This window comes from Hibiscus syriacus, unplaced genomic scaffold (assembly GCF_006381635.1).
Source record: "Hibiscus syriacus cultivar Baekdansim isolate YM2019G1 unplaced genomic scaffold, ASM638163v2 tig00110472_pilon, whole genome shotgun sequence".
Lineage (NCBI taxonomy): Eukaryota > Viridiplantae > Streptophyta > Magnoliopsida > Malvales > Malvaceae > Hibiscus > Hibiscus syriacus.
The window spans coordinates 31,049-175,227 of record NW_024062752.1 but is presented as its reverse complement, the minus strand read 5'-3'; the positions used below and the strand labels follow the sequence as shown (position 1 = coordinate 175,227).

General features: G+C 34.3%; 11 protein-coding genes, 1 long non-coding RNA gene and 1 pseudogene across 13 annotated transcripts; 9 read left to right on the top strand and 4 right to left on the bottom strand.

Annotated features, from left to right (window-relative positions):
- Positions 1-4,654: 4,654 nt before the first annotated feature.
- LOC120127646 (chitin-inducible gibberellin-responsive protein 1-like) lies at positions 4,655-6,818 on the bottom strand. Its single transcript, XM_039145508.1, has 2 exons — positions 4,938-6,818; positions 4,655-4,892 (listed from the first exon to the last, which is right to left on the bottom strand). Exon 1 carries the CDS (start codon positions 6,631-6,633, stop codon positions 4,951-4,953), a length of 1,683 nt encoding a protein of 560 aa, XP_039001439.1. The 5' UTR covers positions 6,634-6,818; the 3' UTR covers positions 4,655-4,892; positions 4,938-4,950.
- Positions 6,819-51,533: 44,715 nt separating this feature from the next.
- On the top strand, positions 51,534-55,364 carry LOC120127662 (calcium/calmodulin-regulated receptor-like kinase 1). 2 transcript variants are annotated; one of them, XM_039145526.1, is made up of 8 exons: positions 51,534-51,755; positions 52,536-52,898; positions 53,455-53,608; positions 53,693-53,819; positions 54,301-54,386; positions 54,506-54,577; positions 54,656-54,859; positions 54,934-55,364. In XM_039145526.1, exons 2-8 carry the CDS (start codon positions 52,585-52,587, stop codon positions 55,264-55,266), a joined length of 1,290 nt encoding a protein of 429 aa, XP_039001457.1. In that variant the 5' UTR covers positions 51,534-51,755; positions 52,536-52,584; the 3' UTR covers positions 55,267-55,364. The 2 variants fall into 2 exon arrangements, with proteins under 2 accessions (XP_039001457.1, XP_039001458.1); XM_039145527.1 differs by lacking the exon at positions 51,534-51,755 and adding an exon at positions 51,915-52,005.
- Positions 55,365-55,796: 432 nt separating this feature from the next.
- On the top strand, positions 55,797-57,494 carry LOC120127799 (annotated as a pseudogene).
- A 205-nt stretch (positions 57,495-57,699) lies between these two features.
- LOC120127710 (dihydroflavonol 4-reductase-like) lies at positions 57,700-59,301 on the top strand. Its single transcript, XM_039145568.1, has 5 exons — positions 57,700-57,853; positions 57,937-58,154; positions 58,248-58,386; positions 58,494-58,742; positions 58,823-59,301. Exons 1-5 carry the CDS (start codon positions 57,700-57,702, stop codon positions 59,011-59,013), a joined length of 951 nt encoding a protein of 316 aa, XP_039001499.1. The 3' UTR covers positions 59,014-59,301.
- A 1,186-nt stretch (positions 59,302-60,487) lies between these two features.
- LOC120127820 lies at positions 60,488-62,330 on the bottom strand. Its single transcript, XM_039145635.1, has 2 exons — positions 61,611-62,330; positions 60,488-61,254 (listed from the first exon to the last, which is right to left on the bottom strand). Exons 1-2 carry the CDS (start codon positions 62,251-62,253, stop codon positions 60,623-60,625), a joined length of 1,275 nt encoding a protein of 424 aa, XP_039001566.1. The 5' UTR covers positions 62,254-62,330; the 3' UTR covers positions 60,488-60,622.
- Positions 62,331-63,557: 1,227 nt separating this feature from the next.
- LOC120127822 (histone H2A.6-like) lies at positions 63,558-70,369 on the top strand. The gene is made up of 3 exons (XM_039145638.1): positions 63,558-63,562; positions 69,348-69,543; positions 69,927-70,369. Exons 2-3 carry the CDS (start codon positions 69,355-69,357, stop codon positions 70,137-70,139), a joined length of 402 nt encoding a protein of 133 aa, XP_039001569.1. The 5' UTR covers positions 63,558-63,562; positions 69,348-69,354; the 3' UTR covers positions 70,140-70,369.
- Positions 70,370-75,947: 5,578 nt separating this feature from the next.
- LOC120127819 (kinesin-like protein KIN-14N) lies at positions 75,948-80,690 on the top strand. Its single transcript, XM_039145634.1, has 16 exons — positions 75,948-76,220; positions 76,688-76,939; positions 77,022-77,166; positions 77,256-77,365; positions 77,456-77,575; positions 77,689-77,892; positions 78,080-78,256; positions 78,333-78,407; positions 78,499-78,645; positions 78,719-78,857; positions 78,959-79,068; positions 79,186-79,556; positions 79,756-79,837; positions 79,955-80,059; positions 80,144-80,248; positions 80,369-80,690. Exons 1-16 carry the CDS (start codon positions 76,134-76,136, stop codon positions 80,546-80,548), a joined length of 2,409 nt encoding a protein of 802 aa, XP_039001565.1. The 5' UTR covers positions 75,948-76,133; the 3' UTR covers positions 80,549-80,690.
- A 4,645-nt stretch (positions 80,691-85,335) lies between these two features.
- Positions 85,336-88,655, top strand: LOC120127821 (transcription factor ILR3-like). Its single transcript, XM_039145636.1, has 5 exons — positions 85,336-85,609; positions 87,073-87,135; positions 87,616-87,693; positions 87,777-87,939; positions 88,092-88,655. Exons 1-5 carry the CDS (start codon positions 85,470-85,472, stop codon positions 88,353-88,355), a joined length of 708 nt encoding a protein of 235 aa, XP_039001567.1. The 5' UTR covers positions 85,336-85,469; the 3' UTR covers positions 88,356-88,655.
- A 249-nt stretch (positions 88,656-88,904) lies between these two features.
- On the top strand, positions 88,905-89,956 carry LOC120127920. Its single transcript, XM_039145735.1, is given in 1 exon segment — positions 88,905-89,956. A coding segment is annotated over 1 exon segment (972 nt). The 5' UTR covers positions 88,905-88,967; the 3' UTR covers positions 89,940-89,956.
- A 358-nt stretch (positions 89,957-90,314) lies between these two features.
- LOC120127919 (probable galacturonosyltransferase 12) lies at positions 90,315-117,309 on the bottom strand. The gene is made up of 7 exons (XM_039145734.1): positions 116,820-117,309; positions 107,113-107,168; positions 106,982-107,038; positions 91,880-91,978; positions 91,207-91,797; positions 90,811-91,113; positions 90,315-90,728 (listed from the first exon to the last, which is right to left on the bottom strand). The coding sequence occupies exons 1-7, from the start codon at positions 117,031-117,033 to the stop codon at positions 90,444-90,446; spliced, it is 1,605 nt and encodes a 534-aa protein (XP_039001665.1). The 5' UTR covers positions 117,034-117,309; the 3' UTR covers positions 90,315-90,443.
- A 4,303-nt stretch (positions 117,310-121,612) lies between these two features.
- Positions 121,613-132,049, top strand: LOC120127816. Its single transcript, XM_039145633.1, has 20 exons — positions 121,613-121,868; positions 121,950-122,038; positions 122,498-122,607; positions 122,724-122,778; positions 124,945-125,033; positions 125,832-125,898; positions 125,987-126,049; positions 126,254-126,424; positions 126,555-126,648; positions 126,747-126,826; positions 126,921-126,996; positions 127,336-127,379; positions 127,931-127,998; positions 128,487-128,572; positions 128,693-128,850; positions 128,940-130,275; positions 130,397-130,683; positions 131,021-131,251; positions 131,333-131,489; positions 131,585-132,049. The coding sequence occupies exons 1-20, from the start codon at positions 121,757-121,759 to the stop codon at positions 131,866-131,868; spliced, it is 3,657 nt and encodes a 1,218-aa protein (XP_039001564.1). The 5' UTR covers positions 121,613-121,756; the 3' UTR covers positions 131,869-132,049.
- LOC120127817 lies at positions 122,788-124,886 on the top strand. The gene is made up of 2 exons (XR_005516568.1): positions 122,788-122,951; positions 124,809-124,886. It is a non-coding gene; the product is annotated as an uncharacterized LOC120127817 (long non-coding RNA).
- Positions 132,050-132,935: 886 nt separating the features above from the next.
- Positions 132,936-140,093, bottom strand: LOC120127944 (pentatricopeptide repeat-containing protein At4g04790, mitochondrial-like). The gene is given in 20 exon segments (XM_039145749.1): positions 132,936-133,101; positions 133,226-133,319; positions 133,322-133,438; positions 133,546-133,624; positions 133,741-133,819; positions 133,946-134,073; positions 134,153-134,187; positions 134,190-134,316; positions 135,440-135,517; positions 135,727-135,833; positions 136,002-136,119; positions 136,511-136,579; positions 136,780-136,809; positions 136,973-137,068; positions 137,403-137,516; positions 137,746-137,853; positions 138,659-138,723; positions 139,205-139,444; positions 139,638-139,829; positions 139,832-140,093. Coding segments are annotated over 20 exon segments (2,238 nt in total). The 5' UTR covers positions 140,028-140,093.
- Between the last annotated feature and the right edge of the window lie 4,086 nt (positions 140,094-144,179).

The following is a 144,179-nucleotide window of genomic DNA, read 5'->3' as shown; positions in this document are numbered from 1 at the left end:
TAAGCATGTTACTTCCTAGCTCAGCAACCAGATGTTATATAAATCATGTACATTTGCACTGGTTTATCAATGAATTACAGTAATTGTTTTATGAGTTAATTCTCATTTCTTAACATGGTATCTTTCGCTAAAGGTCCTGGGGTTCCTATGCTTCTTGTTGCTTAATCTCTTAGTTGTTGTTGAGCATCATGTTTACCAAGAAAAAGATTAATGTGGTGCTAGACGAGACGAATTACCTACAGTGGAGGCATCAGGTTCTGCTTACGGTGCGCAGCCATCGTCTGGAGAGGCTTCTCAATGGCACGATGCCTATTCCGCCTGAGTTTACTGTCAATGCTGAAGGTACGTCGGTTGTTAACGAGACGTTTGAGGACTACATGGCACAGGATAGTGCTCTCGCCTCGTGGCTTTTATCGACGATTAGTGCTCCTCTCCTGCCACAATTCGTTGGATCTGAGACTGTTGCAGCTGTATGGAGTACAATTGTTCAGTTCTTTGCTAACAAATACGCTACTACAGTGTTGAACTTGCATTATAAGTTGCAATCACTGAGGAAGGGTGATGACTCTATGCGTGTGTACCTCACTCGGATCAAAGAAATCTGTGATGCACTCGTATCATGTGGCATCCCGGTTGTCATAACATCGAGTCCTGACACACTGTCACTCGATCGAGTCTACTCTATGCTTGTTGATGTAGAGACAAAACTAGCTGGCTTCGATTCGCAGGCTGAAAATCTCCCTATGAGTGCTAATGTTGTTCATGGACAAATCCATGGTCGATCTACTGGTTCTGACACCACTAGTGAATTCAAACAGCAGTCCACAATAATTCGTGGTGGTCGAGCTGGTGGCAGAGGTCATGCACGGCTGCAATGTCAGTTATGTGGTAAGGTTGGACATTCAGTTGATCGATGATGGTACAGGTTTGACCGTGATTTTGCAGGAATCCTTGCCACTAATGCTCGATCACAATACAAGGAAGATTCGAGCAGCGTCAACTATGTTAATCTTGATAGTATTGTTTGTACGTGCTTTGCTAATAAGTCTGGGGCCAGTTTAATGGCTACACAAGGTGATGCTACTACTCCTACAAGTGTTAAATCATCTCGTGCTCAGTGGATCGTGGACTCGGGGGCGACGCATCATGTCACTCCTGATGCTGCTCACATCGCTCATCCCACTGATCTTGATGGACCAGGTAATCTCTTGGTTGTAAATGGTTCCTCTCTTAATGTTCAATCAATATGGTGATATGTTTTAAGGTATTCTTCCCAAACCTTGTTGCTTACTGATCTGTTACATGTTCCTAAAATCACTAAACACCTTCTCTCCGTGTCAAATCCTGCTAGAGATAATCACATCTTCTTCGAGTTTAATGTTGATACCTTTTGTGTTTGAGATGAAGCGACAGGCAATGTTCTTCTTCGAGGAAGGCAGAAAGGGGGACTTTATACCTTTACTTTGGATAGCCAGTTGAATGCTTGTAATAATGCTAAGGCTTATGCAGTTCATAATCATTGTAACTCGTTTGAGCTTTGGCATAGGAGATTACGTCATCCAGCCTTTTCAACTTTGAAATTGGTTTGTAATTCCATTGCTATCGATATTCCAAATAATGCAAATCAGTTATGTGTTGCTTGCTGTTTGGGTAAAAGCCACAAGCAGCCTTTTATTGACTCAACCATGGTGTATGATGAACCATTTTAACTCGTTTTCACTAATCTTTGGGGGCCCTCGCCTGAGCCCTCAGCTGGTTATCGGTATTACATCTCATTTGTAGATGCGTGTACCAGACATACGTGGGTCTACTTATTGAAGAAGAAGTCACATGCTATAATTGCCTTTAAATTATTCAAGAGCATGGTTGAGAATCAATTCTCATTGCCAATCAAGGCTGTACAAAGCGATTGGGGTGGTGAATATCGAAACTGGACAGCTGAGTTAGCTCATGCAGGAGTTTTGCATAGAGTCACATGTCCTCACTCATCCGAGCAAAATGGAGTTGTTGAGCGTAAGCATAGACACCTCATTGAGTTGGCACTTGTGTTGCTAGCACAAGCATCCATTCCAATCAAGTTATGGTCCTATGCTGTAACCACAGCAGCATACTTGGTAAATCGACTACCATCTAAGGTGCTGAATAATATTTCTCCTTTTGAGAAACTATTCAACAAGAAACCCGATTACACAACCATGCGAGTTTTTGGTTGTAGATGTTTTTCACATCTGCAAGAATTTCAACCCCATAAACTGATGTCTCGATCTCAAGAATGTACATTTCTGGGCTATAGCTCTCAGCATCGAGGTTTTCAATGTCTTGGAGCCAATAGTCGTATCTTTATTAGTAGACGTTAAATTTGATGAACTTGTGTTTCCCTTTGCAGCTGCTAAACAGGATAATGCTCATCACGTGGTTCCATCTCCACGATCAGCATCGCTAGAGGTCGTTCCTCGGAGACATAGTGCGTGTCCCACTGCAGCGGCACCAATTCTGGAGCATTCTGGTTCATCGTCTCAGGCAAGTTCTGTTGAGAATACAGTGGGTCATGGTGATAAGTTGAATAATGTAATTTAACCTTTAGATCACTCGACTCAAAACTCACACATGAGTAGTTCTCCTATGGCCAGTGCTGGAGAAATTAATGAGTCAGCTCAGCCTCCAATCGAGGATACTAGTGTTCCTAATCAGGTTCCACTGATCAATGCTCACCCTATGGTTACCAGAAGTAAGCACGGGATTTTCAAACCTATTTCTTGATATAGAAGATACCGTCATACCTACTAATATTCGTCAAGCTATGAAGTCGAGTCAATGGACTTCTACAGTTCATGATGAACTTGCTGCCTTACAACGGAATGAAACATGGACATTGGTTCCACTGCCACCTGGGCGATCAACAGTTGGATGCAAATGGTTGTTCAAACTGGAAAAAAAATCCCGATAGCTCAATTCAACGTTACAAAGCCAGATTAGTGGCAAAGGGATTTCTACAAGTACCATAACAGGATTTCAAGTAAACCTTTAGCCTCGTGGTCAAATTCCCAACTCTAAATGTCATTCTCTCCATAGTTGTATCAAACGAGTGGCCATTACGACATATGGATGTAAATAACGCCTTTCTCCATGGTGATCTGACTGAGGAAGTTTTTATGCAACAACCGCCTGGATATGAGCAGTTAGCTAAGGATGGGACCAAGCTTGTATGTAAGCTTCATAAGGCTTTGTATGGGCTGCGTCAAGCTCCCAGGAACTGAAACAACAAATTGAAAGATAACCTGATACATATGGGGTTTCATATGTCGAGGCCAGATTCATCATTGTTCATTTCGCTTACATAAGGGGAAATAACCTATATACTTGTCTATGTCGATGATATTGTGATCACTGGCCAGTCAGTTACAACAATTGAATGAGTGATTCAGTTGCTCAAAATCAATTTCTCGTTGAAGGACCTTGGTGAGTTGAATTACTTCTTGGGGATTGAAGTCCAGCGTGGTCCTCATGGTCTTATGTTATCCCAGAAGAAGTTTATTTCAAAATTACTAGAGAAATCGAATATGAAAAGGGCAACTCCTACTTATACACCAATAGTAGTATCTAATAAACTTCAAAAGGAAGCTGGAAAACTTGTTGAAGACGCTCGAGAGTTTCGAAAAGAGTTTCAAAGTATAGTTGGTGTACTGCTCTATGCATGTCACACAAGACCTGACATAGTGTACAGCGTGAGCAAGGTTGCTCAATTTATGCATGAACCACGCGAGAGTCATCTGCAGGCTGCCAAACGTATCCTAAGATACTTAACTGGCGCAATTGAGTATGGTTTGCTCTTCAAGCCATCAAAGGAAACACTAAGAGTCGTTGCATTCGCGGATGTTGATTGGGGTGGTTGTGTAGATGATTGGAGATCGATGTCAGTTCATTGCGTTTTACTCAGTGGTAACTTGGTGTCCTGGAGTATAAAGAAACAGAAGGTTGTCTCCAGATCTACCATGGAAGCCGAATATCGCAGTCTTGAAGATGTTGCTGAGGTTACTTGGATAGATGCCTTATTGAATGATATTAGAGTAACACAGCATGAAAAACCAATTGTTTGGTGTGACAACACAAGTGTCATATCATTAAGTGCGAATTCTGTTCAACATGCACAATCTAAACATGTCGATTTAGATGTGCATTTTGTCAGGGGGAAAATTGCTGGAAATGAATTATATGTTAGTTATGTCCCTGTTGCACATCAACTAGCAGATGGATTTACAAAGCCTTTGTTAAAGATAGCTTTTACAGTGTTTCGAGAGCAAGTAAATGTTCGTCTTAAAAAGGAAGGAGGAGAAGAAAAAAGCAGGAGGAATGTTGGAAGAATGATCAGGCTGCAGGTGTAATTCATGTTGTGCATGGAGAAGATTCAAGAAGCTTGAAGTTAAGCTCATAGTTAGTAGTATACACTTTGTTGCATGCAATCAAGTCCATAGGCTGTTAGGGGGTGTTACACGATTATAATTGTCAAATTCTGTTAAGCAGGTTGCTTCCTGGTTGCTATATAAATCATGTAATTTTGCACTGGTTTATCAATGGAATTACAGTAATTGTTTTCTGAGTTAATACTCATTTCTTAACACACCAAATGAATCCCTAAAGCATATTAGAATAGAAGTATAAACAAAATAAGGACCCATTCTTTCTTCTCTCTGTATAAGAGAGGGAATACATTTGTGTTACATACATCGAATCATAAACCAGAATATAACATAACATATCCCTTCAATATTCTTTTGCACATACATCGAATCCTGTCGAAGAGAAATCAAATTAACAAAAGGAAACAGTGGTGATTTGCTTAATGGTATGCGAAAATGCCACCCTTTCCGATTCATATGGATGCTATTCAACATCTATAATCTATATAAAAAAATTCAACTGATTATTTCGTTTTCTACCTTTGTATGAATCTCAGCTGCTGTCACAGTGCCAAGCAGAAGCTGATATCAGGTTCCTATCTTTCCATCCCAACAAGATGGCACCATCCTTCTCCGCCAGTGTATAGTGTTCAGAGTAACACTTCAGCAGGCTTCGTATCACCGAATTTACGTAAGTGCTTAAAGGGTATTGTCGAAATCCGGCCATCGTTAGCCTAGACTTCCACTTACCGAAGAGCTCATGGCGTTCAACCCTCTCTTCTCCGTCGCAAGCAATGACGTTCACGATATCCCTGGCCAGGCAATGTTGCTCCACGTTGACTCGTTCTTTTCTGTCCCTTGGTAGTGTCTCGTCTATGGACTCGAACATTGCCAAGTAGTACTCCAGAGTCTCAATGAATCTAGGGAGGAAAGGGGCTGTGTTCGTGTTTGATTCTTGCTCTACCAATGTAGTGACCTTGGGAGAAAGTGATTTCACCATTCGTAGAAGCCCATCCCTAGGATTGTTCACGTCCACGCTCTCATCAGGGGTGTGATGGAGCTGCAGAGGGAAGTTGACAGCCAGAGCCTCCCCGGGCCTGACATCAAGCATGTCCCTTGTGATATCTGCTGCAAAAACCGGCATTCCCTGAAACTCAACTGGAATATTGAACTTCTCAGACAGAGAAGCCAAGCGTCTTTCGACAGCTTCCAATCCACCACCACGAGCATATCTAGAAAGAGGGTCATCAATTCCAGTAATCCGAACATAAGGAGCTCCACCAGGTCTGGCTGCAAGTGCCTGCAAGAGAGTCACCCATTGTGTTCCCTGAGCAATCTGGAAATCAATAATGTGAATGCGATTTTCCATTCGGCATGCTTCAGCAATAGCTCCATTGGCTGCCATGTAGCCGAGCTTTAAGTATGGGCAGATTTCATACAGGATTTGCATGTAGGAGAGCAAGTCCTTGCCTTTAGGCTCTCTACAACGAAGGGCACGATACATGCTCGACCCTGATGCTTCTTTCCTTGCCACCAAACCTTCCACCAAGTAAGCACCAAGCCTCTGGATCGGTTCCCCACTGATGGACACAGCATCCTTAGCCTTGGTGATCAACTTATCAAATTCAGCAATATAGTTTTCAGAGAGGACCTTAGCACAAGCAATCAGCAACTGCTTCAGATTGCCGGAAGGAATATCCTGCAGAAACAAACCATCGATTGATTTCCGATGTTTCTCAACGTGAGCAACTTCACCTGACTGCCTACAGCTAGAGACAAAGGCTGTCTGAGGCTGAAGCACCAAAGATCGCTGGCCGGTTGTCTGTGGTCTACTACTTTCTCCACGGGAAACACTAGGGGTGGTTATCTCTTCATCCTCATCGGGCGCCATAAGCGCGGTCTCCAATTCCTGCAGAGTGTATATTACTTTGTGGCCAGAATATGCATCTTGTGGACTCAATCGATGGAAATAAGTATTGGATTCAAGTGAAGAGTTGCAAGAAGGGCTAAGTCCGGAGAGATTCTCCGTAGAGCTATGCTGCTCCTGGCTATCACTCAATGTGGTGTTGGTATCACAATCAAATGGAGTCGAAAAGGGAGAGTTGGGTGAGTTTCCTATGTCAGATTTCAAAGAACTAAACAGCCTGTTAGGTATTGAAGGAAAAGTTGAATAAGAGGTTGAGTACGATAGGCCACCGCCGGCCACACCGTATCTGAAAAGCTGGTGCGAGTCCATACTATGAGTTTGGCATCAGCTTTCCAAGACAATGATGAGATCTCAGGAAATTTACAGCAAGTTAAAGGACAGGATTTCCAACCACCTTGTCACAATAATTATGAGGAACTTCGACACTGTAATTCAAGTTATGCCTTCAGGAAATCAAAATTGACCTGCAAAGAACGGTGAACTTTAAAAAAATACCCAACCTATTGGAACATTCCACAAACAGATGGAAAAACTAAAATCAAAGTTTCCCATAAAAGGAAAAATACTAATAAAAAACTTTTGTTTACATAATGAAAACTAAAATGTAAGCATTTAAGATACCAAAGTTTCTTCAATCCATATACCAAACACTCGAAGTCAGCTGCTTTTTCATTTCCTAACGAACCAACACAACCCAAAATGATAACCCAGAAACAAATATAAAGAATCTAATTCAAATAAAGGAGAAAATCACCTTAAAAAAAGCCAATTTTAATACACAATTTGCAAAGTTTACCTTGAATTTCTTGTTTCTGAGGAATCAAAATCCAAAGCTCCAAATTAATAAAATAATAAAATTCTTATTCTTTCAGTAAGACTTGGACTTTTTGTTTTAATCTTTTTTTCAAAGTTTGAAATTGAAGAAACAAAAATGAAGCAGGCGAGGCGAGTGAGTCATCAATTTATAGGGAAACAGCGGACGATTATTTAACGGAATTTTAGATGACAATGGTAACGGTAACCGCTGTTCAAAATGTTGGAGGAGTCGTTTGTTTTTGTTACGGGCCTAAATGAATCTAACTTAAAAGAATAAAGTTATAATTTGTATTTATTTATTTATTAGGATATTCGTGAACATGTATGTCAAAATAGTGAAATTATATTATTAATCTTTAAATTTATTAAGTTTTACATTTTAAACTTTAAAGTTCATCATTTATTCAATTTAGTTTCTATCTTCATTAATATTTAAAATATAAAAGAGAAAAAAAAAAGAAACCAAGTAAGAAACATATAAACAAGTCAATAAATAAATTTTCAAGTTAGTTTATTCATGAATAAAAATAAACTGAACATATTCATGTTCGTCTGCTTATTAAATAAACATAAAAATTTTATTCATAATTGATTATTAACTTAATATATAAACATCATATAAACGATTCAGGAACAGTTTATCGAATATTCTATTCATCTACATCTCTAATTTTTATACTGCGTGAGTTGACGACGTTAAAAGGAAACTAACGGCACGCCGACCATGTTCACACGTTCAGCTACATTCCTTGATATTTCCTACTTTATTTTCTTGAAATGCGTGGCGTAATCGCTGATTCCACGCGCCTCCCTAGAGTGTTTGAAACAATCCCCGTCATGTTTTGTCCACAGACTTCATTTGATTTTTTTTTCTTCTCAATTTACATATATCAATAAAAATTTATTCAATAGATAATGTAGTAATAATTTGTATATAAATTTATTACTTTTGTAATTTATTCTGGATAAGAATGTAATCAAGATTGAACCAAAAAAAGAGTTAAATTATTTAATTTTAAAACAACAATATTTTTATAAAACAATTAAATTATAAAAAGTACATGTTTAATATTTATTTTATTAATTTAAAATCGAAAGATTTAAAAATAAATAAACTATAAAAAAATAAGAAATTATGACTTAATTTTATTGGCTTTAAAATTAAAAAGTTCTAAAATTTATTATTTAAATCATAACAATTGGGACATATCGTCTCATATTTCATTGTGATTAATTATTGTATCTAAAAATTATATAAAATATATGTGATTTGTGGGGGAAAACTCTCAGTTTTTTATAATATAATTTTTTAATATTTTTAAGTGAACTAATATTTAATTAATTTATAACCGACAAAAAATAAAGTAATAGATAGAATTTGTCTAGAAAATAAAGTTAATATTAATTTCAACTAAGAACTAATTAGAAACAGAAATCAAAGATTAAATTTGAGATAGGTGTCATTCTGTCAATCAGATTTAATATCCAATTTATTAAACTCTTAAATAACATATAATTATACACTTAAATATATTTAAATATATAACCTTAAGTATGAATCAAGCGACCTTGATGATAAAAAAATTATTGTTATCTCTTAAAATTCTGGATTCGACCACTATGAATGTCAAAAGTAAAAGTATTCAATATTAAATAATTAAAAGTTATCTTTAAATAGATATTATCTTATATTATCTATAGATTAATAATATATGTATGTATATACAACCTCAAAAAAATATAATTACTAATAATGATACTAATAAAACTAAAACTTAATTCACCTATCGACTATAAATAGAACAAAGACATAAAAAATATATATCATAAAGCAGAACAAGGGTTTATTGATTTATGTTTTGTTTTGGTAAAAATATATATTAATTTTCCCTAAAAATCATTATTAATTTCATTAATATAGTAAGTGAACTTGTACGATAAGAGAGGAGCGTGGAAATTGAGGAAGGCGACCGAGCGTGTTTGACTGGTGATGCTCACGTGATATGCTCGTGACGTAACCTGAATCCGCCGTGTAGAAACTAGAAACTGAAAGCAGAAGCAGCAGTGAAACTACAGTCACCCGATGAACGACAGCTAGTAGTACCTCGTCGGACAACTTTGACACGTGACTGAAGTAAGGATGTTATCTTTCGCTCTCTTGACCTTACGTGGCAAACTGTGGTTCAATCCTCAAAAAGTAAAGTATATTACTCTGTTCTTAACAATTTCTAATCAAATCGTTTTAATTAGATTATTTTAAAAGGTTATTAGAGATTAATGAGTGAAAACTTCGAAATCAACGGGTTAGTTCAAGTGGTAAGCAATATGATATCGTTTAAGTAAGGTTTTAAATTCCAGTCATTGTATATATAAAAAATTCTTACTGGAAGACTTATCCACTAAAATTAAGTGTGCAACGCGAGACTAAAATTAAGTATGCGACATGAATCGATCTGAATTATTCAATACGAAGTCTTGAAAACGATAGTATAAAAAATGAGTGAAAGCTTGGAAGAATATTTATTGGACGGAGGATGTATTTTTTGTTTTTTTCTTTAAATGCACTAATATGCTAAAATCATTTACTACTTTTTATAAACATAAATTATTCATTAATACTATTAACTTTAATATAAATTAAAATTGTTAATTATACTATATTATGTCATACCTAGGACGCATTTCACTAAAAAAGTTACAAATTATATTTATTATGTTATACCTATAAAATATTTATTTCATTAATACTTATCAATGTCATAATCATGCATGGACTTGAGTTGGTTCATTACAATAAGATAAAAATCATGATCCAACTTTATAAAAGCAATTCCTTTATTGAAAAATATCATGATAAGATTTTGATTTCTATGCTTTTACCACTTCCATCAAATCAAAATTAAATAAAATACATGTATGGTTAGACTTGGTCCAACGCTTAGCAAGTGAATTCCAATCATGTCAAATTCAGGTATAATAGTACTTTTATTTTATTATTTATTTATTTAATAAAATAATAAATTTTATATTAATATAAATATTATAATACATAACATATTTATAATTCAAATTTATTAAAATTAATTAACTTAAATTTTAAATAATATAAATTACATATCATGAAATTTGAATTTTTGATATAAATTTACGATTATATATAAGGATGTTGATGAAACTCGAATTTGATAAATTTTTATATGATTCGGTTTTAATGAATTTCGATTAGGTTAATTTCAATTTTTAAAAAGAAAAAATTGATTCGACCAGGTTCGAGTTTAGAGGTCCTAATATGATCTGTGATAATTACAAAAAAAAAAACTCTTATTATGCATTTTTTTTAGTAGTAGTATCGATTATTACAAAGTAGTATCTATTTATAATTTTTCTTAAGAGAAAATAACCTCAGTGACCAAAAATCCCATATAATATACGATTTTAACCAACTTTTTCCGGATTTGCCAAAATGACCAACAAAATCGCAATGCGATCGCTAATTCGCAACGCGATCTCCATTATCGCAAATACGCGTTGCATTTTCGCAATGCGATAGTTGAAAATCGCGTTGCGATGGTCTACAGTATCGTTGCGATTTTCCCAATTCGCAATGCGAATAAGTAAATCGCAACGCGAATTGGGAAATTCGCAATGCGAATAAGTAAATCGCAACGCGAATTGAGAAAATCGCAATGCGATACTGACTATCGCAATGCGATAATAAAAAATCGCAACGAGATACTTACTTTCGCAACGCGATACTGACTTTCGCAACGCGATAATACATAATCGCAATGCGATTTTTCAAAGCGCCATTAGTATCCTGGCCAAGTATTTTATTTTTAAATTCCAAACATGAATATAAATATATTAGAACACTGAACTGTCCACAGTATATCCCGTAATCGCAACTCATAACCTAAAACCTAAAATCACAACTCAGTCCCATCTCCATCTCTCACTCTCTCACCCATCTCCGACGAAATCCGTCCCCATCTCCGGCGAAATCCGTCTATCTAAATCTCTCAGAGCCACCCTAACAATCAGAAATGGAAAATCAACCAAATCAACCAACGAGGGTTAGTTTTTTTAATTATTTTCTTTTTGAAATTTTTGCATTATTATTAGGTTTTTCATATTGAAATTGATGATAGGTTTACTGGTAATTTCAATAATAGATTAACCATTTCACTTAGATTGTTTATTAAATCAACCAAGAATCGCAACGCGAAATGCAAATCGCAACGCGATTTTAGTTTCGCGTTGCGATTCTCTCGTTGCGATAGTCATTTTCATGTTGCGATTTTCATTTTCAGAAACTATTCTTCTTCTGCAAATTGAAACTTGAATGAATTGCATTACTTCAACCAAAAAACAAAGACAAATACGAAATTCACAGTGTTGCATATTTAAGTTTGAAGAATAAACTACTACTATTTATGTTTATTATTGTTTTTGGTATATCTTCACAGTGTAGTTTTTGGTATATCTAATTTAGTATGTTTATTGTTTTTGTAGAACTTTTATTCGGCTCAATTGACCTTGAGAAATAAAGTCAGCCTGGCCAAAACAATTGCGTCGAAGCTTTCACCTGCACAAAGAAAAATGTTTGAGGATACATGCTTCGGGCCATGGCTGAAAGTACAACATCCCGGTGGAGATGCGATGTTGACACACCTGTTTCTTCAAACCATGACTAGAGATCTACCAGAGACTATACAACGTCGTGATGAAGAGATATGGTTTGATTTTCCACCGGCGTATACGTGTTTTGGGCGGGAGGAGTTTTGCTTAATCACCGGTCTACGCTTCGGACACGATGATGTAGGTCGGTACACTAGACACATTACCCGCCCATCATGGCTATCCCGGGTTTTTCCTGAGCTGGAGAGGCCGAGTCTACACGTAGAAGACCTGACAAGATTTTTGAATAATAAAGATGGTTTTACTCGGATGGATGACGTCGACGTTGTCCGAGTATACCTTCTAATTCTTTTGCATGCCGGCTTTTTAGGCAGAGAGGCCAGACAACCTATTCCAAATGATCTAATCAAATTGGTAGAAGACCTAAATGCATGGAACCTGTTTCCGTGGGGCTCGTACTTATGGAAAGCTACATGGAATAAGTTATCGTCTGCCTTGGATGATCGAAAAAGTTTGCATGGTGATGGTTCCAAATACACTTTGACAGGCTTTATTTGGGCCTTTAAGGTAAGAATTTTTATATAATGTTTCCAAAATTATAAGTAATTATTTAACAATTACTAATGTTTGTTATTATATTGTTTGTAGATTTAGATATTTGAGGCCTTTCCCGCCATGAAGACATATGCAATAAAAACTTCAAATAATATTCCCAGGGCTATTTCCTGGAAGAGGAAACGAACCTTGCAATGGGAAGATTTACTACGGTATTCGACAATAAATAATGTAAGTTAACATAAATACTACCATATGTTTATAAACAAGTTATTACTAGTACACATTTAACTTTGTTTAAGCTTTTATATTGTTAGGAGGCCAACACTCCTCTACAGAGGCTGACACCCACGGAAGCTGAGCTTGCCACTGATTGGTGGCAAGCTAGTAAGCGTTTTTTTGATGGAACGGTTGATGAGCAGCCTCCACTTCGGGAGCCATCACCTCGTCCAGAGCTATCACCTCACCTAGAGCCATCATCTGATCGACCCGGCTATACACCTCCACAACGACAGCCATCACCTATTCTTTCACATCATCGAGCCTCTTCTCCACCATCACCGCAAGATAGGCGACCGGCAAAGATGTCACGACGTTTATCTCCCTGTTCTCCACCTCAACGGGATGAGTTAGGGGAGTTACGTGATGAGGTCAATGCCTTGCGTGGGGAGGTCGGTACTTTACGCAAAGACGATGGTGCATGGCGTGTTGAGGTGTCTACATTACGCGGTGAGGTAGCCGCTCTACGTGAGATGGTAGCATCGTTGCAGAATGAGGTTCATACTCTACGCAACGAGGTAAGTTTAAGATTTTTCATACTCGTAATTCATTCGGTTGCTGCCAATCTTTTTTTGTTAGTATTTGTTTTTGGTTTTGTTTTTGTCTTTTGGTTGAAGTAATGCAATCCATTCAAGTTTCAATTTGCAGAAGAATAATAGTTTACTTTCGCAACACGAAAATGACTATCGCAACGCGGAAATGGCTATCGCAATGCGAAATGAAAATCGCAACGACAAAATCGCAACGCGAAATGAAATCGCAACGACAAAATCGCAACGCGAAATGAAAATCGCAATGCGATTTGTGTTTCGCGTTGCGATTTTGTCGTTGCGATTTCATTTCGCGTTGCGATTTTGTCGTTGCGATTTTCATTTCGCATTGCGATAGCCATTTCCGCGTTGCGATAGTCATTTCGCGTTGCGATTTTAAGTTTCGTGTTGCGAAAGTAAACTATTCTTCTTCTGGAATGTTTATATATGTTGTCCTTTTAAATGTTTATATAAGTGCTTACTTCTGGAATGTTATCTGAGCATTTTGTGAACTATGATAGAATAATGATTTAGGTGAATACAATGCTAGTTTGAAACATATTTGTCTTTGTTTAATATCATGTCTGTTTATTTACTGATTTATGTATTAATTTTTTTTAGCGGCCCGAAAAGGTGGATGCTTTACGTCGGGTTTTCCTTGCACGACGGAGTTCACGCATCAGACGGCGTGGACGTGCTATTACGTCTCCATTCACCCCAATGGTGCGAAGACTCCGCAAGAAGAAGCCCGACTCACCGGTCATCCCTCAAGAGTCCCCTCCAATCGTTCAAGAGGCCCCTATTCTCCCTCAAGATTCCCCCCCACCGTTCAAGAGGCCACTGTCATCGTTGAAGAGGTCCCTCCCACCATTCCAGAGCCCGATTCACATGGGGTAATATATCGAAGTATTGAGAAACCCCCACCGGTTCCGGACATGATGGATGAGAGTTGGCTCTCGTATGAGTTACCGGCTAGTACCCTTCCGGTATCTGAAGTGGAGAGGAGACAACTACCGGAAACAATTGTGAATAATACCCTTTGGGCTAAGACCGCAGTTGATTTTTATCTACATGAGCGGAGCCAAGGGTGTTACACTGACATCAACAAACTCAACGATGAAATGTTTTTGTTGCTTGATCGGTCTTGGTGGGGTGTGCTATTAGGGGTTGAAGACAGTGGCTATTTGGATGGGGAGGTAAGACTATATTTGTCTTATATATTATTTTGATTAATTTGTTTAAAAATTAATGTAATTCACTAATATATGTATTTTTTTGTAAAACAGCATATCGATGCATGGGTGTTACGTCTACTAATAATAAGGAAGCTTAGGAAAAATAAAAAAATTCGCTATATACAATAATGCCGACGGCTTTTCACGCAGTTCAATTGAAGAATCAACGAGATGAATCATTTTTGTTGGGCAATGGACAAGCTAAACTTTATCCTGCATGGTGGGAGATCGATACGGTTAGTGTTTATTTTTTAAATTTTTTAAAGGTGTTAATAAATAATAAGTGCGCAAATAAATGAATTATTACTTATGATCGCAGGTGTTTATCCCTGTTTTGGAACGTCGTCACTGGCTTCTCGTCCAACTTCAGCTCCCATCCCTGAAGATAATAGTGTATGACAGCATGATCAATTACATATCACTGTCTGATTTGAGAGATATTTTCAAGGGATGGAGCTCTCATTTGGCTAAATTCTTGGATGGGATTAAGTATTGGAGTCATTCTGGACACAAGAAGCCAAAGAAGTTCAATGTCACAGTTGTCAGAGACGAGACCGCGCCACAGCAATCGCCGGGAGCCAGAGGGGATTGTGGTCCTCTCGTATGCCTTTGCTTGGCGCGTTTGACGACGGGAAACACAGAGTTTTTACCTCCCACCGATAGAGATAGAGCTGCAGTAGGCTTGTGGTTTCGGCATTATATGGCTAGAGCAATATATTCGAGACGCTGCCTACCTGCATCCGCGTTATGAAAGTGTCCATTGTTAATTGGTAAGTCAAATGCAAGTTTTGTTAACATATATACTCCTTTGGTTTGAAAATGTTTGGTTAAGTACCTAGAATTCAATAATTTGCTGTTTGTAGGTTTTAGATGTGTAGGAAGTCTTGTTTGAGCAAATGTTTGGTTTCTGCAGGTTAATCCTTAAGGGAGCTGCGTGAAATGGATGTACGGGGTCACAAAGTTGTTGATTCTTGATTCAATAATTGATGAAGAAATAAGAATTATTATTATTTTTTGATTGTTTAATTGATTTGTAAAAGATTATTTGTAAATGTTGATTTGTTTAATTGATGTGTACATAATTTGTGTTGAAATGTAATAGTTGATTTGTTGATTTTCAATCTGCTTTATGTTGAAGGCAGAACAGACTATCGCAACGCGAAATGGCTATCGCAACGAGAAAATCGCAATGCGAAATGAAAATCGCAATGCGAAATGAAAATCGCAATGCGAAATGAAAATCGCAACGAGAAAATCGCAATGCGATTTTCATTTCGCATTGCGATTTTCTCGTTGCGATAACCATTTTCGCGTTGCGATAACCATTTTCGCATTGCGATAGTCAAATGAATGTCTAATAAGTGATGACAACTGAACAGATCATAGCAATGTTCAAACTCAAGTTACTAATACATGCCTAACTGAAAATGTTAAAAGTGCACACATAAAATACACATAATGCAAGTTTTGTTAACATATATACTCCTTTTGGTTTGAAAATGTTTGGTTAAGTACCTAGAATTCAATAATTTGATGTTTGTAGGTTTTAGATGTGTAGGAAGTCTTGTTTGAGCAAATGTTTGGTTTCTGCAGGTTAATCCTTAAGTGAGCTGTGTGAAATGGATGTACGGGGTCACAAAGTTGTTGATTCATTGATTCAATAATTGATGAAGAAATAAGAATTATTATTATTTTTTGATTGTTTAATTGATTTGTAAAAGATGATTTGTAAATGTTGATTTGTTTAATTGATGTGTACATAATTGTGTTGAAATGTAATAGTTGATTTGTTGATTTTCAATCTGCTTTATGTTGAAGGCAAAACAGACTATCGCAACGCGAAATGGCTATCGCAACGAGAAAATCGCAATGCGATTTTCGTTTCGCATTGCGATTTTCTCGTTGCGATAACCATTTTCGCATTGCGATAGTCAAATGAATGTCTAATAAGTGATGACAACTGAACAGATCATAGCAATGTTCAAACTCAAGTTACTAATACATGCCTAACTGAAAATGTTAAAAGTGCACACATAAAATACACATAATGCAAGTTTTGTTAACATATATACTCCTTTTGGTTTGAAATGTTTGGTTAAGTACCTAGAATTCAATAATTTGATGTTTGTAGGTTTTAGATGTGTAGGAAGTCTTGTTTGAGCAAATGTTTGGTTTCTGCAGGTTAATCCTTAAGTGAGCTGTGTGAAATGGATGTACGGGGTCACAAAGTTGTTGATTCATTGATTCAATAATTGATGAAGAAATAAGAATTATTATTTTTTGATTGTTTAATTGATTTGTAAAAGATGATTTGTAAATGTTGATTTGTTTAATTGATGTGTACATAATTTGTGTTGAAATGTAATAGTTGATTTGTTGATTTTCAATCTGCTTTATGTTGAAGGCAAAACAGACTATCGCAACGCGAAATGGCTATCGCAACGAGAAAATCGCAATGCGATTTTCGTTTCGCATTGCGATTTTCTCGTTGCGATAACCATTTTCGCATTGCGATAGTCAAATGAATGTCTAATAAGTGATGACAACTAAACAGATCATAGCAATGTTCAAACTCAAGTTACTAATACATGCCTAACTGAAAATGTTAAAAGTGCACACATAAAATACACATAATGCAAGTTTTGTTAACATATACTCCTTTTGGTTTGAAATATTTGGTTAAGTACCTAGAATTCAATAATAATTGTTAAAGTTTATGCATGTTAATCCTCGTTGCCTTTTTCATTTCGCATTGCGATTCTATCGTTGCGATTTGCAGTTCGCATTGCGATGGTCAAATGATGGCCTTTCGCAACGCGATTCTGACTTTCGCAACGAGATAATACAGAATCGCAATGCGAGTTTCAAAGTTCGCAACAGGTTTTAGTTTCGCAAGCCAAATTTTTTTTGGTATGTATATATACGCAGCAGCAACAACTCATAACCTAAATCCCTAAATCGCAACTCATTCCATCTCCATCTATCACTCTCTCCGGCGACATCCGTTCCAATATCCAACGACATCCTTCCCCATCCGGCAACAGGTCTTAGTTTTGCATCTCGTTTGTTTAGTTACAACCATGAAATCATCTAATGTTGATCATGTTTGGATAGATTTGTGTTTTGGAGGGTCATGGGAGAATGTTCATGGTGTTTTACAATATATGCCTTTACCCATGAATCTTCAACTAAAACTGTCATTAAAGAAGTTAACTTATGAAACCCTAATGTTACGTGTTTCAAAAAAAATTGAATTTAGAGCCCCTAAGTGTATTTAGGCTATCTTATCAGAGAAATGGTAAAGTTTATTTGTTAACCGACAATGAAGATGTTGAACGATTCATTGCTTACATTAATGTTTCAAGTGATGATGTTACATTGTATGTTGTTGAACCTAGAAGTAGTATTGTTGGGTCAGTAGCGGGTAGTAATCAACTAAGTGGGTCTCAAAACCCACAGCCTTTCTCTAATCCAAATCCAAATCAACTTTCAGCACCAAATTCCGGTTTTCGTATTGACCAATTAGACGATGATGAGCCAAGAGAAAAAATTGTGAGTACTAGTCAGTATTCGAAATTTGATCTTGGTCAATACCCGGACTTTGATATTGGTCAATACACGAATTTTGATGATGTTTCAGAAGAAGAAACAGACCCTGCGTGTAATGATTTTGATATTGGTCAATACCCGAATTTTGATGATGAAACACCCGTTGTCGAGGAAGATGTTGTTGATGATAATGAGGAGGAAGTTACGACTGTGAATGAACATGTTGAACATCCATTCTGTAATTCATATAATCCTGAAGAAGAAAAAGAAGAAGAAAAAGTCCCCGAAGAAAAGAAAATGCCACGGGAGTATAATTGGAATATGCCAGAATTACTTCAGTTACCGGAAGAAGAGTTGGCAAAGAAAGCAGTTGATTGTTACACAAAAGTTATTCGTATCAAGAAAGATGATTGTTTTGATACAAAGGAAGACTTGAAGATAGCTTTGTATACGAAATGTGTGGAAGATGGCTATCAACTAAAAGTTAACAAATCAAGCAAAGATCGTTTCGAAACAAGGTGTACGGTTGACAAAAACTGTACGTGGCGTATGATTGCAAAGAGGATAAAAGATTGCGCAATGTTTCAAGTTAGGACCTTTATTGATAAACATACATGTTCAAGAACCCAAGTTTTTCCTCACCATAGACAGGCAAACAAAAAAGTGTTGGGTGGTTTTCTGGCTGAGTTAATGTTTTTGAATGGCAGGGTATATCGGGGACATGAAATTATGACTGACATGAATGATCGGTTCAAGATTAGTATATCATATTCTCAAGCTTGGAGAGCCAAATGTTATGCCTTGGAATTGTTGAAGGGGTCGCCAGAAGCATCGTTTGCCCAACTGCCGGCTTATTGTCATAATTTAAAGCTGAAAAATCCTGGGTCGGTAACTCATATCAAAACAGATAGAGATGGACGCTTTGAGTTGCTGTTTATCGCCATTGGTGCTGCGGTTAGTAAATCAATATAATTCTGTTGACTCATTTCTGTTAGTTACATGCATTTAAAATTTAAATGATTATATTTCTTGTGTATATTATTTTGTAGATTCGTTCGTTTATTACTTGCATGCGCCCAGTTATTATAGTTGACGGAGCACATTTGAAAGGTCGATACCTTGGAGTAAACTTATTAGCAGTAGCCATGGATGCTAACAATGGGATATTGCCAATAGCTTACGGGGTTGGCAAATATGAAACCTCCGATTCATGGACATGGTTTATGGGGCATCTTAGGGATTGCATAGGTCCTATTAGCAATCTGACAATCATATCCGATAGGGCAAACTCAATTGACAACGCTGTTAGAAGGTGTTTCCCAGATGCTTTTCATGGACTTTGTGGTGTTCATTTGTATAGAAATCTAAAATCAAGGTCTGCTTGTATAAAAAAGCACAAATGGACATACTGGAAGGCTGTAAAGGCTTATCGGGAAGTGGATTTCAATAAGCATATAAACTGTTTAAGACGTGTTTTGCCTCAGTGTGCTCAAACACTAGAAGATGTCGGGTTTGAAAGATGGTCAAGAGTACATCAACTTGGAGCAAGATATGGTTTCATGACGTCTAATAGTGCAGAATCAATTAACGCTCTAAGTCGTCATTCCCGGAAATTACCCATTACTATGTTAATGGAGTTTTTTCGAGCCTCTATTCAACAGTGGTACTACAAGAAAAGAAACCATGCAGGTATTATTTCTTTGAATTTACAGGAACATTGGGATATATTTTACTAAGTATTATTTATTTAAATTTACAGGAACATTGGAACATCGTGTTACACCATGGACTGAAAAAAAAGATAACGAAACGTGTTGTGAAGTCAACGTCATGGAGAGTTGAACCATGTTCAAACACTTTGTTTGAAGTACTGGATAATAACTTAAATGGGCTTGTCGATCTAAATGCAAGGACGTGTAGTTGTATGAAATGGCAAACATCTGGTTATCCATGTGGTCATGTTATAAAAGTTGCTCTTCATCTAAACCAAGATGATTCAAGCACATACGCTATGGATTGCTACACTACAGAAGTATATCGACAGACTTATGCCGAGATTGTCTACCCTATTTCACATCCTTCTGAGTGGGACATACCAGATGACTTACAAACAGTTTTGCCACCAACCATGGACAGAAGGCTACCTGGCCGACCAAAAAGTCACGATCGTATACCGTCTAAGGGTGAAGAGAAGAAGAGATCGACATGTAGTCGGTGCAAGAAAAGTGGTCATACAAGGTTGACATGTGGATCACCAGTGCCATCACAATCATCTTTTCCTCTACCAAAATATGGATCATCATCAAAATCCAAAGCTCATATGGTGTCAAGAAAAAGGCAATCAAAATCGCAATCATCTTTAAAATCCCAATCACAACTGGCTTCACCTTTTGGGTCTGTTAACTTAGGTGATTTTTAAATGCAAACGTTGTATTATGTAGATTTTGTGTGAACTGTTAACATTTTCAGTTAGGCATGTATTAGTAACTTGAGTTTGAAAATTGCTATGATCTGTTCCAGTTGTTATCACTTAATAGGCAATCATCTTAATGTCCATCGCAACGCGGAAATTACTATCGCAATGCGAAATGAAAATCGCAACGAGAGAATCGCAATGCGAAATGAAAATCGCAACGAGGGAATCGCAATGCGAAATGAAAATCGCAACGCGAATTTAATTTCGCGTTGCGATTTTCATTTTCGCGTTGCGATTCTCTCGTTGCGATTTTCATTTCGCATTGCGATAGTACTTTTTGCCTTCAACATAATGCATATTGAAATCAACAAAATCAACCATTACATTTCAATCAATTAAACAATCACAAATAAGAATTATGTTAACATCAATTAAACAAATCAACTTGTACAAATCACCTTTTACAAATCAATTAAACAATCAAAAAATAAGCAATAATTATTAGAGAAAATAACACTTCTACTATTGAATCAACTTTTGCAGCCATACATCATTTTCACGCAGCTCACTTCTGAGATTAACCTGCATAAACCAAACATTTGCTCAAACAACACTTTCTACACATCTAAAACCTACAAACAGCAAATTATTGAATTCTAGGTACTTAACGAAACATTTTCAAACCACAAGCCTATAAACATACCAATTGTTTATGGACATTTTTATAACGCGGATGCAGGTAGGCAGCGTCTCGTATATATCGATCTAGCCATATAATGTCGAAACCACAAGCCTACTGCAGCTCTATCTATATCGGTGGGAGGTAGATACTTTATACTTCCTGTGATCAAACGGTCCAACGCCAAGCATACGAGAGGACCACAATCCCCTCTGGGTCCTTTCGTTTGTTGTGGTGCGGTCTCGTCTCTGCTAACTGTAATATTGAGCTTCTTTGGCTTCTTGTTTCCAGAACGAGTCCAATAATTTATCGCATCCAAGTATTTAGCCAAATAAGAGCTCCATCCCTTAATAATATCTCTTAAATCAGCCAATGATATGTAATTTATCATGCTGTCATATACTATTGCCTTAAGGGATGGGATCTGAAGCTCGACGAGAAGCCAATGGTTACGTTCCAAAACAGGGATAAACACCTGCAATCATAAGTAATAATTCATTCATTTGCGCACTTATTTATGAATACATTTAAACTCAATCTAAAATAAACACTAACCTTATTGACCTCCCACCATGCAGGATAAAGTTTAGCTTGTCCATTGCCCAACGCAAATGATTCATCTCGTTGATTCTTCAAGTGAACTGCGTTAAAAGCCGTCGGCATTATTGTATACCGTGTATTTCTTTTATTTTCCTTAAGTTTCCTAATTATTAGTAGACGTGACACCCACGCATCGATATGCTGTTTTACAAAAAAATACATATATTAGTGAATTACATTAATTTTTAAACAAATTAATCAAATGAAAATATAAGAAAAATATAAGACTTACCCCTCCATCGAAATAGCCATTGTCTTCGACCCCTAATAATACGCCCCACCAAGACCGATCAAGCAACAAATAGATATCATCATTGAGCTTGCATATGTCAGTGAAACACCCCTGGCTTCGCTCGTGTAGATAAAAATCAACTGTGGTCTTAGCCCAAAGGGTGTTATCCAGAATTGTGTCCGGTAGTTGTTTCCTCTCCTCTTCAGATACCGGTATGGTACTGGCCGGTAACTCATACGAGAGCCAACTTGAATCCATCATGTCCGGCACGTCAGAGGGTTTCTCAAGAATCCTACATATGACGCCATGTGAATCGGGCTCTTGAATGGTGGGAGGGACCTCTTCAACGATGACAGTGGCCTCTTGAACGGTGGGAGGGGACTCTCGAGGAATGATAGGGGCCTCTTCAACGATAGGAGTGGACTCTTGAGGGATGATAGGCGAGTCGGCTTCTTCTTGCGGTGTCTTCGCACTATTGGGGTATACGGAGACTTAATAGCACGTGCACGCCGTCTGATGCGTGAACTCTGTCGTGCAAGAAAAACCCGACGTAAAGCATCCACCTTATCGGTCCGCTAAATAAAAATACAAATATCAGTAAATAAACAGACATGATATTTAAACAGTGAAAACAAAGATAAATATATTTCAAACTTTCAACCACAAGACAAAACAAAGACAAATACTAACTTCACAGTGTTAAAGTAAAAAGTTTAGCAGTTTTGGCAGCAACCGAATAAATTTACCAAGCAATCTAAGTGAAATGGTTAATTTAAGTGAAATTACGAGTAAATTTATCATCAAGTTAAATATGGAAAATCTTAAACTTACCTCGTTGCGTAGAGTATGAACCTCATTCTGCAACGATACTACCATCTCACGTAGAGCGGCAACCTCACCACGTAAAGTAGACACCTCCACACGCCATGCACCATCGTTATCGCGTAGAGTACCGATCTCCTCACGCAAGGCATTGACCTCATCACGTAACTCCCTTGACTCATCCCGTGGAGGTGGAGAACAGGGAGATAGAAGTCGTGGCATCTTTTTCGGTCGCCTATCATGAGGTGATGGTGGAGAAGAGACTCGATGATGTGACGGGATAGGTGATGGCTCTCGTTGTAGAGGTGTATAGTCGGGTCGATCAGGTGATGGCTCTGGGTGAGGTGATGGCTCTCGAAGTGGAGGAAGTGGAGGCTGCTCATCATTCGTGCCATCAAAAAAACGCTGACTAGCTTGCCACCAATCAGTGGCAAGCTCAGCCTCCGTGGGTGTCAGTCTCATTAATGGAGTGTTGGCCTCCTAATATATAAAAACTAAAACAAAGTTAAACGTCTACTATTAATAACTTGTTTATATATGATAGTATTTGTGTTAACTTACATTATTTATTGTCGCATATGGTATTAAGTCTTCCCAATCCAACATACGTTTCCTCTTCCAGGAAATAGCCCTAGGAATATCATCTGAGGATTTTAATGCATATGTCCGCATGCTGGGGAAAGCCTCGAATATCCAAATCTACAAACAATATAATAACAAACATTAGTAATTGTTAAATAATTAATTATAATTTTGAAAACATTATATAGAAATTCTTACCTTAAAGGCCCAAACAAAGCCTGACAAAGTGTATTTCGACCCATCGCCCCGCAAACTTTTGCGGTCATCAAAGGCAGACGACAACTTAGTCCAGGTAGCTTTCCATATATACGAACCCCACGGAAACAGATTCCATGCATTTAGGTCCTCTACCATAATATTAGCTCCTGAGGAATAGGTTGTCTGGCCTCTCTGCCTAGAAAGCCGGCATACAAAAGTAGTAGAAGGCATACTCGGACAACATCGACGTCATTCATCCGAGTAAAACCATCTTTCTTATTAAACAATTTCTTCATGTCGTCGACGTGTAAGTTCGGCTTCTCTATTGACTCATCAGGAAAAACCCTGGATAACCATGATGGGCGGGTGATATGACGAGTGTACCGGCCTACATCATCGTGTCCGAATCGTAGACCAGTGATTAAGCAGAACTCCTTCCGCCCAAAACAAGTATACGCCGGTGGAAAATGAAACCATATCTCTTCCTCACCACGTTGTATACTGTCAGGTAGATCGCTAGTCATGGTCTGAAGCCACAAATGGGTCAAACTAGCATCTCCACCCGGATGCTGTACTCTCAGCCATGGCCCGAAGCAGGTTTCTTCAAACAATTTTCTTTGTGCAGGTGAAAGCTTCGAAGCAATTGTAGTGGCTAGGCTAACTTTATTCCTTAATGTCAATGAAGCCGAAAAAAAATTCTACAAAAAAAACAATAAACATACCAAGTTAGATATACCAAAAATTACACTGTCAAGATATACCAAAAACAAAACAATAAACATAAATAGTAGTTTATTCTTGAAACTAAAATTTGCAACACTGTTTTGTCTTTTGGTTGAAATGAAAATCGCAACGAGATAATGAGAATTGCAACGCGGAAATGACTATCGCAATGAGAGAATCGCAACGCGAAATGACTATCGCGACGAGAGAATCGCAACGCGAAATGAAAATCGCAACGCGAAATGAAAATCGCAACGCGAAATGAAAATCGCAATGCGATTTTGGTTTCGCGTTGCGATTTTTATTTCGCGTTGCGATAGTTATTTCCGCTTTGCGATTTTCATTCTCGAAACTATTCTTCTTCTGCATTACTTCAACCAAAAGACAAAACAAAGACAAATACTAACTTCACAAGCTAAACAGTTTAGCAGTATTGGCAGCAATCGAATGAATTTAATAAGAAATCTAAGTGAAATGGTTAATCTATTATTGAAATTACCAGTAAACTTATCATCAATCTCAATATGAAAAACCTAAAATAATGCAAAAATTTTAAAATAAAAATAAAAAAAACTAACCATCGGAGGTTGATTTTCCATTTCTGAATGATTGTGAGGGATTTTTGACTGTGAATGGTTGTGAGGGATTTCGCCGGCGATGGGGACGGAAATCTTCGGAGATGGGGACGGATTTCGCCGTAGAGAGTGAAAGATGGAGATGGGACTGAGTGTTGTGTGTTTGGGTTTGAGGTTATGAGTTGCGTGCGATTACTGTGGACGGTTCATTTTCCGATTTATTAAGAAAAAATACGTGTTTGGAATTTGAAAAAAAAAATACGCGTTAATACGAATGGCGCTAAGTAAATCGCGTTGCGAAAGTCAGTATCGCGTTGCGAAAGTAAGTATCTCGTTGCGATTTTTTATTATCGCATTGCGATAGTCAGTATCGCATTGCGATTTTCTCAATTCGCGTTGCGATTTACTTATTCGCATTGCGAATTTCCCAATTCGCGTTGCGATTTTCCCAATTCGCGTTGCGATTTACTTATTCGCATTGCGAATTGGGAAAATCGCAACGATACTGTAGACCATCGCAACGCGATTTTCAACTATCGCATTGCGAAAATGCAACGCGTATTTGCGATAATGGAGATCGCGTTGCGAATTAGCGATCGCATTGCGATTTTGTTGGTCATTTTGGCAAATCCGGAAAAAGTTGGTTAAAATCGTATATTATATGGGATTTTTGGTCACTGAGGTTATTTTCTCTTTTCTTAATTATTGGCAACACACATACACTTACAAATGCAACTTCTCAAATCTAAGGTCTCTAAGGAGAATATCACAACATTTAACCACTGAGGTTGCTTAATGGATTATGCTCTTATGATGTATTTATATAGTATTAGTTAGAATAAACATATACAAAAAGATATAATATATAAGGTACTTACATAAATTATTATATTAAAATTTATTTTAATTTTAAGTTATTAAATTAAATAATGTTTTATTTAATGATTTTTTCTATTTTGATAAAATATATTGAAAATTCTAAAAATATTAAATAAAGTTTAAAATAGAGTTAATTAAAATTGTGAGTTAAATTTTAATTATATCAATTAAAATCCAACTTGATCTAACATGTTGATAGATAAGAAATAAAACAAAAGAGGAAAATATTAAAAACATGTATATAGGAAAGATTCAATGTAATATTTGTTTAAAGACTTTCAATCATTTACTAATGAAAGTTCATATAATTATCTATACAGTACTCGAATTCAAGACCTTATAATAATAAAAATCGTTTGGTTGGTGTAAGTTTAACGGGAGTTGAATACTAATAATGATGTGATCTTCAAAAAGGGTGTTAATTACTATATCCTTTATTATCATAGTGTCTTGCCAATTTAATTAACCAAGTTGTTGTTGGATGCAGTTTGTCACTTATCATCAACATTCCTAGTTCATGGAACTTTCCTCATTCACATTTAAAGTTGGCATCTTTTTTAATACATGCACCACCTTTTAAACATTCTTTATCATAAAACACTTCTAAACTCTCCATTAAAGCAAACAAAACTATTATAATTAATAATTAAAAAAATACTATATAACTAAGAAAACATGTATACGTACGTATAATATATGTATCGAATAAAATTAATATATAAAATTAAATGGAAAAATAATTAAAATATATTTAAAATTAAATCAAAATAATTCTGATAGGCTTTTAATAACTTTATATTTGTCATATTTTAATAACTTCATTTTTATGGTATGTTTTTCTATACTTTTATGACACTATTTCGGTATTTATTATAGATCATTAGGTTATTATTTTCGTCTATTTTTTAAGGTTAAATTTGATATCACCTCGACTGATCAAGATAATGATTATTTGTTATTATGATGATCTTTCATGTTTTAGACCCTCAAATTGGATTTGAATATATAATTTGTGTTCGTGAATAGTTTTCTCACGTCGTTCGATTCTGATTTGTAATTTATTGGTAGTTTTTTCGTAGTTTGTACTCCTTTTATGGAAGGGGCGAAGTTTAGTGAAAGCACAAATGGGCCCTGATCCCCGTTAAAATTTGTATATTCGATATAATTTTAGTCTAATACTATATTAGTTCATGTAAAAATAAATATTTAAATTAAAATTATAAGAATTTATTAAATATTTAATCAAGTATGGACTAAACTAAAGAAGAAGAATCTCGTGTTTTTCAAAAAAATTGGTCTAATAACAATTTAGGTCATTGTAAGTTTTAATATTACACAAATTAAGTGTTATCTTGAATTTTGAGTGTTTCAAAATATAACACAATATTTTGGCCCATATCAATATTTAATTATGACTCCATCTCTCTTTTATAGTTCGCTTATCGATTGGTCAAATCTATCCATACTCTTTTGTTTGAGTTTTTTTTTTTATGTTTTTAACATTTTCTTCGTATTATCATTATGTAAATTTAACTAGCTATTTTATTGTGTCAATGACTATAAATTTTTTTAATTATATATTTAGATTATGATTATAAACCTTTATAGTAATTCTAGATATAATAAAACTTAAACACAAATAATTAATCTCCATCTATCGACTTTGGAAACTTTTATTAACAACCTTTTAAGTAGAATTAGAGAAAATTTAAAGAAAAAACATTTTTTATTAATCTAATAAGATGCTTACAAATAATAATATTTTTTATTGAATTTATCATACCACATAACTTTCCTAGAATAAAATCTCAATGCATCGGTTTTAAGTGTGTTGATGGAAAAACATGTTGTACGAATAAAACCGAACAGAGAAACCAAAATCCAGAGCAATATCAAAACAAAATAACATAATATGTTTTATTAGCCAATAAAGTAAAAGAATAGAAGTGAAAGATAAATTTTAAGAAGAGATTCTCTAATATATAATTACTTTTAAAAATGTTTTTTTTTAATTATAACATTTATTATTAGATTAATTTAATTTAGTCGTGAACGATATATAATGGAACTATAAGACTTGGTCATCAAATATATTTTCCCTTTAAATTCAACGTGTTTCATCAAATTAAGATTACTATAATTGGGTATTGTTTTGTCACTTATGTTTTTGTTACTGTTGCTGTTGAGTCGGCACAATTTATTCAGTACGACTTGGTCATGGAAATGGGAACAAGGCCAGTGTTCCACTTAATTTAGTGAAAACTGACAAATTAACAGGGTCTTATGGGGCCAAGTTGAATCACATATTTGTTTGGGACTCAAAGGGCAATTTTACCTGTACAATAATTTATAATTCCATAGAAATTGAAGGGACTAAACAACAAATATCTCATTTTAGGAGGAGAAACATGCTCAACCTCACCTTTCAAAAAGAAAATTAACAGTAATGTTCACGTGTAATTACAAAATAATGTTACAACATGCACGAATCAACTTATCTCAGTGATTAAAAGAAATCGTTGTTGTTCTTAGAGGTCACGTGTTCAAGCAAAAACGACTGCAAAGGTGATTGAATATTCATTGTTAATGGTTGAGAGTATTTAAAACATATACTACTTTATAATCATCTTTAGTTTAATCAAATAATAATAATGTCATAACATCATTGAAAAATATCAGTTAGCGTGATATCATTAAAAAATATCAATTAGCAATTATGTTAATTTATTTAACGACGAATAATTAAAATGAAACTAAAACAAAATATTACCGATAATTTTAAAAAATAATAATTGGGTAACGAAAACAGAACAAAGTGATAATTGACTGATAAATACATAATTTACCTTGATTTTTTCCTTATTTAATTATAATATACATTTTGTTATTTTTACAATTACAAATTAGGGTAACGAGGATACATCATATTTTAGGTATATTATGTTTATATTTTTAGAACTCATCAAGCGATTTTAATAATAAAAAAATATTATTTTTCTTAAAGATTTAATGTTTGAGCAATTGTGTGTAAAGAATTTGTGTATGTTGTCAATGAAACAATGACTAAAATTTTGAACATATATTATCTTGTACTCATCACTTGCTATTTAAAAAATATTTATATTTTTAAATTTATATATAATTAATATTATATGAACGTTGACATATTTATATTATTTTTTATTATTTTCATTGTCGAACGATATTTTTTTAAAAGCAAACAAATTTTATTTTTAAAATCTGATTTCTAAAAGATCTCGTCTCGAATAATTTGATGACCTTTTAATAATAAAACATGATTCGAAGAGTTGCCACCAATATTTGATTAGAGTGTGATTGGGCGCCAAAAAATGTATGTCATTTTAATAAAAATATTAACTTTAATTAAAACAACAATCTGCATTACCAAAAATTTGAGTTCGGGAATCGGTTACGTGTGGGGAAGGATTAGCACCCTCATAGCGCCCTAAATCAGTACCTAGTCAATTAATTAGTTATTTTTGTAATGAAACTTACAAATTCAAGTTTAATTTAATTTAAGATTTCATACAAATAATATTCTTTGAGTTTTAGGACAAAACATAATAATATTTAATTACTTCTTATCGAGAAGAATTGACTTCTCATGCCTTAAATCAATTGATTCTTACTCCAATCGAAATAAATAAATATTACAATTACATCCTAGAGTTCATTATTAATTCCAAAATTAAACGCATAAATAACAATAAAATAAAACAAAATAAATTTAAGATTTTCTTTCTAAAACACGTTTTTTAATAGGGAAAATGGTAATATTCAATTATTTCCAATCGAGAAGAAATGACTTCTCATGCCTTAAAGCATTCATTTATTATTCCAATCAAAATAAATAAGTATTACTATTTCATTCTAAAATTCAATATTAATTCGAGTGTTATTTATTTTTGAAATCATATTAAAACATGCACAACATAAAACAAAAATTAAAAACATATATCGAACAAATACAATTAATTAATAATTTTTCCAACCTTTAATGAGAAAAAGGATGTTCAGTTATTTAAATACATCGAGATGAGACCTTAGATTCGATCTAACAGTATTTTCTCAATGAATTTAATTAAAAGAACATGATATTTTTCTCAGTTCCCAAAATTTAATATAATCAAATTTATTTGTGTCACTTAATGGGATACATTCTCTTTTTAAAATTATCAAAAGTAACTTTCTTATACCTTAAGACAGTTACTTCACAATAATCTTAAAATGAACGAATATTACCCTTAGTCAAATTATTTTAATTCGCATCGAGAAATGCTTATGATGATAGCATGCAAATTAATTAAAATAAAGATAACATAACTAATTAATGACTAAAATAAAATAGCATAAAAGCAGCATGCAAAATTAAAATAAAACAAAATCCAAATATAACTGTAATGTATACAAATAAATCAACATATCAAAAATTAAAATAAAATAAAGTGCAAAAGTGACCAAAATGAAATTAAAAAAAATAAAAACAATAGCCAACTCATAATCAATCGGTGAATAAAATATATAAATTGAAAATATCATATCCAAAACATAATAAAATAACAAATAGAATCCAAAAAGTGACAAAAATAAAATAATGTAAAAAGTAATGACTAATTTCAAATAAACGAGAATAATAATAGTGACTAAATTAAAACAAACATAAATCAAATCACAAAATCAATGAAATAAAATAAATAGGGGACCAGTGACCGAAGTGGAAAAACATGCGTAAAGTAGAGGGGCCTGGAAGAAAATAAACCAAAAAAGTTAATACGGAGAAATAAAAGGGGAAATAGCAAAATAAGGACAAATTAATTTAAGAAAACCACGAAATAAGCTAAAAATGGTGACTAAATTTAAATAAAGGAAAAGTGAGATGGCTGCAAAAAGAGTTTGACCATCAGAGGCCAAAACGCACAAGTATAACCAAAACGATGTCGTTTGATTATGACTATATAAGCCCTTTTTTCCTTTTTTTTTCTTTTTTCTTTTCACACTATCTCTCTTCACTCTCAACTCTCTCTAAAACTCCCCTAGAATTCGGCAGGAGTCCAACCTCCGTTCGCCATGTCTACAGCTGTTGTCTGTCGAGTTGTCGTAGTTGTCGGTGACCGTTCAAGTCGAAAATCTCTAGACCGGCTCTCCTCGATGCGGTGGTCACGGATCTACCCTTTGTTTCACGAGAATCGACCTCAAGCTCCACAAAAACGATCGAAAACCTCTCGGCTTCCAACGCTTCGATCTCCACTGTCCACCGTTGGATCGAGTTGATTCCAAATATGTTGTTCTCCTCTCTCATGCGCTCCTCCTCACAGTCCCAATCCATGATCGGACCCTCCAAACGCTGGCGAGGAACTCCCACCGACCCTCTTTTTCTCTTCTATTTTTATGCAATATTTACTTTTTTAAAAAGAAGCAAAAGAACTAAAAGTTTTTAAAAAGTTTTTTTTATTGCCCTCTATATTTTTGGGGGAAGAGGAACCCCTTACACTTGGTTGCCTAGGTGTTTGTAGAACCCATATTACAAATAAAATAAAAAGCTGTTGAGGGTTGATGTGATATGGTGAGGGAAATCAGGGCTTTGAATGCCCCAGTTTTTTCGGGATTATGCTATATTTTTCTTGATTTTTGTTTGATTTGATTTCGTTTACTGTAGATGAAGATGGTGGAGCATCTGAATCGGCAGCGGTCGGAATCAACTCGGTGATGGCGGCACGACTTCATCGACGGTGGCTTGCTCTGGCGGCGGCGGCGGCGACAAAAGACATGGAGACTTAGGGTTTCAAACCCTAAATGATTTTGTTAAGTTAGAGTTTTGTAATTGGGCCAATGGGTTAAGCTTGTATAATTTTGGGGTCTGATTTAGGCTTGTAAAAAACCTACAAAATAATAATAAAAAATAAAAATAAAATTAATAATATTATTATTATTAACAAAAATTTTGGGAGAAAATGGGTGTCGACATTCATAATATAATGTGTTTTAAATTTGTTTGTTATCATGTAAATACGTCACATTAAAAACTCATGAAATCTATGAAAATTTCTTTGGTCAAACCAAAGGAAAGGAAAATGACATTTCTCAACAGTTACATGGGAAATGCAACGAAATCGGAATTAGGGAAGCCAAAGAAGATTGTGTTCTCATTTCTCACCTATAATACCATTGCACATATTAAAAAAGGAATATCCCATTTACAGAAATTCCTTATATAAATTATTTGTGAATTAATATTTTTATTTTAATTATTAATATAATTATTAAAAATATTTACTGATTCTTTTTAATTAAAATAATATGATTTATTAACTGACTGTGTCATATGAAATAAAAATACGACTGATAAAATATATCTTTATCATATTTAAAAAAAAAACAAAAACCTTTTATATATTCGATTTCAGCAATATATAAAATGGGAGATGTTGACTGTTTACATATATAAGGGTAGAGATCATCTCATAATTGAATTAAAAAAAATATCAACTGAATATTTATATATGATTTTTTTGTCACACTATATTTTCTAAAGAAATAATGTAAGAGAATTATGATTATTTGTCAATAATATTATTTTTTATATAATATAATTTGTGATTGCATAACACTTATCCATAATTAATATAATACTTTAATCTTAGATAGAATATTCATATTTTTATTTTAAAAATAGAATAATGTTAAAAGCAGTCTATATACAAATCAGTGAAATCACCAACCAACCAAATTCTTGCAAGTGGTGAAATTTTAGGTTTTGGATAAAGTGAGGCTATGCTTGTGAGTTATGACAAAACAAATCAATTTCTTCGACCATGCATTTGTAATATTTGATGTTGTTGTTATTTGGCCATCTCTTGTTAAGGAAATCAACTCATTGTCATGAAGATTTGCAAGTTTTTTTATCTGTCTTTTTGGGCTAAGAATGTTTGGACACTAATTTCCAATGATCAAATAAAAAATTTTGAAATGCCAAAAGTGATAATAGGCAAAAATAATAACAACATATTCATTAAAAAATTATCGATAAATAGTTGAGATTTATCTTTGAACAAATATTATTTTGTTCTTACATCAAAAAGAAAATATCGACAAATTTTGAATACAATGATAAGATATATTACTTTATCGATAAGAGAATTTTTTTTTGGGAATAATCAGTAAGATAATTTAAGTTTTTAGCTTGGAGACGAGTTTATCAAAAGACATAACTATGAATCCATATAATGTAAAACATACATAAAAAATGTTGATTTTTTTAAGATTACTAATTTTTTTTTTATTTTGACAAAAAAATCATCAATTTTGTTCTTACCTCAAAAAGAAACGTTGAATTTTATTGGCCTTTCAAATGTAGAAGAGATATACATTGCAACGCAAATTCCACTAGTTATCCTTTTAAAAAATTGGGGTAAACTACATTGGTTTGTCACTTAATTTTTAGAATATTTTTATTTTAATCGTTAAACTTTTAACATTTTGTATTAGAGTTACACTTTGAAATTATTTATACTTTATTCAGACGAGTGATGTGACATTATCTTATTAAGACACATATTATTAATTTAAAGAGAGTTCTAACACCAAACTAATAATCCGGTAGAAATGTGACAACTCAATTTCTTTTGATTGAGCATGGACCAACGTTGGTGAAAGTTGTCCCATTGAGGCATTGACCAACTTAGATGGACCAAAGTCGATGAGGCCCAACCTAGCTACGCAGCACACATTGCCCAGAAATTGCCAAAAAAGGGAAATCAAATTTGCTTTCGAAGGGAAACTTCATTGATGACCACCTCAAACGCCATATCAGAAAATGCCAACTGAATTTGGTGGAAAATCTTTTATATTTTTTCCATAAATTGCATAAGTAGTGCAAGCCCAAGCCCAAAAATGTACTCATATTTTATATTTTTATTACTAATTAAATTAGTGTTATAAGTCAATTGTTATCTTTTAAGTGTTGATTGATAACATTATTCTAAAGTAATCACTCATGTCACATGTCTCATTTTAGATATTTGCATTTTAAAAATGAGTGAAGTAGTCTCCCTCTGCCCACACCTTCACGTCATAATATATTTTGTTCAATTTTATACACATTTTATATTACATCACTTTCTACATATTTGTCTTGTTAATATTGCATTTAAAAGCACTTTTCTCATTTAATAAAATTTCAAAATCCCCACTATTTTACATAAATAAGTAATAATTGAATATTTCCATATATTTTAATTATATTGTCAAAATTTGGTAGGACTTTTATTTTCAACAATAATGGAATTCATTGGATGTGATTTAATGGTTTAGATTTTGAAGATATATAGGTCTAGGCAAAGAAGATAGGAAGTTGAAAAATAATAAGACCTTATTCATTATTATGATTATTATTACCTTTGAAATAATCTTTTTATTGACTATAGTTCGAGTCTTTTTCACTAAAGGTAAGATGTAGGGTTCACATATTTATTATAGAAAACGAAGATTGTTATTGAAAAAAATAGCCATTCCATTGTTCTTTTAATATTTTTATTATACTTAAAACAAATTATTATTATTTCATATAAACTAAAATAATTTTAAAGTTTAAATCTTATTATGTGTAAATTTCTGTTCCTATTTTATTTATTACATCTTAAAATTTTATCACATTTAGTATTTATAGTTAATTGATTCAAGCGATAGTTTTATAATGGTTAATTATTATTTAGATGTATATTTGCTTTCATTAATCTAGGGTAATTATAATGTAATATCTATTCGAAAAATTCAATCATTTAATAATGAACGAACAAACACCTCTACATACGCAATGTTTGAACACGAGACTTTAAAGAATAATAATCATTTTTTAACCATCATTATCGTTTGATTTGCGCTGAATGTATATCTTTTTATACTTGCAAAAAATATTTTCTCCATATATATATTAATGGGTTTTAATCTTTCCTTTCAGATTAGGTGAGTTAGGTTAACAGTTACCCACTGCCTCCATATATACGAAGAACTCTCTTAAAAATCGACCACCACTTCTTTCTGCTTATGATGTAAGCATTATACAAAGTTTAGCTAAACCAATTTCATCAAAAAAATTTCAAAGATTAAGTGAAACTAAATATGGAAAAAGTTCATTTTTTCCTTATAATTAAGATTAAATCCTTGATTAGAACGTAATTTATTAAACCTATATGTCGTTTTATTGTATATAAATATTTTTATAAATCAAAGTTGTATGCAAACATCAATATAATCATGGTCGGGTGATAAAATTGATACATCAATTTGAAAAAAAAAAGTTTGAATATTAATTTGAACTGATAAATAAAATTAAAAAAACTAATTAACAGAATAAAAATAGATAAACTCATATGCCAAAATATTTATTTTAACAAAAGAATATTTCTTATTAAAAAAAGAATAATTGTTGAAGTTTAATATTAAAATTTTATAGTTATTTGCTCTTTTACATGGAGAAGAAATAAGGTATATATAAGCTCCTATTTGGTATTTACCAAGCATGTCCAGAGTCGTCTTGAACATTTTTAGGGCCCTAAACAAAAACTTAAATATAGACCCTATAAAATACATCTAAGTGAGAATTAAAAAATATATATGTGAGTATGATATGGAGCTTGATTTTGATCAATAAAAAATGAAGAATAATATTATTTTACCGTTAGATTAAGACTGAGAGAAATAGAGAAAATGATGAGAAATTGAGAAATTTATAAAATTGAAAAAAATTAGGAGCCCTCACTTATAAATGTAGAAAGTGAGACCTTTTTATAAAATTAAAAAAAGTAGGGACCCTCAATTATAAAGGTAGAAAGTGGGAAAGATTTTATAAAACTGAAAAAAACAAGAGCCCTTAATAATTAAGATAGAAAATGGGGACTATTTCATAAAATTAAAAAAGTTATAGGCCCTTAATAGAGAAAATAACCTCAGTGACCAAAAATCTCATATAATATACGATTTTAACCAACTTTTTCCGGATTTGCCAAAATGACCAACAAAATCGCAATGCGATCGCTAATTCGCAACGCGATCTCCATTATCGCAAATCAGTTTCCAGATTCGCAACGCGATTATGACTATCGCAATGCGATTTTCCAATTTCGCGTTGCAATTTTCCCAATTCGTAATGCGAATAAGTAAATCGCAATGCGAATTTGGAAAATCGCAATGCGATACTGACTATCGCAATGCAATTTTCCTATTTCGCATTGCGATTTACGTATTCGCGTTGCGATTTTCATAATTCGCAATGCGAATTAGGAAAATCGCAACGCGAATACGTAAATCGCAATGCGAATCTTACTATCGCAATGCGATTTACATAGCGCCATTCGTATTAACGCGTATTTTTTTTTTAAATTCCAAACACGAATTTTTTCTTAATAAATCAGAAACTGAACCGTCCACAGTAATCGCAACTCATAACCTCAAACCTAAAATCACAACACTCAGTCCCATCTCCATCTCTCACTCTCTACGGCAAAATCCGTCCCCATCTCCGAAGATTTCCGTCCCTATCGCCGGCGAAATCCCTCACAACCATTCACAGTCAAAAATCCCTCACAATCATTCAGAAATGGAAAATCAACCTCCGAGGGTTAGTTTTGTTTTATTTTTATTTTGAAATTTTTGCATTATTTTAGGTTTTTCATATTGAGATTGATGATAAGTTTACTGGTAATTTCAATAATATATTAACCATTTCACTTAGATTTCTTATTAAATTCATTCGATTGCTGCCAATACTACTAAACTGTTTAGCATGTGAAGTTAGTATTTGTCTTTGTTTTATCTTTTAGTTGAAGTAATGCAGAAGAATAATAGTTTCGAGAATGAAAATTGCAACGCGGAAATAACTATCGCAACGCGAAATAAAAATCGCAACGCGAAACCAAAATCGCATTGCGATTTTCATTTCGCGTTTCGATTCTCTCGTTGCGATAGTCATTTAGCATTGCGATTCTCTCGTTGCAATAGTCATTTCCGCATTGCGATTCTCATTATCTCGTTGCGATTTTCATTTCAACCAAAAGACAAAACAGTGTTGCAAATTTTAGTTTCAAGAATAAACTACTATTTATGTTTATTGTTTTTTGTATATCTTGACAGTGTAGTTTTTGGTATATCTAACTTGGTACGTTTATTGTTTTTGTAGAAATTTTTTCGGCTTCATTGACATTAAGGAATAAAGTTAGCCTAGCCACTACAATTGCTTCGAAGCTTTCACCTACACAAAGAAAATTGTTTGAGGAAACCTGCTTCGGGCCATGGCTGAGAGTACAGCATCCGGGTGGAGATGCTAATTTGACCCATTTGTGGCTTCAGACCATGACTAGCGATCTACCCGACAGTATACAACGTGGTGAGGAAGAGATATGGTTTCATTTTCCACCGGCGTATACTTGTTTTGGGCGGAAGGAGTTCTGCTTAATCACTGGTCTACGATTCGGACACGATGATGTAGGCCGGTACACTCGTCATATCACCCGCCCATCATGGTTATCCAGGGTTTTTCCTGATGAGTCAATAGAGAAGCCGAACTTACACGTCGACGACATGAAGAAATTATTTAATAAGAAAGATGATTTTACTCGGATGAATGACGTCGATGTTGTCCGAGTATGCCTTCTACTACTTTTGTATGCCGGCTTTTTAGGCAGAGAGGCCAGACAACCTATTCCTCAGGAGCTAATATTATTGGTAGAGGACCTAAATGCATAGAATATGTTTCCGTGGGGTTCGTATATATGGAAAGCTACCTGGACTAAGTTGTCGTCTGCCTTTGATGACCGCAAAAGTTTGCGGGGCGATGGGTCGAAATACACTTTGTCAGGCTTTGTTTGTGCCTTTAAGGTAAGAATTTCTATATAATGTTTTCAAAATTATAATTAATTATTTAACAATTACTAATGTTTGTTATTATATTGTTTGTAGATTTGGATATTCGAGGCCTTTCCCGCCATGAAGACATATGCAATAAAAACTTCAAATGATATTCCCAGGGCTATTTCCTGGAAGAGGAAACGTCTGTTGGATTGGGAAGACTTAATACCATATGCGACAATAAATAATGTAAGTTAACACAAATACTATCATATATAAACAAGTTATTAATAGTAGACGTTTAACTTTGTTTGAGTTTTTATATTTTTAGGAGGCCAACATTCCATTAATGAGACTGACGCCCACGGAGGCTGAGCTTGCCACTGATTGGTGGCAAGCTAGTCAGCGTTTTCTTGATGGCACGAATGATGAGCAGCCTCCACTTCCTCCACTTCGAGAGCCATCACCTCACCCAGAGCCATCACCTGATCGACCCGACTATACACCTCTACAACGAGAGCCATCACCTATCCCGTCACATCATCGAGCCTCTTCTCCACCATCACCTCATGATAGGCGACCGACAAAGATGCCACGACTTCTATCTCCCTATTCTCCACCTCCACGGGATGAGTCAAGGGAGTTACGTGATGAGGTCAATGCCTTGCGTGAGGAGATCGGTACTCTACGCGATAACGATGGTGCATGGCGTATGGAGGTGTCTATTTTACGTGGTGAGGTTGCCGCTCTACGTGAGATGTTAGTATCGTTGCAGAATGAGGTTCATACTCTACGCAACGAGGTAAGTTTAATATTTTCCATATTTAACTTGATGATAAATTTACTCGTAATTTCACTTAAATTAACCATTTCACTTAGATTGCTTAGTAAATTTATTCGGTTGCTGCCAATACTGCTAAACTGTTTATTAACACTGTGAAGTTAGTATTTGTCTTTTTGTTTTGTCTTTTGGTTGAAGTAAATTTATTCGGTTGCTGCCAATTCTGCTAAACTGTGTATTCTTTAACATTGTGAAGTTAGTATTTGTCTTTGTTTTGTCTTTTGGTTGAAAGTTTGATATATATTTGTCTTTGTTTTCACTGTTTAAATATCATGTCTGTTTATTTACTGATATTTGTATTTAATTATTTAGTGGACCGATAAGGTGGATGCTTTACGTCGGGTTTTTCTTGCACGACAGAGTTCACGCATCAGACGGCGTGCACGTGCTATTAAGTCTCCGTATACCCCAATAGTGCGAAGACACCGCAAGAAGAAGCCTGACTCGCCTGTCATCCCTCAAGAGTCCACTCCTATCGTTGAAGAGGCCCCTATCATTCCTCGAGAGTCCCCTCCCACCGTTCAAGAGGCCACTATCATCGTTGAAGAGGTCCCTCCCACCATTCAAGAGCCCGATTCACATGGCGTCATATGTAGGATTCTTGAGAAACCCTCTGACGTGCCGGACATGATGGATTCAAGTTGGCTCTCGTATGAGTTACCGGCCAGTACCATACCGGTATCTGAAGTGGAGAGGAAACAACTACCAGACACAATTCTGGATAACACCCTTTGGGCTAAGATCGCAGTTGATTTTTATCTACATGAGCGAAGCCAGGAGTGTTTCACTGACATATGTAAGCTCAACGATGATATCTATTTGTTTCTTGATCGGTCTTGGTGGGGCGTATTATTAGGGGTCGAAGACAATGACTATTTCGATGGAGGGGTAAGTCTTATATTTTTCTTATATTTTAATTTGATTATTTTTTTGTAAATTTATGTAAGTTACTAATATATGTCTTTTTTTGTAAAACAGCATATCGATGCGTGGGTGTCACGTCTTCTAATAATTAGGAAACTTAAGGAAAATAAAAGAAATACACGATATACAATTATGCCGACATCTTTTAACGCCGTTCACTTGAAGAATCAACGAGATGAATCATTTGTGTTGGGCAATGGACAAGCTAAACTTTATCCTGCATGGTGGGAGGTCGATAAGGTTAGTGTTTATTTTAGATTGAGTTTAAAGGTATTCGTAAATAAGTGCGCAAATGAATGAATTATTACTTATGATTGCAGGTGTTTATCCATGTTTTGGAACGTAACCATTGGCTTCTCGTCGAGCTTCAGATCCCATCCCTTAAGGCAATAGTATATGACAACATGATAAATTACATATCATTGGCTGATTTAAGAGATATTATTAAGGGATTGAGCTCTTATTTGGCTAAATTCTTGGATGTGATAAATTATTGGACTCGTTCTGGAAACAAGAAGCCAAAGAAGCTCAATATTACAATTAGCAGAGACGAGACCGCACCACAACAAACGAAAGGACCCAGAGGGGATTGTGGTCCTCTCGTATGCTTGGCATTGGACCGTTTGATCACAGGAAGTATAAAGTATCTACCTCCCACCGATATAGATAGAGCTGCAGTAGGCTTGTGGTTTTGACATTATATGGCTAGATCGATATATACGAGATGCTGCCTACCTGCATCCGCGTTATAAAAATGTCCATAAACAATTGGTATGTTTATAGGCTTGTGGTTTGAAAATGTTTGGTTAAGTACCTAGAATTCAATAATTTGCTGTTTGTAGGTTTTAGATGTGTAGAAAGTGTTGTTTGAGCAAATGTTTGGTTTATGCAGGTTAATCTCAGAAGTGAGCTGCGTGAAAATGATGTATGGCTGCAAAAGTTGATTCAATAGTAGAAGTGTTATTTTCTCTAAGAATTATTGCTTATTTTTTGATTGTTTAATTGATTTGTAAAAGGTGATTTGTAAAAGTTGATTTGTTTAATTGATGTTAACATAATTCTTATTTGTGCTTGTTTAATTGATTGAAATGTAATGGTTGATTTTGTTGATTTCAATCTGCATTATGTTGAAGGCAAAAAGTACTATCGCAATGCGAAATGAAAATCGCAACGAGAAATTAAATTCGCGTTGCGATTTTCATTTCGCATTGCGATTCCCTCGTTGCGATTTTCATTTCGCATTGCGAAATTAGCGTTGCGATTTTCATTTCGCATTGCAATTCTCTCGTTGTGATTTTCATTTCGCATTGCGATAGTAATTTCCGCGTTGCGATAGACATTAAGATGATTGCCTATTAAGTGATAACAACTGAACATATCATAACAATTTTCAAACACAAGTTACTAATACATGCCTAACTGAAAATGTTAAAAGTTCACACATAAAATCTACATAATACAACGTTTGCATTTAAAAATCACCTAAGTTAACAGTCCCAAAAGGTGAAGCCAGTTGTGATTGGGATTTTAAAGATGATTGCGATTTTGATTGCCTTTTTCTTGACACCATATGAGCTTTGGATTTTGATGATGATCCATATTTTGGTAGAGGAAAAGATGATTGTGATGGCACTGGTGATCCACATGTTAACCTTGTATGACCACTTTCCTTGCACCGACTACATGTCGATCTCTTCTTCTCTTCGCCCTTAGACGGTATACGATCGTGACTTTTTGGTCGGCCAGGTAGCCTTCTGTCCATGGCTGGTGGCAAAACTGTTTGTAAGTCATCTGGTATGTCCCACTCAGAAGGATGTGGAATAGGGTAGACAATCTCGGCATAAGTCTGTCGATATACTTCTGTAGTGTAGCAATCCATAGCGTATGTGCTTGAATCATCTTGGTTTAGATGAAGAGCAACTTTTATAACATGGCCACACGGATAATCAGATGTTTGCCATTTCATACAACTACACGTCCTTGCATTTAGATCGACAAGCCTATTTAAGTTATTATCCAGTACTTCAAACAAAGTGTTTGAACATGGTTCAACTCTCCATGACGTTGACTTCACAACACGTTTCGTTATCTTTTTTCAGTCCATGGTGTAACACGATGTTCCAATGTTCCTGTAAATTTAAATAAATAATACTTAGTAAAATATATGATAAGTTACAAATTCAAAGAAATAATACCTGCATGGTTTCTTTTCTTGTAGTACCACTGTTGAATAGAGGCTCGAAAAAACTCCATTAACATAGTAATGGGTAATTTCCGGGAATGACGACTTAGAGCGTTGATTGATTCTGCACTATTAGACGTCATGAAACCATATCTTGCTCCAAGTTGATATACTCTTGACCATCTTTCAAACCCGACATCTTCTAGTGTTTGAGCACACTGAGGCAAAACACGTCTTAAACAGTTTATATGCTTATTGAAATCCACTTCCCGATAAGCTTTTACAGCCTTCCAGTATGTCCATTTGTGCTTTTTTATACCAGCAGACCTTGATTTTAGATTTCTATACAAATGAACACCACAAAGTCCATGAAAAGTATCTGGGAAACACCTTCTAACAACGTTGTCAATTGAGTTTGCCCTATCGGATATGATTGTCAGATTGCTAATAGGACCTATGCAATCCCTAAGATGCCCCATAAACCATGTCCATGAATCAGAGGTTTCAGATTTGCCAACCCCGTAAGCTATTGGCAATATCCCATTGTTAGCATCCATGGCTACTGCTAATAAGTTTACTCCAAGGTATCGACATTTCAAATGTGCTCCGTCAACTATAATAACTGGGCGCATGCAAGTAATAAACGAACGAATCTACAAAATAATATACACAAGAAATATAATCATTTAAATGTGAAATGCATGTAACTAACAGAAATGAGTCAACATAATTATATTGATTTACTAACCGCAGCACCAATGGTGATAAACAGCAACTCAAAGCGTCCATCTCTATCTATTTTCATATGAGTTACCGACCCAGGATTTTTCAGCTTTAAATTGTGACAATAAGCCGGCAGTTGGGCAAACGATGCTTCTGGCGACCCCCTCAACAATTCCAAGGCATAACATTTGGCTCTCCAAGCTTGAGAATATGATATACTAATCTTGAACCGGCAGTTAGAGCCCCTAAATCCACTTAGGGGCTCTAAATTCAATTTCCTTGAAACACGTAACATTAGAGTTTCATAAGTTAACTTTTTTAATGACAGTTTTAGTTGAAGATTCATGGGTAAAGGCATATATTGTAAAACACCATGAACATTCTCCCATGACCCTCCAAAGCACAAATCTATCCAAACATGATCAACATTAGATGATTTCATGGTTGTAAATTAATTTACTAAACAAACGAGCTGCGAAACTAAGACCTGTTGCCGGATGGGGAAGGATGTAGGAACGGATATCGCCGGAGAGAGTGATAGATGGAGATGGAATGAGTTGCAATTTAGGGATTTAGGTTATGAGTTGTTGCTTCTGCGTAGATATATACACAAAAATTTGTGTTGCGAAACTAAAACCTATTACAAACTTTGAAAATCGCATTGCGATTCTGTATTATCTCGTTGCGAAAGTAAGTATCGCGTTGCGATTTTCCTAATTCGCAATGCAAATAAGTAAATCGCAATGCGAATTTGGAAAATCGCAATGCGATACTGACTATCGCAACGAGATAATACAAAATCGCAACGAGATTCTGACTTTCGCAACGAGATTCTGAAAATCGTAATCATCTTCAAAATCCCAATCACAACCGGCTTCACCTTTTGGGACTGTTAACTTAGGTGATTTTTAAATGCAAACGTTGTATTATGTGTATTTTATGTGTGCACTTTTAACATTTTCAGTTAGGCATGTATTAGTAACTTGAGTTTGAACATTGCTATGATCTGTTTAGTTGTTATCACTTATTAGACATTCATTTGACTATCACAACGGGGAAATCGCAACGCGAAAATGGCTATCGCAATTCGAAATGAAAAATCGCAACGCGAAAATGGCTATCGCAACTAGAAAATCGCAATGCGAAATGAAAACCGCATTGCGATTTTCTCGTTGCGATTTTCATTTCGCATTGCGATTTTCTCGTTGCGATAGTCAGTTTCGTGTTGCGATAGTCTGTTTTGCCTTCAACATAATGCAGATTGAAAATCAACAAATAAACTATTGCATTTCAATCAATTAAACAAGCACAAATAAGAATTATGTACACACCAATTAAACAAATCAACATTTACAAATCATTTTTTACAAATCAATTAAACAATCAAAAAATAATAATAATTCTTATTTCCTCATCAATTATTGAATCAATGAATCAACTTTTGCACCCGTACATCCATTTCACGCAGCTCACTTAAGGATTAACCTGCAAAAACCAAACATTTGCTCAAACAAGACTTCCTACACATCTAAAACCTATAAACAACAAATTATTGAATTATAGGTACTTAACCAAACATTTTCAAACCAAAAGGAGTATATATATTAACAAAACTTGCATTTGACTTACCAATTACCAATGGATACTTTCATAACGCGGATGCAGGTAGGCAGCGTCTAGAATATATCGCTCTAGCCATATAATACCGAAACCACAAGCCTACTGCAGCTCTATCTCTATCGGTGGGAGGTAGAAACTCTGTGCTTCCCGTCGTCAAACGCGCCAAGCACATGCATACGAGAGGACCATAATCCCCTCAGCCTCCCGGCGATTGTTGTGGCACGGTCTCGTCTCTGACAACTGTGACATTGAACTTCTTTGGCTTCTTGTGTCCAGAATGAGTCCAATAATTAATCCCATCCAAGAATTTAGCCAAATGAGAGCTCCATCCCTTGATAATATCTCTCAAATCAGACAGTGATATGTAATTTATCATGCTGTCATATACTATTATCTTCAGGGATGGGAGCTAAAGTTGGACGAGAAGCCAATGACGACGTTCCAAAACAGGGATAAACACCTGCAATCATAAGTAATAATTCATTTATTTTCGCACTTATTTATAAACACCTTTAAAAAATTTAAAAAATAAACACTAACATTATCGACCTCCCACCATGCAGGATAAAGTTTAGCTTGTCCGTTGCCCAACGAAAATGATTCATCTCGTTGATTCTTCAAGTGAACTGCGTGAAAAGCCGCTGGCATTATTGTATATCACGAATTTTTTTATTTTTCTTAAGCTTCCTTATTATTAGAAGACGTGACACCCACGCATCGATATGATGTTTTACAAAAAAAAAGACATATATTAGTGAATTACATTAATTTTTAAATAAATTAATCAAAATCATATATAAGTCAAATATAAGACTTACCTCCCCATCGAAATAGCCACTGTCTTCAACCCCTAATAGCACACCCCACCAAGACCGATCAAGCAACAAAAACATTTCATCGTTGAGTTTGCTTATGTCAGTGTAACACCCTTGGCTTCGCTCATGTAGATAAAAATCAACTGCGGTCTTAGCCCAAAGGGTATTATCCACAATTGTTTCCGGTAGTTGTCTCCTCTCCACTTCAGATACCGGAAGGGTACTAGCCGGTAACTCATACGAGAGCCAACTCTCATCCATCATGTCCGGAACCGGTGGGGGTTTCTTAATACTTCGATATATTACCCCATGTGAATCGGGCTCTGGAATAGTGGGAGGGACCTCTTCAACGATGACAATGGCCTCTTGAACGGTGGGGGAGGGACCTCTTCAACCATTGGGGTGAACGGAGACGTAATAGCACGTCCACGCCGTCTGATGCGTGAACTCCGTCGTGCAAGGAAAACCCGACGTAAAGCATCCACCTTATCGGGCCGCTAAAAAAAATTAATACATAAATCAGTAAATAAACAGACATGATATTAAACAAAGACAAATATGTTTCAAACTAGCATTGTATTCACCCAAGTCATTATTCTATCATAGTTCACAAAATGCTCAGATAACATTCCAGAAGTAAGCACTTATATAAACATTTAAAAGGACAACATATATAAACATTCCAGAAGAAGAATAGTTTACTTTCGCAACATGAAACTTAAAATCGCAACGCGAAAATGACTATCGCAACGCAGAAATGGCTATCGCAATGCGAAATGAAAATCGCAACGACAAAATCGCAACGCGAAATGAAATCGCAATGACAAAATCGCAACGCGAAACACAAATCGCATTGCGACTTTCATTTCGCATTGCGATTTTGTCGTTGCGATTTTCATTTCGCATTGCGATTTTGTCGTTGCGATTTTCATTTCGCATTGCGATAGCCATTTCCGCGTTGCGATAGTCATTTTCATGTTGCGAAAGTAAACTATTCTTCTTCTGCAAATTGAAACTTGAATGGATTGCATTACTTCAACCAAAAGACAAAAACAAAACCAAAAACAAATACTAACAAAAACAGTTTAGCAGTATTAGCAGCAACCGAATGAATTACGAGTATGAAAAATCTTAAACTTACCTCGTTGCGTAGAGTATGAACCTCATTCTGCAACGATGCTACCATCTCACGTAGAGCGGCTACCTCACCGCGTAATGTAGACACCTCAACACGCCATGCACCATCGTCTTTGCGTAAAGTACCGACCTCCTCACGCAAGGCATTGACCTCATCACGTAACTCCCCTAACTCATCCCGTTGAGGTGGAGGTGGAGAACAGGGAGATAAACGTCGTGGCATCTTTGCCGGTCGCCTATCTTGCGGTGATGGTGGAGAAGAGGCCCGATGATGTGACAGAATAGGTGATGGCTGTCGTTGTGGAGGTGTATAGTCGGGTCGATCAGATGATGGCTCTGGGTGAGGTGATAGCTCTGGACGAGGTGATGGCTCCCGAAGTGGAGGCTGCTCATCAACCATTCCATCAAAAAAACGCTTACTAGCTTGCCACCAATCAGTGGCAAGCTCAGCTTCTGTGGGTGTCAGCCTCTGTAGAGGAGTGTTGGCCTCCTAACAATATAAAAGCTCAAACAAAGTTAAACGTGTACTAGTAATAACTTGTTTATAAACATATGGTAGTATTTATGTTAACTTACATTATTTATTGTCGTATACCGTAGTAAATCTTCCCATTGCAAGGTCCGTTTCCTCTTCCAGGAAATAGCCCTGGGAATATCATTTGAAGTTTTTATTGCATATGTCTTCATGGCGGGAAAGGCCTCAAATATCCAAATCTACAAACAATATAATAACAAACATTAGTAATTGTTAAATAATTACTTATAATTTTGGAAACATTATATAAAAATTCTTACCTTAAAGGCCCAAATAAAGCCTGTCAAAGTGTATTTGGAACCATCGTCATGCAAACTTTTTCGATCATCCAAGGCAGACGATAACTTATTCCATGTAGCTTTCCATAAATACGAGCCCCACGGAAACAGGTTCCACGCATTTAGGTCTTCTACCAATTTGATTAGATCATTTGGAATAGGTTGTCTGGCCTCTCTGCCTAAAAAGCCGGCATGCAAAAGAATTAGAAGGCATACTCGGACAACGTCGACGTCATCCATCCGAGTAAAACCATCTTTCTTATTCAACAATCTTGTCAGGTCTTCTACGTGTAGATTCGGCCTCTCCAGCTCAAGAAAAACCCGGGATAGCTATGATGGGCGGGTAATGTGTCTAGTGTACCGACCTACATCATCGTGTCCGAAGCGTAGACCGGTGATTAAGCAAAACTCCTCCCGCCCAAAACACGTATACGCCGGTGGAAAATCAAACCATATCTCTTCATCACGACGTTGTATAGTCTCTGGTAGATCGCTAGTCATGGTTTGAAGAAACAAGTGTGTCAACATCGCATCTCCACCGGGATGTTGTACTTTCAGCCATGGCCCAAAGCATGTATCCTCAAACATTTTTCTTTGTGCAGGTGAAAGCTTCGACGCAATTGTTTTGGCCAGGCTGACTTTATTTCTTAAGGTCAATTGAGCCGAATAAAAGTTCTACAAAAACAATAAACATACTAAGTTAGATATACCAAAAACTACACTGTGAAGATATACCAAAAACAATAATAAACATAAAGAGTAGTAGTTTATTCTTCAAACTTAAATTTGCAACACTGTGAATTTCGTATTTGTCTTTGTTTTTTGGTTGAAGTAATGCAATTCATTCAAGTTTCAATTTGTAGAAGAAGAATAGTTTCTGAAAATGAAAATCGCAACACGAAAATGACTATCGCAACGCGAATTTGACTATCGCAACGAGAGAATCGCAACGCGAAACTAAAATCGCGTTGCGATTTGCATTTCGCGTTGCGATTCTCGGTTGATTTAAAAAGCAATCTAAGTGAAATGGTTAATCTATTATTGAAATTACCAGTAAACTTATCATCAATTTCAATATGAAAAACCTAATAATAATGCAAAAATTTCAAAAAGAAAATAATTAAAAAAACTAACCCTCGTTGGTTGATTTGGTTGATTTTCCATTTCTGATTGTGAGGGTGGCTCTGAGAGATGGAGATAGACGGATTTCGCCGGAGATGGGGACGGATTTCGTCGGAGATGGGTGAGAGAGTGAGAGATGGAGATGGGACTGAGTTGTGATTTTAGGTTTTAGGTTATGAGTTGCGATTACGGGATATACTGTGGACGGTTCAGTGTTCCAATATATTAATATTCGTGTTTGGAATTTAAAAATAAAATACTTCGCCAGGATACTAATGGCGCTTTGAAAATCGCATTGCGATTATGTATTATCGCGTTGCGAAAGTCAGAATCGCGTTGCGAAAGTCAGTATCTCGTTGCGATTTTGTATTATCGCATTACGATAGTAAGTATCGCATTGCGATAGTCAGTATCGCATTGCGATTTTCCCAATTTGCGTTGCGATTTACTTATTCGCATTGCGAATTGGGAAAATCGCAACGACACTGTAGACCATCGCAACGCGATTTTCAACTATCGCATATCGAAATGCAAATAATGGAGATCGCGTTGCGAATTAGCGATCGCATTGCGATTTTGTTGGTCATTTTGGCAAATCCGGAAAAAGTTGGTTAAAATCGTATATTATATGGGATTTTTGGTCACTGAGGTTATTTTCTCCCCTTAATAACTAAGGTAGAAAACTCCCCCTATAGCCAGCTCTGAGCATGTCACGTATTGATAAAAAGGCATTGTTTTAACCTTGGTTGAAATTAAATCTTAGTATTGATCTCGTAACCTTTTTCCTTATATAAAAAATCTTATTTGGTGCAATTAAATATTTAGAACATGAAGAATAACAATAAAAGATAACCAAATACAAACAAACATCATTGTCGATGAAGAATAAATACCATCGACCCTAACATAATAATTGAACATGATAACATGTTGACAATTTATCTTATCGCAACTCAAGCACGACATGTCTATGGTGATTACTAGAAACTATCAATATTAGACATTCGATTTGATAGTCCAAAGTATGAGTATATCATCAAGATAACCAGATAAAAATAAACTAAAGGGATGACAATTAATTTAATCATGAAAAATGTTATAAGTTAGACAAAAATGTTCATTATTTTATAAAAAAAAGGAAAAAAATTATAAAATAAAAAAATCAAACATTCAAAATAAAAACTTAAAGAATTGAAAAATTAAAAATTAAAAAAAAAGGAAAGAATATAAAGAGACAAAATAAGTCAATAATTGATTTTTAAATTATTATCGATAATAGTTAATTAAAATTATTAATTTTGATTAATAAAAAACGGCAAAACTTTTGAGATAATGTTCTGAAAGAAATTAATTCACGAGCAAATGCACTCCCAAGATTAATTGCTCAAATAGGGTGAAATCCACAGTGTTGGTCGTAGGTCGCCATGCACTCCGGGCGACCTTGTAGGTCGTCATGCACTCCGAGCGACCTACCCTTGCTCAAACAGAGAGAATGAACGTGTTGCATGGCACATGCACGTCCCAACACATAGGTCGCCATGCCCTCTGGGCGACCTTGTAGGTCGTCATGCACTCCGGGCGACCTATCCTCGCTCGGCTTCCCTCGGATTCCCTCGCATAGCTCGCTCGGTTGCCCTCGCATAGCTCGTTCGGATAGCCTCGGTCGGATGGCCTCGGATGCCCAGCGTGTTGGGACGTGCATGGCACATGCAATCTCTTGTAGCTCGCCGGGAAGACATGGCGACCTAGTAGGTCGCCCGGAAGGCATGGCGACCTACGGCCAACACTGTGGATTTCACCTTATTTGAGCAATTAATCTTGGGAGTGCTTTATCTCGTGAATTAATTTTTTCTAGAACATTATCTCGAAAGTTTTGCCATAAAAAACATAAAGTGATTGAAAATTTTCTACAAGCCGATTTTAAGTCGAAAATTAGCCAAAATTAATCCACTTAAAGGTGACTTAAAATTTATGGTTGCCTATTGAGTTACCAAACTTCGATTCCACCCTAAGGTCATAGCACGGGGAGTTCACACCTAAAATTGCCGCTGTACTTTGGGCCAACTCACCAACAATATATGCCTTCACTTTAAGGGTATCCTTTCTCTCTCTCATTTTCTTGAATTCATATTATAATTAACTTTGATATAAACCAACACTTAATTCGATAGATTAACGCTTCAAATAATTATTAAATAAGTATAGTTATTCATCGTTCGATTTAGGTCATAGATTTAAGCCACAATATTTATCTGTTTATGGTATATATTGACGTGTGTGATAATAATTTATTTCTATAAGGGTGTGCGAGTAGTACCAAGAAAATGTTTATTATTAGAGATTGATGATAAAATACAAGTTAATTATTTTCCCTTTATCTTGATTCATATAATGTTTTACTTGTGATTGATAGTTAATTTAGTACAAGGAAACAAAAAAACTTTAGAATTTATTATGAACAGACTAAATTCAATGCATGAATTAAACGAATTCTTGTTATTCTTAGATGTCTTAAGTTCGAACATTATAAATATAAAAAATATGAACGTTTAATATTAAATTATTTATCTTTTCAAACATAGGTTATAGCCGATAAGAAAATATTTAAAGAAAAAATGGAAACGTGTAGAAGATCCATTAATGTCTTTGTTATTGGCATATGACAAACAATGGATCATTTAAAATTTAGAATTTTCTTTAAAATAAATACAATATGCTGATCCATTTTACTATATAATATTTTATTTTTTTTGGAGATAAAAATATGGAGTAACAAGTTATTATTTTTACTTTTGATAATAAATAAATATACATTTTAGTATATTTATTTGGATTTAAATTGTAATTTAAAAACTTTTTATTTAATTAGGTATTTAAAATAAACTTTAAAGTTTATTTTGATATTTACTTTTTTTTATCTAATCAGGTATCTAGATTTAACTTATTGGTTAAAATTAGTACTTGAATTTTACCACAAATAATTACAATAATACCCCTTTATATATATTTCAATTAAATTACTGATTGAATAAAAATAATATTTTTTATTATTTCGGGTCAGGTCGGATCATGTTAGGATTTTATCTCAAAAAATTGAGCCGGATGAAAGATATACATTTTTCAAATCGGATCGAGTTGAATAAATAATATAAAATTTTTTGGTTGAATTGGCCGAAATCCAACCAAACCAGGTCCATCCCTGGTACTATTTACTCTAAAAGATGCTTTTTTTTTTACCGTTGATAGTTAGAAGCACACGATAGGAAATATTTTAGGATAAACTACATATTTAGTATTTAAACTATTATTTTTATTTTATTTTAATATCTACATTTTATTTTTTAAAAAACATACTTAATGTTTTATTTAAATTTCAATTTGGTACCCACCATAAGGTAATACCATATTATTATTATATTTTTTTAAAACATCATATCAACAGTTCTGTTAATTTTTTAATGACAGGTACCAAATTGAAATCTAAATTAAACGTTAAGCATGATTTTAATAAAAAGAAAGTTTAGCTATCAAAATAGAAAAGTAATAGTTTAGATATTAAACATGAAATTTATCCAATATTTTAATGGATAAGAATTATATAAATAAATAATATCCTAAACATAATTATACACGTATATTATAAATAATTATAAATAATAATTTTTTTAACTGGTTAAATTTTGATTTAATTAATACCTTTTAAAAAAATAATAAAATTAAACACATATAAATGCAATAATGTTCAATTTAAAATCCGAAGATTATATATGGAGGATATTTCTCTTTCACAGCAGTCGCGCCTTTATTATACAAACGGCGAGTCACGTATTCCATTTTTAAATTACTTATTAGGGAGCATTCCCCTGTAATTACACTGAAACAATAATTCCAGATTTTCGTTTCCTTTCTTTTCAAACTTTCACAAACATCTCTCCTTTTTCACTTCTCAACTCTCAGATTCGCTCTCCCTTTAAATTTCCACTCAAAGAATTTTGCTATCTTATCATTTTCCACTGCTGTTTTCCCTTTTCTTTCTCCTTGCTCCAATGAAATTTTGAAACTGAAGAAATGTCTTTTAAAAGAGGTACCCTTCAAAGTTAGTTTTATTTGTTTTTTTGGTTTATTTCTTCAGCAATGATTTTAAATTTATAGAAATAAATTCTGGTTTTTGTTGTTTTTTTTTTTTATTTCTGGCATTGTTGTCATGTTTTAATGGGTTAAAAGTTTTCTGCTTCTGGGTGCTTTTTATTTCGTTCTTGCTCTGCACTCTGTTTGGTTGGTGAGAAAGCTTAGGGAAAGAGAATTTGGAAACTGAAAGTAAAAGAAACTTATAGGTTCACTTAAAAGCTCTTTGCTTTCCTGGAACTCTTTTGGAGTTCGTTAACTCTAAATTCTTTTTTCTTAGTAACCATACAGATCATCATATGTAATTCTTGTTTTTTAATCATAATCAGCAGAAATTTTCAGTTTTTGATTCATAGTAAATAATAGGTTTTTGACCAAAGCTAATCAGATCAAGTGTATTTTTCAAATCACAAGCTTTGAGGAAATTATTGGTTTTTTTTTTTTACTGAATTTTGTTTCCGGGAGTCTTTCCTAATTGTTTCCTTCTGCAGTCATTTGAATTCGAGCAGTTTTGGTATAAGACCAGTTAGAAAGTTGTTCCATTTGTCGTGTATGTTTGACTTTTATTCCATTTGCTGTGAAAAATGCCATGAAAGTTTTAAACTTGACCTTCTAGATTTAGTTAAATTAGCCTTATTTGACCCTGAATTGCTTTACAGATTTTTAATTTTCTTTTTCTTATTGTCAATGTTTTGATAGTTTAGAATTGGCTTGATTTGACCAAGAATTGTATTTGCAGTTGGTTCAATGGACGGGAGGCTTGAATAGCAAATAACAAAAGAGCAGAAATGAGAGGGGAGTCCTCTGGTTTGATCATTGGGATTTCTATAGGAGTGGTGATTGGTGTGCTTTTAGCTATTTTTGCATTGTTTTGTATCAGGTATCATAGAAAGAGATCTCAGATAGGAAACAGCAGTTCCAGGAGAGCTGCAACTATCCCTATCAGGGCTAATGGAGCCGATTCTTGTACTATGTTATCCGATTCAACTATCGGCCCCGGCTCACCTGTGAAATCTGGAAGAAATGGAATGTCTGTTTGGCTTGACGGGCTTAGGAAAAGCAATGTTGTCTCTGTGTCTGGAATACCCGAGTATTCATACAAGTACGTTTATTTTGAAAGTTATTGTACTTATTCATCATGGTAGTTGGTTTTGAGTTGTATTGATTTTAACAAAATATTTTTCTTTAATTTCATGTATATGTGATTATGTGTCAAGAAAATATGTTAGTAATTGGTTTGTTTTGTTATATTTTATATGATAAATGATTTAACAGCTGCGGGAAGTTGTTCTTGTGGTCCATTCATAAATAAACTTTGCTTAGGTTTTTCACGTTGTGCCCCAAGATAGCTTGATGGGGATTTTCAAAGTATTCCAGTTTTGGAATCTGTCAAGTTGTGTTTGTTTTCAGTAAAAGTGAGCATTCTTGATGAGAAACTAACTCGATTCCTTGTAGGGCTATAGTTTTTCAGTATCAGGCAACTGCTATCCCTAAAATCGAGCTAATATCCCGAACTTAAGAATGCGTTTGAGACCTTAATACTTTCATTCATGCTATAGCAAACTAGTAGTATAGTTGGGTGGTTTGAGGTATGAATGTGTATATTTTGCATGAATTTTTCCTATTTTGTTAATTTGTCGATGTTGTTATCGATACAGGGATTTGCAACGAGCAACTTACAATTTTACAGCACTAATAGGACAAGGAGCCTTTGGTCCGGTGTATAAAGCTCAGATGTCAACTGGTGAGATTGTTGCAGTGAAAGTGCTTGCAACTGATTCTAAGCAAGGAGAGAAAGAGTTCCAGACTGAGGTAGGGATGTTTAGTAGTTTGCTTTTTATTGCTCCTTTCTACTCTCTCCTGCTTGTTTAATGTTTCATCCTCGTAACATTTCAGGTTATGTTGTTGGGAAGACTGCATCACAGGAACCTTGTAAATTTGGTCGGATATTGTGCAGAAAAGGGCCAGCATATGCTTGTCTACGTGTACATGAGTAAAGGCAGCTTGGCTTCGCATTTGTACAGTAAGTATGCTGTCAACTCTCTCCGTAGAAAGGTTAGTATAATTTTGAATGGCCAAAACTGGAAACTGTTCTATGGACTTGTATATCAGCTGGTCTCGCTCATCTCTACGTTCACATTATTTGCAAAACAAAGCTTTTCTGGAGGTTTGGCATTCAATATTTTCTTAGTACATGCTAGGCATCCGACATAAAACCGACTGTTAATCGGTGGAGAGGTCCAACTTGAAAATAATACCGCAGGAAATCCAGTACTTACTATTTGTGGAACATCATCAGCACAACATTTAACACACTTGAACTGTGAAAATCAACTGTTAGGTGAAAATAAATCTATATAAGTATGCTTTGGATCGCAATTAGCATCGAATTATTATTAACCATCTAGAAATTAGGGTTTAGGAGGAACTTTATAGTGCTTGCTAATTGAAAAATATACACGAACACTAGCTTCTGTTGAAAACAGCATTTCCTCTTTGTGCAGGTGAAAACCATGAACCTCTAAGCTGGATTTTGAGGGTTTATATTGCTTTAGACGTAGCGAGGGGCTTGGAATATCTTCATGACGGGGTAATATTACTACTTATTCGGACCATACTTTAACCTGTCTACATGTATCTGTGGATTCTCGTGCGTGCATTTTGTGTTTTTTGAAAACATTTATAAATTTGTTCATGCTTCGGTTTCAGGCATCTCCTCCCATAATACACCGGGACGTTAAGTCTTCCAATATTCTGTTGGATCAGTCCATGAGAGGCAGGGTATGTTCATGCAGATTGTTATATGTACTATTGTCATAACACAAGCATGAGATTCTATTAAGATTCGATCTTAAGCAGGTAGCCGATTTCGGTCTTTCAAGGGAAGAGATGGTAGACAAACATGCGGCTAACATACGAGGAACATTTGGATATCTTGATCCAGAGTATATATCTACGAGGACCTTTACCAAGAAAAGTGATGTTTACAGCTACGGGGTATTGCTGTTTGAACTCATAGCAGGCAGAAATCCTTTACAGGGTCTCCTGGAATATGTTGAGCTAGTAAGATCTCTCTTTCACACCCTTTTAAAAGCTGAGTTCGTATCCATGGAATATAATAGTGATGTGACCAACAGGCAGCTATGAGTACCGAAGGGAAAGTCGGGTGGGAGGAAATCGTGGATTCACGATTGGATGGGAAATTTGACCTGCAAGAGCTCAACGAAATAGCAGCCCTCGCTTATAAATGTGTGAACCGTGTTCCAAAGAAACGACCTTCCATGAGGGACATCGTGCAAGTGCTAACGCGAATCCTTAAAACAAGACACAGCAAGAAACACCAGAAGTCCCAATCCGCAACTGCGGGTGAGGTTTCAGTCGACTTAGAGCAAGGAGAAACTAAGAATCAGATAACCGAACACCGGAGAGACGAGTCCATGGACAGTGCAGCTGACACCATTGAATTGTAACCCAGTGGTTCTTCCATTTGTTAAAAGGGCATTTGGGTTTGGTCTTTGTGTTCAGATGTGAAGGAGGGCATGCTTGTAGAATTTGAATTCTCGTTTGAGTTTTTTTTAGGGTAAAAAAGATTGTTTATAATTTGTTGTAACATACTTAGATTTTCCTCCTTCCATTTGCTGATCTAATTTTGTATATTAAACACTTTAGTAATGAAAGCATAGATAATCAAAGTTGAATCTTAAAATTATACATGAATTTTAGTAAAATAAGTAATATTATACATAAAATTTGATTTTGTACAATTATATATATATAAAAAATTATTTTGCTTTGGATTTTACAAACCACTGGAACTGTTACCAATTTAACATCATTTTATGTTTACATCACGCATACACGATAATTTTATAATTTTGAGATGTTTTTTTAATAATGAATTTAATTGGATTCCATTATTAAGCCCAAAGCCCATGACTTTATTTTTTCACCAAAAGTTAGTCTAAAAACTACGTCGTTTCCAACATCATCCATCTTTTATTACCCACAATTTCCACACACCATATTTATCGCCATCATCAAAACAGTAGCTCTCGACATTCAATTTACAGATCCGTTGAAGAAGGCGAAAATGGCAGCCATGGCTGCGTTGCAAAGCTCATTGACTGGTCTTTCGCTGTCCTCGAACTCCTTTTTGGGCCAACGTCTCTCAATTCCTCCTTCTTTCTCCCCTCTTCATGTAAATTCTCTTCCTTTTTTCCCTTTCAATTTTTCCATCAATTATTTTGCTCCCATCTTCACATTTTTCACTTCTTTGGAGGTTATACGGAAATGGATGATTCATAAATTTCACTCCTTTTGTAGTTTTTTGCCTTATACTTTTGTTGGCCAAATGTAAAGCAACTTGCTTTATTGTATTGGTGTTAAAAGGACCAAACTTTTGACATGTAAAAGCTATACAATTTACGAAGCTATTCCATTGTCTATGTTTTGTTTAGTGTTTTGGTTAACTGTGCATGTTCTATGCATTGTGCTTTGTCAGATTGATGAATGTTCTTCATGTGCTATACGGTTCACTGTTTTTGTTTCACGCAGATCAAGCCAAGCGAGAATCCCATGTCACACTGTAGTGAAGGTTGGTATTTCTGCCTCCTCATTTTCGTGCAATTCTTTTCATATTTTAACCGAAATTTCTGTGCTAGGAGGGAAAAACATGAACCATAGAAACAGTAAAGCAAATTAAACTTTTCATGGTGGAATTTTCAGAGGGAAGAATTTGGTCTTTCACTTACAGATACAGGGGATATACTTTCATATTAATTTTATATTTCCTTATCCGAATTTCGAATCTGTTCATGCTAGTAAATGCTTTGTTAGTTCAGCAGATGAACTTTGCATTCTTTTTGAAAAGAGTCTTATTTAGGAACTGCTAGTTTTTCCATGTCTAACATGTTTAGTAACTATTTCTTGGTTTCTTACCCCTTTATCTTGCACAGCTTAAACGATGGGAACGGAAGGAATGTAAACCGAATAGCCTTCCGGTTTTGCATAAATTGCATGTTAAGGTTGGGGACACCATTAAAGTAATCTCAGGCCGTGATAAGGGCAAGATTGGAGAGGTATCCAAGATCTTTAATCATAACAGCACCATTGTAGTGAAAGATATCAACTTGAAGACTAAGCATATGAAGAGCAGAGAAGAGGGTCAACCAGGACAGATAATTAAGGTCATGCTTTTGTTTCTTTTTCCTTCGTGGCATTGATCGGAATACGTTCTCTGCATTACTAATTCCGGGTTTATTTAGACTACGGTTATGATTACTAGAAACTGCAAGCTTACTTCCATTGCCTTCTTGTATGTAAGTATATGTTCACCTCATTTGCCTTTCTGTTGCACCGATCCACAGCTCAAATGTGATGCTCTATTCGAAAGAGAAAGAAGTGACCAGCCGGATGGGTCATAAAGTGTCGGATACTGGGAAAAAGGTCCGCTACCTCATAAAGACAGGAGAAATCATCGACAGTGATGAAAACCGGAAGCAACTGAAGGAAGCTGCGAAAGAGAAAACCGAAGTAGCCACCGCTGCTCCTACTGTTGATTCTACTGCCGCCTCTTAGAACCTAAGATATCATAATTTTGAAAACCAACGTGGCTTCTGAAATTCTTGATGTTCTTTATGTGTAGTTTTTCCATGTTTATGCGTCAATTACTTTAAAATATATTCAAAGATTGTCCATTCTTTTTTGCCAACAGAAAATTTCTCTGTTGATCAATGGTTATGTCTGTGTCCAACAGTAAATAAATACAATTATAATTAATTATTAATATAAATTACTAAATTAATAATTAAAATAAATTTAAACCAAATTTAAAATCCCATACGATAAGAGTTAAACGTAAACCTTGAAGTTGTCTTATTTGTTGTTGCGTCCCACATATTGCCATGGTACCATTACGGATTGGAGGCGACCAACTGGGATTAATCATAGCCGATTTGCAGGAAGAAGGGAGCTTTGATGAGGCTGTCAAGGGATGCGATGGTGTATTTCATGTGGCAGCTTCGATGGAATTCGATGCCAATACAGATGAGAATAATGGTAAATTCTGCATTTTATCTTCAAAGAATTTTCATTCACATTTCAACAGTTCACCCATCTAACAGAACATTTGATTTTTCAAGAATCATATGTTAGATCAAATATCATTGTGCCTGCAATCAAAGGCACTGAAAACCTCCTAAATTCTTGCTTAAGATCCAACACTGTGAAAAGGGTTGTTTTCACATCGTCCATAAGCACCATCACTGCCAAAGACAGTTATGGAAATTGGAGATCTGTTTTTGATAAATCTTGCCGGACCACATTTGTGCATGTCTTGAATGCAAAAGCAAGTGGATGGGTATAAAGCTTTCTGCCTCGTCTTCTAGTTCCTCCTGCAAATGAAAGTTATCTATATGTGTATATATATGTATATATTGCTGGCTCTCAACAGGTTTATGTCCTCTCGGAGCTTTTGACTGAAGAAGCAGCATTCAAGTTTGCAAATGCAAATGGTATTTATCTTGTTTCCGTTACTTTCCTCACGACGACCATTCCCTCTAGCATTCAAGTGCTCCTGTCTCCAGTCACAGGTTATCAGCAAAAGGGATCCATTTCATTTTCGAATTTATATATATATATATATATATGTAAATAACATCATTGAATAGAAACCTACATTTTGGTTTAACTTATGCAGGTGATCCCAAGTACTTCTCGATACTGTCTGCTGTAAAAGCTAGAATGGGGTCTGTTGTTTTAGTTCATATTGAAGATATATGCAGAACCCACATATTTCTGATGGAGCAAGCCAGAGCGGAAGGTAAATACATATGCTGCATCCGCAGCTGTCTGATGTCCGAAATGATTACTCGCCTTGTTCAAGAGAATCCAAGCTCAAATATTCAGAGGAACGTTGCCATCAATAATTTCAGAAAGATGAAATTTGGTAATCTGATATGTTTCCCTCTTTGGTTTTTCTATGGTTCCAGGTTGGAGGCAGAGGAAGAACGTTTGAAACATCCTGAGATTTCTTCATTTACAAGCATGAAATAGAAGATATAAACCATCAAACAATCATTGCATGTGTAGATTATGGATTTCTGCCCCATACCAGAAGGCGATATATTGTGTGCCCACTTTCCTACCATCCCAGTAATCAAAATTCAATCCAGTTATTAATGCATGCAACTACGCTAACCGAGTTTACCGAAACGTGAGCATGTCATGCGGCATTAACAGATTGAACGGCATCAGTTTCGGCGCCAAACTCGCCCTATATTCTTACACCAGACGTAGACTAACTGATGAAGGGTTGAGCAGTCTAAAACACTTAATGCTGACTGACTCATTTGCCTTCATGAAATGGGGAACTTGAGACATGGGCCAAAAAGAATAAATAAAAAGACAGGCTTATTTATTCATTTCTTGGACTATCCAATGGCTTGTAAAATTGTTGCAGAATGTACACATGAGCTAAAGCTTTAATGCAAAAGCTACTTCTTCAACTAACTCAACAAACTTTTTCCCTTTAATGGTCCAGTGTTGGTTATATAGATTATTCTATCCCACTTTGCTTGATTTGGGACCATTTTTAGGACAAATTCAATTTTCTTACCAACGCAATTTTGGTTGACAAAAGTAGCATCAAGAGGTATTATGAACTCACAAAACCCATATTGTCCTAAAGTTTAAAGTTCTGCAATTTTTATCCAGTTGAGCCTATTCATGCCATTGCAGTCAAAAAAAAGTATTAGGCACCGATGAGTCGAGGATATGACCTTCCAAAGATCCTCAAATTCATAACTCCGTCGAATACGTAGCCGTATTTGAGATTTATAGCTGAGTTCGAGTATCGAAAAGAATGGCTTCAACAATGGCTCAGGAAGGTGACAACACACTTGAAGAGTCTAAATCAGTTCTGAAAATGGAGGAAAATAAATATCTTTCATTTGAGTTCATCTGCTTCCAAACTACCCCCAATCCAATATTTAAGACATAAATGAATTGAATTCAATATCTAGAATTTATGTTTTATTCAGACAGGTGAAATGAGAAGGGGCTTACATTCATTTATGACATGCATGTGCCAGAGAGCCTTTAAAGGCTATACTGATGTTGCAACAAGGAAATGACATGTGATTAAAAATCATACTCGTATAGAAAAGCTGTAAAGATCCTTCTATTTACCCAGTGAAATTCATAGTTTGAAATTAAGAGAGGGAAAACAAAGAAGGGTTGTTTATTTTGTACCAGTTTTGAGATAAAAATGAAGAAGACAGAATTAAAGATGTCCATGCTAGTGTTTTCCAAGGTTTTTGCCTCTTGTTGGTAAGGACCACAAGCAAGTGGACACATTAGCACGTTCATTTGTATTTTTTTTCATTGTTTTTCTTACCAGACAACACGAAAACATGCTTAGAAGAGTCCCATGTTCTTAAATCACTATACCTTTATGAAATGAAATCAACATGACAATAATTAAACTTGTTCTCTAAGCAATCATGCAACTGGTTTGAATGCTTAATCAATGGTCAAATTATTTTGCCATGAATTTTATAAGTTATTTGATCTTTTAATGAAATCCTGGATTTGTCTTTTTGCATGTGCATATCTTCATCTCTTATCCAAATATTTGGACATTTTTCATCTACAGTTACAGTTTCTTGAACAAGAAAAAGAATCACATGAATCTGAGGTGCACAAACCAGACATATTAGGAATTAACAAGAATATTGCAACAAGAATGAGAATTCTTTCAAGAAAGGGATTCGCATAAACATCACAGATTCACAAATTCCAAGTTAAAAGCACTTGAGATTTGTTTCTTCAAGGCTTGCAGATTACCACAAAACAAGGAAGGAGAGCTCTAGGATTGAGCAGATAAAGTTCTTCGATGTTCGAATACAGACCAACTTTCCCGGCCAATGAGTCGAATCCGGTTTGGCCTGCCATTTCTTGTATGTTCTCCAAAGGTCTATGAACTCTCCCGGCTATTACTCTGCAAACTATCAAAGCTTTCCTTATAGATGGATCGTCTTCAACAACTCGAATCGACTCATAAGCTCTTCCACTTGTGGAAGTCGTGAAAACCCCAAGACCTTCCTTGAGTTCCTTCTTGGCGGAGAATCCGTTCATAATAATCCGACAGACACAACATTTTTCGGATATACAAAGACTCGAGGAGCCATTTAGACCGAGAGAACACGCCACGGTCGTGCCATAGAACCTCAACAGCTCGTTTCCATCAGCGATGCATCGAGAATGTTTCTTGGGGAGCTTGCTTGCTTTAACCTTCACCATGTCCCTATATTCCTCGAATCGAGCCAGGGTTTTCTGCATGTTGTGGACTTTCAGAACCCTTTCGATCCGGCCGCAATGGTTCTCGGACTTCAACCAATTCGTCCGGCATATGATTTCAACAATCTTCCTGGATGAGTCGCCTTCCACAAGCTCAGTAACTGCCAAAAAATGGGAGAATGTTTAACACTACAGATGATAATGAAAAATCAATTCCGAAACAAAAGCCCCACAATGAACAATCAACTTGAATTATTTGCAGCAAAACAAACTATGAAAATGGTATCTAGGAAATATGTTAAAAAGTAAAGGAAAAGGCTTGGATTGTTCATTGGTAAAGGTAAAATCTTGGAATGTTCATTTCAAAAAGGGGAAAAAGACTAAATTTTGTGGTGAGAGGAAAGTGAGTGATTTTAAGTACCCAGAAGATAAGAAAACAATGGAGGAAAAGCAAAGTCCAAAAATTTCAATAAATGGAAAGACTGTATTTTTAAAGAAATTCAACCAAAAAAATTACCAGCATGCTTGGAGAGATGGTGAGTTTCAGCAGCTTCGGATTTGGTAAATTGCTCTCCACATTTGTGACAAATGATTATAGAACATCCGTTGGAGTCTGTCTCGAGTGGAACCCTATTGCTTGAATGGACATTGCCTCCTCCAAAACCAGAACTTTTCCTTCCAGATAAAAGGAAAGGTGATTTCCTGGTATTTGTAGCAGATGAATTCTTAAAATAATGCATTGTTGGGTGGCCACCAGGACCTGGTGTTCCAGGCCTTAAGGTACCAACAAAAGTTGAACCGCCGCCACCACCATTGGAATCACTATTGCCACCACCATTGCTGACACCATCTTGGAACCCTCCAATGCCAGTGATTTTCAGCTCACACCTTGAGTTACTGAGAATAACTTCATGGGTTATGGGGTTAAGAAACTCACTGCTACCAATGGATCTCGGACTGCAACTCGGTGGCTTCTCTAGATGTCTCTTGCTTCCATGGATTACATCTTTCAGATTTGCTATGGACCTTGAACACCCTGACCTGCCTGCTTTTCTCGTCAATATTGTACTCAATTGCTTCCTGGTTTTTGGGTCATGAACATCTGATGGCTCTGATTTACAGTGTAAAGATCTCTTCAAAGAAAACCAAACTGTTGGCATATTTCTTCTTCTTCGAAAATGAACCAGCAAAATTCAAAAAAGATTCAACCTTGCTCTTCTTCAGCAATTATGATATTCGTTTTCCATTTCTCCACCATTAGTACTACTTTTGCCATGAAATCTGGGTTTTCTAGCTCTGTATTTTACTCCATTTCCCAGCAGTTTCCTTTCCATATTTGGGACCATATGAACTCAGCAGCTGAATCATATCCTGTAGAAGAAAAAAATCATAAAAGAAAGAACCGCAACCCAACACCCAGGATTTTTTTAAAAATAAAATAAAGAAATCAAACTAAGAACTTAAATGTAGTAGCATGCTGCTGTACGACAGTTCTTACATGAAAAGCTCAGCTCAGCACTAACCATCAGCCAACAAAAATATGTTTTTCAGCCTTGTCTGATTAAATAAAAATCAATGATAAATTGATCACTAGGACAATAGTTTATATAAATAAATAATACGATTTAAATTTATAAGATAAATGAATGTATCAAATAATTTTAGTAATAAAAAATAATATTTTTTAAAAAAAATTGAGAACGATCAATTGTATCGGTGTATATAAATTATCAATTAGTTAAAATTATTTTAAATATATATTATATTATAATCATCATACTATTTAATTTTTTTAATAAAATTAATATTGAATGTAATAATAATTTTTAAAAATTGATATTAATTCTTTAAAGAAATGTGACGATAAATAATTTATAACATTAACATTTTCCAATATAAATATCTCTCGAGTGACACAATTATTCCCAAGGAAGCGGTCAATTTGAAAATTTCAAGGTTTCTAATGTGGCCCCTAATTTAAATGCAAAACTAGTGGTGTTCCGGTTCTACTATACGTCCCGTGAGTCATTTGTAAAAATAGATAACATCTTTCATAAAATGTAATATGTAAAGATGATGTAATAACTTTGCTACGTAATTAAATTATATTGTTTCTTACCAATCAAGTCCTTGTCAAAATATACCTTTGGTCCCCAAAAATCATACCATAGTGTAAATAAGACAAGCTTCATGCCATTATATGTATATTATCCATAGAATAATTAATTTCCATTACTATTGCTTGTGTATTTTTGTTATGATAAATTATGCCTTTTTATATTATTTAAATATACTACAACTTATAATCTTTTAAAAAAATATTAACTGAATTAAAATTTTGAGTATAAAAAATACTATTAATTTTTAAAAATATTTGACTACTTGAGACGTGTATCTTACAAAATTTACTCTTACGATGAAAATCATATTTATTTTAATGATTACATTTGGATAGTAATTTTAATTTTGGTTGAAATATCAAATTATTATTTAAATTTGTATCCTAAAATTAAGGGTTAAAGAGGAACAATAATGAAGCTGAGTGGAGTGTTTAGAGAGAGAAAGAGAGAGTAAACTGATAATTAGGTTTGGACAGACAATGGAACACTAATCTCAATGCAACTTTTCAAAAACACACACAAACTAATGAACAACCGTAAAACAAGAAAGTTGTGAAAAAGAGGTGACCCCCAAAAAAAATATTTTTGGGTAAACTACAAGTCTACACCCCCAATGTAATCTAGTTATAAGTTTGGTTATAAACAAATAACTTTTTTAAATATTATATAAATAAGTTTTTTGAATAATATATAATTTATATAAATGAGTATATTCTTAAAATTAAAATAAATGTTTAGTGTGCCCTGGTATAATAATATTTTTAATTCTCAAAATTTATATATGTTAATTAATTTTATCTTAATTTGAAATAACTTTGATATTTTATATTTAAAAATTACATCAATTTAGTCTTTTTTTTACGATATTGTCAAAGAAAACGAGTAATTAAATCAAAAACAGTTAAATAACTACATTTTGTCATAAAGCAACAAAAAAATTATTGTTAAACTATTTTTATACCAAGAAAATAATGTAACACTTATGAGAGAATAATAAACAATTTAAGAGAAGAATATGAATTAAAATGATGAAGCTTTACAATATTAAGGATTGAGTTTATTAAAATATTTCAAATTATGATCATATTGATAGATTGTAGAAGTTTTAAAAATTAAAACTATTATTATATTAAACAGTCGTTATTTCTTTCTCATATTTAATAGCCAGTGATTTATTTATGATAATATTTTAATTAAATGGTATGCATATAACTTTCTTAAAAAATAATATATTTATTATCAAATTTATAATTAAACGATCTTAAATATAATTTACTCTTCTTCCTTTCTTTTTTTATTTATCTTATTGTTGTACTAAAGAGACATACAAAGAGAATTTATTAAGTAATTTTAATGATTAAAAAGAGTGTTGATTGTTCTTTCTTAAAGTTATGTGTTCGAGCAGATGCTTTTGTAGAGTTTATATACTTTATCAATAATTAAATAAGATTATAAACAATTATTACCTTTTAATCGTCAAGTTATTAAAAAACATACAAAGAGGTGATATTCCCAACTTTTACGTCCACTTGTTGATGAGTTTTTGTGTTTATTTAAAAGTATATATAAATAAACAAGTAATAGTATCCAAGCAATTGGGGATAGTGCTCACTGCTCAGTGGTGTTTATGAACCAATTTAATGCTAGCACATGCCATTATGAAGTTTCAAGTTTTCCCTACCGAACTGCATTTACTTTTAAAAATAATCATTCAAAAAATTACACCAAATTCTATATTCATATGTAGAGTTTAAATATACAACGTTGACGAACTATAAAAAATAATAAAATGGGTTTTGTTTCACATCAAACATAAATTATTAAAAAAACAATGCATCCTATTTAAATTAAATTTAAAAATTACACGAACAAAACATCTCGGTAGTAAATAAATTATTATTGTTCTTTGAAGTATTAGATTTGAGTATTATGAATGTCAAATAGTTGAAAATTATTTTAATGGATATTGCTTTGTATTTATCTCAAATTAATAAAAATTAAATTTATAAATTCAAATTTAAATGAAATTCAATAATCTTACTATTTGAAGTTGTTTAAATTAAACGACAAATACAATTAAATCGGTTAATTCATTTTCTTACATTTAATCGATCAAATCTAACAATATTTAAATCGATTTAATCAGTTAATTAACTTGTAAATTTTAATATCATACTATTGCACAATGGGTTAAAGCAAAAGACATTATACCAATTTGCTGGATTTTGAGGCCCAGAATAGTAAGAGCCATTGGTCTTTGGATTAAGTTATAGGATTGACATTTGATCCAAGTCTGATGAAAACCGATTCGATTTGATCGGTATTCATTTGATCCAATGTATGACACAAAGCTGAATCAAAATGTTTTCTGTATTCATCAGGATTGTGGTGGCGGTTGGCTTTCCGGCGCTGGTGATGGGAATGCTAGAGATTTCCAAATCAAAAGGGTCATGCCAGCAGCTTTTGCATCGCCATTTTCTACTTGTTGGAGGAATATTGTGCTTTGTTCATGGGATTTTAAGTGTTGGATTATATGTTTCTGCAAATTTAAGCTTTGAAAAGGAAGGAGATCCTTAAATAAAGAGTGTTCATCCATAATATGTATCAAAACACCGTTATATGTTCAATTAAATCTCTCTTCAAAATTGTTAATTTTTATTAAAACCTCTCAAAATTTTAAAAAGTTTTAATTAAACTCTCGTATTCATATATTTTAAAAAAAAATCTTATTTGGTCCTTCAATTTTTAATTTTTTTATTAGACCCCAAATATACCTCCACTTATCACAAACTCATCTAAAATTCGGCCGAAAACCCGATCGGGAGCTCATTTTCTGACTTGAGAAAGTCGGGTTTAATAATATTCTGATGTTATACAATGCGTTAGGTAATAAAAGTGTAAATTAAGTTTGAGTTTTAAAATTTAGGGTATACTACACGGGAGACCACTAATTATGGTAAAAAATCAATATAATCACCGAACTTTCAATTGAATCAATCAGACCATCCAATTATTTAATTAATTCAATCAAACCACCGGTCATTAATTTTTAACATAGGTGGTGACGTGTCCGTTAAGCTTAATTGACATAATTATATATTTGATCCTTAATATTTACATATTCTATCAATTTAGTCACTATTTTAATTCAATTAAATAAATTTAACTATCCAATTAGAATGTGACACGTGTCAATATATAATTGAAACGTTTATTTATGAATTTTAAATTATTTAATTAAATAATTTTTTTATCCAATGGAAGTGAAAATTAAAGGTACGAATTGGAGGGATAAAGTAGGCGCCCAAACGATTGGGCCAAAGGTCCCTATGGTTTAAAGTTACAACAATTTGTATTTGTCTTTCAAAGGTTTGTTAAAGATAAAAAATTAAACAAATTATTATTTAAATTAATTGTAAATTGTTTTTTTAATTAAAAATATTCAATTTATATATAAATTAGAAAATTTTTTAAAAAAATTGTTAATTCAAAAATTGACTGAATTAACCGAATTTTGTTCTGTTCGGTTAATAATTTTAAAATAAATTTCGGTTCGATTAATGATTAAAGGAAAAAAATTTGGTTAAATCGGTTCGGTTAACAATTTTCAAATTAATTCGGTTCGGTTAATAATTTTCAAATAAATTTTGGTTCGATTAACTGAACCGAATTAACAAAATTTTTGCTTCTATTAATTTGATTAATAATTTAAAAAATTGGTTAATTAGGTTCGATTAATAATTTTCAAATAAATTTTAGTTCGATTAACCGAACCGAATTAATTGAATTTTTCTTCCATTAATTCGATTAATAATTTTCAAAAAAATTTGGTTAATTCAGTTCAGTTAATAATTTTCAAATTAATTCAGTTTTGTTGATAATTTTCAAATAAATTTTGGTTCGATTAACCAAACCGAATTAACTGATTTTTTTAAATAATTATTAGTCGTGAATAATTTATATAATTTTTTTAATAATTTGTTTAATTTTGTATCCTTAACAAACCTTTAAAAGACAAATACAAATTATTGTAAATTTAAATCATTAAGAACCTTTGGCCCAATGGTTTGGGCGCCTAAAAAATAGCGGCTGGTGGTTTATTGAATCAATTAAATAGTTGAGTGAACTGAATTATTTAATTAAAAGTTAAGTGGTCATATTGATTTTTAGCTATATTTTAGTGGTCTCTCGTGTAGTTTACCCTCAAATTAAAGACTCAATATCGTTTTTTTTTTAATTTTTAATATATTATATTATTTATACAATATATATCACATAAAAATTGAACTTATGAAAAACATGTTAAATTAATCATGTATAAAAAGTCAAAATAAATTTTGATAAAAAGGAAACTTTTATAAAATTATTAAATTTAAAATCTAAGATATAATAAAATATTTCTTAAAAAATATGGTATAATTGATCTTGAGTAGCTTTGAAAACTGTTTTTAAAAGACTTGGAGGTTTTAAAACTACCATTTAAGACGAAAATATTTGGGTAAAATACACAAATAGCTTATAATTATAAGGTACTATTTTATTGAGGGTTAGTCTAAATATACCAAATCTATTACTAAATCTACCATTTTTTTATCATTATGTTTTTCTATTTTTTTTATTAAAGTTTTTTAGGTAGGTGTAATGATTATCTTTTTATTTTTTATTAAAATTTTCTTCAACATGGTAATAATTGTTTGGAATTATTTTCTCTGATCCGTTTGATTTTTCAGTATGTTGTTCGTGTTGGACTTGCGCAACTTTTTACCGTTCGAAACGTTGATCATAGATCCCGATCTCCATAAAGACCCCAAAAACCGTTCAAATTTATTTTCTTCGATCCGCCGATGTCCACCGTACTATCGTCCTGATTTTTCAGTATGTTGTTCGTGTTGACCTTGCGCAATTTTTCACCGTTCAGAACGTTGATCAGAGATCCCGATCGCCGGCGAAAATCCTACAAAATACATGAAATGTTTTTTTTTCTTTTCAATTCTTCTCTCTCATGTATGCTCCTCCTTCTCTTTGATTTTTATGATGGATTTTAACATAATGTAGCTGATGCTTTAAAATAATAGGTAGTGAGGTTTGATTCGGTAAGTTTAGTAAAATGGAGGTTGACTTGGTAAGTTTAGTAGAATGAAGGTTGACTTGGTAACTTTAGTAGTACCCATTATTAAGTCTCGTAACTATTAAAAATTATAAAATAGTCTTACCACTGTAGGAAGATGATTTGTTGAGTCCTCCTATCATTAAAAGTTACAACTTGGTCACCCGACTATTTATATGTTCCAACATCGTCTTTTTCTATTAAACTATTTATATGATAAAATTTTATCTCGTAATCATTTGAGTTGTATTTTGTGAATCAGCTCTCCATTTAGATAATGTCGTCGAGCCAACGCTTGAAATACTATATTGTCGAGGTAGTACTTTAAAGCAATGACGGTGTCACTATACATTATTAAAATATGATTTTATTATATCTCAATCAATAAGTCAATGTCCAACTCAGACGATCGTTAAATTTTCAATAGTCAGATGATCATTTGATATTTTTTAATAATCGATGAACTTAACAAAATAACATCCTATAATCAGATAATTATTTATGTACTTTACCAAAATAATATTATTTTAAATCCAATTTTATTTTGATCTAACTCTATCTTTCACAAGTCCATTCATACTCTTTATTTTTAAAAATACCCTTACAATATTATCAAATATAGGTTTTTTTATTATGTAGAGAGTTATTATATTTCTAAGACATATATCATGATTTAAAATTTTGAATTCACACAAAGTGGAACAACATAAACATCTTCAATGACTTAACCAATTAAATGATTTTATTTGAAATCCTTATCCCAATAAAATTTTCCCGCCTCAAATATAACTTACCCGAAAGCCTAAAATAGTGGTGGGAGCGGTGTGCAGTTCAAATCTAAGCCGTTTGTTTTATCACCATCCAACGGATCACATTATTGATCCGTGTCTTCTCTTTGCACTGGCTAGTTACTTTACGATCTCTCCAATATATATACTCAAAACAACCCGCAATTCTCATACTGATATATTTATTTCTTGTTCCCACGTTACTAGAGGCGTTTATTTACATTATTTTCCGTTGCGAGTCTAAAAATGGCTGGTCGGGGCAAAACTCTCGGATCCGGAGCGTCGAAGAAGGCAACATCGAGGAGTAGTAAGGCCGGTCTTCAGTTCCCGGTGGGTCGTATTGCTCGGTTCCTGAAAGCTGGGAAATATGCTGAACGGGTTGGAGCTGGAGCTCCGGTCTACCTCGCCGCCGTTCTTGAGTATCTTGCCGCCGAGGTTCAACAACTTCTTGTTCTTTTTTTATTTATTTTGGTTTTTGTCGAATTATTGTTGTCGATCGTTTATTTTTTCAAAAGAATATGCTTATTTTTCTTTGTAATATAATATAGGGTTTTCAATTTCCCCCTTTACTAGTGTATTTTCCCCCCTTCAAAATTCGCTTTTAATGTCAAGTTTCATGGGTATTTTCTAAATTAGGGTTCGTTTCCCCTAAATGTTTAGTATTGTTTATATGATTTCTGTTTCCCTCCTAACAATTCGATATCTTAATCCCCTTAAATTGTTCTATTCTCTATGGAGACGACATAACAATGATTGAAAATTCCGCCAATGATAGAAATTTGTTAATTTTAGTGGAAACCTTTTGTATCTAATTTCAGGTTCTTGAGCTTGCCGGAAACGCTGCCAGGGATAACAAGAAAACCCGAATAGTGCCACGTCATATCCAGCTTGCAGTAAGGAACGATGAAGAGCTGAGCAAACTGCTCGGAGATGTGACCATCGCTAACGGCGGTGTAATGCCCAACATTCATAGCCTTCTCCTCCCAAAGAAAGCTGGATCCTCCAAGGCATCCGGTGGCGATGGCGATTAGATTAGCTTCTTGAAGCTAGAATCAAATGACATCTTCTCTGTTCTGTCTTAAATCCAATATGAGATCGGACATTCTCGGAGTTTTTTATTGTTGCTCTATTAGTTTTTTTTAGGTGTTTTGATGTCTTCTTCTTAGGGAAATTTAGCTTGTTGACAGTGTTTTAGCTGAATAGGTAGTTTTAGTTTAAAATGTGAATATAATCGATCGTCCATCTTCTTGCTCCACTTGCTATCTTCTTTTCCTGTTTCATTAATAACATGTTTTGCAACATTCCAGTAATTATGTTGGGGAAGGACCCTTATGAACAAATCCTCTATTTCAGGGGCACATTGTAGTAATGTAATTCGGAAAAGATTATTGATTAATTATTCTTTTCGAGAACTAAGTACACTTTTATGATCCATCGGGCAATACTGATTCTCAGCTTCATCAGTGCTCTTAGATTCCTCTATCAACAAGCGGGCACCATCTTTTGAGTCTGGCTCAGGGGATGATGCCTGTGCTCATTGAGCTAAACTGAGGCCATCTGTCTGGGATTAAGTTACAACCAACCCTCAATAATTCAGTTGTGTGGAATTCAAGTTGTGATACGTACTTGCTATGTTAAGCTTGTAATATTTTTATTCGAGTATAGTTTTGAATTTTTGTTGGGTTGAGTCAGCAATACTTGAGCTTTAACTTGCCTCATTTATAGTCCTATTTATAACTTATAAGATAGTTTCGTTGTCTTTATGATATTTGAAAATGATAGACATCTATATCGTAGGATATAACTACTACTTGTTATAGCAACATAACTTCAGTGAACACATCAAGCTCAATATTTACGGATTTTTGAAAGAAAAATTGCTAAGTAAACATAAAGAAATGAGAAGGTAGTAAACAAAGAGGGGTCCAATCTGTTTAGACATTACACTTCGCCTATATCATGCAAGTGCACCTCCAATTTAAATTGAGATTAGATTACATCCCTCAACGTTTGTACACGAGAGTCTTTTGGTTTGCACGTTTATTAACCAACAAATTAGTTATTGCTTATTAATACCTTTTACACTTTATACTCTTCTCATGTGAGAGGAAAGTATTTTAAGCCATCAAAATTTATTCAGCAACATTTGCATATAGTTGACTTTAAATATCAATTTGTCATTCATTACTTAATTATTTTGGACATATTATACATAGTCTCATGAAATAAAATACGAAACTATACTATGATTATTTAATTCTCTAATTTTATCAATAAATAGTTCGCATTGAAATTTAAAAAATCCATTATTTTTCAACAATCCATTTTATTCCTCCCTTCATAACAATGTTACTATCACAGAAGAGTTCTTTGAAACATGAGGCTGGTCATTAAATTCTGAATAACGTAACTTTCATGATTAATATTGTAGTGTTAATTTCCACCAAGTTATGGTGTTGTTATTGTATGTTGAAATTTAGTACCGAGACATATATACGTGCCCTCGTGAGAGCACTTTTCCGCCAGATAAGACGTCCCATCCAATGAAATTGAAACGAATATCTTCCTTTCACACACCTTTGCATCATTTCATAGTCTAGATATTTGGGGTTGTAAGATGTATGTGTGAATATACGACAATAATTTATTTATTTTGAAAGGGTCTATGAATTAATACGAAGAACAATACAAAGTCTAAAATTAAACAAAAGGTCCAACAATCTATCAATAGGTCTCATGAAATTATTAGCACTTCTAAGGACTACTTGCTTGAACTTCAAGTCTACACAGTTTGATCCACATTCCACTCCTGTTTTAGTACCACCATGTTTCGCCTTTAACTTTTCATCCAACAAAAGGTTAAGCCCCAAGGTTGTATGCTTCCACCATAAGATTTCCACTCTAAATTATTGTCAGAATTACATTAACAAAAGAACTTCATAATCTAACATTAGTTCTTTTATATATATAAATTACATCATTAACCATCAATATATTGTTTATTTTTTTTATTTTGATCATTAAATTAGTTTTTAATAAAAATATCATGAATTTTATACAAACAATTTATCTAACATTCTGTTTCTTTACACTTCTAACTCTTTTTCCCATTAAGATTTTGAATCGGATAGCTTATTGTCTTACCTGTGAAACTAAGCAAAAAGACCACAATTGATTGGTTTCAAAAAGACCAAGCTTATGCAGGGGCAAATACACGGTTTTATATTAAGGGGAGAACTTATAAATGTACACATAAAATTTTAAGAAATGCGAAAACAAATTTTTACTAAAGAATATAAAAATTTATCTGAAATATATAAAGTTTTAAAATTTTCGAGTGATGATTTTCCATGTAAAAAAAAACCCCGAAAACAAAGGATTTAATAAGCTGCAGTTATAAAATTATGACATATTTATTTGAAATACATGATGGTCCCATTATAATTTTGAGAAAAAATATGGATGCAATGATTTCTATACTAATATTTTTTTCTTATGTGAAAAATTATAACTTATCCGTATACTCAATTATATAAATTATTATTTTTTTAAAATGGTAGTACATTATTAAGCGAAGGGGAATCTGACAAATGGCGCCTTAGTCTTATAATGATTTGGTTAAACTACACTCCAAAGACCCTACAACTCAATACAAAGGTATTTATTTAATATTTTTGGACGGTTGGGAGTTATTAGATTCAATTATGTTAATAATCATTTTCCTATACATCAACTTTAATTCAGTTGATAAATATAAAATTAAATATATTTACACGTTCAATATATTTTAATTTACAAATTAATAAATATTCAAAAGATATTAAATAATACAATACGTTTTAGTTGGTATAACACCATCCAAAATTAGTTTCAATGATGGACATTCGGCGATTGGGTTATTTTCAATGTACTATTCCTATACCTTGAAAATAAAATAAAGTAATTAGATTAATCATCTGCCACGTGCTCAAAAAGGGCACCCCAGACACATTGGCCAGACATAACATCCAAGATTAAAATTGAGTTTACTTGATCTTTATTATCTTAATCAATTAATTAGTAAACACACAATTTTGTGGGATAAATTATTGATTAAGCCAAAGTACCGACGGACAAGAACCTTACATGGAAGACAAAAGAAAATGGTTTGCTATCAATACTTGAGAATTATTATAATAACTAAACTTGAGAATTAAATTTAAAAAAGCAATAATTTGAGGGGTTTTATAATAAATAAAAAATGTATTTTAATTAGGTGATCATCGACTTTAATTTCTTAGTGTACCAAACTATATATTACTTGGCAATTGTATATCAATTCCTTCACACCTAACGGATTAATTTATTTAGTTAATGTTTTTTTCCACTATGCATTTAATCAAGAAGCAAGAAGAAAAATAGAAATTTCCATGCTTAATAATACCTTGCATCATCTTCAAGTTAAAGCAGAAAATATCAGAGAAGAGTTCCTTTTTGCTTGGCAAAGAGGCAATTCCATACCATAAAGTCAAAATTCTACCTAAATTTAATATTAACTTATCAACTTTGCTCGCATGCAAAACCCTAGCTTTGTTGCTCTTGGTTTTCAGTTCATACACATCGTCAAACTTATTAAAAGCATTTGATTTCTACGTTGGAATTATATTGAAATTGACGAAAATAAATTTAAACTTGAGAAATTGATTAAAATAGATTTATAATTTATTATTATTACAAATAATTACAAATAATTTCTCTTAATATTTAATCTTAATTGTATATATATATATATATATTATTTTCATGGAAAGTGAGTTAATGCAACACGCTTGATATAAAAAAGAAAAGACATGGCTGAAGAAGAAGCCTCCTCTAAGAAGACAAATAAAAAAGAAGTTGAAAGGACCACTGGAATTACTCTATATACCAACTTCTTAAAGGGATATGCCAACCATCTTTACCCCATGGAAACTCTATTTTTTTAATTAAAATATTTTAATTTTAATTTTAAAATTTTGATAATTTTTTATAACCAAATTGTTAATGACAGTCATTTCTTTTCTTTTTCTTCAGGAAATCACCAACTACTTCCGTCGTCGTTAAATATATGTTAAAATACAATATTTTTACGGTTGAAAAATTAATATTTAATCAATGTGTGATTTGTAGTATTGAATCTCATATTGGTTAGATATATTTAAGCAGTTAGAAATCTAGTATTTAATCAACGTTGATTTGTTTTACTGAATCTCATATTGATTTTCTGAAATGCTCAAATATAGTTTTTTATCATATATTCTAAACACATACTATAATATAATCATTCATACTATTATATATATATATATATATCCCAAACCTCAATGAAATACTCTCAAATTTTAAACACATTATTTTATATTATAAATCTTTGAGACCATCCAACAATTATTTTCTTTTTTTTAATTATTACGTTATAATAATTCAATCATATATATATAAGCATATCTCTTTAGAATATTAGTTAATATTGTTATACCTAATCATGCATATAAGTGTAAATAAAGGAATCAATAATATAGGTTGGTAATTTATTTTAATTTTATTTGAAGTGGTCGTTGAAAAGCTTTATGCATAATTTTTGGTTGATACGTACAGTTAGGTCCCGATCACAACTAATTTTGTATCGTCCATTTTAGCTTAAGTCTTAGGTTTTCTATTACCCTGTTTTTACCAGCAACCAACTCACAAAAATGTTATTTAACTTTTTAAATTTATTTATTATTATATTATTATTTTCTATAATTTTATTAAAAATATATTAATAAAATTATGAAGAAAAAATAATCGGAAACCGCCAATCGATCTGAAAAAGTCACAAACATATAAATTACATATCGAAATTCATAGAAATTATGTCCAAATAGAAGTAATACATACACCACGTGATATAGGCACAATGGCACATTTGAAAACAAATTTACGACACACAATTTTTGTATTTATTTATTTATTTATTAAATTTATGTGAATTTTCATTTTGATCTTATTTTTTCTTCTTATTTTAGTTCTTATTTTTTGTCAGTTTTGATTTTCTAATTAAAAATAAATCAAAATAACTAACAACGGTTAATAATTTTATTAAAATCCGCTGACGACTTTAAAAATCAATGTATATTACATCTTAAATCCCTCAATAACATTTTTAAGATTCAGTATATTTCTATAATTTTGCGGTGCATTTATTTAAAATTTTTAAGCGGACTTTTTCATAATCTCAAACCTATCAATATCATAATGTAATCTGACGATTCTAGCTCAATGACAATAGCAATAAAACTTTGCATAGAAAGGGTAATATCGTCATAGAATGCCAAAAGAGATTCAAACACCGTGCAAAATTCCGCGAGATCGCTCACTTTTAAAAATAGGATAAACTACACAAATAGTCACTAATATTTGAGTATGTTTTAACTTTCTCCAGTGAAGTTTTAAAAGTAATGAATTGATCACCAACATTATCGATTTGTAGAAAATCAGCCACTTGAAATTAACACCCTTTAATGTGTTTATTTCCATTTTTTATACAACACAGTAATGGGTGTTAACATTGAATGTCCATTTTGTTGCAATCGATAATAGTAGTGACCAGTTTGTTACTTTTAAACTTTAATGAGGAAAACGAAAACTTATTCAAACATTATTGACCATTTTTGTAGTTTACCCTTAAAAATATTCAAATCCCAACGGTAATAAAGTCCAAAACCAAAATCTTATTTTTTAAACAAAAATCATTTTTTTACCAACAAAACTAAAAACTTCATTTGAAAAAGACATTTTTATGAAGATTAAAATTAAATTTAAGAATTTTTATTGATTTCACGAGTGTCTTTTGTTTGATCATATTCCATCATCCTATTGCTTGTAAAAGCAACGGCTGTGATTCACTATTGGTAGCTTTGAGTGCAATTCATGGCCCCACTTTACTAGACCCAAAATTTACTATCCTCCCTCCCAACCCCAACATCTCACAGCTTCACTTTCTCTCTCCACTTCCTTCTTCAAAAATGGGTTCGGATGACCAGGACAAACCTCCGTTTCAACATAATACTGCTCTCACAACTACTTCCAATACCACCCCAAGCCCTTTTAAAGCAAGTTTCTTTCTTTTTGGTTTTGAATTTTTTTTTCTCATGTATTTGAATTATTGAAAGTTGTGTACTTTTCATAAATGTTTTTTTTATAAAGGTTCAATCATCATGTTCTTGTTAATGTGTAAGTTTTGTTTTTCAATTTGGATTCAAAAGGGGATTTTTTTTTGTTAAGGATTCAATCTTCATGATTTTCCTGTTCCTGGGTATCATTTGTTTTTCATTCTGGGGTTTAGTATTATTTTTAAATATTTTTATGTTTTTTTCCTTTCATTTTCTGTAATGTATTAAATCTACATGGGGTGTTTGTTAATTGTTAGTAAATACCTTTTTCTCGTCTTTGGGGTTTAGATTGGCTTCTTGTCCCAATTTTTTTGGAAGTTTCCATTTTTGTAGCTCAATTACTTCCTGCTGCTTTTAGATATTTTCCTTTTCTGGGTGTAAAGTTGCAAATTTTATTGGATTTTCAGAAGAAATACGTTGCTGATGTTGTGAGTGAAGATAAGGGACAAAGGCTTGGATTCGAGAAAATGGTTGGCACTGCAAATAATGGTCGGCTTCGGCTAGCTTTCTCGCTCGTAAATGGCTCCCAAGACCTTGGCTCCGATAGTGCGCCTCCGAGTAATGCAGGTTCGGAATGTGGTGGAATTGAGTTCTCAAGAGAGGATGTGGAAGCACTAATGAATGAGAAAATGAAATACAAGAACAAATTTAACTATAAGGTGAGTGTTTTTTCAGCTCTAAATTTTTGGTAGTTTAGTTGGAATTAGCTTAGATCTTCGCTCATTTAGGTCGGTTATTCAGGAGAGATGCGAGAATATGATGGAGTATATAAAGAGGCTTAGGCTTTGCATTAAATGGTTCCAAGAACTCGAGGGAGAATATGCGTTTGAACAAGAGAAATTAAGGAGTGCTTTGGAATTGACCGAGAGAAGATGTTGTGAAATTGGTATGTTCGATTCATTCGCTTTGTTCTACATGATTTATAATTGTATTGATTGATTCCCTTTTGATGTGAAATAACATATTTTATTGTAGAGGTGGCTCTGAACAACAAGGATGAAGAGCTTAATTTGATTATTTTGGAGCTTCGAAAAAGCTTGGCTTCCTTACAAGATAAGCTCGCAAAAGAAGAATCAGAGAAGAAGGTAAGAATGGCGCCTCAGGATTTTTGTATATATTTATTTTAACGTGTTTCAAAATGAAAAGTGATTAGTTCTTTTGAATATGACAATCAGGCTGCAGTGGATTCACTCACAAAAGAAAAAGAAGCTCGAACTAGTATTGAAAGGTCGCAAGCTTCTCTTTCGGAAGAGCTCGAGAAAGTTCAAGGCGAGCTTGATGGTGCAAATCAAAGGGTAAATATAAAAGTCAAAGTTTAATCTTATCAAAGCACCTTGGTTTTCCTTGTTGCTGCATTTGCATTATGGATTTTTACTTTGTTAACTCATTGGATTCTTGAACAATGCAGATAGCATCGATTAATGATATGTACAAGCTACTACAAGAGTACAACTCGAGTCTACAGTTATACAACAGTAAACTCCAGACAGACCTTGATTCAGCTCACGAAACCATTAAGCGTGGAGAGAAAGAGAGATCAACCATAGTTGAGACTCTTCACACCTTAAGGGGTCAACATAAATCATTGCAAGATCAACTCCTTTCATCTATAGTGAGTTTCCATGCATGGGAATGAAAACTTTTTTGTTACATACTTTTAACATGTATAGTGATCTGACCTTTTTATGGCATTTTTAGCACAGTGCTTGATTGTTAGTTGTCGGAGTTTATACAGCTTAAAAGAAGCTTGAATATTGACGAATCGATTATTGGTGCCTTATCTTCTTTCTTTGGGTTAGGCTTCCCAAGAAGATGTTATGAAGCAGAAAGATTCTTTGCTGAATGAAGTTGCATGTCTTAGAATGGAGCTACACCAGACCAAAGAAGATCGTGAACACTATCAACAGCAAGTGCAAAGTCTAACAGCTGATGTATCGAAATACAAGGAGTTGGCTGCCAACTCAAGCGAATTAGAGGTTACGTTTTTCTTTCTGTTTACTTTGTTTTCCAACTAGACATGAATATATTCTGATACATGTGTATCTTTTACAGGAAAAATGCTCGTCACAAGGTAATCAAATACAAATTTTGCATGACCAACTAGCAGTTGCAGAGAGGAAATTACAGGTCATTTAATTTACTTTTGAGAAAACTCTTTATAACATTATAGTCTGTTTATTTCCTATCATAATTAATCTTGAATCTTTCCCAATTTTAGGTGTCTGATATGTCTGCATTCGAGACAAGAAATGAATTCGAAGAGCAAAAGAAACTCATAAAGGAGTTACAAAACCGCTTGGAAGATGCAGAATATAAGCTCATAGAAGGGGAGAAGCTGCGTAAGAAGTTGCATAATACAATATTGGTAATGTTCTAAACTATAACATTTTTAATAATACAACAAATATGTTCTCTAACGACTAGTTTTTCGGTTGTAGGAATTGAAAGGGAACATCCGTGTATTTTGTAGAGTGCGACCTCAGTTACCTGATGACAGTTTGAGTAATCAGGGGAAGGTTTTCTCTTATCCCACATCAATGGAATATCTGGGACGCGGCATTGACATGACACAAAACGGTATTTAAATTATAAAACTATATTAGAGAATGCTATTTAATTTCATCAGCTTGGTTTTGTTTTGATCATTAAAAGCTCATTTATGTTTGTCTGTTTATCAGGGCAGAAGCATTCTTTCACTTTTGACAAAGTATTTATGCCTGATACGTCGCAAGAGGAAGTTTTTGTAGAAATATCGCAACTTGTCCAAAGTGCTCTTGATGGTTATAAGGTTATTATTATTTGTATATGTAAATATTGTAAGGGCTTTCCTAGATACAATAATGTGATCATGGTAGTATCATCAATGCTTAATTGTTCTTTCTGCATCTGTTTAATCTTTCTACAGGTTTGTATTTTTGCCTATGGGCAAACAGGTTCGGGTAAAACCTATACCATGATGGGAAAACCGGTTTCACCAGATGAGAAGGGATTAATACCACGTTCGCTAGAACAAATATTTCAAACTAAGCAAGCTCTTCAACCACAAGGCTGGAGATACAAAATGCAGGTCTCGATGTTAGAAATCTACAATGAAACCATTCGTGATTTGTTATCACCAATCAGGGATTCATCACGAATCGAAAATGGTTCTGCTGGAAAACAATATACAATTAAACATGATGCAAATGGAAACACACAAGTTTCAGATCTTACTATTGTGGATGTTCATAGTAGCAGAGAGGTCGCCTATCTTTTAGACAGAGCTGCTCATAGCAGGTATACGCTTTAGTGTATGCATAAACACATAAGAACCATGCACTCATATGTACACACAACTGTTTTTATGACATTTTTGAAAAATAAAAGAATGATATAACCTTTTTTATTCGGTTAGAAAAGGTGACATGAGAAATATTAGAATTCTTTCTACCGGTGATAATCATGGATTGATGAAGTTTGTGCTTGTCTCATTCAGATCTGTCGGGAAAACTCACATGAACGAACAATCATCAAGAAGTCATTTTGTTTTCACTATGCGAATAACTGGTGTTAATGAGGTACAAGTGCTGATTTTGTTATAATCCATGCAAATATAAAGCTGCTTTGCTCTCAATCATTTGTTCCAGGGGTCTAGGGAAGGTTGTGGTTTTAACCATGTTCCTCTTGTCCACCAGAGTACTGAACAACAAGTACAAGGTGTTTTGAATCTAATCGATCTCGCTGGAAGTGAGCGTCTTTCCAAGAGTGGCTCAACAGGGGACCGGCTAAAAGAGACTCAAGTATTTTAACAACGCTTATTATTATTTCTCTCCTAGATTATTTCCTTCTCGTTTTTTTTACTTCTTTTTTCTGATTTTATTCAGGCAATTAATAAAAGTCTATCATCTTTAGCCGATGTTATATTCGCATTGGCAAAAAAGGAGGATCACGTACCGTTTAGGAACTCGAAGCTCACTTATCTTCTTCAGGTGAATCTATATACACATGCAGTTCTTTGCCTATGGAAAACATGGTGTTCATGTGTCCATGATACAACATATAGTAAAGTCTTTATCTGACATTTTCCTTAATCCCATGGTTAACCACAGCCATGTCTGGGAGGAGATTCGAAGACTCTGATGTTTGTAAATATATCTCCGGAGCCGTCCTCGGCAGGTGAATCCCTCTGCTCGTTGCGTTTCGCAGCCAGGGTTAATGCTTGCGAGATAGGGACTCCTCGACGACAACTCAATATGAGGGCTTCGGATTCTCGTTTGAGCTATGGCTGATCATGTTTTTTGTTGCTGCTTTACCTGAATCTATATTTTACTAGTAGATTGAAAAAACGAGAGTGGTTCTAACATAAGAGCGGGGTGTAATCTGTATAGGTGGTCACTGCACTTGTATTTTATGCTGTGCTGTATTACTTTATTTCTTCAGCATTTCCATATATGGAGTTAAATACAAAATTGAGATCACAATATTTATTGTTCTCCTTTCAACTTTTATGCTGGAATGAGAGACTTTGTTTGTACAAGTGGTGTCCATCTTGCCACTTCTTTCTTTTTAGTGTTTGGACCTTGTGATTCTTGGGCTTTAGGTCTTATTTACTACTCATTTATATTTTTTAATAGGGTAAACTACACATTTAGTTTCTAGATTATTATTTTTGTTTCGATTTGGTACCCAAGCTTTGATTTTTCAAAATTATATCTAACGTTTAGTTTACGTTTCATTTTGGTACCCTGCAATTAACAACTTAATAATTATGTTGACATGTCACCATAAGTAATACCATGTCATCATTGAAAAAACTAAAAAAATGGTATGTCATCAGTTCCGTTAATTTTGAACGGTATGTACTAAATTAAAACCTAAACTAAAAGTTATGTATAATTTTAAAAAATAAAGTTAAAGTACCAAAATGAAACAAAAATAATGCTTTAAGTACTAAATATGTAGTTTACCTTTTGTAATAAATATATAAATGTTATATCCAAATATAAATAAGAAAAGGAAAATGTTTTTTAAAGATATCACTAATTTTATTCAAAATAGGAAATATCCTCAATTACAATAAACATTTATAATTATAATAGTAAATTAAGCACATAATTAGAACAATTACTATAATCATTGAAATAAAACTAGCAACTTAAAGATCACATAGGGGATTAAGCTACTTAAAGACACCGACAAACCGTAAATTAGAATCGAACACGTGAAAAGCTATCCATAAACGCATAACGAGTATCCAAATCCAATCCAAAGGTCAAAATAGGGAAGATCAACAATACATCAGATAAGCATCATATTGATTAGTCGTAACGATATCTAACAACCCTTAAAAAATGAATGAAAATAACGATCAAACGATCGAAAAACGTGCTAAAAGACAGAAGAAAATGCCATAAAGACAGAGAAAAACGTGTTATACAAGCATACTTATTAAAAAAAAAAAAAAGAGAAAATAAAAAGACAATAAAAATATCGAGAATTGACAACTAATATTAAAATTTGTACTGTCGCAATTAAAAGAAAAAAAGACGAATGGTTTACAAATGATAGAAAATTAGGAGCGAAAACTAGTTTAAAAGAATTTTATAACCATATAACTTTTTAACCAAGCAAAATTATTTATATACATGTAAAATTTAAATTTATATTTATAAGTAAATATTTAATATATTATTATTGAATCAAATGATAGTATTATTAAAAAATAAAATTAATTTTAATATATTATAATAATATATTATTACTGTAACACCCACAACCCGTACCCGACCCAGATACGAATCCGATGTGTCACATTAACATTTCAAAACATTTACTTGTACAAAATAGTGAACAATTTTAAATCTTTTACTAATATTAAGAAAATACGATAATATACTGTTGAATTATGTTTCGTTATAACAAATTTAAGTCATAAAAATGTTTTTATGAACAGTACTATACTGTATGAATAGTATTGATACTGTGCAAATAGTTCCGTGAACAGTAATGAACAGTACTAGGGATGGCAACGGACCGGGTTCGGGCCGGGTATTGGTCCCCCCGTCCCCGTTTAAAAAACCGGTACTCGTCCCCGTTTAAAAAATCGTGGGGATTTAAACGGGGATCCCCGTCGGGTAATCGGGGAAAACCGCGGGAAAACGGGTATCCTCGTTTAGTATAAACGGTTATTTAAACGGGTATTGAGCCGAGTATTGGGTCGGGTATTGGGTCGGTATTGGGCCGGGTATATATATATATATTTAAATTAAATATATATTTTTTATTTAAATTAAATTTATTAATATTATATATATATAAATAATTATTTTTAATATTTATCGGGGCGGGTAATCGGGGCGGGTAATCGGGTAATTGGGGCGGGGATTACCAAACCCGTCCCCGTTTAAAATAAATGGGTTTTTCCCATCCTCGTCCCCGTTTATCATCCCCGAACCCGACCCGTTTAATTCGGTTTTCAGTTTTCCCCGTCGAGTTCGGGTTTTTTTGCCATCCCTAAACAGTACCGATGCTAAAAATTTTTCAAAATGCTACAGGGGTATCGATACTATGCTACAGTGTACCGATATCTTGCTACAGCAATTATGGTTAACATATATAAAACTCATAAAAATTTAACATTTTATCACTATAAAATTATCATACATATATACGTTTAAAACATTACAAAACTCAATCATATGATTTTACAAAACAAATTAGAACATATCGAATTCAAACCTTTATTTACGTGTCAACCACAATCAGTATTACAAAATACAAAATATTCATTTATTTTCTAATATGATCTTTGGAAAGGAGAAACTGACCTGTATTGCACAACTTTTATCAATTTTCCTCTTCTCAGAACCTACGTGTGAAACAATCACACGCTAAGTCGTTGACTTAGTGAGGCATAAATAAAATTATGATATAACTGTAAATTATACAATGCATGAACATTTAATACTACCATATCATACCAAAGCATATAATGTAAATTCTAAATCACACCAATGCATAAACCATTACCAATCTCATATCATATACAAACACATATCATCTCATATAACAAATAGACCTATGTAATTATATTATTATCTTCATTTTATTATCCTATGACCCTAAACTTATTATTTATGCACGTCATATATCGCAAACACCATTTCACAAAGGAACACATAATATCATATCAAGTTCTAATTATCTTTAAAGCCCATGTATACTGATGAGAACTTAAGGTATGTGATTACATATAGGTTATGCACTATGCTGTCACCGCAACTCGTATATGTTCCGAAGAACATAGGCAATCCTGTTCATATGTCCCGATAGACATAGGTAACCATCGACTCTTGGCATGCCAACTATACCACTAGCTCTCATATCACATAACATAGACATTATCATTTATAACAATTTATATCACTTGTTCTTTCTCTTCTGTCACATACCACATGTATATGTAAACATATATCTCATATCATATAACATGTATCACAAGTGCATGTAATCACATATTACATGTAATACGTAGATCGTTTCATATGGCTTATATATCATTTCTCATTTGTTCATGTACGTATGTCATATCTTGTTCACATATATTCATATATACATTACATAGCACATAAAATAACATATCATACATATCACATAGTTGATATCATAATTTTCATATATTCATAGTTCAGTATCACATATCGCATATAATAACATATGACACCTATACACATTTCCATATACTCATGCACACATAAGAATCACATAACATTTTATAAGTTATTCCATACCATAATAACTCTGTCATTGGCTTATCGCAAGCCAATGTTTGATTAATAACATAAGTACAAATTAAATTGCACTCACCTTAGCCTTGCTTGCTTTGATTTGATCTTAATTCTTCAATTGTTCCAGAACTCGTTTAGGCTCTGTATCTACGAAATATAATTTCAAGACAATTATCAGAAGCCTAAACCTTATACTTCGATGTTATTAACTTAAATGAATTTAATAGACCAATATTCACTTTTTCCTTTAGGGGGTATCGATACACTCCTTAAGGTATCGATACCCTTATTGCATTTTGTGATTTTTCGTTCAAGAGGGTATCAGTACACATACTTAGGGTATCGATACACTCTACCCAAAACAAGTTTTTCACCCAAAAATCATCAACTCTTCACTGAATTTCCTCATACAAAACTCCTTTCATATCACCAAACTCAACTACAACTATTTTAACTAACTTCTATCGTTCCAACACTTTATTATCTACCATATTTCATCCAAATTCTTAAAGTTAAGAATCATACCCAAATTCCATGTTATTCAAACTTTGATTTAACACTTATAACTTCTTATCTACACCTATGACAAGTCAATTTCAGCTTCTAAATCCATTTATACATCTTATTCAAAATTCCACTTATCCACTTCTTATCTTTAATCCTTCATAACTTATAAATCTTTGAGTTTCTATGACCTTTTTCATCTCCATCATGTTTCCTATGTCTTCCTTAACCAAAACTATACTTGAATTTTAAGAATTAACCAAAAGAAATCAAACTCACCTAGGCTTGGGGCTTCACGGTTGGGAGAAGAAGAAGATGATGAGAAATATCTGAAAATTATGTTTCTCAAAACATTATCCATGTGGATTATAAAATAACCCCAAATAATATTTTATTCCATCCTTTGTTCAATGACCTTTTTGCCCCTTTCTTCTTCCTTCATTTGCTAATTCATCCTACACCATAGATTTCAATTAATTCCTTCAATTTTCAATTTATCTTATTTGGTCATTGAATTTTAAAATCTTATACTTTAATCACTAACCCGATATTGAGGACGGTACAATTACATAAAGTCATCAATATTATATGCTTATAATATGTAAAATATTAAATTAATAAAAAATATGTAAAATATTAATACATAAATTAATTTCTTTTATATGGATGCGAGTTTAATTTAATATTATTATAAATAATTTGATAGTGCATAGATTCCAATTGAACAGGCTCGCCACCTACTACCATTGCCCCAGATTTTCCACCCATTCCCCCGCCCCTTTTCCCGAGAAAATATAGAAAAAAGGACCAATTTTTTTAATATTTTCCTCTCTTCCCAAAGTGCACCCACCTTCTTCAAAGCCGGAAAAATCTAACAAAACGATTTAATCTTTCCGGCGTATATCGAAGTCGGCGGAGAATGGTGTCCCCTGAAAACTCCAATTATTGGTCTCACTTCGATTACACAACCTTGATCGACGATATCCCTGTCCCTGACGGACCTTATCCAGGTTTTTCTTGGTCTACGCAGCCAATCGACGCCCCTTCTAATGTTGTCGGGTACCCCCTAGAAAGTTCCTGCTTTTTCCTCTAATTTTCAATTAGGGTTTGAAGAATTGTTAATTTGACTGAGTGGCTTTGTCAAATTATTTTAATCATCTGTGTGATTTACTTTTGTTTTAATATGATTAGCTTTCATGGAATATTTTAATAAAGTTTCGATTTTGCTCCTGTTTTCATGGAAAAATTTATGAGATGCTTGTGTGGGTATATAGGGAGTAGATTTCTTTTAGTAGTAAATTATGTAAAATGGTCGGGTCTTTATCTTAAACTCGTGAACAAATTTAGTTTTCTTTTAGGGTTTACTATTGTCAGATTGTTATTTAAAAAGGTTATTAATATATATTTTTTGAAAAAAATTAGTGCATACAATTTATAAAGGTCATCTATTCTTCATCTTAGCCAAAGGCTGAGTCTCTGAACTTAGACAACGATGCACTATGTTTCAATCAACCTGTTAAATCTTGCATTTGTAATTTGTTTGTATGTTGTGATACTTGAAAAGATAGTTCTATAGTGGTTTTTGTATTTAATCTCCATTCATGTTCTCATGCATCATACATTCTACCACTTGCTTGTTTTGAAATTTGAAAACATTTTCTGTTTTAAACCCGAAATACAATTTTCATGAACCGGGTTTTGTGGTCAACTTCCTGATGTATTTTTTTTTAAATCAAAGCAATGTTATTATTGGAATTTGGAACAAAGTGCTTGAGTAAGAATGTTATATTAGCACGAACCAAGTTACCTACCTAAGTGGTTAAAGGATGATTGTTATCCCTAGAGGTCCCAGGCTCAAGTACCAGAGACTGCAAGGTTGTTTATACTTTCATTGTCAAATGGTAAAGAATCTTTAGAACAGATTCTACCTTATAATCACCCTAGATTAATAAAAAAAAATTGTTATTGACTAGGCTTCCCCCCCTTTTTTGCTGAACATGAGATTTTTTTATGTGCTTCTTGTGTCTTTGAGATATTCGTGGAACTAGAATTTTGATCCATTGGGAGGGTTGATTAACCTTTTGGAAAAGGTTAGTCGGTGCCTGATTATGGTCCTGGGTCAATTGTCAACGTCCCCGTGTGGCGTGTGCCTCTGTATTCGGTGCTTTATCCACCAGATGGTGAACTTTCGAATGAAAGAGAAACATTGGTTCTGGAATTGCTTATTTTGTAAGCAGACATCTCCATCATGATCTTTATGTGTTTTGGGGACTTTAATTGTGGCACATTAATAACTTTTATTCCAGTGTAGATCTTTCAATTCTTTGTTCGTTAAACCATGGCACTCGCATTATTGACAATTTAGATCCTCTTTCTTTTTCTTTTATTATTTTTTTCTTCTTTTGGGTGAGTTGGGGGGGGGGTTGTTATAACATTGCCTTGTACCTTTTCACATGGATTTTTTGTTGGTTTTTTTTCCTTCCTCCTATTTTCTTTATCGTCCATTTTTGATCTGTTCCTAGTGTGGAAAATGATGGCTCATTTGGAGATGCAGATGGTCTAAAGGAATCTGGTTCAAAGAAGAGGTAATGCTCTGCCTTTTCATGCCCTATATGATATAGTAAACAAAAAAAGGTAAAAAAAAATATGTATCACCCGTTCCACTTCCCCACTTATACAGTTATACCCTCATATTTGTGTTTAGAAAACTTTTTAGAACTGGTTTAATAGGTGGACACTTCTGTGTTGTGGGGCTTAAAATATTTTTATTGAAGGAATAGACAAAAAGAATAATATCTAGGGGCATTTACTTTTGAGAAGCTAAAGCATTTTCGTTTGTCTTAGCGTTTAATTGCTGCAAAACAATATAACTGCTCAAGTATGCAGCAATTCATGTCCTTTAATAAGATGATTTAGATGAAGAATCTTCTTGAATATCCCTTTTTGCATTATTTTTAACATAATTTATAATTATTCCTGATCTACAATTCTTTCAATTACAAAATAGAACTGACTTAAGTGTGATATCAGAGGAAATCTTATCTCTTATTCTGTTTCTGTTGCAGGGTTAGATCCGAATCATGCAATTCATCTAGCTCCAAAGCATGTAGGGAGAAGTTGCGTAGAGATAGGCTAAATGACAAGTATTTGAACCTCTCTTCTCTTCTTCTTCTTCTTTTTTGCTTTCTTTTCTGAGCATGAATGATCAACATTGTGTAAATAACAGGTTTATGGAGCTGGGTTCTATTCTGGAACCCGGAAGGCCTCCCAAAACCGATAAGTCTGCAATTTTGATTGATGCTGTCCGAATGGTGACCCAGTTACGAGGTGAAGCCCAGAAATTGAAGGATTCAAATTCAAGTCTCCAGGAAAGGATTAAAGAGTTGAAGGTGAGGTTGGTTTGAGTGTCTATTTTTGGGTGAAATAGTCAGAATCCTTAGCTTGCAATTTGGTATTTGGAAACTGCCGGTGTCTCTAAAATAATTAAACAAACATCGAAGTATACCCATTAATCGTATTAAACTGTATTTCCATATTTCAGGCTGAAAAGAATGAGCTTCGTGACGAAAAGCAGAGGCTGAAGGCAGAGAAGGAAAAGTTGGAGCAGCAACTCAAAGCAATGAACGCCCAACCTAGCTTCATGCCACCTGCAATCCCTGCTCCATTCACAGCAGCCCCAGGTCAAGCTCCTGGGAACAAGTTGGTTCCTTTCATTGGTTATCCTGGAGTTGCAATGTGGCAATTCATGCCGCCTGCAGCAGTTGATACCTCACAGGATCACATCCTCCGCCCTCCGGTTGCCTAAGCCGGCAACCAACAATGATTAGGGTTTGCATTTTGATGCAAACAAGGGTATATGAGTCATTTCATTGTTCTGGGTTGTTTTAGTTTTCACTGAAGTTCTTCTAACTGGCTTTGTTGGATGACTGACTGCAAATGTACTCCTAAGATTTGGTGCTGATAATTACATGTAAATCTATAATAAGTTCATCTGGCAAACTTTGTTTCTCTTTCTTATCTAGGTTATTAGGTACTCCTGGCTGCAAAATAATTTATTTTTGTGGTCAGTTTTTATAAATTAATTTTATTTTGCTTCTGCTAAGCATATGAATATCTAATTTAATCAGCTTTAATTATTGTGTTTTACAAAGCTTCATTCTTATTTATTGAAATATATTTTCAATAAAAGGATTCAAGATAAATAGTTTTATTCTTATTTTTGGTTAAGCTAGAACGTGTGTCAGTTGATCCAAGTGGGTTGATGGTATTCGGATTTGAAAATCCACTTCTTGATAATGTTTGATTTTCTTTTTTTTCTTGTAAGGCTGCAAAATGCCAACTCACCTCATCTTTTTGGACATCTTTCAACTACCTCTTTTCAAATCATCAATTCATCACTCAGCCAAAGCGTCCTCACATGGCTTCTAATTTTCTCAAATTCCATCTTCAAACCTCTAAAAACCAGACCTTATTCTCCCCCAAGAACCAAAATAATCATTGCCATCTATATTTCATCAACCCAAATGTCTCCCACAAGCACAAGTTCCCCTTCCCATCAATACATGCATCCCTTGTTTCCTCCACAACAGCACCCTCTTCCAGAGAACATGCAATCCTGCAAGCCAAAACATGTATTTCCACCTGCTTAAAGAAGCCTCTCAACAATCCCAAGCTAGTAGGCAAGCTCAAGAAGCTAAAACAACCCCGGTTTCAAGTCGAAATCCCACTCATCGATGACTCTCCATCGTCTCTGCCTCAATTAGCTCTCGACATCTTCAAAGACATGCCACTCAAAAGGAAAGGCTCATTAGCCGAGATTTTAGTTCTCTGGCCCGATGCTCGTTTAAAAGAAGTTGGAATCCAAGCTTTTGAATCGTGTTAATTGAGCCACATTGAACATATTGACTTACCTTCAGTTAACCAAAGTAACAGATTTTTGAGTCCTGCTGATGTTTCTGTCTTTTTGGCTCCTGAGCCATCTCAGCTTGCCCTTATAAAAGCAATATCCAATAGCTTTTATCCGAAGCCAGTGGTGATTTTCAATCCTAAATGGGGTTCTGAACAAGAGAGTGGCTTCGGTGATCTGAAAGGATTTGTGGGATCTTTTGAAGTGATTTATTCATTTATGGGATTAGAAGTTAAAGGTGTTTTGAGTAAAAGGAAAGGAATGGTTTTCAAGTGTGTTAGAGATGGAGTTCTGAGTGGGGAGCAATGGGCAGTTCTTGTGGAAGAAGATGGTGAATTGAATGTGGTTTCGAGGTTCAAATCACGACCAAGCATTGAGGAAGTTGAGAATGTGTTGTATAACTTGATGGCTATCAATTCACCTATTACCAAATCTGCCAAGTTCTTGAGAGGTTTGGTCTCTAATGTTACTGGAAAAAAATAAGTTCACTTTAAATTTTCAATCTGTTCAACATTTCCAATGCTGATATGCCATTTTTCCTTTTGTCATTTTATGAATGCTAATATTGTCAAATGGACTTATATCAAGTAGTTGGAGTTGCCTCGTAACCCAAAAGGCAGCAAGCTATTATACTTGGTGTTTGATGGTTGGATACCTGAACTTGATGTTTATAGCTCACCAACCGGTTCTATAACCATGAATATTCGAATCTGAAACTGTTAGTTACATTGGTATATTTGGAAGCTTTCAATCTGGGGTTCATTAAGTATCAAGAATCAGAGATTTTTCATCTTTTATGATTCTCTAGAAACACATAAATACAAAGAGAAAAGAGAAATCATCATAAGGGAAGAACAGTTGAGGGAAAAAACCAGAAGGCCTTGAATTTGCAAAGAACTCTCTCCACTTATATGTTTTCATATACAAACATTGTGTATATGTTTATCATCATTATGGTAAACTCACTATACTCTCAAAAAGTCCTTGTTAAGAACCCCTAATATGACATCCCTTGATGAATTTATCCGAGAAATCAATGTACTTAGCCCACAGAGGTCGAAGCTGAGCGAAGGCTATATCGAGCCACGGCTTCGCTCTGCCATTGAAATGGATGACCCCGGCTGTTTCAGCATCGGCTAAAGTTGTACTGTCTTGGTATCCCAATCCCAACATGTGCCAAAACGGATCAATTGCATGGACATGCCAATAGAATGCAATTAGACCAGGAGGTAATGTTCCTAGTTGCCACAAACTGAGGTCTGATTTGAAGTTCTGCACGAAAAAATCAAATTAATCAGCATACTAAAATCGAGGTATATATGCATATATATGTATATATGTGGGTATATATTACCTCTTCAAGCCAGTGATAGTATGTGAGGCTAATATTTGTCTTCCTCCAAACCTCAAGATCGAATATGTTCATGCCATATGCCCATGCACATTCATTAGGATCGAAATTATGTGCGATCAAAGGGTGGGAGAAGTTGAGATAGCTCTTGAACCGCTTCGACATGACGAACAAATCTTCACCCCGACATGTCTCCACTGCTCCATTAACTTTTCCATTCATATCAATGTCCCATAGAGGCGAAAGATCGGTTTGAATCACAATGTCGTCGTCTAGGAAGACTAACTTGTTAAGGCTTGGAAACAACTGAAAAGAAAACCAAATGGAGAAAGGCCATTACTGCTTGGACTATATCTTCCCCTTCTACTTAAACTAACAAAATGTAGTTTTATATATTACCTCAGGTAAATGTATCCGAATGTGATTCATCAAGGATTTGTACTTAGGACTCAATGCTTGTAATTTTGCTGCAATAACTTGAGGCTTGTCGGTATCATTGGCAACAATTGCAGACGATCCCCCTCTGAACTGTGACCTTACTCTTTGATCTTTCTCCATTGCTTCCAAAACAGGTATCTTCCCTTTCGAAATCCAATCGAATTGATGCAAAGCCTTAACCTCAATTATAGCAGGGTCTAAAGGATGCAATGAAAACCAGGCCTGCATAGGGGAGTAAGTTTTCCTATCTGTTATAATGTGAAGCACGATTTTTTCGGGGCGCAACGCGTTTTTAACGAGTGATGTTGCCACAACTGAGGTTGCAAGCACATTATCCGAGGCAAGGACAAAGTGGAAGTAAGAGTTATCGACAAGGGCCGGGACAAGTTCTGCTGAAGGGAGTTGGAGGCGAGCGGCTGCGTTGTTCGAGTGTTCGTCGGCTAGCTTTAGTGCTAAGCAATGAAGCTGTTTCGGAATGCTGCTCGATGCTACGTGGATGTACAAATATTCTTGGATTTTGGCTGTTCTGGTTCTTTGTTCAAGTTGAACTATCTGAAAAAACCCATGTTTATTAGCTCCAATGATCTCTTACATGTAAAACATAAAGGAGAAAACAACAAATTGAAGTGAACACCATTTCTCTGAGCCTTAGAGCAAATGTTTTGGCATCCAATTTGCTTTGTTTCAGTTCAGACATGAACTCTTGTAATGTCTGAGGAACACCAGTTTTTCCTTGTTGTAGACACCATTTTTGTCCGGACTTTAAAAATTATTATTATTATTATACTTAATTAACTAATTTATATTTTGATGCAGGCCACATACAGACCCGGGGCATCTCCCCAGCAGTTTCACGACATGTTCACCAACAGACGCATCACATGCACCATATTAGCAGTGACAAGGATGTGGGCACCATCCTTAATTAGATTTGTGTGCATGATAGAATGCTAAAAAGACAAAATAGTTAGTGGAAGCTATAGACCCACACAACTAAATTCTACCTAAACTTCACCTAAGCTCGTCATTTCGTACCAAACACAAAGAAATTTCAGATGCATCCATGAAGATTAGGTGAAGATATCAACCATAAAATACACAAAGGATTCGAAGACAAAAGGGGGGTAAAAAAGAGAAATCAACCAAAAATTCACTCACAGGGGGTTTTCGTTGTAAAAAGGTTTTCTTTTTTTTTTGATTAGAATCAAAAGGGGAACTTTGGGGACTAGAGTTCTTTGGAGACAAGTAATAAAAATCAGGAGTCTCACCATTGTATTTATAAACCGAGTAAGCAATAGAAAGTAAAGAATTTCTTTTTTGTATTTTCTATTTGTTTTCAATTTTCAGTATTCTGAGTATTTGTGTTTCTAAAAAAGTGAAGATACATAGAAGATAAGTTAGTAACGTTACCTTGCTCGGTTCGTTTTTACTTTGCGTTGTAGCTATTACATGGTGAGTGGGCGAGCGTTAGCGAGCAGTAGGTTTGGGTTTTCTTCTCAGGCGATGGAAGAAAAGAGGGTTTAAAGTTGCTCAGGTATGGGGTGTGAAGAGTTTCGGCTATGCGGGTGTGAGGAGTAGAGGATGAGGAGAGAAGAGGTTCAAAACGGCGTAAGGGGAAGTGATTAGGTTTAGTAGAAATTAAGATTTGTTTTTAGGTTAAATTTTAAAGGCTTTAGATAGTTTGGTTAAAACGTTGTCGTTTAATTGGGGTCCAGGGTGGTTCGCGTGGGTTTATTCCTAAAGGAGCCATGCTCATTTTTTTACTCAATTTATTTTAGTCCTTAAATCGAATTTATTCATATTAGATTTTGAGTTTTGAATTATTTTGTGTTTATGTTTTGGTCCCATAAGTTTGTCATCTATTTTGGGTAAATTATTATGATGTTTGTCAATTCTCTTTAATATTTTTCAGTCCTGGTACGTGTCTTCATATATTTTGGTCTAATATATGTTTTATGTTTTTTAATCCTTGTTTTATTTTATTTAGACCTGTAATTTAATAATTATTACTGTTTATAATTTGATTTCTAACTTGTTTAAGTTTTGTTTTAATCCTTTAATTATTGTTTGGAAAATAAATGTTTTGTTTGTTTAGTTCATTTCAATGTTATTATTCTAATTCAAATGTTTTACTAATATATAATGTTTATTTATTTCCTAGTTGTATATTATTAAATGTCTATTATTATGTTATTCGATATTTATGTATATTTATAATTTAGTCTTTTAAATGTTTATTATTTTAGTCATTGATTTTAAGTATTGTACATTTTTCATTGTTATTTAAATTTCACTCATGTTGTGCATATTTGATTTTTAAAACCTTGAGATGAGCACCTAGACTAGTGATTTTTTATTTTTGGTGGCACCCGTTTTCATGTGCGTGATAGCAAGAATTCAGGTAAATGTTATCTTTCGAAACTTCACCCACGTGATGTTTCCTTGACTACCATGCAAGAGGGGTCCACCATTACTTTGAAAACATCCATCCAAGTTTGGATGTATTCACTTGCTTGATCTCTAAATATATTACTATGGATTGTGATATTTTATTTTAGGTTCACTTTATATAGATATACATATTATTATTTATCAACGAAATTCCTATATATGAGTATTAAATATATTAATAAAAATGAGTTATTTATTTCAGTCCTTTGAATATCCTCATTAAGTTATTAATTTGAAGTAAATTAATCAAATATTTAATAAATGGATCATATTTTAACTTGATATTTGATTCATAATTTCCATCATGACGACAATGTGTAAGCAGCACAGTACTAATTTTGGGCGCTGTGGGGGTGCTAATCCTTCCCCACGTGTAACCGACTCCCGAACTCGTTTTAATCAATTTTGGTAAACGCAGACCAACTTTTGTCTTTAAAAAATGATTTTTCTTAAAATTGTTTTTAAAATACATTTTTAGGTATTCAACCTACCTAACCTAAAGGTTGATGGCGATTCTTTTCAATTTTATACAAATCAATTCCAAATCACCAAATTTTCAAAATTAAAAGTCGTAACTATTTTTTAAAAACAATAAACTATTATTCCACCTGAAAAACGGTTATGACAGCTTGGCGACTCTACTGGGGACTTTTTTTAGAGAGTCAAGCTGTAAGTTGCTTACACATTGTCATTGTGGTGGAAATTATGAGTTCAAGTCTTTAGTTAACTTATGATTTATTTATTGAAGTTTTTTAACTGTTTCATTTAATTGTTATACTAACATTTGAATCTTTGCTTTCAGATCTGTCCAAGTTTTTGTCGAGTTGTTTCGTTTTCCTTTGGAATCAAAGGGTTGAATTTCATCTCATACACATCACGTGCATTGGCATAACATGAGCTCTAAACCCGAGCTTCGTTCCAAATTAGTCGGGGTGAATGCTTTACTCTCGTAAGAATTTATTCTTCGTATGAGTTTTAGCAAATAACCCATGGGATACATAATTTATACCTTCGTAGGGATTTATTCCTCATATGGGTATAAGGTAGTGAATCCTCTCGAATTGAACTCATTCTGCTCGAAACCTGTAATGGGTGAGGATCGAGGGTTTGGCAGCCCAATGGGGCTCCGACATCAAGGACAATTCGAGTACATTTTTCCTCATTGAGTCAAAACCATGCATATAGTGAACCGTAGAATGGTCACCCTAGATATAGCTATACCTAATCTCTGTCAGTCAGTAGGTACCCAAAATAGGTGTACACAAAAGGAGCATTTCTAAACCCTTTTCTTTTACTTTAAATTCATATAATATATTTTTCTTTTCGAATAAAAGCATGTGAACTAGATACCATGCGGTTAGGATTATTTTCTTGAAATTAATCATTTGGGTAGAAAGCATGTCTGAGTAGGATTACTATTTAATTAAAGCATGTTCGGGTAGGTATCATCACAGGGTAGGTGTTTTATTCATATTTGAATAACATTTTTATATGTATTGATTATCTTACATGTATTAACTAATTTTTTTTTCTTTTGTTTGTGTACACTAACTTATTTATTTTGATTGTGTCATTTTTCATCTTTCTTTGCATTGCATTGCATTGCATCTTCATGACATAATGCAAAAGTGTTGATTTGCAAGGATACTCAAGTGGAAATTTTGCACAGAAGATATAAAAATTTTCAATCAAGCAGTCGCATACACAGACATGCACCGAGGGTTAAGATAAGTCCAGAGTACCAGAATGAGACTTATTAGAAAATTGTGCAACATTTGAGATTGAAAAGCTGATTCTTTGATCCAAGAAGTAATCCAACAATTAATTCTTATCTACGATCATCTCATAACTAGTCATCAAGAAGCAACATATTGACTTCAACATCGTCGAAAAATTAATGGAGTTAGTTTACAGAGCATTGAAGGGCATCAGTTCCAAATACGAAGATCCAAGACAAAAGAGTGAGCTCAAAGATTGTGTAGCATTTGAGACTGAAATGACGATCCACTGATCCAAGGAGTAATCAAGCAATAGATTCTTATATATGATCATTTCATCAAAGAGTAATGCACTTCAGTACCACCTGGGTATTAACAGAGTTAGGCTATAAAAACTGGATGGGCATTTTCAAGAACAAAGATTTAAGATGAAGCCATCCATTTTAGGCTCAACATCTAAGCGAAGCATGCCTGTAAAGTGCACTGTGTTAGAATGTGAAAGTTTTTGTTTCTGGTGAAAATTATTCTACAATATCCATCGTTGAGATCAACATTTTTGCATCTGCATTTGCATCTTTGTATTTGCATTTGAATTCACATCTTTGCATAATTATATTTATAGTTTTAATCTTACATCAAGCATTTGCATTTTGTTTCAAACTATTTTACATGCATTAAATTATGAAAATATGAGAATAATTCGTAGAGGATTTCATGACAGAATTTTCAAATTCAAATTGGAGTTAACTTGTCTTCCTAGAGAAGATAAGAACCATGAATGATATTTTAGCAAGGGTTGGTAAATTGAGAAACTTCAAGAGCAACTTATCAAGATTCAACAAGAAATGAATGATCAAGCAAAGAAGTTTCAAGATGAGTCAATGGAGGAGATGATCAAATTAATGGACATGGCGAATATTGTGATTCATGGAGAAAAGCCCTTAAAGAATCCATTTACGAATGAATTGAATGAAAATATGAACGTTAGTGTTGTAACCAAGACAAGAATGACAAATAACCAGGAACTTGTAGAAGAACGTGGGAATCAAATGCAACTCCAAAAATCAGTTGAGCTGGTATCAAAGAAAAGAAGCATAGAAGAGGACCAAGTACCATTGAAAAATGATAAAAAGAGCAAGAAGGAAAAGAAGATAATATATCTCATTCCAATTCCAATCTCATATTCAGACTTATTACCCTTTCTCTTTGAAAGCGGTCTTGTAACACTCATTCCTCCTAGTATTGATATGCGTCCAGATTGGTAAGATGTCAAAGATTTATGCAATTATCATACTAGAGATTTCAGTCACTCTACAGAAAATTGCATAATTCCGAGATTAAAAGTCCAAAATCTTATAACATAAGGGTTGCTATGTTTTGAAGATGGGAATCCTAAGCTCCTAAAAACTCAAAACTGGTCGAGAAAGAAATTTTTGAATTACTGTCTTTCTTATGATGTTGGTCAAGAACCAAACATTCAAAGTAAACATTTTGGTCATCGATCACAAGGTCTTCAAGAAAGCAAAGTAAACAATTGTAAGGAGACAGTGATGTCAAAGGAAATTCTACCTAAGTTTCCTTCAATTTCGTCCAACAAGTTATATCCTGAGTTACTCAAAGCCCAACTTATTGCCCCATGTCGGGCTAAGCCTTTTATTACCTCTTTACCCAAGATGGTATAATGAGAAAGTCTTTTGTGAATATCATGTTGGAATCCAAGGACACTCCATCGAGAATTACGGTAACTTCAAACGACGAGTTCAAAACCTTTTGGTTCATAAAATCATAGAAGTGGATGTTAACAGTCAATCCATGTTGATCAGACAATTGAGATTCAACCCCCAAAATAAAGTTGATAGTGTCAAAACAAGTGAAGTTCATACAGCAGAGGACATTAAAAGGGAAAAGGGCAAAACTAAGGAATGTAAAGTATGTATGGCAGATTTAACTCTCGATACTTCTCTGATGCTAAAGAATGAGAAAGAAATGAAAAATGAAGAAATGAAAGGAAAGGTAATTCGAGATTGGCCCATAGGTCTAAGAAGGAATGGGGCAGATGTAACCCAGAAGACACCTATATCAGATTTTCTAAAATCAAGTGAGGCAGGGGGCAATTTAAGGAGTCCGGTGAATACTACCCCGATCGTAGCTGCAATGAGCATTCAGAACCAAGAAAAACTGTCATCACCAAGGAAAGTTGTTATGGATCTAAAATTGAGCCCAATTTCCAGTCAGAGAAGAAAAACATGATGATGGAGACTGCTCATGTGGAAAGAGAGATTTGTGCATCTGAAAGTTTATCCAAAGAAGTTGACATAAAAGATGATCAAGAAATGGGGGGAAAATGAGGACAAGGACTCTGGACCGATTATACACCCAACATTATAGGAGTAATATGGCATGATAGATAAATAAGTGGAAGTTGTTATCTACCACTATAATACTTTTCATTTTCAACATCTTGTTTGAACATGTTTTTTGTTCATTTCTCCGCCTTTTGTGTAATAAATAATTTTGTGTTGCTTTTATGGTTATGAGCAAGGAATCAAATTTTAATCTTGAAATTTTTGTGTATCATGTAAATTAAATATATTTTTAAAATTTTTCAAGAATTATAGATCTTTGGTAAGTGGTAAAATTAGACCTTTCATATCCCGTCCAACGCCAGAAATACAAATACTTGATCTACTGTTTTTCATACCAAAACCAAATCCTGACACTACATTTATCTGAGATTTTCAATTAATGTTTCTACCTGTTTTTGAGACACCAAATCCATATGTTTACTTTTTTGGGTAGAGTTGATTGGTTTATAACGTTCCACCATATACACAACTTCAAAAGTCACACATTTGTTCTTCCAGATGCAAAATCATCATACTGGTGAAACCAAAAGACCTCAAAAGTACCAAACTTTCAGTTATCCATAAATCTTCCTGCATGAAGAGATGAGATGGAGCATCATAAATCAATTTGTCTAAGAGAATTTCGAGTAATTTGGGCAGGCTCGAAGCAATAAGAAAGATGAGAAGGATATGAGGAAAGTAAAGGTTAATGTTTCTGAAATTAAGTCTCCCATCAGTTGGGTACTCCATCAACTCTCCCAAGCTGGTATGATTCATTAAGAGTTTAAGCCAAAGTCTAATGATTGTGGAGATTATTGTGAATTCCACCAGGAAAAAAGGTCATGAAATTCAGTTGTGTCTTGAATTTAGGGGATTGATACAAAAGTTGATGGAAATAATGAGATAGAATTCTTCGAGAAAGATAAAGGAAAAAGAGAAGAGGATGTCTGGACATCAGAAGATTCCAAACCCATGCATAGAACAAGTGAGCCCGTGATTATCACTGTAAAACCATCTATAATGAATCATGTGCCAGCAAAACCAAAAGTGGTTATCACAATCCTTTTACCATTTCCGTTTAAAGATACCCGCAAGGTACCTTGGAATTACATTGCCAATATTTCAATGGTTCTTTGAGAAAATAGAAGAAAAAGATAAAGCATAAGGAATTGATTTGATAACCGAAACAGTGAGTGAAATAGGATTTTTCATAAGAAGTGAGAGGTGTTACTCTCCTGAAACATCGAAAGAAAAGGGAATCTGCACTGGTACCACAGAAGGTATTTAATAATGAGCCCTCACTAACAATCAATGAGCCAATAACTGAAACACAAGCACATGAGTTTTTGAAATTCTTGAAACATAGTGAGTATATGTAATGAACTGTTACACAAGCAACAAACACGAGTTTCGATTCTGGATTTGTTGATAAATTTGGAAGTACACGAAATACTTTGATAAAGGTGCTTAATTAGACTTTTATCCCTGTAGATACCTCTTTTTACAAAGGTTTATGTGTATGAAATGATGAACGACCTTCTTTCATTTATCCATTCGCAAAAAGAGAAAAATATATCTTTTGTTGTCCCATTTGAGCTTGAATGATTTTTCTTCTGAGTCAATCCTAAAGAAGTATTACCCTCCACATTGGGGGCAAGGTGAAGGATATCTGCTCACAGGAATAAAGATCGTCAATCCAGTTTTATTACAACTACAAAGTAGATCAAATATGAGGTGCTTGAAGATCAAATCCAGTCAAGAATAATAAATGCAAGAGGAAAGGAGGTGCTCAAACCAATTGAAATTTTATACTCATCTATCAGAAAAAAAAGAAAGAAAAAAAAAAAAAAAAAAAAAAAAGAAAGAAAAAGAAAGAAAAAGAAAAAAAAAGAAAAGAAAAAAAAAGAATTTGAAACAAAATGGGTGAATCATTGAGCTTCAAGTTACAAGGTTGATCAAGTGTAATTAGTTCAAAGATTCATATTCACTAAGAAGCACAAGAAATGCTGGAGATATAAGAAAATGAAAATGAACCCAAAAATTGGAAGTCTAGAGGGATCCAGAAAAAATGATAAGAGACAAGTAGCAAAGCAGATTTAAGTCAAGCAAGGCAAGATTGAAGGCATCAGAATGAATTGATCATTGGTTCAATTAACCTTAAACATTTGTTTGGGCCTTTTTATCTATTTCTTTCATAACCATGATCCCTAGCCTACGTTACGTACTTGAAAAGGCGACTCGAATATTGAATGGTGTAACAACGACATACGAGACGATTTTAAGCTCTTGATGAAGCACCACAAACCCAAAGGTGTTGCTAAGAGTCTGGAACCAAGAAGTATCTCTATGAGATGAGTATAGAAACCATTTCTTCAAGTTGGTGGAAGTTCAAAGAGACATATATGCTGGACCAACCTGAGAGACCTTACTTTACCAAAATCAACCTACCCCTTAAACCAATCAATAATTTTGACACTTGTCATAGAACTATGATTTTTAATGATTTAAAAAATTAGTTGATTTATTTTATATTCATTAAATTCATGTTTTATGATTTGATTCAATTGTGGACCTACAATAGGCAATGTTTTACAAAATTCTTTCATTCTTCAATAAAGAAAGGAGGAAAAATATTTTGAAACAGGACAGTCTCAAATGAGAAAGGTTCTTGAAGCAAGTTGAGGACTGTTATGTCTCTATTGTAGAAAAAAATAAGCGGTGCCAGAATGATGAAGAACATATTGAGATCAAGTGGTATGAAAGATCATAAGGGTTGGAGGAGAGACCTTGTAACACTCTCTTGTGACATTATCAACAACCTGATAAGAAGAAGGATTACCATATTCAAAGGGACACATATTCCAGTGTATAGCAAAAAAAGGCAAGAATGCAACCAGTCAAGCAGAAGATGCCCACCTTATTCAGAAGTGGCACATATCTCAGACTTTTCTGTCAGGAGAATATACCACTTCTTAAGTTTATGACAACATGAAGATAATTTTTCAAGTTATTTAATTGTTGTTCAGTAACACCAGAATGAGAGCATTCAAGATAAACATATTTGGGCACGAATAGAGCCATAATTATCCATAAATGGGGCATTATCAAAGTTGTACCTCGTGGGAATCATAAGATTCAAATTCAATGGACATTGAGAGTGAACCTTTTTACTTGAAGATTGGAGGTCTATATTATCTATGTGGGGCATCTTGAAGGCTCACATCAGCATGAAAAAGACATAAGTAATCCATGTGAGGCATCTTGAAGGTTCACATCAGCATAAAAAGGAAGAAGTAATCCATGTGAGGCATCTTGAAGGTTCACATCAGCATGAAAACGATAGATATTATCCATGTGGGCATCTTGAAGGCTCACACCAACATGAAAAGGTTGGGATATTTTGAAAGTCCATTTCAACCTGAAATAGAATATTGGTACATTTTGAAGGCTATTATAGACAGAAATGATCCATGTGGGGCATTTTGAAAGCTCATGTTGAAGCATTTTTGAAGGCTCACATCAGCAAGAAACAATTTTGAATGCATTTTGAATGTTCGTATCTACAAATGTTGGGGGTATGCTGAAGGCTCATATCATCATGTGTCAAGATCATTGATTTGAGAAAATATTCCTAATGATACAGAAAGATATGAAGAATGAAAATGGTGAAACAGTACAGTGGAGCTGACTATACATAACTGCTTTGTTCATCATACAGTTATATTATTCTGATGATTTTATGTTGGCAAGTCAAAGCATCCCACTTGTATTCCCACTGAGCTTTGTTCTTAAGTGACATCCTACAAAAGCTCTGAACACTATGATTGAGAAATCTGTGCAAAAACCACAGGAAATGATGAATGTGTTATCAAATGTTTTACGAACCAGTGATTATTGTACTGAATCAATGTTGAGATCATATGGTATTTCCATTTGTTGATCCGAGATGAAGATTGACTTCTTCAACCCCAAGGTTAGAAGTGAGAAATGATGAAGATTTCTTTCCACAAAAGGGGAGCTGAAATTTTAACAACAAGAAACTAATGGAGCCAACTAAGGTTGAACGATAGGTTGTTGTTAAACATCTCGATATAATATGGTCTGAATGTCTTTGTTCGAGATCCAATTAGATGTGGAGACATGAAAGGAATTAGGATAAATCCTCCTTGTGATGTGTTTCAAAAGTCAAATCAAAACAGACACTGCTCTCCTAATTAATATTAATGAGTTTAGCATATCTACATCTACATTTTTCAAAGATGATAGATTCTCTTTTCAAAGATGAAAGCTTTCTTGGATTTCTACACAAGTCCAGGCGAAGAAATTTGGTGTTATCCAGGACAAAATGGGCCATCAAAATCATAATTATGACGATGACAAGAGTTCCACAAATGAAACATTTCTTTTGAGACTTTAATAAAACAAAGAAAACACAAAGATGCAAGTGGAACTGATGGTTCATCAGAAATGCCAGCTTGAAATGACATTTTTACTAAGTGAAGAAAGCCCGAGTTCACCACTTTGAAGTCAAATGAAGATTGCATTAACATTTTTGCATTCATAAGAACATCATTTGCATATAAGAAAATCATACATCATCATTTGATACATATCCATTGCATTCATAGCATCACATATGTGTATAATTTTGCAGATTCATGCTAAGAGTCAAGTTTCAACTTCAAGACGAAATATACTCGATTCAATAACAACTTCAAAAGATATTGATGGTTGTTGCTTAACTCAATAGCAATGAGTTACAACTCAACCAACTTGATATATTGAAAGATCGACAAATATCAGAATCAACTTCACACTGTTTCGAGAGCCAATTTAGAGCGAATCTAGTTCAGCTTAACTCAATGACGAGCGACTATTTTGCAGTTAAAAGCCATATTTCAACTCAACGACGGATGGTATTCGACTAAAGAATATACCACATGGCTTTCCCGTGAAGGGGAGTCATCTAAAGATCATCTCACTTGGTTCAGACCCGCTAAGGGGAACCACCCGAGAAATATACCACATGGCTTTCTTATGAAGTGGAGTCATCCAAAATTCATCTTACTCGGTTCAGACCCACTAAGGGGAATCACCTGAGGAATATACCACATGGTTTTCCTGTGAAGGGGAGTTATCCAAAGATCATCTCACTTGGTTCAAACTCGTTAAGGGGAACCACCTGAAGAATTATAACCTGCCTAGACCCGTGAAGGGGAGTCCTTTTTTTTCACTTAAAGGAACTATTGGTAGCAAAACTCAAGACGAGAAGAGTTATCTGTCAACCAAGACCTTCGAGTTCGATTACACTCAGCTCAAAGGCACATCAAATTTACAGCATAACTCAAGGTGAGAAGAGTTATTTGTCAGCAAGATACCTTTGAGTTCGATTCTATTTAGCTCAAGGACAAACAAATTCACAGCATAGCTCAAAGCGAGAAGGGTCATCTGTCAACACAAACCTTCAAGTTTAATTACATTCAGTTCCAGGACATGTCAAGTTTACAGCATAACTCAAGGCGAGAAGGGTTATCTGTCAACAAACACCTTCAAGTTTGATTCCATTCAACTCGATGACATATCAACTACATGGTAGCAACAGGAACTACTTTCAGGTTGAAGCTAAGGTCTTCAAGTTAAGAAGAAGATCTGGGGCAACCTCTCAGCTCATTGCAACATAGCTTAAGTCAAGAATAGCTATTTGTCAATTAAGACTTTCGAGTTCGGTTCCATTCAGCTCGATGACATATCAACTACATGTGGCAACGAAGAATTACTTTTCAGTTATCTTTAAACCAAGGTTTTTAAGCCAATAAGAAGACCAAGGTTGACTATGTCAAACTAGATTTCAACTTTACAGTAAATGATATCATGCTCGATACAACACAAGATTGGATTTCAATTTCACAATGAAAGATATCCAACTCAAAGACAATTTGGTGAATCAATGCAACAAAAGATTGGATTTCAACTTCACAATGAAGGATATCTAACTCAAAGCTCAACTTCACGATGAATGAGCCACCACGATTTCAACTTCACAAAGAAGACTATTGTGCCCAATGGATTAACTTAGTTTCATAACAATTTATCATCCACCGACTAGTCGTACTCATCACGTAGGAACCTTGTCACCTCAGATAACCAGTCATCCTCATCATGTAGGAACCGTGTTATCACCCTTAATGGCCTGACGTCCTCCATCACATAGGAACCGTGACATCACCCGACCTGATCTCCTCATCGCGTAGGAGCCGTGTCAATCCTTGATAACCAGAACTCTTCATCACGTATGAGCCATGTTATCACCTTTAGATGGCCAGAACTCTTCATCACGTATGAGTCGTGTTATCACCTTTAGATGGTCAAAACTCTTCATCACGTATGAGTCGTGTCATCACATGACCTGATCTCCTTATTATGTAGGAGCTATGTCAATCCATGATAACCAAAACTCTTCATCACGTATGAGACGTGTTATCACCCTTCCTTGATAACTAGAACTCTTCATCACGTATGAGCCGTGTTATCACCTTTAGATGGCCAGAACTCTTCATCACGTATGATCCGTGTTATCACCTGACTATATTTCCTCTTTATGTAGGAGCTATGTCAAGCTAGATAACCAGTCGTCCTCATCACGTAGGAACCGAGTTATCACCCTTCCTAAAGATGGCCAAAAACTCTTCATCACGTATGAGAAGTGTCATCCCTTGACTAGATCTTCTCATTATGTAGGAGACTTGTCACCTTTAGATGATCAGAACTCTTCAACACGCATGAGCCGTGTCATCTCCCAAATCAAACAACAAATCTCAAAACAAAAAAAAAAGAATTGGACAAAAACTGGTTGCCTTTTTCGTCTTTACCCTATTCTTGTTAACACAAGAATGTGTAAAGAGGGGCAGTTGTAGACACCCCTTTTTGTTCGGGCTTTAAAAAATATTATTATTATTATACTTAATTAACTAATTTATATTTTGATGCAGGCCACATACAGACCCGAGGTATCTCCCCAGCAGTTTCACGACATGTTCACCAACAGACCGCATCACATGCACCATACTAGCGGTGACAAAGATGTAGGCACCATCCTTAATTAGATTTGTGTGCATGATGGAAGGCTAAAAAGACAAAATAATTAGTGGAAGCTATAGACACACACAACTAAATTCTACCTAAACTTCACCTAAGCTCGTCATTTCATACCAAACGCAAAGAAATTTTAGATGCATCCATGAAGATTAGGTGAAGATATCAACCATAAAATACGCAAAAGGATTCGAAGACAAAAGGGGGGAACAAGAAATCAACCAAAAATTCACCCACAGGGGGTTTTCGTTATAACAAGGGTTTTTTTTTTGTTAGAATCAAAAGGGGGAACTTTGGACTAGAGTTATTTGGAGACAAGTAATAAAAACCAGGAGTCTCACCATTGTATTTATAAACCGAGTAAGCAATAGAAAGTAAATAATTTTTTTTTTGGTATTTTCTATATTGTTTTCAATTTTCAGTATTCTAAGTATTTGTGTTTCTAAAAAAGTGAAGATACATAGAAGATAAGCTAGTAACGTTACCTTGCTCGGTTCGTTTTTACTTTACGTTGTAGCTATTACATGGTGAGTAGGCGAGCGTTAGCGAGCAATAGGTTTGGGTTTTCTTCTCAGGCGATGGAAGAAAAGAGGGTTTAAAGTTGCTCAGGTATGGGGTTGTGAAGAGTTTCGGCCATGCGGGTGTGAGGAGTAGAGGATGAAGGAGAGAAGAGGTTCAAAATGGTACAGGGGGAAGTGATTAGGTTTAGTAGAAATTAAGATTTATTTTTAGGTTAAATTTTAAAGGCTTTAGATAGTTTGATTAAAATGCTGTCGTTTAATTGGGGTCCTGGGTGGTTCACGTGGGTTTATTCCTAAAGGAGCCATGCTCATTTTTTTACTCAATTTATTTTAGTCCTTAAATCAAATTTATGCATATTAGATTTTGAGTTTGAATTATTTTGTGTTTATGTTTTGGTCCCATATATTTATCATCTATTTTGGGTAAATTATTATGGTGTTTGTCAGTTCTCATTTAATATTTTTCAGTCCTGGTATGTGTCTTCATATATTTTGGTCTAATATATGTTTTATGTTTTTTAATCCTTGTTTTATTTTATTTAGACCTGTAATTTAATAATTATTACTGTTTATAATTTGATTTCTAACTTGTTTAAGTTTTGTTTTAATCCTTTAATTATTGTTTGGAAAATAAATGTTTTATTTGTTTAGTTCATTTCAATGTTATTATTCTAATTCAAATGTTTTACTAATATATAATGTTTATTTATTTCCTAGTTGTATATTATTTAATGTCTATTATTATGTTATTCGATATTTATGTATATTTATAATTTAGTCTTTAAATGTTTATTATTTTAGTCATTGATTTTAAGTATTGTATATTTTTCATTGTTATTTAAATTTCACTCATGTTGTGCATATTTAATTTTTAAAACCTTGATATGAGCCCTAGGTTAGTGATTTTTTATTTTTGGTGGCACCCGTTTTCATGTGCGTGATAGCAAGAATTCAGGTAAAGGTTATCTTTTGAAACTTCACCCACGTGATGTTTCCTTGACTACTATGCAAGAGGGGTCCACCATTACTTTGAAAACATCCATCCATGTTTGGATGTATTCACTTGCTTGATCTCTAAATATATTAATATGGATTGTGATATTTTATTTTAGTTTCACTTTATATAGATATACATATTTTACATATTATTATTTATCAACGAAATTCCTATATATGAGTATTAAATATATTAATAAAAATGAGTTATTTATTTCAGTCTTTTGAATATCCTCATTAAATTATTAATTTGAAGTAAATTAATCAATATTTAATAAATGATCATATTTTAACTTGATATTTGATTCATGATTTCCATCATGACGACAATGTGTAAGCGACACAATATCAATTTTGGGCGCTGTGGGTGTTAATCCTTCCCCACGTGTAACCGACTCCCGAACTCGTTTTAATTGAATCTTTGGTAATCGCAGACCAACTTTTGTCTTAAAAAAATGTTTTTTCTTAAAATTATTTTTAAAAGACGTTTACCTAACCTAAAGGTTGATGACGACTCTTTTTCAATTTTATACAAATCAATTCCAAATCACCAAATTTTCAAAATTAAAAGTCGTAACTATTTTTTAAAAACAATAAACTATTGTTATGACATTTGTACTTCATCTTTGCTTACAGGTTCATCTAGGATTCTGTATATCACCTCTAGGACCTATTTGAATAAAAATCAAATTTCATTACCAACATTCAATGAAATAATTTGTTATACCGAGTTTAGGAATTTACATTTGATTCAATCCTTCTTCCCAAGATCTTTGGTCCCATTCTTTTTCCCAGGCAACCAACCATAAACCAAAAAGGAAACATAACCCAGGAATATCATCATTATTATAGCTTTTTATTATTCTTTTTTTATTTTATGTATCTAAGGATTTGGTTCCAAAAACAAGACTGTTAATCGACCGACCATTTGCAGGAAAAAAGTTTTTTAGTATTTTCATGTGCTAATAGTAATCATTGGGGAATGAGCATGCGTGCATACATACACATATATATAAATAACTTACTTTGTTTATTTTTTTATTATCAACTAAGATTCTCCATCTATGACGATGGATAATCATCAAATCTAAATAACATTATCCTATTCTTTTTTCCAGTTTTTTTCCTAATATCTGCAACATTGGAATTTGAATTGCTTTGTGAATGCAAGACCTCTCAAAATCTTGTAAAAACATGTTATTACATTCTCCATGAACTTTAACATCAATGCTGTAGAAAATAATCAGCACACACACGGCTAAACTCACGATATAATGCTTTCAAAATAAATAATTCACGAGATAATGCACTCCCCATATTATTTGCTGAAATAGGGTGAAATCCACAGTGTGGCCGTAGGTCGCCATGCCTTCCGGGTGACCTATTATGTCGCCATGGCTTCCCGGCGAACTGCACAGAGATAATGGACGTCTGCATGTGCCATGCACGGCCCCAACACAGGTCGCCATGCACTCCCCACTCCCAGCGACCTACAAGGTCGCCATGCACTCCCAGCGACCTTGTAGGTCGCCAAGCAGTCCCGGTGACCAAGCTTGGTTGTTTTCATGCTGATCCTCGTCATATTGCTTGCATGCTTGGTTGTTTTCATCTACGTGGTCACCATGAAAGGCTCGAGCCACCTCGAACCGAGTTGGGCTTACTTGGAATATCGTCTTGAAGATTTTTCGGGTTGGCTTCAACGGAGAGTTCAGAGTTCTTACAAATGGGGTGAATTCAGTAATGGCCATAGGTCGCCATGCAATCCGGGCAACCTTGTAGGTCACCATGCCTTCCAGGCGACCTTTGTGGGGTTTTACACGAGCCACGAGCAGCTGTAATAGCCAACTGAGATTCTTTTACGTGCTCCCCTCCTGCTCCCGCTGTATGCATGCAGCTATCATAGCTGCAATTGCAGCGTGAAATCACCTGCTTCATGCAGCAACTATTGATGCATGCATGTGAATCATTTGAGCCGTGAATTATTGGTGCAATTATTGAACCAATGCAGCGTGAAATCAGCTGCTATCATAGCTGTAATTGCACAATTATTGGTGAAATAATTGAGGCAGCCGGTGACACCTAAATTATATATGGGGTGTGCATTATCGTGAGAACATAAAAGAAAGAAAGGGAGAAGAGATTGCAGCTGAAGAAAAGGAGAAGAGATTGCAGCAGAAGAAAGGGAGAAGAAATTGCAGTCGAGAAAGAAAGAAAGGGAGAAAAGAAAGGAAGAAGAAGAAAGGGAGATAAGGCTCTTGTGAGGTAATTTTTTTATTTAAATTAGTTTATTATTATAAATGTTTAGTTTGTTAGTTTAGGGTTTATGGTAAAACAAAAATCAGTTAATTAGTTTGTTAGTTTAGGGTTATATGATTGTTAGTTTAAGTTATATTATACATAAATAAAAAATTATTTAATTAGTATGTTTGATAGTTATATAGTTAAAAAATAATTAATTAGTTTGTTTTGTTAATCGTTAGTTATATAAAAAATTATTTAATTTGTTTGTGGTAGTTAAATAGTTAAGTTATATTTGTTTGTTGAATTTATATTATATAAAAAATTAGTTAGTAAGTTTATTAGTAGTATATTATAATGAATAATAGTTTATTATTTTTAGTTATAGAAAAGAATATTTTTATTAGTTGTTTAAGGGTTTAGCGTTTACGTTTAACTTATATTTTAAAAAGTTTAGTTTGTTAGTTTATTAGTTTATTATATTATAAGTTATTATATTAAAGTTTAGTGTTGTAAATTAGTTAGTTAGTTTATATTAGATTATATTAAATGGGTTTTTAAATATTATTGTTTAATTTTTTTTACAGATTCATTCCAATGGTTGACCAAATTCCACTGTTGAGGCTTGACAATGAACAAATTTCAAGTCATTTGGGAATAATGGTGAATAAAATATTTGTTTAATGAATTATAATTAATAAATATTTGAATATTATTTTATGATTGTGATAAATTTTTTGAAATATTTAATTGCAGGAGGACAGCAACGAGTCTTTCGTCTTCGGCTACATAAAGTGCCCAAGTCACACAGATTGATAGAAGAAAACTTGCAGGAGGCTGGATTTTGGTATGTGACATTTGTGCGAGATTACAAGTTGGTCCCAGGTTTGATCAGTGCCTTGATTGAGTGTTGGAGACAAGAAACGCACACGTTTCATTTATCGTGTGGCGAATGTACGATAACTCTGGAGGATGTGGCATTGTAACTCGGGGTCCAAACAAATGGGATGCCAGTGGTAATGTCACATGAGTTTAATAATGTGGCACAACTTTGTAGCTTGTTTCTTGGGAAAACGCCCGTACCACCAGAGTGTAAAGGGTGGCGTGTGAGGTTGTCATGGTTGAAGAATGAATTTCAGCTTCAACCAAATAGTTCGGAGCACGAAATTATATATGCAACACGAGCATATATATTACAGTTGATTGGGGGTATTTTAATGCCGGATAAATCCGGTAGTTATGTTCACACTCAATATCTTCTTTTTTTAAGAAATTTTGAGAATAGTAGGCAATATAGCTAGGGATCGGCGATATTGGCATTCTTGTATCGTGAGATGTGCAAGGCGTCATTAGTCGTGAATGATAATAATACAGTAGAAATCGGTGGATGTTTGTTGCTGCTACAGTCATGGACTTGGCATAGACTTCCGTTTCTGACACCGATTAGTCGGACTGCGGTTGACTTTTCGCTTGCCGGAAGGTAATATGAATTCTCTATTTTAATATAAAATATTAATTATAAAAATAAAAATGACCATATTTTTGTTTTGATTGATATACAGATGGAGGCATAAAATTGAAGGCAAGGGGTTGGTGCACAACAACATTAAAGAGTTCAGGCTGAAGATCGACATTAAGGCAAAAAAGGAGGTATGTATAATCTGTTATTTTTAATTATTATTTAAATTAACTATATTATTTGATTTAAATAAATTTTATTTTTTTGTAATTTTACAGTTTAATTGGAGACCATACATGAATGAAGAAATACTTGCGTTGATACCGCACGATACTTTAGATGAGTTTCAATATTGGTGTGCTGTTACACTATTGATCAATTTTGTTTTTTGTTGAGATCCAATTTGGGGATAGAGTGTTGAGGCAATTCTATTTCCACCAACCTATTCTGCGGAGTCCATGGGATCATGACCTCCTCCAAATCTTAGATGGTCGTCGTCAGGTGAATTGGGTTGAGACGCATGACCAGCTGCACAGATTTGATGGTCGTCGTAAAGAAAATGTTAATTGGGTTGAGAAGCATGCAACCTACATTAATGCTTGGAACAATAGGGCTTCATTCATGCCAACTCTTGACGACATTCAAGACGACGACTTTAATTTTGAGACTTCGGCTTACCTTGCTTATTTTTTGGATAATGGAAAGCAATTCTTGACAATAATTGTAGAGAGGCGACAATTTTTGAGGTTTAAGAAAAGGTTTGGTAAAGTTGAATACTCTCTATCAAGAGGGAGTGGTAGTTCATCTCAACAACCTGAAGCGGAAATGACCGATGTGGATAATAGTGCACCAAAACCGTTCGACGATGCATACATACCAGAGTTTGTGCAGCCTGATGCATCCATCTACTCTCCCATGTTTTCGTCGACGTATGACTTTGAACACATGTCAGTTCAAATGCCCCCAATGAATGAGGAGGATGGGTACCATACTCCTAAGCAACCGCAACGGCCACAACGCATCAGACGTCCGCCCCAACATTATCATTCAACAACACCCCGACATCGGCAACAATTGTAAACTAGTTTGTTATTTGTTACAAATTTAATATTGAAATTAGACTAGTTTTTTCAAACCTTAACAAATTCGACATATTTATAATGATTTTTAGTATCAAATCATTATTATAAATTCATTACTAGTTATGTAACGAAAATATGGTTAATTGAACCAAACATGTTCATTGTTCAAGTCGTAAATCATTACTATCAAATCATTACTAAATCATTAATATCAAATTATTAAATATTAATAATAAATTATTATTACTAATCATTAATATCAAATCATTAAATATTAATAATAAATTATTATTACTAATCATTACTATCAAATCATTAAAAATTAATAATAATTTCATTATTACTAATCATTACTAAATCATTAATATCAAATCATTAAATATTAATAATAATTTCATTATTACTAATCATTACTAAATCATTATTATAATTTCATTACTATGTAACGAAAATATAATTAATTGAACCAAATTATTCATTGTTCAAGTCGTAAATCATTACTATCAAATCATTTCTAAATCATTAATATTAAATCATTAAATATTAATAATAAATTATTATTACTAATTATTACTAATCATTACTATCAAATCATTAAAAATTAATAATAATTTCATTATCACTAATCATTACTAAATCATTAATACCAAATCATTAAATATTAATAATAATTTCATTGTTACTAATCATTACTAAATCATTACTATCAAATCATTAAATATTAATAATAATTTCATTATTACTAATCATTACTAAATCATTAAATATTAATAATAATTTCATTATTACTAATCATTATTAAATCATTATTATAATTTCATTACTAGTTATGTAACGCAAATATGGTTAATTGAACCAAACATTGTTCATTGTTCAAGTCGTAAATCATTACTATCAAATCATTACTAAATCATTAATATCAAATCATTAAATATTAATAATAAATTATTATTACTAATCATTACTATTAAATCATTAAAAATTAATAATAATTTCATTATTACTAATCATTACTAAATCATTAATATCAAATCATTAAATATTAATAATAATTTCATTATTACTAATCATTACTAAATCATTACTATCAAATCATTAAATATTAATAATAATTTCATTATTACTAATCATTACTAAATCTTAGAAATACATAGAAATTCATAGAAATACATATATCATTACTAATATGAGGCCTATATCTTGGTAATTTAGGACAATTGTTTTTTGAATGGCCTTCACCCCTACATAATTCATCTCTTTGCTTGACCTCTCTCTCTAGTATGGAAATCCATATTGGTATGAATACGAGTGGACGCAGGTCGACCCTTTGGACTTCTGTGAAGCATTGAATTTGGCAGCCATTCGTCATGATATTTTCTAGGCCAATATGGTTCATTCGGGATCTGTCTGAATGCATAGCTGTAGACATTTAATATCCTACGTAGGTGAAAGCATTCATCAACATAAGTGTATGCGCTTACACCAGCATACATACATGCAGCGACTGCATGAGCACATGGATATTTCCATGCTGAAAACGACCACAATCACACCATTTCTATCGTAAATCAACTCTAAATGTTTGGTCTTCTCATCCGACATTACGACGTATGCACAACACGAAAAAAGTATGACCAACTCGGTCGAAATTATGAACAACCATTGATGTTGCCAATCGCTCATTTGCTTCCATTGATTCCACCACTGTAGGGCCCAAGTTTTACCTCTATTTATGAGACTCTATTTCTTTGCCTTTGTCCGACCAAACCTTAGCCAATCTAAAGTATGTCTCTTTCACCACACTCGCAATTGGGAGATGGCGTGTACCTTTTAGTACCGAATTAATGGCCTCAACAAGGTTTGTGGTCATATGTCCGTATCTCGACCTTCATCGTATGCTTGCGACCATTTTTCCAGCGGTATTTTTGAAGCCCACTTCCAAACACGCTGATCATCGTAAAAGACCTTCAAATTCTCCAATCTCTTATCAAAATTTGGTCTACGTAGTTCGTATCTATTTCATAATATATTGTATTAAACCGCAATTTAAAAAACCATGTAAAAAATGCACAAATATTGAAAATAAAACTTACCCATGCTTACTATCTCGCTACGAATGTGTGCGTTATGAAACCGGTCGATACTATTCTTGCCAATATGACGGATACAAAATGTCGGATATGCATACGGAGGTATCCAACGACTTTCTGGTCGTTCAATTGTCGCCAAAATACCCGTTCCTCTATCGGATATCAAGCAAACTCCATCTTCACGAACGACATATTGACGTAGATTGGTTAGAAAGAAATCCCAAGCCTCTGTTGTCTCTCCTCAACAATGGCGAATGCAATTGGTAAGATATTTCGTTCACCATCTTGAGCAACTGCCATCAAAAGTACATGCCTATATTGACCATACAACCACGTACCATCTACTTGGATCATACATTTGCAAAATGGAAATCCTTCAATACATGCCTTGAATGCCCAAAATAGTCTATGGAATATTTTTTTCCCTGGCAGAAGTTGAACTTCTTCGTCATATGCGGGCATGGTTTGAGACTTCACTATAGTTCATGGGATAAATCGCTTCATTGCTTGTAGTTAATGTGGTAGCTCATTGTACGATGTACCCCAATCTCCATACGTCAGCTTCATTGCCTTCATCTTCGCATTCCACACCTTGCCATATTTTACTTGATATCCAAATTGGCTTCGAATAGATGCAGCTAACACTGAACAAGATATCCTTGGATCCTTTTCAACCATCGCCTTCACGTATTCACATATTACATCGGAGTCTAATAGTCGGTGGTCTTGTTCGATGGAGTTTCGCAAACATGTGTGCGGACCATTGTACCTCGTGATGACCCAAACATCGTGCCTTTGATTTTTCGACACTCTGATCTTCCACTTGCACTCTGGGCCATATTTTACACACTTCGTGTATAGGGTTTTCTGGTTGGACTCTGCAACATGGACATCAACATGGCATTTGATACAGTACTCTTTAATCGCCAGGGTAGCTTCATTTTTTCCTCTTAATTGCACCCCAACTGAAAATTCACCAGAATTATCGAATGATTCAGTCATTTGGTATGGAAGTAAATGTGGCATGTATGGGAATTCAGGTGCCCTCATCGCATCATATACGGTGCCGGAACTTCATCAATTGCACCTCCACCAAAAATATTTTCGTCGCCGCCCAAAACGGGTTCTTCGGTTTCTTCATCTTCGCTTGAATCATCATGAATTTCTCCCCATCAATTTTCAGCGTCAATATCAACAACCAATTCCGGTATGTTTCTCGTCTCATACTCTGCTGCTGCAGATGTCCCCCCGACTTCATTTACACTTTCCAATAGTTACATAAAACTGTTCGGGAACCTGTATGTCGGCTCCTCAAACTGACTATATAAAGCCATTTCAGATGGATTTTGAGCCACACCTCTTGATGACCCAGGAACATCACATATGTTACGTACATCAACAAATAACTCAATAACTGCTATATTGGTTGACTCATGTAATCCAACTATGGTTCCAATATCATCATCTGCTTCAAGTGGAACTGCAACATATCTGACTGGGTTGTGGCATATCATAAACCTATACCTCAAACCATCAACTGTAGCTCAAATTTTGCTTTCTATCTTATGCTTCATTTCTATAAATGTGATGTCTTTTTTGAACATCATATTTATTGGGTTTTCAGACTGAAAAACTACTCCGACCTCATTTTCCATAATCTGTCCATTATAATGGACAATCGTGAAAAAGTTATTGTTCATTTTCTCTACAAATAAAAAATAAATTAATTTAGATTAAAAAATTAGATAAGATAATTTCATAAATCATTAAATATAATATAATATACTATTATATTAATGATCAAATAAAATTTGTTATTTAATTTGATTGATTGATTACTAATACTACTAATAATGATTTAATAATTATTATTAATCTAATGATTTGATATTTAATGATTTAATAATAATATGATTTAGTCATGATTACTAATAATTATTTATTATAAATATTTAATGATTTATATTTGATACTAATCATTTAGTAATTATTACTAATAATAATGATTAGTTTGATAATATTTTTTATTTTTTAAAAATATCAAACAAATTTGTTAGGCAGAACTGTCGAGATAATGTTCTCGAAAGAATTATTTCGTGAGATAATGCGTTGACCGAATTATTTCATTCAATTAATTTTTACTCCTTACTAATTTACACATTTAATATAAATTAAACAAAATATTTTTAAAAAACACTAAATATTTTTAAACACAATATTTTTTTAAAAAGAAATTATCTCGCACAAATTATCTAATATAAACTTACTAACTAACTAACTAATTACACATACATAACAACTAAAAATGGACAACAAAAAATAATAAATTACCCGCGTATTTGTGCCTTCTTCATTTCCTTTCTTTTCCTTTCTTGTTCAAGTCTTCGAATCAATCTATACGTAGGCAAATGTTGTGGAATAATGCCATGTATGTGTAAACAAAATATTTCTTTAAACAACAATAAATTAAACAAATTAATTTTATATAATCTAATATATTATAATATAACTTAAACTAGTAAACTATTTATTTATTATAATATAACTTAGTTAAAATAAGAAACTAATTAAGCACTAATTAATTTTTTTTATAATATAACTTCAACAAACAACCTAATATACGTTTAAAGATACTAACAAATTAATTAATTTTTTTATATTTAATAACTTAAACTAAGAAACTAATTAACTAATTTTTTTATATAATATAATATATAACTTAAACTAACAAACTAATATAATATAACTTAAACTAACAAACTAATTAACTAAATTTTAGTTTTACCCTAAACCCTAAGCTAACAAACTAATAATTTCATATAATAAACTAAATTAAACAATAAAAAATTACCTCAAAAAAGAATGTTTGAGCCTTTATCTTCTTTTCTTCTTCTTCCTTTTCTTTCTCTCGATAAAGTTTCTATATGTGCTGCTTCTGCTTTTACCCTAAACCCTAAACCCCATATCCTCTATATAAAGAAAATGAGCGTTGGAGAGCGTCATTAAATTTGACTGTTGAAGCAAATAATATTGAGCATTGAATCGTGTAACTATTGAGCGTTGAAAGGCTGCAATTCAACAGCAATATTTGCTGTATTTAGCAGCTAAATTAACGCTTATGGATGCAGGAATCTCCCAGCTATGGATGCAACGCATGCATGAGGGAACAGAGGGTTAAAGCTTGGCTACAATCTCCCAGCTATGGATGCAACGTATGCACGAGGGAGCAGGGTTAAGTTTGGTCGCCAGCGAGCAGGGTTAAGTTTGATAGCCAGCTTGGTCGCCGGGACTGCTTGGCGACCTACAAGGTCGCTGGGAGTGCATGGCGACCTTGTTGGGAGTGCATGGCGACCTGTGTTGGGGTGTTGGGGACGTGCATGGCACATGCAGACGTCCAGGGAAGCCCATGGCGACGTAGTAGGTCGCCCGGAAGGCATGGCGACCTACGGCCACTGTGGATTTCACCATATTTCAGCAAATAATATGGGGAGTGCATTATCTCGTGAATTATTTATTTTGAAAGCATTATATCGTACACATATATATATATATATCATACAGTTCGAACTAGAGAAAGCTTACCAATGGTGGAACACTTGGAATGATCTCCATCAATGCTATCAATAGTCGAAAATACAAAGACAAACCGAAGAAGGAACGTGAAGAAGAGAAGCGAATATAAAAGTATCCGATAAGAAACCCTCCCGGAACCAACTTTCACTTTGATGAACTCTCTAACACCTTTCCCAGGAAGCACCGTTACATGTCTCAAACTAGGAGAGATGTAAAGCTGCATGTTTACTCTCTTGTTTTGTCCTAAAAAAGAACAAAAACAAAAACTCCTATGGGATGATCCTCTAACAGTTCATCTGGGTAATAGTATGGAGATGGAGTTACAGAAGAAGAGGGTGAAAAGGCCAAGCAAGGAAATTGGTGTAAAAAAGGGAAGAGATTTAAATTGTAGCCGTCAGTCACCTAACCTTGCTTAACATAGAGGCTATATATATACATTATATATATATATATTCAGAAGAAGGATTGGTTGTTAAGGAGAAAAAGACATGGGACTTTGTTCTTGTTGAGGTTTGGCTTGGTTTTCAAGTAGGTAAGTTGAGAGATCATCAGAAACAGAAACTTCATAAAAAAAATTACAAAACAATAGCTTTGCCTCCACATGAAGTTTGTGTCATCACGTTCATAAATAAATCAAATTAATAAAAAAGATAGACCAACTTTAGTCCTTAAATTTGGTCAATTGATTTTTTTGGAACATCAGTTCCTGAATAACTTTTCCCATTTTAGTCCCCTTGATGATATAACACACTCATATGGTGCCACGTCATCAAGATGAACCTAATGTGAATAAAAAAGTCATTTACCAAGTTGAAAAATTAAAAAGTTCAGGGACTAAAAGTTGCTTTATCCCTAAAAAATGGAGTTTGACAATACAGAATTTCGGAATGGGAAAATGATAGTCTCTTGCACCTGGGGGTTTGAATCAAAGAGACTTTGGTTGTTGGAATGAAAACTCAGCGACATCTACTCCATTCTTTTGTACTGCATACACCATTTTCATAGCTATGGACTATGGTATTAACTTAATCTCATTTCAATTATACTTTTATTAATAGTTTATATTAAATCTACATGGAAATGATTTGAAAGATGCCGTTTCCTTGTATGAAAATTATGATTAACAACAAATTTTTTTATAAAGGTGAAAGCTATAACATCACCTTATATATAAATATATATATATATAAAAGAAAGCTATAGATTTACATCACCTGGTCAAAGAACACCTACTTACCTTGCAAAACAATTATAAGAAATCATGACAATTTGATTTAATACAAGAACATGTTAAAATATATAAACATTATTACTTGTGTGTCAAGATATCATATTGCAGTGCTTATGCAGTACTAGGAATCATTACCATGTTTAAAACCAGACAAGTTGAGTTGGAACTTTGGAACATGGAAGTTCGGTACCTTTGTCAAAATAGAAATTTCAAGTTTCTGTCTGGTTTTTCAACATCTAGGGAATCAGTAAAAGCAAAAAAAAAAGTTTTTCTTTTTAAAAAAACAATATACCACATTCAGAAGCACCTAGTTTCTCGTTTCTGCAGTCATTGGGCCTGAACATGCTTAGAAGACACTTCTTTTGCTAAATTAAAAGGTAAAATCAAGTTACTGAATCAAGAATTCTTACTCCTGGAACTACTATTTACGGATGTAAAAGAATAGGGTAAAAAAGTGAAAGAAACTTGTACATATCATGTTGCTATGATCACATTCTTTCATACAAATACAACTCTTGTTTACAAACGCCCTTGGTTCCTATAGAGGCATATTAGGACCATTTGAACTAGTTTCTTTGATGCCGGTGTGAAGTTCAGCAAGTGCAGCACTGTTTTCAGTCATGGTGTCAAGAAATCCAGAGCTAGTTCTACATGAAATCCGGCCATGTTCAGGCAATCCGGACCTCTGGTGCGGAAGGCATCCATTGCTATTGCTATATACAGTTGGAATCCTGTAACAGGAGGATAAGAGTTAATGAGTTACACATAAATGTCGAACATGAGCTAATTGAACGGTTGTAAAAAAGTCCAAAACCTAAAGCATGATACACATTAAACAATAGACTAAACTACTTCACTTAGATGTAAAATGCATTCTTTCAAAATGATACTATGAACCAAAAAGATCAAATAACTGGACTTGTCTGATGTACAAGGAACAAAGAATTGACAGACATCCTGGGAATCAGTACACAGGCATTGATGGATGTTTTTCGACTGTGCTTCAATAAGGGTTGGGAACCTTCCGATTTCTATTTACCTGCCAAAAGCATTTTCTTCAGCCATTTTGATGCTATTCATAATCATTGGTTGAAAGTATATCTGGAAAGAAAACGAACAAGACAGACAAATACCTTTAAAAAAAATGCAATCTCTGGACTTTCCAATACAGCGGTTAATTCCTAATGAAGAGTAAAACCTCCGGTTTTGCCTACAGTGACATCCGAGCTTCATACATCTGTAATCCAGCTTCTGAAATATACTTTATGTTTTTCCTGAGTTTGCATTTGCTTTGTTGACGGTATAGGAGGGGTTAGGGTATGTACATCCTGTTAAGTTTTGGTGTTCTGAATTTTGTTAAATACATGGATTATACTTCTAATATTCTATATTGATTAAATAATAAAAAATCTAGTTTGAGTAGATTTTTTGTCATAGTTTCATTTGTAATTAAGCAATTATAAGGTCGACATGGAATGCAAGATCGATCGGGTAATACAAGAGGGTTCCTCTGTACCGGTGCTTCTTAGGTGGATGTTGAGATCACATATTGAACTTATCAGTCAGCAGCCAACCCATGCTTGTAGGAACCATCCATCAAAACATTGCCTATGGAAAAGAGTAGTATTTTATTTCACAGTATGTGGAAAACAAAGGATTGCATTGGCACCAGCAAAATACTGAAGAACCCTTCAATTCTCCTTCTAATAAGGCCTACCACTGCACTTAATAGATTGGCAACGAGATATCGTAATTCGATGTCGTTGCTGCTATCAAGAATGGAAAAGAAGTTGATTCAGACAATGAACTAACTTCCGTTGGTTCATGGTGAAGAATACTCTTCACTTATAAAATTCAGAATTTTGACAACATGTGCTGCATTATTTTCTGCAGATTTATTAATCCCCGTGTGTGTTCCCCGCTAAAATTAATTGTTTTAGTTAAGATTTTGTTAGAGCTTTGTAACCAGAATCTCTCTATTGTCGATCAGTGGCGGATCCAAAAATATTTTTGACAGTGAACTGAGAACATACATATTGGAGGCCATGGTTTGTTGATGGTCAAGTTGGAGGGTAAGGCTATACATGGATTTTGCTTCGCATATGTGAATCAGCTTATTTAGTTTATGATACTTCGGTTCTTATCCACTTAATTAATACTTGGTTGTTAATGACAATTGGAGAGTGCAAGGTTTGAATCTCACATGGTAAAAGCATGAATTTGGTCATTCTTCCAAGTTCGTGCTACAAAACAGCAATAACAAAAACAAGTTTCCCAAATATAAATGTTTTAAGCACAAATTTATAATTTTTATTCTGATTTAGTTCAATTTAAATCACAATACATATGATTATATTAAGAACTATTTTCAGGCTCTATATATGTTTTATGATGATTAATTATGCTTTGTAGTTATATAGATGCCTTGGCCCCCTAAAATGAGGAAAATTATAGTTTAAGACTTCTTTTTATGGAATATGTAATTTTATTAACCGAAGATAATATCATATAATACATAAATAAAAATAGAATTAAGTAAATCATAAGTAAAAGACACAGAAGAGTTCGAGGACGACGTTCATTGTACAAGAGCAAACACGGAAGTTTAAGACCCTTAGATATACAAAGTTATGAGTTAATGCAGTGATATAATTTAACTTTAATTCTTTCAAATACCTATTTGAATATAAAATGTAGCCTCGAGGCTCGAATGAAAAGCGTGTTAATTGTATATATGATTCATTACAGAGCGATTCTCCTAATATATTTTTTTTTCATTCAAAATATTAAGATTCGAATCTTTAATTTTCTTAAAGATTTTAACATATTATCTCATTAAACTAACTTATAATTATTTTTTTAATCAAGCACAATGTTTAAATCTAATAGTTCTATTAATAATAAAAAAGTTAGGTGTGGGGACAAGAAGAAAATAATTGTGACATTCTAAAACATGCCGGTATGTTTTGTATGAGATGTTGTATGTTCTAAAATCTAAACCAAGTCTCAAAATCAATTTCATTTTCACATTTATCCTTTGACAAAACCATGTCTTGCGCCTTAGGTTATTATTGTCCAAAAGTGACGGCAAATACAAAAATCAAGCAATGATTACCACCCTACCGTTTGCTACAGGGTCAAGACATTAATTTATTGTTTAATTTTATTTATTTTATTCATTAGACAACTATTTAGAATATACGATTACTTGAATTTAAAATTTTCAGAAAGAAAAATACTCTTTTAATCATTAAGATCTTAATAAATTCTAATTAACTTAATTTTTAAATTAATAATTGAAAAAAATATTTATATGAATTTACTTTTATTTTACAATTTAATGTTTTGAACAAGTCGATACTTCCCTTGCTTAAGACGAACCGACAAATCAACTCCTGACACATTCCGAGATCCAATGCACCTTTCAGTAGCTCATCTTTCGCATGTGCCATCCATGGACTCGCACGTGCCACTTCCCTGCTTTCCCCTTGCTAAGATTCCCCCACCTGATAACAAAATAAATCAATTAAACCAAAAAAAAAAAAAAAAAAACAGAGAGAAGAGACTACTGCCTCCATTAATAAGTTAGGGGTTTTCTCACACAAATTTCGAATTCTCGTCAATTTGTCATGAATTTTTCAGTCTAGATTTAGCTATCTACAAAGTTTGAGAAGAATTTTCTGTTTTCTAATTTTTTTGCCCGTTCAATCTCAAAATGGAGTCGATTTTAGCTCGAGCATTGGAGTACACTCTGAAGTACTGGCTTAAGTCTTTCTCCCGAGACCAGTTCAAATTACAGGGCCGTACGGTACAACTTTCCAATTTAGGTATGTCTTTTTAAGTTTTGGATCTAAAATTTGGCTTCCATTTCATTTCATTTCTTGATTAATTATTTTTGGATTTGATAGATATAAGTGGCGATGCGTTGCATGCGAGTATGGGATTGCCTCCTGCTTTGAATGTGACGACAGCAAAAGTTGGGAAATTGGAAATAATCGTGAGTTTCTACTTTTTTTTTTCTTTTTTGGATTTTTGATCGGAAACTTGATGATTTTTAGGTTAATTTCTAACTTTAAGTTGGAATTTATATATATTTTTTGCTTGTAACTACTATAAATTGTGAAGAATTATTTTCATTTTTGCTATCTTTTTGTTACGATGTATTTGATTTAACTGGTGCTTAGTTTTGCATTTGCTGTTATACATATAATTTTCTCTACTCTTAAATGGAAAATTCATATATGCATGCTCAACTCGAACTATATCGGGGATATATTTTGATCTTGAAATACTTGAAACAAGGTTGACATTGTCCTCCACTTTTTTTTTCTTTTCATTTGTTTTGACTTTTAGCTGGTTATGATCCCATTTTTCTTGAGCTTATACTTTTTCTCTAAATTACCTTTTTGGTAGTTCCCCTACTTATATAATTTTTCTCTAAATTATTTTTTGGTAGCTCCCCTATGTCAGTAATGTACAAGTCGAGCCAATTGTTGTGCAAATTGATAGGCTTGATTTGGTTCTGGAGGAAAATTCTGACGCTGGTTCTCCTAGAAGCTCAAGCAGGTAATGTAGATTACCTTTAATATTATTTTTCATAACTAAGATCCCATTCGTAACTTTGTAGTTTGGCATGTTGTGCTGTTCTTAAAAGCAACTTGTATCTGCTTTTGTGCTTGCAGCATGCAATCATCCACCAGCTCAGGGAAGGGTAGTGGTTATGGGTTTGCTGACAAGGTGAGATACTTTCTTTGGTATAGTTGTAGATTACTGTTTGGTTTGGAATGTCAAACCATTAATGGATTTAAATGTTGCAAGGTTAGCACCTTCGTAGTGCCTACTTCCTCTCCAAGTTGCTGTTTCCCTATATTATAATTTTGAACTATAATTAAACCTTGAGCTTACATCATGTCCGACTTGTTGTGAGTACTAAATATGGGTGCGGATATATGTGCAAGTATACACAATCAAACAAGTAATACAGTGATGAGTGAGTATCGTCTCCACATGGATTGGAGGAAATTGATAAGTTCGGTCAAAGCACTTTACTTTGTCACCTAAGTAAAATTAGTGATGGTATGTGCAAATGATAATGCTGTGGCAAAATGAAATGGATGTTGTGGAAATGGAATAATGGTAAGATGGTAGCAAATGCAGATGTCGTGGCAAATTATATTGTTTTCGATGCAAACAAATGAAAATGTAAAGGCAAACTAAAATGTAAATGTAGGATTTGATTATCAGGAATTTAGACTTCCTCACACGACAAGCTACTATAGGAATGAATGACACGAGTCATTTAGGAAAATTTAAGTCTACCTCTCCGAATGGTCTTACTTCTATGTCTTATCTGCCTGACAGAGTCTACTAGGGTGCCTTATGCTATCTCTAGTAAGTGACTCGACAGATTGAAGATGCCTTGGCAAAACCGGTTGGCGTAAGCCCCTGCAGTGATCCTATTGGTCCAAATAACATGATATGTCTCGGCAATACCTTTTTGCGGCAACATTAACATATAACCTATCGTTCATGCATAACTCCTTTTAGTCGAATGAAATCCTAACCTTATCTCTAAGGTAGATTAAGCCTAGTTACTATCTAGAACCCCTTGCTTATGTGGTTCCTCCCTAGTTTCTCTTGAACGCTAAGGATGTGCTACTTAGACATTCTCTCGAACACTAAGTAATCTCCTAAGGAATGGCTACTCTCATAGCTCCTACAACCTTAAGGCACTAAGATCCATAAACAAAACAGATAATAACATACAAAAACAACCATTCATTAAAGCAAATCTTAAATATCCAAAATAACTCTCACCAAATAGGATTAGTCCATGGTGAGGTTCGAAATAAGAAAGCACAAAGCAAATTAATCCGTTCCTTACAAACCAAATGATAAAATATGAAAACAAAGAGCAAAAGGAAAGAGGAAAAGCCTTTGACGTGCACTGCCAGAGCTTCCCTCGACCACCACGAACTGTCCCAGCGAACTAGCTCCTCTCGGACGCCTAGAACGCCACTCCCTCTAGCTTGTCAATGGAGGAATGCACGGAAAAATCGGATTAGTGGAGAACATTTTCTCCGAATTTTAGGCTCTTGGCGGCTTGTCTAAAGTCCCCTTTCCATTGTGGCTTCATCCTCTATTTATAGGGGGAGAAAAACCCTAGGAATTTGTGTTAAAATTCCTAGAATACCCCAAATCATGCTTAATTCACGTGAGGATCAGGCATAGCTGGCAGTGGTCCCCCTGGGCAACTGACATTGATCCAGCCTGGGTGGCTGGTTGAGTACTCGATAGGATCATGCTGCAGCAGGTAAAGGACAGACAGGATCAATAGCAGGGCGACGTGGTCCAGCAAGATCGGCTGTAGCAGCGTTGATCCCCTCCAGGCAAGTTTCTTTCTTATGGCCAGAGATCACATGAAAATAGGGACAACTGACTCCATAAATATCTTCTTTCGTTTTGTTCGCTCTCGAAATGTCAACTGGTTCGGCATTTGCATTCTGTTCAGCAGTCTCCTTATGTCACGACATTTCCCTTTTGCTTTTCCTTGCTCTCAAATCCTGCACATCACCAAACAAACATCTTCCCCATAAAACAACACTGATTACAGAATAAAATGCCGCGGCAAACAGTATTCCACCACATGCAACTATATACTCCTAAATGCATCTATATGGTCCTAAATGGGCTCTTAGACAGTCAATAACTTAAGTGAAAAGGTCCCAAATATGACCTTTTTACGGAGTTATCACATCAAATAAGAGAAATCTGAATTCCCGTAAGTAAATCTACAAAATTCTTCAATTGGTTGAATTACTATTTTATGCATGTCTAAGCAACATGGAAAAAGTTTTAGATACAAAATATATACTTCATGTTTTGTCCTTTTATTATTTGTAGATTGCAGATGGAATGACCCTACAGGTTCAGACAGTCAATCTTCTACTTGAAACTCGTGGCGGCACCCATTGTAAAGGGGGGGCAGCTTGGTAAGATCCTTTGTTTTTGTTTTTTTATGCTAGTACTTGAGCAGAAACTGTCTGATCACTTACATGACCAGTGACCTATGCATACAGTCTATTTATTTGCACTTGGTTGTTGCAAGACCCTTCTTCTCTAAGCTAGACTTGTCTTCTTTTGTGACTTTCATTTGTACCAGTGGTTATTAATAGAAATTAACATAACCTACAAAGAATTTGCAAAACAATGCCCACTAAAAGAAGAAATTATCTTATAATAAGAGTGCCCCTTTTCTTTGAAGGCCTGTTATATTTATTTCTCTTAACCGTATATAATCTATTTAATAGTAAAAGAATCCCTTGCATTTGTTACAAGATTTATTTCTGAAACCAGAGACTTCTAATCAAAGTGCATTTAGTTCTTGTGTTGCCTTTATTTTTTTCGGAAATTGTTGCCCGACATTCGGTCAATGTCTAAATATCAGATTATTGCAAGATTTCAGTGCACTTTCATTACAAGTGACCTCATCTTTGGTACAAGAGCAAAATTTATGAACATTTTACATCTTTGCATGATATATTGTCTATTTTGCATGTATTTTGAGGGAAACCAGTTCTTCATTTTGCTCTTTATCGGTGAACTTCTTGTTGGATTTCAATATTTACACTCTCTATATATAAATTACTAAAATATCTTAACCCTTTTTCTCTTGTTGTGCGCTTCAAGAGGTTAATTTATTCTGATAACAAATTTCTTTGACTGTCAATCTAACTTGTATGGATCTCTTACCTTGTTGAATTTCTTACTCATGTTTTGAATTTTTTCAGGGCACCGCCCATGGCATCTATCACGATGCGCAACATTTTACTATATTCTACTAATGAGAATTGGCAGGTAATTTGTTGCTTATTATTGTGTCATAATCTTTTTTAAATGTTCTTTAATGTATATATGCATATTTAAACAATTTTCTATTTTTCAGGTTGTAAATCTTAAGGAAGCACGAGATTTCTCTACAAACAAAAATTTCATATATGTTTTCAAGGTAACTTATAGAGTATTGATTCCTTATCTTCCTCCATGTATATGTGTGCATAATGGGATGAACATTCCTTACTGTAATGCGATATGTTAAATGTTTTATCCTTTTGATCTATATATTTTGTGCCTTTGTTTTTTGTCTTCAGGAGTATATTTAAGTTGTTTTTCTCATTACAGTGTCTAATGATGCTAAATTCTTTTCTTCCAGAAACTAGAATGGGAATCTCTATCTGTTGATCTCCTGCCTCATCCTGATATGTTCAGCGATGATAATTTAGCACGTTCTCAAGTGGGGTCAACTGAAAGAGATGATGATGGTGCAAAGCGTGTTTTCTTTGGTGGTGAACGCTTTCTCGAAGGCATATCTGGAGAGGGTTATGTAATCAAATCATGCATTTTCAATTAATTTTCATGAATTTTATGTTATTTTAAACTGTTTTGTGGTGGTGAAAAGTGTTTTCTGGTTTTCAGGACGTGTTTAAAACTCTTTACTTTTTTTCTCCCTTTAGATCACTGTTCAGAGGACAGAATTAAACGTTCCACTAGGGCTTGAGGTTCAGTTACATGTTACAGAGGCGGTTTGTCCTGCATTAAGTGAACCAGGTAATAAGGTAGCCAGTTTTCCAACTGCTTGTTTCACCATTTGAATTAAATATATGGTACTGACAAAGCATGAAATTGTGGGACAACCATGTGAGCAGGGCTCCGAGCTCTTCTCCGCTTCTTGACTGGATTGTATGTATGTCTAAATAGAGGAGACGTGGATCTAAAAGCTCAGCAGGTTTTACCTACTATCATTCACTTCATATTTCTTTATCTTCATGTTAATTTGTTATGGGCAACTTTTATTTACTTTTTCCTTTCTGACCTGGCAGCGATCTGTTGAATCAGCTGGGCGGTCTCTAGTTTCCATTGTTGTGGACCACATATTTCTTTGTATCAAGGACAACGGTTTGTTTTCCTTTTGCTTGTTTTGCTTTACACACATGTATAAAGCCATATTTGAATAACCAGTTGTGTATTCATTTAGTGTAACGTATACCAGTCTTTAGACCTAAATGGAAGTTGAAGCTAAAACGAAAATGAGTAAATGGGTAAAAATGTGAGGAGTCAGGTTGTAGAGTGAACCACATTATCTTCTTGTTGGGAGTTGGGAGGAATATTGTTCATTAGTTAATTGTGAACAAGGTAGAGCAAACAGTTTACTCTTTTACACCTACCCTCTTCTATCCTCAATCCAGTCATACTTATTTATTATAACTTTTCTCAACTGTTTGAATTTACTTGCAGAGTTCCAACTTGAACTTCTGATGCAGTCACTCCTCTTTTCTCGGGTACTTTTCTATGAAACTTGGATCTTTTAACATAATATCAACTTATTTTACTGATTAAATTCTGGTTTTACATATCTTATTTTAAATTTCTGCTAGAAAGTTCATGTATGGTTAAATATCAGATTTTATGACTTCGAGAAAATGTAAAATTAATGTATTTTACAAAGCCCTAATTAGGAAGGCACCACACTGTCTTTTTATATACAAATTTGAAATATAAATGATACACTATTGTCTTGTTTTGAGGTAATATTTTCATGGTGATTGAATGCTTCTTTCTTAATTGATTTAAAAACAATCCTAGATCTTTTGATCCAATCTCTGTATTAGTTACTTCTAATTGCTATTTAGTAATCCTAGCTATAAGCTTAACATATCTTTTACTTTGTATTATCTTCTCTCCAAAGTTCTTTATTTTATTTGGAAATGTATGAACATCATAATATTTTCTTCCATGCACTTCCAAGATTGTTGTTATGGAGTCATGTTATGGTGGGATTTAGACAATCTTATGTTATGGAATCTTATGTTAGAATGTTCTGTTCCTGCAGGCTAGTGTCTCTGATGGAGAAACTTCTCGCTTTTTGTCAAAGGTTTTGGTCAGCGGATTGTTTTTAAGGTAAATTTTGTTATGCTTCCCTTCTCCAATGAGTTGGCTGTGGTGGTTTCAGACTAGCTTTGTTCTCCTATTATTGGTTCTGTATTTGGAGGTTTTAGCATCTTTTTGGATTTCCTTTTTACTTGGGTATAATCACCTGATAACTTGATTATTGTTAATTTTTAAAAAAATTAGCTTTACTGTTTTGATCAACAGATATAGCTTCTGAAAAGTTGGAAATTTTAGCTAGAAATTCCATTTAATAATCTTTGTGGCACTTATAGTCAAAAGTTTGATTTCTTTTGTTCCTTTTTTTTTCCTTCTGAAGAAATTTCCGTACTATTTTTCTTCTTGGCTTAGTTTAAACTTTGAATTTGGGAAATGATACTGACAAATGATACTGACATGAATGTATATCTGAATCATTCAGTTATCTTTTTCTTGCTTGTTCTTCATTTTTCAGGTATTACTGTTTTTACTGAATTTAACATGTCAGTGATATGATGCAGGGATACCTTTTCACGTCCTCCCTGTACTTTAGTGCAACCATCTATGGAGGCTGTTACTGATTCTTGTCTTCGTGTTCCCAACTTTGGTATCAGTTAGTTATTATTTTGTTCTACATGGAAATTTTCCTCATGTGAATGTAAATACAATAAGTTTACAGAGTAGATTACTAAAATTTATGTGTCTATTTTCTATACTGATTTATCAGGTAAGGATTTTTGCCCTCCGATATATCCTCTGGCCGAGCAGCAATGGCAGTTAACTGTGGGCGTTCCTTTAATATCTCTCCACTCTCTCCAAGTCAAGCCCTCTCCACTTCCTCCTTCTTTTGCTTCTCAAACTGTAATTGATTGCCAACCTCTTATGGTATGATTTTATAAGTTTGGTACTCAATTACTTTCATCCTATTATATCAACTTTCCCTACTTATTTTCTTTTTACTGCTCATTACTCAGATACATCTTCAGGAAGAATCTTGTTTGAGGATATCTTCCTTCTTAGCTGATGGAATAGTTGTCAATCCCGGTTCTATTTTACCAGATTCTTCAGTGAATTCCCTTTTGTTCACTCTCAAGGAGTTAGATATTAGTGTTCCTCTGGACATAAGCAAATTGGATAATCCTGGTGGAGAGAACCATATCATGCAAAAGTTGTTTGCTGGAGCTAGGCTTCATTTCGAAAAGTTGTTTTTCTCGGAGTCACCATTACTAAAACTCAAGTTCCTGAATCTGGAGAAGGATCCTGCTTGTTTCTCTCTATGGGATGGTCAACCTATTGATGCAAGCCTAAAGAAATGGACTGCTGGAGCATCACAACTCAGTTTGTCTTTGGAAACAACTGCTAGCTTAAGTGGAGTTCAAAGTTCTCTTGGCGGGTCTTCAGGCTTGTGGAGATGCGTTGAGCTAAAAGAAGCTTCTGTTGAGTTGGCTATGGCATCTGCTGATGGGAACCCATTAACAGTTGTGCCTCCACCAGGTGGTGTTGTCAGAATAGGGGTTGCTTGTGAACAATATATGTCCAATACATCAGTTGAACAGTTGTTTTTCGTTTTGGATCTCTATGGGTATATTGGTAGAGTTAGTGAAAAGATTGCAGTGGTTGGAAAGAATAAAAGACCACAGAGAAACAAGGATGATATTTTGGGCGGAAGACTGATGGAAAAAGTTCCTAGTGATACTGCCGTCAGTTTAGCAGTAAATGTCCTTAAGCTTAAATTTCTCGAATCATACTCGTTGGATATCCAAGGGACGCCTTTAGTTCAGTTTATTGGAAATGATCTGTTCCTTAAGGTCTCTCACAGAACTCTTGGTGGTGCTATGGCTGTTTCATCTACTTTGCGTTGGGAGAATGTTCAGGTGGACTGTGTAGAGACAGAGGGGAACATTGTACACAAGAATGGAACACTGTTAGATGCAGTTGAAAACGGTTCTCTGGTAACTGGGAACGGATTTTCTCCATTAAGAGCTGTATTTTGGGTACACAACAAGCAGAAGCGCCTATCAAGTGGAAAAGCTTCAGTAATTCCATTTCTGGACATAAGCATTGTGCATGTCATTCCTTTTGATGAGAGGGACAAAGAGTGTCATAGTTTAAGTGTGTCAGCTTGCATATCAGGTGTGCGCTTAGGTGGAGGAATGAATTATACTGAAGCTCTGCTACATCGATTTGGAATTATTGGGCCTGATGGTGGTCCCAGCATGGAGCTTTCTAAGGGAATAGAGAATTTATCATCTGGGCCGCTGTCGAAACTTTTAAAACCTTCAGCTTACGTTGATAATGGTCTTGTGGATGGTAGGGGACATAATCTATTGTGATTTTTTGTTTAGTTAGTTACTCTTTTACAACTGTCTGTAAAGTTTTTATTTGGTATTGTACTCGTAGTTTAACCACAAATGCCTTAAATTTTATCCAGGTGGAACCTTAGGAGGGGTGAAAGATGATATTTTTTTGCACCTGGGAATGCCAGATGATGTGGATGTATCCATTGAGTTACGAGATTGGTTATTTGCTCTTGAAGGTGTGCAAGAGACGGCTAAAAGGTGGTGGTTTGAGAAAGAGGAAGCCTTGGGCAGAGAGCAGAGGTGTTGGCACATGACTTTCCGAAGTTTGCAAGTTAAAGCAAAAGGTAGTCCGAAGGATGTGCCAAACGGAAAAGGGATTTCAAATGGAATACGGAGATATCCTGTTGAGTTGGTCATGGTAAGAATATTTTTACTTCTCTTGCCCTTGTCCTTTTCATGGTAATTATACACGAGCAAAACTGAACTGTTTCTGTTATCTCTGCATTTTGTTTTGAGTGTTAGAAGCATGTATATTGTCTTAGGTGTGTCTAGGGTAGGCTTTTTTTCCTATGGTTGGGAGGTTATTGGAGGGTCGAACCATTGAACTTGCCCTACAATTGAACTTCTGTGTCAACCCAAGACAGAAGCACCTTTGTCCCCCCTAGCAGTTGACCTCGCTTCATTTGAATTTCATGCTTCTTGCCTTGCTTTTAGTAATTAGTACCTAAAAAGTTGGGTGGGGGGGATGCTTGCAGGTTGGTGTGGAAGGCTTGGAGACCTTCAAGCCTCAGGCACAGGAGACATTCAAGCCTCAGGCACAGAAGAGCGTCCTTCAAAGTCCATCATCTGCAAACGGCTTCGATGAAAATTTTGAGATATTAGGAGGGATAAATCTTGAAGTTCATATGTTGGTATCCAAAGATAATGTTGAGAGTGAAATGGTCGACTGGGTGGTGGAAAGCATGAAATTTTCTGTCAAACGACCGGTAATTAGACCTTACTTTTGAAGAAGTTGATTACTTTTAATAATGGTCGATCTCTTTATTGAGGTTTCTTTCACTCCCTAGATTGAGGCCGTTGTTACCAAGGATGAACTTCAGCACCTTGCTTTCTTATGCAAGTGTGAAGTTGATTCAATGGGTCGTTTAGCTGCTGGAGTATTGCGGCTGCTCAAGCTAGAAAACTCACTCGGCAAGAATGCCGTTGATAAACTGAGCAACCTAGGTAAGTTTGATTCGGCCAAGTTATTTTATTTTCATTTAAAATGTAACATACTACCCGGACCTTTTGTATGAGTTGGAAGCTTTAACAACTTGTAGGGATCGAGGGTTTTGACAAGATTTTCGCATCGGAAAAGCTCAACCGAGGAAGCAGTGCTGGAAGCATCGGGCAGTCTCCAAAAGTGATTAATGAAGATCAGCGCTCAACTATGGCTTTGCTTGAGGAGACAGTTTTGGAGTCACAGGCCAAGTGCGCCGCTCTCGTCACTGAATTATCTAATTCAGAGTCTTCAGTGGAGAATCATGTTACGAGTGTTAAAGAACTGAGATGGAAACTAGATAGCATGCAGAGTTTACTGGCGCAACTGCGAGGTCAGATGTGAAATAGAGCAATTTTCTCCCCATTCTTTGCTGGCATCATATAGCTTACTCAATTCTTTCTGTATATAGCAACTGACTTATAAATACAAGTGTGAGTTTGAGATTAGTTAAGCATCAAAGAATGCTGATTATCGGTGTAATCTGGAATTTTGTATTTGAAGATGCCAATTTTTCTTATAAACATTTAAGCAAACCATATTTTTATTAAATGAAATTTAGAGACCATGAGCTTGATACTGAAGTCTAAACCAGAACTGTTCAGAGTGCAAGGTGAGAGGGAGAGGGATCCTCTTTGTTATGCCGTAGCATTGGGTTACCAACGAATGGAGTTATTTAAAGAAGATCCCATGGTTGCATTACATAAAAGATAACAATAAGATGATACTCCTGCACTTGGCATCCGAAAATGGGCAAGTGAGCCTTGTGAAAGCGTTGCCGGAGCTGTGTCGGGGAACGATCGAGATATTTGACGAGAACCAGCACAACATTCTTCATCTTGTAGCCATGAATGGGAACGTGACGCAGTGAAATATATCCTTTGGTTGAGATGGAGGATTTGGTTAACTCCCCCGATATCGAACTACTAGCAACATCGTTACTGTGATTTCAAAGAAATCGATCATGGAAATCAGGGCGGTGAACAACTCTAACCGGGCTGCTTTGGCGACAGTTAAATTCACGACTCAATCATGGAATGGAGCTGCAAAAGATACTTCATTGATTAGTTTCTACATTCATATATTTTGTCGTTAAATGAACTTTTAGACACCATGCTGCATCTGTCTGCTTGGCCTTAAGGGTATGATTCAGCTAGCCCGTAGGGTCAACATGAGTTATTTGTTCGAATCATTTTCAAGTTTGGATTCAAATTTGACAAGTTAAATTTCACTGCTTCAATTTGTTGCTAAAACTTTCATAAATGATCATACATGTCCACGACATTAATTAAGGATTTCGTTAGGGTGCAATGCCCTTGATCAATGTCATTTACACATTTTAATCAAGACACGTAGATTCCTCTAGCTTTCCTTCATGTTAACTATTTCATGGATGATTGTATTTTCATGTTTTATTCTTCAGCTTCTGCTTCTGTCTTTGTCATGCTCGATGACTGAACATAACTCTCTCGACATGCCTTGATAATGCATCGAACGTGCGGGTCGTCCATCGGAATCTTAGTTAGCAAACTCTTTGAAGACTTAGGATCTCCTGAAGCCAAAAGGGCTTGATACATCCTGCAAGAGAACACAACAATTCAATCCATCGAAGGAGACTGACTGGTTGATGAAATGGTTAGACATAGACTTTAAAAACAAAGCAACAAAGTCGAGAAAAGAAGACTGAGCGAGGATTACTAACCTTAAGAATGTTAAAACATTGAAACGAAGGCCAGCTGCCTGACATTCACTCCAAATTAAAAGAGAGTTCTGTAAATCTTTTTCATTTACGCAAGAAGGAGAAAGTCGAGACGTTTACGAGAAGGGGTAAGGCCAAATTCATCCTTCATGGCTTGAAGCAAAGCCAAGGCAAGCCTTAAATCATTAGGCTGTTCTCCGCAATTACACACAATATCTATTCAATCAAGAGATGGAACCATGTAAGGTAAATGCATTCAGATAAACACACGAGAAAACATATTAATGAGAGGTGCAGAAAAGCAAAAGGCATAAAATATTTGCCAACCAGCATTTGTAAAAACTCAAATACATTTAGAGATGGAAAGCACTTCCCCCCACCCCCCTTGTTGTCTTCTAATGACTGAGTGCAATTACCAAGAGTTCAAGCTTCTTTTTCGAGTTTCAACCATACTAAGATGGGTAAGGGCATTACAAGCAAGATGTATACAAAAATCAAGAAAGAGAATAGGAAAAAACCTTGTCGAAAACAGCTTCCATAGCCAAATCATCGGTATGAAGCTTATCATTAAGCTGCTTGAGCAAATCAATAGCCGATCTAAAGATCAAACAATCAATTAACAAAATGAAGATAAAAGATTACTACATAAAGAGTTTGATCAATGAGAAAACTAGGTAAAGTAGATAAATTCCCCAGATTATGAAAAATATTGTGTTATCCAACCTTAAGTGCTTATTTCTAACACAATGTAAGACTAGTCTGCAACATCCATCAACCCAATAGTCTGGATCCTGTATTTCCTCCAATACTTGAAGTAATATACTCAACTCTCCCTCGGATGTAAAATGCTCCTAAGAGATAGTAAAGATGATAATTAAGATTATTGTAGTTATAGGAAAAAAGAAAACAAAGGTTCTTTCGTAAACTTACAATGAGAACGATAGCAACTTTAGGCTCCAAAGTCCCCCCTTTTGCTTGATTTCCTTGTAAAGGTTTAATGCATCAGGCATCATCCCATTCGATGCAAGAGCTGACACGAGCACACTCTTAATCAGGGATTTAAATAGCGTTCGCGGCCGTTTTCGGTCACGTCGCTTTTATCACGGTTGCAGACATAACGGATGCTATCGCGGTCACTGCGGGTGTCGCGGTCGTGAATTTTCTTAAAGTTCTCACAACTTATCCTAAACTATAATAATTATAATTATAATTTTAAAGAATCATTTTAATGATTTTTAGAATGTTTTTAAACGAAAATAACATATATATAATATAGTTTAATCAAATATTAAACTCAATGATAAGATACGATAATTAATTAATAATAACATTGTGAATACATTATTATTTAAAATAAATAAGACTATCAACATAGGAAAAACTCAAAAAATAAAATATACAAAAATAAATTATCCGTTATTATTCACTTACCAAAATCAACATATTATAACTTAAAACTTATAAAATTAAAAATAACACATTATTTATTTTTAAAAAACCTATAACATAAGTAAAAAAATATCAAATCTAAAAAATAATTAATTTATTAGGTTGTTTTGGTCCAAACCTATAACATTAAAAGTAAAAAATTAATTAACTTGTTATTGGGCCTGTTTTGGTCCAAACCTAAAACATTAAAAGTAAAAAATAATTATTTAAAACATAAAATATAACTAAAAAATGATTAAATCCCTTCTTCTTCCTCTTCTTCTATATCGTGAGTGAGAGGGGAGGCAGAAACGCAGAGTAAATATTGTGAAAAATAGAGATTTTTTTGTTAAAATTCTTCGCTTTTCTTCTTTATTTTTTCATGTTTTTAACTTTTCTTTGCTTGCTAGCTTGATTCTTACAAAAAAATACCCAAAAAATCTTACTTGGTTACTGCATGTTACAGTTATGGATGTTTCTTCCTCCAATAAGAGGGCTAACGAGCTTGATACGCAATTCCCACCCACAAAGTTTCATTCCCATTGGTAAGGCTAAGAGATAATATGGTTTTTCCGTCTTTGAATTGCCTGTAAAAAAAAGAAAAATACCGTTTTTTTTTAAGTAACTGTATTGTTGGTGATGTTTGGTGTTGTAACAGGATTAACGGAAAAAATGGTCTGTTATAACCGCGATCGACCGTTACCCGTTAAATTGCGGCGTTATAGGTGTGATTCCGTTTCACACCGTGATTTCGGCTGATATCGGTAACGGATATAACGGCCGTTATACCGTTACACGACCGTTTTTTGAATCTCTGCTCTTGATTTCATTTATGCTGCAAACAGGTATCATTTTGTCCAAGACTACCTAAAATATAAAATAGATCCTTCAAGACCATCAGAGACGTCAAAATGGGTTTAATGCATAAATTGTACTTGAAATATGTTCCATATAATTAGGTACTCACAGAGGATTTCTTTATGTACGTGAGTTACATTCATTAGTTTGACATGCTTAATTAACAGATGAGAGAGTATCCGACTTCTATAGCTGCTAAGTGCTAAATGCATACATACCTGTTTTGCCTTCCCAATTTGCCCACAAGCTGCATATGCATTTATTTGTGCCATAAAAATATGCTTTGTAACTGGAACTCCAGTACGCTTCATTTCTTCGCAGTACTACAAGCAATCACCAAATTACTGTATCACTTCAAGTGAAATCACAAGAGATGTGTCTTTTAAGAATTTCATCAATGCCAAACCATCAATTGCATTAAAAGAAAAAATGGCAGACTTGCAGAGCACAGCAAAAACGAATTTACTAAGAACAGATTACAGAAAAACTATCTTTGTAATATCCTCTTCACGATTGCAATTCCCTATTAGATAGCTAAAAGTATGAGAATCTGGTTGTATATCTTCACTTCCCATTTCCTTGAGTATCATCAATGCACCACTAATGTTGCCCTGAAAATATTAGACAAAATATATAGTCGAGCACAAGATGCAGTGAAAGAGAGACAGAGATAAGGTTAGAGATCAGAATCAGATGAAAGCTTAAGAAAGAATATGAATTCATGACTTTTCCTTTGTCAAACAAGTCATGCTTTTACTTCTACTTGGGCAGAAACATCTCTTTCATGGCACATCCTTTAAATGACCATCTCTTAAATACGTAGACAATACTAGAGAAAAGTATACATTTAAGCATATTTTTCATACAAACAGTGCCCTACTCATGCAAAGGCCAAGGCAGAAGCTATGACTGCAATAAGGAATACAAAGTTTCCCAAACTAGAAAGCAAGGAAAATATAAGAAATAAAATAGCCAATGAATTTGGGATTCAGAAAAGGCTACCTCTCGAAAGTATCCTGCCAGTATTGTGTTATAAATACTACATGTGGATGTGACATTGAATTTCTTCATGTCATTGAGGTACTCTTTTCTTCCTTCCGCTAGTTGCCTCTTTACAAGAGCCAACTATGAGGGAGGTTTTTAATGAGGCCTCCTATTCCTATAAAAAAAAATAGCCAATGAATTTGGGATTCAGAAAAGGCTACCTCCCGAAAGTATCCTGCCAGTATTGTGTTATAAATACTACATGTGGATGTGACATTGAATTTCATGTCATTGAGCATTGTATATGCTCCGCTGAACTGCATTTAGTAGAAAAATGCATACAACTTAATTCAGCAGTCAAACATTGCAAAACATTGGCTTGGAACAGGACTGTGTAGAAATAAAAGTAAAAAAACATCATCAAGCAGCACATATTTGCAGACAAAGTGGGGGCTGAAGAGAAGCTGAATTGCAACTTACATCTTTCATTCTCGCAGACAAACTTATCATACTCCTGAAGGTCTCACCGTTGGGCTTCAAATTATGGTGGCAAATCAGATCATAAATTCGCCGAACCTTATCATGAAAAAAAAGGCAAAACAAATCAAGTTCGTGATACTAGCAAATAATCAAATAACAGGACAATCTAAATGAAGCATGAATCAATGACACCCATGGGCAACTTTTCAGAAAGAACCAAAGCCCTTAACCTTTTATCTTAAGCAATATCAAATTCTAACAAATGAACTAATATACTTTTTACTGAGTAAAAACTTGTATGAATTGGCCAATGACCTCAAAATGTGAACCCTGAAATTTATATTGGAGTCAAATATACTTGAACACGTACAGTATGTGATACTAAAAGAAAAGAAAATAACGAAGCACAATAGTGTTTCATATATCTTACCAAATTATACTCGTAAATCTCTTCACAAGCATACAATATGCTATGTAGTGTATCTATAGACAAGCTCAAACCCACTTCACACATCTCATCAGCTATGTCAAGAGCCAAATGCACCTGCATTACAATAAATGAACGTTGACAGGCCAAACATTTGGCTAACAATAGGAAACCACATATCCCATCCTTTCAAGCTTCCCTGTATAGATACAATGACCTTACAAAACCCTAGTACAAATCCCACAAAATTTTACCATCACATTTTATTTGTAATTTTTTCACTACTAAAGAAAGAATTAAAATTTGGACTTTTTGCTCCTTTAACTTGAAATAAATATTGACATACCTTGTGTAACTCACAGCAAAAGGTAATGAGCTTCTCATATGATGCAGATGACGGTGTTATCTTGAATTTCATGTGCAAGCTTTTGAATTTCAGAAACAAATCATGAACCTGCAATAGATAACGAGTGTAGAGACATAAAATGAATAAGAAGCTATAAGACAAGAAAATGACTTAATTACTTCCCTTTCAACTCCCAAATAATTAAAAGAACTTGCAGGCAAGTGGCAAAAAGCATTCACAAGCAAGATTGCTTACAATCAGGATGCATATAAATAGTTTAAGCATGAACAAGAAACTGGCATGCCACCTCAGAAATCTCAAATTTATCAATTAAAAGTAAAGGAGGCATTGCTTCCAGAAATGAACATTAGATACTGAAAAGAAAAACCATTGATTGCACAGCTCAAGATCTATCTTTAGTTTTACCAGTTTATCTCAAGGCTGTTCCAACTAATTGGCTACTTGAAATGGCGACAATCTCGTGAAATTATATTGTCACCAATTACGCAGGAGCTTTACTATTATGTTATTTGTTTATTTCAATCTTATTTAATAATTATTAGACATATAAATCTAGGGGTAGGAGTATAAGTTATTTTTGAGGTTTAAATAGAGAGAAACTAGAGGGTTTCTACAACCCTACATTTTTCCAGAGTTCCAACTTTCTACTGTCCTTTTTTCAGTCTTGATTCAGCTGATTAGTGTTGTTTTCCCCCTAAACCACATCAACCAACAAGGAAGCAAATTGGTTAGCAACAAAAGACATCAATAATACTGTTGGAACACTGCTATTAGTGGTCTGGGTGCCATAAACACAATCAAACTTTCCATTTTAACACACAAGCAAAACTGCATGCGTTGCATAGAATCAGCTGAAGGAAATTACCAGCAGCTTTCATGAGAAGTTCCTCACCGCTAAATTAGGAATGCCGCTGAAATAACTAAAGACGAGCCATGAGATATCAACCAAATCGTAATCTGCATTATCAGATTTCTCATATTTAAAAATGCATACAAGAAAAGAAGCATAGTTTTTCATCAGAACCAAATGCCTCGTTTACTTGCATAAGTATTAATTAACACAAGGAAAATCTTTATTATTATGTAACATAAGTATTAAAATGGACTGTCAAAACATAAAGAAGAACTAGTACAAATTTAAACTTGAAATTAGATGAATGAATAAAAACTCTAGTAAAAAAGACCTAATCAAAATAAGCAAATACATGACAGTAGAAAGGAGCGGGGATGCAACATGCTTCATACATGATAGTAGAAACAGAACTTATGCATTCACCAAGCTCTCACCAAGAAAATAATTTCTAGAAAATTGCTGAATTATTAAAAGTCATACTTATGAAAATGCAATCAGTGAAAAATTATGGTTTCAAATATACAGAACATAACATTGTTTTTGCAAGGAAAACCAGATCAGTTACCAGTTTTCACCAATTACATCACCAGACAAGATTTAGGAGCCTACCCAACAGGAGAAAAACAAGTAGAACAAATAACATACCATTGCTTTTTAGTGTCAAAAGGAACTTCTCCACGAATGAATATAATGATAGCCTCCCCCATGATTCGAATATATATGCAGCTTGGTTCATAGATGAAATTCTTGTTATATCAACAACCTCTAGAAGTTGCATGAGGTCCTTTTTCCTTCCACATTCACAAAGTGCTAACAAATAATTTTCTTCAAGACATAAAAAAATGTTGTAAGGTCAGTAATGGTAAAATTCTGGCCTCTTCGATTGCATCAGATGAAAAACATACTAAAATAAAATTAGCAGGAAAAACTTATCTGGAAAATAAACTTGATATATTCAAATAAAAATGATTAGATAATAACTAAAAGATGATTCAAACATCTAAACCTAGCACCATACCTTTTAATGCAAAATCAACTTCCTTGTCATCAGCTGCAAGACAAAGTTCTTGAATCTTTTCTTCATTATTGACTCTTATCCACAACAGCATCTCATAGTAGCCTAACCTTGCAACAGAACTTGGATTCCCTTCTTTGATAGGTCCACACAAAAAATAGAACTCTTCTACCATACCCATGTCAATAAAATACAAAGGATTGGACCATAGGTGCCCTCCTCTACCTCAAAGCCCTGTTCCCTAATTTTCTTAAAAGTTCTAAAAGCCTCAGACATATGTTCTAAGGCATCATCTTCATCATTGCTGGTCCTAGCCTTCTCCAGGCAAACTGCTATTAGAGCATTGTACTCTTTCAAACCAGACTCTCTTCCCAAGTTATCAAAAATCTCCATAGTAGCTTGTGTGCCCAGTTTATCTCCACATAGCTTTATTAACCGATTAAATCGCCCAACATGAGCTTTCTTGTAAGAGAAAATAACCTCAGTGACCAAAAATCCCATATAATATACGATTTTAATCAACTTTTTTCGGATTTGCCAAAATGACCAACAAAATCGCAATGCGATCGCTAATTCGCAACGCGATCTCCATTATCGCAAATCAATTTCCAGATTCGCAACGCGATTATGACTATCGCAATGCGATACTGACTATCACAATGCAATTTTCCTAATTCGCATTGCGATTTACGTATTCGCGTTGCGATTTTCATAATTCGCAATGCGAATTAGGAAAATCGCAACGCGAATACGTAAATCGCAATGTGAATCTTACTATCGCAATGCGATTTACATAGCGCCATTCGTATTAACGCGTATTTTTTTTTCAAATTCCAAACACGAATTTTTTCTTAATAAATCGGAAACTGAACCGTCCACAGTAATCGTAACTCATAACCTCAAACCTAAAATCACAACACTCAGTCCCATCTCCATCTCTCACTCTCTACGGCGAAATCCGTCCCCATCTCCGAAGATTTCCGTCCCCATCGCCGACGAAATCCCTCACAACCATTCACAGTCAAAAATCCCTCACAATCATTCAGAAATGGAAAATCAACCTCCGAGTGTTAGTTTTTTTTTTTTTTTTTTTGAAATTTTTGCATTATTTTAGGTTTTTCATATTGAGATTGATGATAAGTTTACTGGTAATTTCAATAATAGATTAACCATTTCACTTAGATTTCTTATTAAATTCATTCGATTACTGCCAATACTGCTAAACTGTTTAGCCTATGAAGTTAGTATTTGTCTTTGTTTTGTCTTTTGGTTGAAGTAATGCAGAAAAAGAATAGTTTCGAGAATGAAAATCGCAACGCGGAAATAACTATCGCAACGCGAAATAAAAATCGCAACGCGAAACCAAAATCGCATTGCGATTTTCATTTCGCGTTGCGATTTTCATTTCGCGTTGCGATAGTCATTTCGCGTTGCGATTCTCTCGTTGTGATAGTCATTTCCGCGTTGCGATTCTCATTATCTCGTTGCGATTTTCATTTCAACCAAAAGACAAAACAGTGTTGCAAATTTTAGTTTCAAGAATAAACTACTATTTATGTTTATTGTTTTTGGTATATCTTGACAGTGTAGTTTTTGGTATATCTAACTTGGTATGTTTATTGTTTTTGTAGAAATTTTTTTCGGCTTCATTGACATTAAGGAATAAAGTTAGCCTAGCCACTACAATTGCTTCGAAGCTTTCACCTGCACAAAGAAAATTGTTTGAGGAAACCTGCTTCGGACCATGGCTGAGAGTACAACATCTGGGTGGAGATGCTAATTTGACCCATTTGTGGCTTCAGACCATGACTAGCGATCTACCCGACAGTATACAACGTGGTGAGGAAGAGATATGGTTTCATTTTCCACCGGCGTATACTTGTTTTGGGCGGAAGGAGTTCTGCTTAATCACTGGTCTACGATTCAGACACGATGATGTAGGCCGGTACACTCGTCATATCACCCGTCCATCATGGTTATCCAGGGTTTTTCCTGATGAGTCAATAGAGAAGCCGAACTTACACGTCGACGACATAAAGAAATTGTTTAATAAGAAAGATGGTTTTACTCGGATGAATGACGTCTATGTTGTCCGAGTATGCCTTCTACTACTTTTGTATGCCGGCTTTTTAGGCAGAGAGGCCAGACAACCTATTCCTCAGGAGCTAATATTATTGGTAGAGGACCTAAATGCATGGAATATGTTTCCGTGGGGTTCGTATATATGGAAATCTACCTGGACTAAGTTATCGTCTGCCTTTGATGACCGCAAAAGTTTGCGGGGCGATGGGTCGAAATACACTTTGTCAGGCATTGTTTGGGCCTTTAAGGTAATAATTTCTATATAATGTTTTCAAAATTATAATTAATTATTTAACAATTACTAATGTTTGTTATTATATTGTTTGTAGATTTGGATATTCGAGGCCTTTCCCGCCATGAAGACATATGCAATAAAAACTTCAAATGATATTCCTAGGGCTATTTCCTGGAAGAGGAAACGTCTGTTGGATTGGGAAGACTTAATACCATATGCGACAATAAATAATGTAAGTTAACACAAATACTATCATATATAAACAAGTTATTAATAGTAGACGTTTAACTTTGTTTGAGTTTTTATATTTTTAGGAGGCCAACATTCCATTAATGAGACTGACACCCACGGAGGCTGAGCTTGCCAATGATTGGTGGTAAGCTAGTCAGCGTTTTCTTGATGGAACGAATGATGAGCAGCCTCCACTTCCTCCACTTCGAGAGCCATCACCTCACCCAGAGCCATCACCTGATCGACCCGACTATACACCTCTACAACGAGAGCCATCACCTATCCCGTCACATAATCGAGCCTCTTCTCCACCATCACCTCATGATAGGCAACCGGAAAAGATGCCATGACTTCTATCTCCCTGTTCTCCACCTCCACGAGATGAGTCAAGGGAGTTACGTGATGAGGTCAATGCCTTGCGTGAGGAGATCGGTACTCTACGCGATAACGATGGTGCATGACGTGTGGAGGTGTCTACTTTACGTGGTGAGGTTACCGCTCTACGTGAGATGGTAGTAGCGTTGCAGAATGAGGTTCATACTCTACGCACCGAGGTAAGTTTAAGATTTTCCATATTTAACTTGATGATAAATTTACTCGTAATTTCACTTAAATTAACCATTTCACTTAGATTGCTTAGTAAATTTATTCGGTTGCTGCCAATACTGCTAAACTGTTTATTAACACTATGAAGTTAGTATTTGTCTTTTTGTTTTGTCTTTTGGTTGAAGTAAATTTATTCGGTTGCTGCCAATTCTGCTAAACTGTGTATTCTTTAACACTATGAAGTTAGTATTTGTCTTTGTTTTGTCTTTTGGTTGAAAGTTTGAAATATATTTGTCTTTGTTTTCACTGTTTAAATATCATGTATGTTTATTTACTGATATTTGTATTTAATTATTTAGCGGACCGATAAGGTGGATGCTTTACGTCGGGTTTTTCTTGCACGACAGAGTTCACGCATCAGCCGGCGTGCATGTGCTATTAAGTCTCCGTATACCCCAATAGTGCGAAGACACCGCAAGAAGAAGCCCGACTCGCCTGTCATCCCTCAAGAGTCCACTCCTATCGTTGAAGAGGCCCCTATCATTCCTTGAGAGTCCCCTCCCACCGTTCAAGAGGCAACTATCATCGTTGAAGAAGTCCCTCCCACCATTCAAGAGCCCGATTCACATGGCATCATATGTAGGATTCTTGAGAAACCCTTTGACGTGCCGGACATGATGGATTCAAGTTGGCTCTCGTATGAGTTACCGGCCAGTACCATACCGGTATCTGAAGTGGAGAGGAAACAACTACCGGACACAATTCTGGATAACACCCTTTGGGCTAAGACCACAGTTGATTTTTATCTACATGAGCGGAGCCAGGGGTGTTTCACTGACATATGCAAGCTCAACGATGATATCTATTTGTTGCTTGATCGGTCTTGGTGGGGCGTATTATTAGGGGTCGAAGACAATGGCTATTTCGATGGAGGGGTAAGTCTTATATTTTAATTTGATTATTTTTTTTAAAATTTATGTAAGTTACTAATATATGTCTTTTTTTGTAAAACAGCATATCGATGCGTGGGTGTCACGTCTTCTAATAATTAGGAAACTTAAGGAAAATAAAAGAAATACACGATATACAATTATGCCGACGTCTTTTAAAGCCGTTCACTTGAAGAATCAACGAGATGAATCATTTGCGTTGGGCAATGGACAAGCTAAACTTTATCCTGCATAGTGGGAGGTTGATAAGGTTAGTGTTTATTTTAGATTGAGTTTAAAGGTATTCATAAATAAGTGAGCAAATGAATGAATTATTACTTATGATTGCAGGTGTTTATCCCTGTTTTGGAACGTAAACATTGACTTCTCGTCGAGCTTCAGATCCCATCCCTTAAGGCAATAGTATATGACAGCATGATAAATTACATATCATTGGCTGATTTAAGAGATATTATTAAGGGATGGAGCTCTTATTTGGCTAAATTCTTGGATGCGATAAAT

Coding starts and splice junctions, on each gene's coding strand:
- LOC120127646 (XM_039145508.1), bottom strand. CDS start 6,633: ATGGACTCGCACCAGCTTTTCAGATACGGTGTGGCCGGCGGTGGCCTA.
- LOC120127662 (XM_039145526.1), top strand. CDS start 52,585: ATGAGAGGGGAGTCCTCTGGTTTGATCATTGGGATTTCTATAGGAGTG. Junction 53,609..53,692: donor AGAAAGAGTTCCAGACTGAG/GTAGGGATGTTT, acceptor GTAACATTTCAG/GTTATGTTGTTGGGAAGACT. Junction 54,387..54,505: donor TGGAATATCTTCATGACGGG/GTAATATTACTA, acceptor CTTCGGTTTCAG/GCATCTCCTCCCATAATACA.
- LOC120127710 (XM_039145568.1), top strand. CDS start 57,700: ATGGTACCATTACGGATTGGAGGCGACCAACTGGGATTAATCATAGCC. Junction 57,854..57,936: donor CAATACAGATGAGAATAATG/GTAAATTCTGCA, acceptor TGATTTTTCAAG/AATCATATGTTAGATCAAAT. Junction 58,743..58,822: donor TTTCAGAAAGATGAAATTTG/GTAATCTGATAT, acceptor AAACATCCTGAG/ATTTCTTCATTTACAAGCAT.
- LOC120127820 (XM_039145635.1), bottom strand. CDS start 62,253: ATGCCAACAGTTTGGTTTTCTTTGAAGAGATCTTTACACTGTAAATCA. Junction 61,255..61,610: donor CCATCTCTCCAAGCATGCTG/GTAATTTTTTTG, acceptor ATTTTTTGGCAG/TTACTGAGCTTGTGGAAGGC.
- LOC120127822 (XM_039145638.1), top strand. CDS start 69,355: ATGGCTGGTCGGGGCAAAACTCTCGGATCCGGAGCGTCGAAGAAGGCA. Junction 69,544..69,926: donor TTGAGTATCTTGCCGCCGAG/GTTCAACAACTT, acceptor ATCTAATTTCAG/GTTCTTGAGCTTGCCGGAAA.
- LOC120127819 (XM_039145634.1), top strand. CDS start 76,134: ATGGGTTCGGATGACCAGGACAAACCTCCGTTTCAACATAATACTGCT. Junction 76,221..76,687: donor CCACCCCAAGCCCTTTTAAA/GCAAGTTTCTTT, acceptor TTGGATTTTCAG/AAGAAATACGTTGCTGATGT. Junction 78,858..78,958: donor CATTGACATGACACAAAACG/GTATTTAAATTA, acceptor TCTGTTTATCAG/GGCAGAAGCATTCTTTCACT.
- LOC120127821 (XM_039145636.1), top strand. CDS start 85,470: ATGGTGTCCCCTGAAAACTCCAATTATTGGTCTCACTTCGATTACACA. Junction 87,136..87,615: donor GAATCTGGTTCAAAGAAGAG/GTAATGCTCTGC, acceptor TTTCTGTTGCAG/GGTTAGATCCGAATCATGCA. Junction 87,940..88,091: donor AAAGGATTAAAGAGTTGAAG/GTGAGGTTGGTT, acceptor TCCATATTTCAG/GCTGAAAAGAATGAGCTTCG.
- LOC120127919 (XM_039145734.1), bottom strand. CDS start 117,033: ATGCAGCTTTACATCTCTCCTAGTTTGAGACATGTAACGGTGCTTCCT. Junction 91,979..106,981: donor TAAGCAAAGATGAAGTACAA/ATGTCATAACAA, acceptor TGTCTACAACAA/GGAAAAACTGGTGTTCCTCA. Junction 90,729..90,810: donor ACTATCACTGGCTTGAAGAG/GTAATATATACC, acceptor TTTTTCGTGCAG/AACTTCAAATCAGACCTCAG.
- LOC120127816 (XM_039145633.1), top strand. CDS start 121,757: ATGGAGTCGATTTTAGCTCGAGCATTGGAGTACACTCTGAAGTACTGG. Junction 126,827..126,920: donor TGGATCTAAAAGCTCAGCAG/GTTTTACCTACT, acceptor CTGACCTGGCAG/CGATCTGTTGAATCAGCTGG. Junction 130,684..131,020: donor ATCCTGTTGAGTTGGTCATG/GTAAGAATATTT, acceptor GGATGCTTGCAG/GTTGGTGTGGAAGGCTTGGA.